Source organism: Mus caroli, unplaced genomic scaffold (genome assembly GCF_978045245.1).
Source record: "Mus caroli unplaced genomic scaffold, Mus_caroli_1 scaffold_10, whole genome shotgun sequence".
Classification (NCBI taxonomy): Eukaryota; Metazoa; Chordata; class Mammalia; order Rodentia; family Muridae; genus Mus; species Mus caroli.
The window spans coordinates 96,374,508-96,499,940 of NW_028227265.1; the positions used below are offsets into that span (position 1 = coordinate 96,374,508).

Genomic DNA, 125,433 nt, shown 5'->3' on the forward strand with positions numbered 1-125,433 from the left:
GGCGGGGGGTAAAAAGGAGTCTGGTAAAAACCTGAAGCAATCCATTCGTGGTCGCTAACTTGCCTTTCCCCAACTCCCATGTGGTCCTTCTAACCTCTTTCGATAGTTAAAAATAGTTCCTAAATTTTAGTCCCTCTTAAGCTCACTTGGTTATTCCACAGGCCCCTCAACTCTGATATACCCAAAACTTGATATTATGATTGGGGTTGGGAGCGGGGAATGGGGGGGTGTTTCTGTGAGTAAAGTGTTAGCTATGCCAACACAAGGACCTGAGTTCTTATTCCCAGCACCCACTTGAAAGCTGGGCATAGTGGTACATGTCTATGAGCACTTTGTTGGGAGCCAGAGATAGGCAGAACACCAGGCCTCACTGGCCAATCAACCTATCCAAAACAGTGAGCTGCAGGTTCAGAAAAAGACCCTGCCTCAAAAAAATAAGGTGGGGAATGACAGAGAAAGAACTGAACATCCTCTGATGTACACAAAACAGCACATACACACACATATACATACACACACAGACATACACACACATACACACAGATACACACACAGAGACATACACACACATACACAGACACACTCAGACATATATACACATATACAAACACACTCAGACAAATACATACATATACAGACATACACACATACATACACACACAACATACACACAGATATACACACACAGACATACACAGACACAGACATATACACACAGGCATACACACACACACACACAGACACACACAGGCATACACACACATACAACATACACACAGATACACACAGACATACCCACACATACAACATACATACAGATACACACAGACATACACACTCAGAGATATACACACATACACAGACACACACACACACACACATACACACATATACACACATACACGTACTGATATACATACACACAGAGAGACATACACATACAGATATATACATATACACACAGAGACATACACACACAGGCATACACATACACACAGAGACATACACACACATACACACACACACACACACACACCCCAAACAAAACAAAACCTTAATACTTTGTCCTCAACCTTGCTCCTTGATGTCCCCTTAGTTACTGAAGTGACACTATCTATTTAGTTGCCTGAGTCAGAGACTGGGTACTCCCAATGCTGTGCTGGTCAAGAGAGCAGGCACTAGTTGTGGCCTTGCTAGGCTGTCAATACTTGTGTCATGACCTAATGCAAGCTGCCGAGCCAGCAGCAACAGTGGATGAGGAGCTGTGGAGAGCTGTGTGGTCTAACTTCCCCTCTACACTCTTTGGAATTTCTGCAAAACAGACACAGTAGATGCCGATCCCCTTCAACAGAATGAGTCAGAGAGCAAATAATCTAGAATAGGTGAGTCTTTTTAACCTTTGTTCTTAATGAGATTTACCTAATTGCAGTTAATTATAATTTACTTTATTGCAGTTTACTTCATTATAAATGTGCTTTTTAATTGTAACTTTAATAAAGGCTGTGTTTTACAACCAGCTTGCAAAACTGTTGGAAGACTTGGGAGTCAGATTTCAGGAGCCAGATCGGAGGCGGTTCCGGTAACCTGCTGGGAACCCATCCACTTCTCAGCCACTGCGGTGTGTCAGCTAATCCCGCCAGTTCTACTTTGAAAGCCTCTCTTGACTGGGTCTGTTCCTTTGTGGTCATATAAATTTTTTCTGGGGTGAAAGAGTGTTGCAAGATGGAGCCGTGAAAACATCTTCGTCTGGACAGGTACACTTGCATGTTAGTGTTTATAGCTGCGTTACTCTGTTGACTGTAATGGCCTCAAAGTTTATCCACGTACACCATGTCACCAGAATGTCCTTCCCTTGCAAGGCTGAACAGGATTCCACATGCTACACTCTGTTTATGTATTTATCTGTCGAACTTTGGGTTGTTTCTGTGTTTTGTTTGTTTGTTTAAGACAGAGTTTCTCTATATAGCCTTCGTTGTCCTGGAACTCCCTCTGTAGATCAGGCTACCCTTGAACTAACAGATATCTGCTTTCTCTTCCTCCCAAGTGCTATGATTAAAGGCTTGAGCCACTGACACTGGACTGTTTCTGTTTTGTTGTTGTTGTTTTTGTTTTTTTTTCCCCATGATGGCAAATGGTGCAATATATGTTATGTTTGCTACGCCTTCTGTTCTTTTGGGTATATGCAAAGTAGATTGCTGGGTCGCATAAACTCTCCTCTCTCAGTCTATGTGTCCATCTTCATCTTTCCCTCCCTCCCTCTATCCTACATCTACCTGTATGGGTGTGTATGTGTGGTCTGTTGTGGCACCCACCCATCAGGAAGCAGAGGCATGACTCTGTGAGTTCAAGACCAACCTGGTCTACACAGCAAGTTCCAGGCCAAGGCAAAACACACACACACACACACACACACACACACATATATGTATAATAAAAATGTTAAAGGAATTCTACCATGATGATGAGAAACTTATGATAAATAATAGCGTTGTGATGGCTGTTCTTGGTCATCAACTTGCCTATATCTGGATTAACTAAAACCCCAAAATGGAGGGCACACCTGTGAGAGGCTTTTGCTTAATTTTAAGTATGAAAATCTACTTCTAATCTGAATCTTTGAGGTAGAAAGACACCCCTTTAATCCCCGATCTTTTGATCTTGGAGAAGCCACCTCTAACCTGGGCCTTGCCTTCTGCTGGAAGCCTATCTAAGATCATGGAAGACAAGAAGTCTTTGCTCCCTACCTGCCTGTCTGCTCTCCCCTCACTAGCAAGTCTGTTCCTTCACTGGCATCGGACTCTACTTCTTCAGGAGTCCAGCATAGACTGAAGAGGAGCTGAGACACCCAGCCTCGACATTGAGCAACTGCTGCCATTCATAGCCAGCCACTGTTAGACTAGCTGGACTACAGCCTGTAAGTCATTCTATTAAATTCTCTCTCTCTCTCTCTCCCTCTCCCTCTCCCTCTCCCTCTCCCTCTCCCTCTCCCTCTCCCTCTCCCTCTCCCTCTCCCTCTCCCTCTCCCTCTCCCTCTCCCTCTCCCTCTCCCTCTCCCTCTCCCTCTCCCTCTCCCTCTCCCTCTCCCTCTCCCTCTCCCCTCTCCCTCCACATATTATACATATACATACACACATATATGTATATATACATATTTCATTCTATAACTTCTGTTACTCTTAGAGAACCCTGACCAATACAAATAGCTTTCTAAATGATTCCTAAAAGACAAAGTCTTTCAAAAACTTATTCAAAAGAATGTGTCTCCATTAATCAGCCTGGCACACAGACCGTGCTCACTAAACATTAAACAATGAGTAGACCGGTCCAGAAGTGTTGCCTGAGTAAATAGGGAGAATTTAACGTTTTGGAATTCGCCTGTGAATCTTCAGTGAACACACACAAACACACACATATATATATATTTTTTTGGGGGGGGGGGTGGGGTGGGGTGGGGTTGTTGTTGTTTGTTTGTTTGTTTTTTCGAGACAGGGTTTCTCTGTGTAGTCCGGGCTGTCCTGAACTCACTCTGAAGACCAGGCTGGCCTCGAACTCAGAAATTCGCCTGCCTCTGCCTCCCAAGTGCTGGGACTAAAGGCGTGTGCCACCATGCCTGGCTTCAGTGAATATTTTTAGTCCAAACATGATCAGGAATGGTGCATGATCTGTAAGCGTAAGGATGGATAAAGAAACACAACCAGGATTAAAATGTCACAGCACCAAAAATGGTCCAGAGCAGCCTTAGCCAAGAACCCTGGAAATTCAATGGAAATCCTTCCAAGGAAGGTTGGAGAGCGGGGTTGGCTGTGGGCAGGGGCTCAGGCCCTGAGAGGGTCCGAGAGAGAGGTCAGGCTCCTAGGACTACTAGGGCGCCAGAGGCAGAGAGGCAGAATCTGGGAAACTCGGCTACAAATGCCAGACAGAGGCCATCCTGACCACAGAGGGTGGAGGCTGGCTCCAGGAGCAGCCCGCCCTTCCGGTCTGACTGGAAGGTGGAGTGCGGAAAGGAATGAGGCTGGAGGGAAGCTATAGCCAGCTTTCAAGGCCAGGGCTGGACATCTGAGGAAACACACAGCTGCCTCAAGGTCTGTGTGACGTGAAAGGGGTTAGCAGAGCCTTAGCACTAATTTTGAAGTAAACAGATCTTTTTATCTCTCCCATCCAAATGAAAACCAAGACTTAAAAGTATTCATTCAGGACTGGAGAGATGGCTCGGGGTTAAGAGCACTGACTGCTCTTCTGGAGGTCCTGAGTTCAAATCCCAGCAACCACATGGTGGCTCACAACCATCTGTAATGGGATCTGAGACCTTCTTCTGGTGTGTCTGAAGACAGCTACAGTGTACTTACATATAATAATAAATAAATCTTTAAAAATAATATTCATTCAGTATTAGGGCTGAGAATGTAGCTGTGGCATGCGCAAATCTTTTTATTTTTTTTTCATTTCTAGCACTTAAATATGTAAATAATAAACAATTCCTTCAGTAGACATCTTATCCCCACGTGACTCCCTTGCCACTGGCTCTACCCCTCACCCTCACGTGACTCCCTTGCCACTGGCTCCACCCCCTGAGTGAAAGCATGCACTTTTTTTCCTTTTCCTCTTCAGTATCTCCTTACACACTTCCTAGAAGTTCCATGGTTATCCATCAGAACTAAGATACGCAATGTTTTGTTGCTAAGGATTTGTGGTGTTGTAGCATGCTTTCATACGCAGAAGTGTGTCCATAGGGAGACCAAAAATAAGTAGTGACGCACATGTGCAGAGGCCAGAAGTTGACACCAGGCGTCTTCCTGGTCCTTTCCACCTTACATTTATTGAGGCAGGGTCTCTCACTGAACCTGGAGCTTGCTAATTCTCCATAGTCTACCTAGCCAGCTTTACCCCAGAGATTCTGTCTCTGCTTCCAGAATCGCAGCTGTCCATCATGTCTGCCTCTGGTTATTTTGATGGTGCTGTGACTCCAATCCACAGCCTTGTGCGGGCCAGGCATGTGCTCTCTCTGCTGACTATAATATCCCCACCCTTGTTGGGAGCTATTAAGACAACTCTATTGTCTTGATCTCCGAATTGGGCCTCCCCCCCCCGACCCCAGAAAAGGGGGTCAAAAGCGGGCCACCAACGCACCTTTCCGAGAACAACCACAGAATGGGTTCCAGCCCTAAGTCAGCGCCAGATGTCCTGACCACAAGATGTACCCTGATACCACCAAGTTCCTGCTTCCCCATGTAGTTGCCAAAAGAAAAATTTCCGCTGCCCCATCCCTCCTGCTGAGAAGTACTTCCCCTTTTGCTTGTGCATTTAAGCCTTGAGCCTTGCTGAATACAGAGAGACCTTGATGCTACTCAGACTGCTTCCATGTCATTCTTGCGCTTGGTTTCTGTCTTTCTCTCCCCCCATTTGGTTCTTAGGAGAAGGTCCCCTCGAGACCCTCCTAACTGGACCTGCTGGACCAGTCACACCCCCAGCCCCACGTCTCCGTGGGTTGTGGGGATCTGAACTCTGGTCCTTATCTTACATGGCAAGTGCTTTATCTGCTTAGTCACCTCATCAGCCCCAATGCACACTTAAATTTTTAAAGACATTTATTTATTTATTTATTTATTTATTTATTTTTATGTGTGATTTGTTTTGCATGCTCATGTGTTCCCAGTGCTTCTGGAGGCCAGATGAAGTACTAAGTCCCTAGGTACTGGTGTTATAGAAGGTTGGGTGCTGGGTCATTAAAAGCAGATGCTCTGGGAGAGCAGCCAGTGCTTTTAACCTCTTAGCCAGCTCTCCACCCCACCCCCATGAATACATACTTATGAATGAATGAATGAATGAATGAATGGTTTAAGTTGCTGTCACTTCTTGCTTATAGAACGTCTTCCCAATCACTCTTCTCTTTCTTTTTGTCCCTACCAATCTAAAACCGGCATCACAAGTCACCAATAGACCAAGAAGAAAAAAGACCCTTGAAGTCTGAAAATGACCTGACACACACAAATCCTCTTGTTTTTCCTGCTTTACACAAAAATCCCAGAAAACACTCAGGGTTTCAGAATGATGGGGAAAATGGTAACAATTATTTGCCAAAGGCAAGTGGGTGTGGCTTCTGTAAAGGAAAGTAGTTAATGAGGGTACCTAGTCCTGTGGCAATGGCTGGTTGGTCAAGGTGTTCCCATGAGTGGAATAGACGTTTGGCCTATAAATATCATATTCTCTGTGTAAGTGGAAGACTCTAGATCGAATCACCAAAACAGGGATGTAGAGTCTCCGCCAGTTCTCAGGTTGACCTAGTTTACAAACCCGGAAGCCCTTGAATAACACCAGGAATGGGCTGGAGAGATGGCTCAGTAGTTAAGAGCACTGACTGCTCTTCCAAAGGCTCCGAGTTCAAATCCCAGCAGCCACACGGTGGCTCACAACCATCTGTAATGAGATTTGACATCCTCTACTGGGGTGTCTGAAGACAGCTACAGTGTACTTACATATAATAAATAAATAAGGGCTGGTGAGATGGCTCAGTGGGTAAGAGCACCCGACTGCTCTTCTGAAGGTCCGAAGTTCAAATCCCAGCAACCACATGGTGGATCACAACCACCCGTAATGAGATCTGATGCCCTCTTCTGGTGTGTCTGAAGACAGCTATAGTGTACTTACATATAATAAATAAATAAATCTTTTTTTAAAAAATAAATAAATAAATAAGTAAATAAATCTTTAAAAAAAAAAAGAGCCGGGCGTGGTGGAGCACGCCTTTAATCCCAGCACTCGGGAGGCAGAGGCAGGCAGATTTCTGAGTTCGAGGCCAGCCTGGTCTACAAAGTGAGTTCCAGGACAGCCAGGACTATACAGAGAAACCCTGTCTCGAAAAAAAACAAAAACAAAACAAAACAAAAAAAAAAGAATAACAGCTGCAGGACCACTTCCTCTTTAGGAAAGTCCTTGTCCCACTGCCTAAATTCTACATTCCCTCCCCGCCACACACACACATATTTTCTTAAAGAGAATTCTCTTGTACCAGGGTACCTTCTCCTGGGAAAAGGGGAAAGACTTCAGAAACACTGGTTCTAAGCAGACACTATTCCAAGGAACACACAATCTCACTGTGGAGAGCCAGAGTAGGGGCTTCTGGGGCATCTTGTGGTCCTCGAGGGTCTCTGAACCCATCCCACAGATCAGAGAATAGATGAGTTTAGCAGCCTACAGAATTCCCATGCATGACTAAAGGTTACGATGGGAAAGTCTATCTGCGTTCTACTCTGTCAAATTACAAACCAAAACCAGTACGACATGGGTAATCCCCATTGCATCCCCATGCAGAAGACAGATGGATCCTGGGAAAATGGCAGCAGTTTGTCCTAGTTCTAACCACACGGTAACTCTCCTTGCAAGTCTTGCACCAGATATGGGAGAGGGTGGCATAGGGAATAGTTTAGAAAGCTGGGTCGGTGTTCTGAATAGCGGAATAAGTATCTGCTCCCCTTAATAACCACTAAACGTGGACAGATTCTGCTGGACCGTACTCCATCACTTAGGTCCACGAAGAATAGAAAGGCTAATCTGTTGAACTGGTCTTGGATGCATGTATAATAAGGTGAACTGTGTCCTCAAAGTGACCCTTCAAGGGAAATCCCATTTACCAAATATGCCTGACCGTAGTCGGGTGTGCATACTATTATAATCACATACAGTAAGGCAAGGGACATGCACGGTAATAGTTATGTAATCTGCCAAGCAAAATAGAGAACCACTCAAGCTGTGGCCCTAATAACAAAACTCCACTGAATTCCATTAAAAAAAAAACAAAAACAAAAACCCAAAGAATAATGGGATCATTTAAATTCCTTCATTCATGTGATCTGCTGTTAATCTTGACTGTGTTCCTAACCTGTACTGTCATGTTACTTTAAAAAAATATACTATTTAGGGAGCTGGAGAGATGACTCAATGGTTAATAGCACTGACTGCTTTCCCAGAGGACCGAAGTTCCTTTCCTAACACCAACAGCAGGCAGCCCACAACTGTAACACCAGCTCTAGGGGATCCAACACCTTTGGCCTCTGTGATGGTTTGAATAGGAATGGACCCCACTAGCTCATATAACTGAATGCTTGGTCACTAAGGAATCACTTCAGAGGAACTAGGAGGTGTGGCCTTGTTGGAGTATGTGTGGAGAAAATGTGTCTCTGGGGGTGGGTTTTGGGATTTCAAGTACACAAGCCAAGCCCAGTATCTCTCTCTTCTTCTTGCTGTCTGTGGATCCAGATGTAGGACTTTCAGCTACATCTGCACCATGTCTGCCTGCATGCTGCCATGCTTCCCACAATGATGAAAATCTTTTTTTTTTTTTTGTTTTGTTTTTCGAGACAGGGTTTCTCTGTATAGCCCTGGCTGTCCTGGAGCTCACTTTGTAGACCAGGCTGGCCTCGAACTCAGAAATCCACCTGCCTCCGCCTCCCGAGAATGATGAAAATCTATAAGGAAATGCAAACGGGTTTTCCATCTTTAGCGTCTTGCTATAGGTCGTAGCTGCTTTGATGAAGATGGAGTATTAGTCTGGGTTTTTCTCTAGAGTCACAGAACTTATGGGTGGTCTCTATATTGTAAGGGAATTTGCTGATGACTTACAGTCTGTAGTCCAACTCCCCAACAATGGTCAGCAGCAGCTGTGAATGGAAGTCCAAGGATCTAGCAGTTGCTCAGTCCCACAAGGCAAGCAGGCAAAGAAGAGTGAGCCTTCCTTCTTCCGATGTCCTTGTGTAGGTCTCCAGCAGAAGGCGTGGCCCAGATTAAAGTTGTGTGCCACCACCCCTGGATCTGAACTTGTTTTGTCCCAGGCTGACCTCAGACTCACAGATCTCCTTGCCTTAGTCTCTTGGGATTCATAGCTACTATGCCTCAAGATCTCCATGCCAAGATCCAGGTCAGAAAACTTGTGTCTTCCAGCCTCAAGATCTGGATCACAGGTGAGCCTTCCAATTCTGGATCTTGGTTCATTCCAGATATAGTCACGTGGACAACCAGGAATAGACATCGCAGATGGTAATAGTTGTTAGGCTCAAATGGCTTTGCTCTTCAAGTACCAACAACTACCAACCAGTAAGCCATTTACCAGCCAGGAGTGGAAAATAAATCCAACAAAAATCCACTACCTACTAACCTCAGCCAAATGTTAGGGGTCTACCACTGTTCAACAATGTGGTGACAATTTTTTTTCCTGTTTTTTTTTTTTTTTTCCAGACAGGGTTTCTCTGTGTAGTTCTGGCTGTCCTAGAACTCACTCAGTAGACCTGGATGGCTTCAAAGTCATAAAGGTCCACCTGGCTCTGCCTCCTAAGGGTGTGTGCTAACATGTGCGGAGATAACCTTTTTAGGAGAGCAATTAAACGGTCTAATTTGGTCCTTCTACAACCAGAAGAGGCTTAGCATCCAGCAGGCTTCTGGCGTTGGAGCTCTTCCTCTGGACTCCTGTCCATTTCCCAGAAACCCTGAAAACCTTCTAGTCTTGAGAGGTGTGCAGAAGGAGCGGGCTCTGCACAGGTGCGGGGAGCCACGCAGGATGTGTCGAGGTATGGGCCAAAAGCCCAGAAGGTTCATTAAGGGGCAGGCACAGAAGCTGTTGGGAGCCCCTTTACACTAAACTGCACTGCAAGCTTGTTTTAAGAGACTACATTTTGGAGTAGTTTGTTACCCAGCAACGAAACACTCTGACCATTTCTCTAGCTCTGACCCTCTTTCCCAAAGTCACAGGAACATCTGTGTAATAATGTATAATTAGGATGACAATATCCCAATTTGGGGAGAGAGTTCCAACCTCAGGCTACTGTCTCAATTATCAGCTGTACCTCTTTTAGTCTTCAAGGTGTCCCCTTTAATCAACAAACCACAGAGCTGCTTCACTGCCCTGCTACTTGTTTAGAAATGTTTTCTCTCATGCAGGGTATGATGATATATGCTTATAGTCACAACATTTGGTAGGCTGAGGCAGGAGGATCACAAGAGTGGGCTATCTTGGGCTATGTGGCATGACTATTCTGCAAAAATTAAAAAAAATTTTTTTTTCCAGACTAGGTTACTCAGAAGTGAATGCCCAATCTTTGGGGAATATTAATAAAATGTAGTGAGCTAGATTTTATTACACTGTGCTATGCACTGTATACAACAGTTATTTGTTCATATCTGTGCATGGGCTTAAGAAGGGCTGTCAAGCCACGGCATCTCAAGGGCTAGGCTAATCTGAGGACGGAGGAGAACAGAGTCTGTTGGTTTACTATGGACCCAGTTCAGGACCACAAGGTCACCAATGGGACTCAGTGATAGGGCTCAGGGTGTGTGGGGCTCAGTAGCAGAGCCTGTATTCTGCGTACCATCCCCAGGGCTGAAGAACAAGGTAAGCATAGCATATGTGTTAGAAGAGCGCTGGCTCTTGGAGCCTCCCCTCCCAGCAGAGGTACAATTCAACTCCGGGACATGTGCAGAGTAAGACTGGAGCCCCAGTGGAGCCAAGAAGCTCAGCACACTATTTTTCAGGCTACTGAGAGTGGAGAGCACCTGTATCAGTCAAAAATCCACGTTTGGGGATCCTATTTTATTCCCGCCACAAACACATGATATCGTTACTAACTAATGCGCTTGTTTTACTTCGCCGGCACCGGGCTACCCAGAAGCCAGTGCTCAAACTGGCTGTGGCCACTCAGAAAGTCACCCAGGAAAAGCTTAATGAAAAGCCTCAGCCGGGTATGGTGGCGCACGCCTTTAATCCCAGCACTCGGGAGGCAGAGGCAGGCAGGTTTCTGAGTTCGAGGCCAGCCTGGTCTACAGAGTGAGTTCCAGGACAGCCAGGGCTACACAGAGAAACCCTGTCTCGAAAAAACAAAACAAACAAACAAACAAACAAAAACCACCCTCAGTAGCATTGCATTGCTCATGAAACCCACAGACGAGGAGGAATTTGCTTACCCAGCTAATAAAGACAACAGAAATGGGGTTATAACACACACATGACCCCCCCTTTAAAAAAAAAAAAAAGTCAGGATCTCTTGTAGCCCAGGCTCCTTTACTCCTGGCCTCTACCTCTCCAGTGCTGGTGTGTACCACCATACCTCAGGCTGCTCCTCCACCTCCATCTATCCACTGAGACTGTCTTTCATATCCCTGGTCCTTCACGGCTTTTCTTTTTTTTTTTTTTTAATTTATTTATTATGTGTAAGTACACTGTAGCTGTCTTCAGACACCCTAGAAGAGGGTCTCATTACAGATGGTTGTAAACCACCATGTGGTTGCTGGGATTTGAACTCAGGACCTTTGGAAGAGCAGTCAATGCTCTTAACCGCTTAGCCATCTCTCTAGCGCTCTTTTTTTAAAAGACTTTATGTGTTAGAAGTGTTTTGCCTGTGTGCGTTTGTACACCATGTGTGTATTTGTACGCCATGTGTGTAGTGCCTACAAAGGCCAGAAGGGGGAAGCCAGGAACCGAACTGAATCCTTCACAAGAATGAGAAGAGCTGAACAGTCCCATCCCTCCATCCTCTCTGGCACCTGTTTAAAGAGACTTATTCCCTAACAGATGCTGGTGTCTGTTCTCCCAGTGTGGGAAGTCTTAGAAAATACACTGACAGCAGCATAGTTCATAATAAATTTTATAAGACAATGCAGTGAATTTAAAAAATTTGGAACAGTTTTCATAAAAAACAAAACCAAAAACACAGAGATACTGAAATGACTGAATGAACCAGGAATACTCAGAAGAAAGGGCTCCTGGGTGCCTCAGCCTTCCATCTTGCATGTACTGCCATCTCTCCTTTACCTAACCAGCCTCAAGTCTAACTTTAATGCACTTTGTTTCATGAAAATAACACAAACCATTTTAAATCATTTAAAACAGAGCAAAGAATAAAACAAGAACAGAGAGGTAACATCCTTGGGGCAGCTTTCCAATACAGAACAAAAATACCACGTATATTGTGCAGACTTCCCATCATATAAAACTAGCAAGCTAGGCCAGGAGAGGCCACGCAGGCCTAGAATTCCAGCACCCATGAGGCTATAGCTGGAAGATTCTGAGTTGTCCGAGGCCACCTTGGGCTGCATAGAAAAAGGAAAGAAAAAAAAAAAAAGAAAGAAATTAGCCAGCTATATTCATCCATTAGGTACACTAACTTGAGTGTATGTCATGTACATTTAAACTTGGAATGGGGCCAAAGCAAGAAAAACATAACAAACACAAGGCTGTTAATTAAACAAGAAAAAAAAATCAAAATATTAATTATTGTAAATATTATCAAATGAAAACCAGCCCCGGATTAACAAAACAACCTTCTGATTAGATACATAAGTTCTTCTGTGCGTGTGTATATGTGCGTGTGTTTAGCTGGAAATTTACACCACCAGAAGTTCCCGATTAAAATACAGAGATCTATAAAAGCTGGACGTAAACTTGATCGATCGGTTCCTCCCGGAGGCCTGCTGGTCGGACCGCTGGCCACCTGGGTCCCCAGGCTCTCAGCGCAGGGTGACCAGCTCTTCTGAAGAGGTAGGATGAATGGCAACTGTGTTGTCGAAGTCGGCCTTGGTGGCCCCCATTTTCACTGCTACAGCGAAGCCCTGTAGCATCTCATCACAGCCAATCCCCTGCATGTGAATGCCAACCACCTGCGAGAAAACAGAGATTAGGGACGTCAGGTCTTTATATCCAAAGTCAGTGTAAGTACGCCTAGGAGGCAGGTCCTCTGCAGCCCCGCTTCGGCGGCTCCTTCCAGTGCACACTTGGCCTGCCTGCCTGCCTGCCTGCCTTCCTTCCTTCCATTTATTTATTTTATGTATGTGACTACACTGTAGCTCTCTTCAGACACACCAGAAGAGGGCATCAGATCCCATCATAGATGGTTGTGAGCCACCATGTGGTTGATGGGATTTGAACTCAGGACCTCCGGAAGAGCAGTCCCTGCTCTTAACCACTGAGCCATCTCTCCAGCCCCCCAGGCATTTCTTACTCCTGCTTTTTTCTTCCTATCCCATGCACTTCTCTTTGAACACGAGGTCTCTGGGTCTTGCCGTAGAAGCCTGGGCCGGTCTCAAACTCCTGATCTTCCTGCCTAAGCCTCCTCAGTGCTGAGATCAGGAGCAACACCAGCAGGCCTTCCTTCTCTAAGAACTAAGCCCATTCAGTAACCAAATAGCTACAGACTTGTGTCTTCCTGGCCCTGCTAATTCTGTTCCCTGTTTGCTGAACACCAGTAGTTCTGTTAAGTCATGATATTATATATTTTTGGGACTACACAATTATGATAATTCAACCCCTATTTCTGTTGCAACAGCAAAAACTCCTGAATTTTAGTTATAAAAGAACTTGGGAGCCCACATGCCAGCGTGTGACCATGGTAGAATGTGGAAGAGAAGGGCAGGGCCCTGTTGACTCTGACGTGGCAACCGTAGGCCATGTAAATACTTATGTATTTATTTTATGTATATGAGTACACTGTAGCAGTCTTCAGACAAACCAGAAGAGGGCATCAGATCCCATTACAGATGGTTGTGAGTCACCACGTGGTTGCTGGGAATTGAACTCAGAACCTCTGGAAGAACAGTGAGTGCTCTTAACCGCTGAGCCATCTCTCCAGCCCCTTAGAATACATTTGCACTCATGTTTATTTCACTGTGTGTTGTGGGGGGTGGGGGGGTTGGGGGGGGTGGAGACAGAGCTTGAGCAGATACAGGGGGTAAGAGTGACTAGGCACATGGGCTATCTTCTGTATCGGTGGAAGTCGGGAAAAACTCCTCTCTGCCATCCTACAGAATCAGGGGATTGGCGGTGTTAGGTCATCAGGCCTTCGAGCAAGTACCTCTACCTGTTGAGCCATCTCGTAACGTAATGTCACAGCTAGGTAGTGGTGGCATGTGGTATGGATCTTACAACTGGGGAGGTTGAAAGCATCAAGATCGGGATATTTGGACCAGGCTATGTGATAAGAGCCGGTTTCAAAAATCCAAGCAAAAAGAAATATGTCCCATAAGCCATAACCTTGACACACGGCCAGGCTACACTCCTCCTTAGGATTTAATTCAACTAGAAGAGACGGCTTAAAAGCTTGAGAATCCAAACTAAACCTAATTCTAAAATTATGCAATAAAACCCACTCAAATTCCGCTCAAAACTCCTGAGAGATCATATGACACCCACTGAAGTGGCTACATCGAAAAAGACACTGGGGAAGATGTAGGGGGAGTGGGAAATTTGCTGGAGAGATATAACTTTCAAAAAATGACTAAATTTCCACTTATTGTTTTATGAGTTGAAGCTTTGTCTTATATATTTTTTTTTTTTTTGGTTTTTCGAGACAGGGTTTCTCTGTATAGCCCTGGCTGTCCTGGAACTCACTTTGTAGACCAGGCTAGCCTCGAACTCAGAAATCCGCCTGCCTCTGCCTCCCGAGTGCTGGGATTAAAGGCGTGCGCCACCACGCCCGGCTCTGCTTTGTCTTATATTTGAAACACATTTACCATTACATTTTTAAAAGATTTATTTCGCATTTATTTATGTGTTTGCCTGCATCTCTGTAACTGTACATATGTGTAGGGGTGTCCCCAATAGGCCAGAAGAAGGTTACAGGATCTGGAGCTACAGTTACAGGTGGCTGAGAACCACCTAAATGATGTGGGTGCTTGCCACAGGGTCATCTTTCCAGGCCCCCTGTACCAGTATCCCTGTCTCTTTTGGACCAGTCCTCAATCATTTTCATCTTTACAACAGTCACTACGTCTGTAAAGCTGAAATCTCACTTTTAAAAAGGAACAGAATCTCTTTTCAAATATGAGGAGCCCAGAACACCTGTAAGAGACCCCATTTTCCCAGTACCTTTTCCTCTTTGTTGGCACAAACCATCTTCATGACACATTTCGTCTTCCTCGTGGTCACAGCGTGATACATCGGGGTAAAGGTAGTTGAGTAGATTTTCACATTGTCTTTCCCGTACTTACGAACGGCTTCGTCTACAATGTGTGTAAATGTAAATACCCATTAAGAACTATCTCAGAGAGCTACCAGAGGGTGACAGAAACAAACCTGAATCAAACGAATGAGAAACATCCAACCACACCAAAGTAAAGGGCACTCCACAAAATAAATGTCCATGTCACGTCAGACACAGAGGAACTGCGTCTCTGACTAAATGAGACCAAGCTGCCTGCAGTAAATTATGCTAGACTGAATTCTGGACTCTGTGTGTGTGTGTTGTGTGTGTTGTGTGGTCTATGAGTTGGGGGGCTGTGTTCCAAATGATATTTGAGATGGCTGGCAAAAATTGCCCAAAGTCTAAAGTTTAAATAAAACTTTATTATTTAACGTTTTCTCATCTTAAAACTATATGCAAGTGAAGACCCATGTCCTTAAAAAAAAAAAAAAAAAAAAAAAAGAAGCCGGGCATAGTGGCGCACGCCTTTAGTACCAGCACTCGGGAGGCAGAGGCAGGTGGATTTCTAAGTTTAAGGCCAGCCTGGTCTACAAAGTGAGTTCCAGGACAGCCAGGGCTACACAGAGAAACTCTTGTCTGGAAAAACCAAAAAAAAGAAAAAGAAAAAGATGGGGAGAGAGATGGCTCAGTGGTTAAGAGCACTGACTGCTTTTTCAGAGGTCCTGAGCTCAATTTCCAGCAACCACATGGTGGTTTACGAATCTAATGCTGTCTTCTGGTATGTCTAAAGACAGCTAGAGTGTAGTCATATATACATAAAATAAATCTTTAAAAAAAAGATGTACATTATATGTATGGGCTGCAGAAATGATAAGGAAAAATAATAAGAACACAGAGGAGTCCTTTGGTTTTTTGTTTTGGCAACTTTCAAGTTATTTAAGTATAAAGAGGGATGGGGGAGAGGGACCAGGAACAGAGCCGCACGGGTCTTACGGATCTTCTTTCCAAGTACTCATGGCTGGGGAACTACAACTGCAGACTAAACAAAGGGTTCCTGTAACTCTGGGAGACAATTATTTGGGACGACACAGTTTAGAGAAGAAACCACAAATTACCTTCGTTTTCAAATACCTACCTTCAGTGAGCCCCACGGTCCCAATAGGGGGATGGCTGAAGACCACAGTAGGGATGTTGTCATAGTCTAATTTGGAATCCTGTTTGCATTCAAAAAGTCTATGGGCAAGTTTCCGGCCAGCAGCGATTGCAACTGCAATGATATGGAAGCCAGTATGTGTTTTATTGTTTATTTTAACATAGCAGCGCTGTTCCAACAGCCACTTACTGGTCTGGTCTGCCTCGAACTGACCTCTTCATCAACGTCATTGTCATGTCTACGTTAACATAATGAAGACCTAGCATTACTGTCATGAACAATTCAAAACTGACTTAACAAACTCTGTGCATTCTATCATGAAGAAAAGGGACCCGTCCTTAAATTCCTAATCACCTAGAAGTTAATCTGCTAAAATGAGGACATCAGCTATCTGGCAGGATACTTATAGAACAAACCAGTTTGACCCATTTTTATTTCTACTTTGATAAGGGTTTTTTTTTGGTTTTGTTTTGTTGTTTTTTTAATTAAAAAGCTTGCTTATATTTAGCCTATTTTCATTCCTATGTCTTCCCCTCAAAAGGCCAGAGTCCAAAACGTATATCAGTTATTAATTTACTGATATAAAATTAGAGGGTTTTAGCCGGGCGTGGTGGCGCACACTTTTAATCCCAGCACTAGGGGGCAGAGGCAGGTGGATTTCTGAGTTTGAGGCCAGCCTGGTCTACAAAGTGAGTTCCAGGACAGAGAAACCCTGTCTTGAAAAACAAAAAAAAAAAGTTTTTTTCCCAAGACAAGCTAGTAGTAGACATCTTTATATGATGCGAGTACATTTTTCAAAGTCTTGTCAAAGGACATAAAATTTTGGTTAGGATAACTATTTCAAGAAATTTATTTTTATTTATTTGTTTATTATTTATTTTGCCTCAAAAAGTGACATTTATTCAAAGAGAGAGAGAGAGAAAAAAAACCTGAAACAAAACAAAAATAAGATGTCCATCCCTTGGCTCCCTTCCTCCCACCCCCCAGCTGTTCCTCGGGCCTCTGCCCCCTGCCCCCAGGATTGAACCCTGGTCTAAGGCTAGGTAGGAGGACAACCCCTCAAACGAGGTCTGCAATGTTGAGGGGCATCTCTTCAATGCAGGTGTTGTAGACAGTCTCAATGTCTCGAAGAGTCCTCTTGTCTTCAATCACCTTGTTAATGGCCACACCGTACGGCCAAATCAGCCACCTCAACCAATTCTGTGGATGTAGTTTTCCCTGTTGGTGGGAAGGCTGTAACTGATGGCTAAGGAGACCTGCTGCACATCAATGCCTCTGTCCAACAGGTCAGTGGTAATTAATACTCTGCTAGAGCCAGACAGCAACTCCCTCATGATCACATCTCGTTCCTTTTGGTCCCTATCTCCATGCATGGCAGAAACAGTGAGATACCGGGCATGCATCTTCTCAGTGAGCCAGTCCACCTTTCTTCTGGTACTGATAAGACTACTGCCTGCGTGATAGGCAGTGTTCCATATAAGTCACACGATGTGCCAAGCTTCCAGTCCTCTCGTTCCACATTGATGGAGAACTGGCGGATACCCTCCAGGGTCAACTCTTCTTTCTTGACAAGAATCCGAATAGGGTCTCTCATGAACTTCTTGGTCACCTCAAGGACATCAGAAGTCATTGTAGCCAAGGACAACAAAACTACCTGTGTGTTGCTGGAGAGCTTTTGGAATATATCATAGATCTGATCCTTGACCCTACGGCTTAACATTTCAACTGCTTCATCAAGTACGAGCGTCTTGATGTATCTGGGGGACAGTATCTCCGGTTAAGTATATCAAGTACCCGGTCAGGGGTACCCACGCACGATGATATGGAGAGCTTCCATTTGCAGCTTCTGCATCTCAGCACACACACTGGTGCCCCCAATACAGGCATGACGAGAGGCATCCATGTAGTCTCCTAATGCCACACCACCTTTTGTATATCAGTGTCCAGATGCTTGTTTCACAGCAATCACTAGGCTTGAATAGCAGTAACAGGCTAGCGTCAGGATTTTATGTGCCCTAGGCATGAAACAGCTTTGGCCACCAAGCTAGGCATCAAGCTCGGATGAACAAAGGCCTGCCATCTGCTCTGCCCCTGGCTGATATAAGAACAACACCACACATAAGGTGTCTCTTTGCCCATTGCCAGGGGTGTATTTCAAGAGATCTAATGCACAGCATGGTAACATTTGTTAATGATACAAATAGACAATTAAGTATACAACCTATTGAACATTTAATTATTAGTTATTGAGAGTAGTTATGCACGTCTTTAATCCCAGCACTTGGGAGGCAGAAGCAGGTGGACCTTTGAGTTCGAGGCTAGCCTAATCTAGGGAGTGAGTTCCAGGACAGCCAGAGCTACACAGAGAAACCCTATCTTGAAAGACCATAAAAGCCAAACAAACAAAAAAACAAACCAGACAAAAAAGCCAAGAGTAGGGCTGGAGAGATGGCTCAGCGGTTAAGAGCACTGACTGCTCTAAGGTCCTGAGTTCAAATCCCAGCAATCACATGATGGCTCACAACCATCTGTAACAAGATCTGATGACCTCTTCTGGAGTGTCTGAAGACAGCTACAATGTACTTACATATAATAAATAAATAAATAAATAAATAAATAAGCAAACAAATAAATCTTTAAACAAAACAAAAAACAACAACAAAACCAAGAATAGATTTTAATTATTTTTTTTGCAATTAAAAAAGCATATGAGGTAATAAATATTACCTAGGTTGACTAAGCTCTCCAAAAATGGAAATATTTTAAAACATCATATTGTGTACCATAAACATATCACTTTATTTAAAACAATGGAGAAAGAGGCTTCTAGTGCTGAGGTAAGACCTTAGGACATTTGAGAAGTCCAGTGAGGACTCAGAAGGACAGACCAAGAGCAGAAAATGACATAGCAGCCAGGGGTGGCAAAGGTCTTGGGTATGTTCCTGAAGTGTGTTAGGTACAGGGATGAGGAGGACAAGGACATCAGAGCTGGTGGCACCATGCGTGCCAACTGTCTGAGACATGAGTCTTCCAAGGGTAACCTATAAGAAAGGCCTTCTTGGTTAAGGCTTAGGTAAAAAAATGTTAAGGCCTGGGTAACTGGTACCCGACTCAGTGCCATTTTGTGCAGTTACTAATAAGGAAATGTTCCCATGCTTTTTAGTTAATTACAGATTCTGTTATGTTCTGTGCTTTGGTGTCTTTGGAAACCAGTCACTATAGAAGCCAGTTTGAATGGCTTTGTACAGTTAGCCACAACAAGCCTAGACCTCAACCAACCGCCAGGCGGCACTTTCTGCACCTAGGTATAAGAGTTTATGATATTTGCTTTTATAAGCTGCCCCTAGGATCGACCCCAACATAAGAAAAAGACGCTTTTTGGAATAAGACTCCCATTTTGAGTAGGGGGTCAAGTAAAGCTCAAGTTTCCAAGACCTCCCTGGGAACTGACATCCTACTTGTTAGAAGGAGACATGTACGAGGGTAACTGGTATCGTGGTTGGCAAGTTAAGAAAGGAATGCTAGTGGTTGGCAAGTTAAGAAAGGAATGCTAGACGCAAGAAATTCCCTGAATACCCTAACCAATGAGGACAGGATAAATGTACAACACAGACAGGTTTCTAAGGAAACACCATAGCCCTAAATCCTAATTGGTGAATTAACTTGGCACAGATGTTTGTGGATTTCAAGGTTTAAAAGATCTGTAGGATCCTGGCTTGTGGTCACAGCCAGCTCCCGAGTCTGGTCTGCCGCCCTGATTAGTCAGTCCTGGGGTGAAAGCTCAATAAACTATCCCTGTCTGACTGAGGCCGGTGTCTGTGTGGTCTGTGAGATGACTTCAGGATCCCACCTTTCTTTATGACGATCCTAGAATTTGGTAATCATGTAACTGTTCGTGGTGGTTAATCCTCCTTGTCCACTTGCCTGGATTTAGAGTCTACTGCGAGACAGAGCCCTTGATGTGTCTACCTTGATGTGTCTATGAGGACTTTTCCAGAGAGGTTTAACTGAGGAGAGTGGCCCTGAATATGGACAGCACCATTCCTTGGACTGGCATCCTGGACTGGACAAAGGAAAAAAGAAGGAAGCAAGCTGAACGCTAACCTCTGTCTCTTCTCTCTCTCGCTCTCTCTCTCTCTCTCTCTCTCTCTCTGATTCATGAGCGTGGACACAATGCGACCAGCAGCCTCCTGTTCCTGCTGCCTTGCCCTGCCTGCTATGGACTAGGGATCCTAGCGCCAAGACAAACCCTTCCTTCCGTAAGTGGCCTTTTTCAGTATCTTGTGACAGCAATGAGAAAAATCAACAAGCACAGCTTTTTAAGGAGTTGTGAATTTTATGCAGCAAACGTGCAGTATCTAGCCTCCCTCACCTTCAACGCTGTTTTGATGACAAAGGAATGAACGCTTTTAACGTTGCCGACGGGACTGTGACTGTGAAAAGCTGGGCAGGTTTAGATAACACATGGGGCCTCGCTTCTTGAGGAAGTTCGAAGCATTACCTTACCTGGGGTGAGAAGTGCTTTCCCACAGACGTCTCCCACAGCATAGACGCCTTTGACGTTGGTATTCTGGAATTCGTCTACTAGGATATGGCCCTTTTCATCCGTCTGAATGCCCTAAAATCACAAAGGGACACCTGGTAAATACCCGGGCCGTCTGGAATGATACATCAGACCTTTGAGATGGGCTGATTTCACATCTGCACCTCCAGCAATGCACAGGCCTTTTTTTTTTTTTTTTTTTTTTTTTTTGGTTTTTCGAGACAGGGTTTCTCTGTATAGCCCTGGCTGTCCTGGAACTCACTTTGTAGCCCAGGCTGGCCTCGAACTCAGAAATCCGCCTGCCTCTGCCTCCCAAGTGCTGGGATTAAAGGCATGCGCCACCACGCCCGGCTAATGCACAGGTCTTAACGGCGACACGCGCAGATCACTGCAAGCTGACGAGTCCCACAGCTTCCTTAATAGAAAAGATGGATGGTCTTGTCCACTACTGGGGTGCTTTAACAAAATGAGACCGATCCAGCAAGCATGAAAAGGAATGACAGAAAAAAAAAAAAAACAACAGAAAAAAGAAAAAGAGCAGTGAGGAGGTGGCTCGTCCATTTAATCCCAGTATTTGGGAAGCAGAAGCAGGCAGATCTGAGTTCCAGGCCAGCCTGGTCGACAAGAGTGAGTTTCAGAACAGCCAGGACTATACAGAAGAAGCCTGTCTTGAAACCAACCCCCACCAAAAAAAAAAAAAAAAAAAAAAGGAAAGCAGGAAAAGAAGGGGGCATCCTATCATGCTTGACACTCTGAGTTCCTCTGAAACACTGCTAATGTATTAAGTACTTGCTGGGACTTGCTAGTGTTCCGTTCAACTTTGCACAGGGGCCTTTGGGAAGAGAGAACTTCAACTAAGGAAATGTTCCCACCACACTGGCTTGTGGACAAGCCTACAGGGCTTAGTGACCGATGTGGGTGGCACCAGCTCACTGGGGGTGGGGCCATCCCCTGGCAGACAAGGCTGCCTAGTGTAAGAAAGCAGGCTGAACGAGTGATTAGAAGCAAGCCAGACCACTCCTCTAAGGCCTCTGCACCAGCTCCTGCCGCCAGGTTCCTGCCCGGAGTCTCTGCCCTGACTTCTCTGGATGCTGTTCTATGAATTATAAGCTGAAATAAACCCATCCCTCCCCAGGTTGCTTTGGTCACGGTGTCTTATCACAGCCATAGAAAGCTATCTCGGTTATCTAGAGGGTAACAACCTGAACAGTCACCCAAGGCATTCCCTTTTCAAGTTACCATCTTATCTTTAACAATTTAAGCAAAGTTTGTGTTCTACTGTTTTGCACAACCGAATATACTTCCTTTTCTGTGGAGTCATCTCTCCTCTAAGAAGTGTTAGGTTTACTTTGTAGCTTTGCAGATCAGAGAGAAATAATGTTCCAGTGTGAGAAGGAGAGGAAGAAACATCCGGGCACAGTGCCAAAGAACAGACACTGAGCCAGAGGCCAGCCTGGTCTACCTCAGCCAACCCCAAGGCCAGCCATGGCTACACAGTGACCTAGCCTCAAAAACAAACAGACCAACAAATGAATATCTGTATTTATTTATATAAATCTATATCCATACATATCCATATATATTAATTATATAACCTATATTACATGTGCAATATAATTCATACACACACGAATACAATCTTTGGAGCTGGGATATGGCTCTATGGTACAGCACATGCTTTGTACCAGGCCCTGGCTCTGACTCCCAACGCCACTGAAAGAGACAGACAGACAGACAGACACATCCTTTGGACCCAGACAGACTGGGCTGAATCCCTACTTTGTCACTCACTAAATGTGAGATGTTACCTATGTAACTATTTTGCAATATATATTTGAACTTTTACTGCAAATATGAGTTCAACTTGGCCGCAAAAACACAGTAGTGAGTTGGCCAGACTCCTGTGCCAGCCTGGCGAGTCATCTACTGACCCTGTTCCCTGGCTTCCTCACCCGTGTTACTGGCAAGGTTGACTAGATGAGCAATGTGCTGTCATGACCTGGCACACGGTAGTCATTCAACCGGCCTATCTGAACGATTAATAAGATGACAATGGACCTTCCTGTAAGCTGGGAAGGCAGGTAGGTTGGCAGAACGCCTGTCCGGCATGCTGAAGCCCTGGGTTTGATCCCCATCATCAGGGCATGCCTGCCACCCCAGAAGGAGGAAGGGAGGGAGGGAGGGAGGGAGGGAGGGAGGGAGGGAAGGAGGGAAGGAAGGAAGGAAGGAAGGAAGGAAGGAAGGAAGGAAGGAAGGAAGGAAGGAAGGAAGGGAGGGAGGGAAGGCGGGAAGGAGGGAAGGGGGAAAGGAAGGAAGGAAATCTTTAAAAAAAAGTAATTGAAAGGCGAAGTTAGGAAGATAGTTCTGTAGGTGAAGAACTTGCTAGGCAAAGCAAGAAGACCTGAATTCAATCCCCATCCCAGATGGACAAGCCAGGTGCATCCGTAATCACAGAACTGGGGAGGTGGGGACAAGAGGGTCCCTGGGTGCCTGCTGACCATGGGCAAGCTATACATTCAGAAAGAGACAGATTCTCTCAAACAGCGAGGTAGAGAGCAACTGAGGAAGACACCAATGCCAGTCTCTGGCCACTACATGCAACACACATACATCCACGAACACATACACACAGATTCAACACATAAGGACAAAAACTGGAAGAGAGAGGGGTCTCACAAAGTCAAACAGTAAATCACACATACACATAAAGGGCTACAAGGAAACCAGTACTTAAGTTTTCCAGAAATGATTCTTCAAATTCAGCAAATAAAAGAGCAGGAGAGAGAGAGAGAGAGAGAGAGAGAGAGAGAGAGAGAGAGAGGTGCTCTTCACATAGGGCCGACAGGGTGGCTCAGTGGTAAAGGTGCTTGCTGACAAGCCCGATGACCTGAGTTCAATACCCAGGACCCACAGGGTGGAAAGAAAGAGCAGAGTTCTGCAAGCTGTTATCTGGCCTGCACACAGGCACACAGCATAGACATACACAGACTCTCACAAATAAATAAACACAATTAAAAAAAAAAATTCCAGCAAATCTACTTGAATAGGGGACCTACAAACATCTCATCTGAATATCTAAGTTTTAATTAGATTTCATTAAAGGCTGAAAACAAGCCAAGCCCCTTCCTAGATATTTCATTCATTAAAATGCTGAAGGCTCTAGGGCCCATGGCTCAGGACTAGGATCCCAGCACTTGGGAAGTGCAAGCAGGAGGCCCAGAAGTTCCTCGGTTCTTTATGGAGAATGAGGCTAGCCTGGACTACGAAAGATCCTGTCTCAAAAGACAGGGACTGGTGATGCAAATCTGTAACCCAGGCCACTAGGGAGTGAAGCAGGAAAACTGCCAAGCCAGCCTGGGCTATATAGACTGAGTTCAAGGCTAGCCTAGGTAACTTAATGAGAACATGTTTCTAAAAAAAGAAAGAGGAAACGGAGGGCTAAGACCACACTTCATGGCAGAGAACCTGGTTAGCATATGGGATGCTCCGAATTCAATTCTTTTTCACTGCCAAAAAGAAGGGAGGTGGAGAAGAGGACAGGGAAGTGGGTGGGAAGTTGTGGTAGTGCATATCCACTAACCCCAACGTTTAGAAGTCTTCTAGAAGGAAGTCAGTCAGGAAATGGCTGCACCATCTGGACCAGACCTCTCCAATCTGACAAGATACCCAGCCTGGGGTGAGCACTCTAGAAAGGAGGGGCATCCAAAGCAAGAGCTTCACAACAAAGCACAGGGATGGGGATGCAATCGTCACAGCGCCATCAGGAGGCCGGCGGGCCAGTTATCAATCATTATTAATTATGAATCAATAAACCCATTAAACATACCACTTTATTCAGATTCAGGCCCTTAGAATTTGGGTCCCGTCCAATGGCCCAGAGCAGGCAGTCAACATCTGGAATCATGGTCGTGGTGGGCTTCCTACCAGGCACGGAAGTAACCACTTGGAGCTCCAGGCCTGATGATGTCTTTTTTACTTCCTTAACCTATTTAAAAAAAAAAAAAAAGTGTTAAGTATGTGTGGGAGGAGAGGGGAGAAGGCAGGATCAAAGCAGAGCAAGAGGACCCTGGACTCACCCTACCCCCAGTACTGGAGACTGAACCTAGGACTCTATTCACACTAGGCAAGCATCCAACCACCGAGCTAGACACACACCCCACCCCCGCCCTCTTTTTTACTTATTTTGGGACGGGATCTCACTAATGGCATGGGCTGGCCTTAAACTTACTCCATAGTTCAGCCGTGCCTTGAACTAACTCATGATACTCCTACGGAGTAGCTGGGAGTTTAGACCTAAGCCACCAGGTACATAGCAAAACCAGATCTTAGTGTTTTCTGTTCTGTTTTGAGACAGAATCTCAATCTATATCCCAGACTGTCCTTAAGTCCATTAACAATTTTTCTGCCCCAGAAATTGTGCTGGTTTTACGAGCTTGGTCCATTATACCCAGTTAAGAGTTTTTAACATTTACTTATTATAGCTGAAACAGGTATTTAATTTATCAAACTCCCCAGAGCAAGGCCTGTTTCCTTGAATGTCTGATTCTTCCAATGGCCTAGAATGCTGGCTTAAATTATCATATGTGATGGTTTAAATGAGAATGGCCCCCATGGGGGCCTGACCTTGGTCCTGACCTGAACCCACAGGGATAAGGGCACTGAGCGGAAAGATGCTGAGGCAGAGGGAGGGATGAGAAATAACCGAACGCTTAGATAAGGAAGTCTGTATGAGCTAATGGTCCATTACAGTTTAAGAATTGTAACATTATGTATTCTATTTGCAGGGGGAATATGGGACAGTATCAGCCAAAACTATCACACAAGGGGACAAGGTCAGAAGGCTAATCAAGTCACGGACAGAGCGAGCACCCAGCGCCTATGGACTGACTGGTACCCTCCGTAAGGGTGAAGAGTTGGGTTCCCAGAATCTGAAGCCGCAGCTCCCCCGAGGCCCTGGCTTCAGGCCATTACTGACCTTGCCAAGCCTATTCTGGGTGTTAGGCAAGAATTATGTTCCTTTCCCATACATCAGGGCCTCAGGGAAAGCCTTGGGTTGGCCTGGCTCCCAACACAATCCCTAGGTGGGGGAACTCTTTCAGAAAGGATCAGGAGTGTGAGCCATGTTAGAGGGGGTATATCCCTGGGAATGGACTTTGAGTTTTCAGTAGGTCTGTCTGTCTGTCTGTCTCTGCCTGCTGCTTGTGGCTAAGATGTCATCTCGTAACTACTACTCCAGAACATGCCTGCCTATCTGCTGCCATGATCCCATAATGGTAATCAGGAACTTACCCTCTGAAACTGTAAGCAAGCCCCCAATTAATTATTATTAATCTTTTATTAAGTTGGTCATGGTGTATCTTCACAGTCACTTAGCCACAACATTAAATATATACAAATGCTACAACATTAAATATATATAAATATATTTATTTGTTTATGTGCTTTATTTATTTATTTATCTATCTATCTGTCTGTCTGTCTGTCTGTCTGTCTGTCTGTCTGTCTGTCTGTCTATCTATCTACCTACTTATTTCTGGGGCTGGTGAGGTGGTCAGAGGACCTGAGTTTGGTTCCAAGCATGATGGGAAGCTCGTAACTGCCTGTAAGAACACCTCTAGAGAAACTCAACACCTCTGGCCTCCCCTCCAAGTTTACTTGTACTTGTGTGTGTGTGTGTGTGTGTGTGTGTGTGTGTGTTTTGATTTCATGTATGTCTTGTGCACCACCTGTGTGCCATGCCCAGAGGCCAGAAGAGGGCATCCTATCCCTTGGAACTGAAGTTACAGACAGCTGTGAGCTGCCACCCCCCTATAACCCGAGTGCATCCTGAATACTTCAAATCAACTCCAGGCTGCTTATCATGCCAAGTACATGTAAATGTCATGTTAGAGTTGTTTGTTAGTCTGTATCATTTAGAGAAGAATGCATTAAAAAAAAAACAAAACCCTTACATGTCAAAGCCTTATATGAAACCTTTTATTTCATATATTTACAATCCAGCTGTGGATGGAGTGCAGCTGTAGAGACCATCCATACAGGTGGTACCCAGCTCATTGCTTAACAAAGTTCTCCAAAGTGGTACTGATGGGAACGCCTTCATCTCTGCATCCTCAAAGCACAGTCTTTTATTACTCAACACAGGCTATGCTGAAAGGGTAGCACAGACCTGAAGAGGCTAACTCTCTAGAAAGATTCCACTGAAAGTAAGTAATTTTCTGGGAAAGAAAATACTTTGGTAATGCTTTGGTTAAATAAAATAGGTAAAATACTTTTTAAAAACCATACATTTGGAAATTTGATTTCTTGCCATGTCTTGAAAAATCTGAAAAATAAGAATGTGCTGGGCAGTGGTGGCGCATGCCTTTAATCCCAGCACTTGGGAGGCAGAGGCAGGCGGATCTCTGAATTTGAGGCCAGACTGGTCTACAGAGTGAGCTCCAGGACAGCCAGGGCTACACAGAGAAACCCTGTCTTGAAGCCCCCTTCCCCCCCAAAGTTTTAGTTCGAGACTTAACAGCCAGCTTTCTTGTCTTTTATACCTTGACTTCATGAATATGAAATACAGCTTTTTAAGACAGAAAACATTTGGCAGAAACTGGGTGTGTCAGTGCACGTCTGTTAACACCAGCACTTGGGAGGCTGAAGAAGGAGGCTCATGAGTTCAAGTCCAGCCTGGACTGCAAAACAAGATCCTATCGAGTGACCATTAAACAACAACAACAAAACAACCACTCATCACAAAGCACAAACATATACATCAAGCGGGTGTGGGCTGCCGAGGGGCAGGCAGCTCAGTGGTCGAGCCCTCTCCCAGGCTCTCCTCCTGTTCTACCCTTAGCCCTGAATGTGACTGACAGGCCGCACGTACCTGTGTGAACTTCAACACCTCCACGCCGGCATTCTCCAGTTCCTCGGTGCAGTTGGAACTGATGAGTGAATCAAAATTTCTCAGTACCTGCATTTGCCATGGGCAGCCGGGGGACGGACGGTGGGGAAGGAAGAAAACCTGATTAGAGCCGACTGGCGCCAGTGACCATCAAAGGTCACATTTACGACTACTCTATGTTAGGACCTGCTGTGTTTGTATTGCTCTTACAGAAACGTATGGTTCCATTCCATATATCTACCATTCCATATTACTACCATCACTTCTTAGCATGCAAGGGTCAAATCAGTGTATCTTTGGATTGTACTGTACTAGAACGTCTTATTTTAGAGACTGTTGCACTACGAAAGCTGGCCATACTGCCTGTAGTGGTTTGAATGAGCGTCCCACACAGACTCAGATATTTCAGGACTTGGTTTCCTGTTAGTACTGATGGTTGGCGAGAAGTTTAAGAGGTGCAGCCTCACTAGAGGACCAGCTTTGAGGATATAAGGCCTCAGGACACTTCCTGTTTCCTGCTTGTGGCTGAACTCTCAGCTTTGGCCGTCATGCCTGCCATTTTCGGCCACGATTTCCTGCCATAACGGATTCTTTTCCCTCTGGAACCGTAAGCCACAATAAACTCCTTTTACACGGTGCCTTTGGTGCTGATGGGGGATCATGGCAACTGAGAGGAACTGAAGCACTGTCTGTTCCTACTGGAGAGTCAAATATCAAAGTGAGCCTGAATCTGTTAAGAAAGAGATAGTGGGTATGGAAGCCATCTGGGTAGTAAAGGGAAGCTGTTTAAGGGGTATGTGTGGGACCGACTTTGCACACTGTGAAAGCTATCAATGTGAAATTTACAGGTAAAAGCTTTTGTGTAAGTTTGCCCAGAACCCAGTGGAAAGAAGTATTATTCCCAAAAGTTGTCCTCTGACCTCAGCCCAGGTAGCACAGTATACACCCATCTACACTCACACATGCCTATCATATATACATAATAATTAAATTAAAATTTAAAAATTAGGTGATTCTTATAGTTTTCTTTTTTTTTTTTTTTTTGTGGGCAGTAATTGTGTACCTCTTTTTTTTTTTTTTTTTATAGATTTATTTATTTATTATATGTAAGTACACTGTAGCTGTCTTCAGACACTCCAGAAGAGGGCGCCAGATCTCGTTAAGGATGGTTGTGAGCCACCATGTGGTTGCTGGGATTTGAACTCCTGACCTTCGGAAGAGCAGTCGGGTGCTCTTACCCACTGAGCCATCTCACCAGCCCCTCTTATAGTTTTCTTTAAAAAAAAAAAAAAAAAAAACCTTTCCTCTAGGGAAAAAGAAAGTCAATGAAAGGGGACAGGAAGAGACAGGACTTACCTTATCATGCCTGATCATAAGAGATGTCTTGGAGCCCAGGGCAGAGAGGATGCCCGCAATCTCCACAGCAATGTACCCGGCCCCCACAATGACGCTGCGGCTGAAAGGAAAGCAAAAGGCGACCATTTCTTAAACTGATTTGGAACGGTGTTAGGTGCACAGACTCCCATGTGTCCCTCAGCGCCTCTGCTCAGCCTCCACAACCGTTAACCGTTATGAGCAACATGGTGCACCTGTGATTCCAGCCTGTGAAAGCAGCGGCAGCCTGGTGCAAGCTCCAGGGCATCCAGAACTACACAGCAAGACCGCATTCACAATCAGAACAAAACAGAATTTCCCTCATAGAAGAAAGATGTTGTTATTTGCATTTAAGTTCCTTGTGTCCTGTTTTCATTCATTCATTTTTTTTTTTAGAGACAGTCTCTGTATCCCAGTTGGCTAATACATAGCTGAGACTAGTCCTCAACTCCTTCCAATTTCCATATGGAAATCTAACAGAACCATTATCTTCAGGGCCAGGGACTTCTCCTTGGTCATTATTCAGTTAATCCTTGTAGCATGATCAAAGGCCAATTTAAGAAAGCCGGTTTAAGTCAGGCATAGTGGCTCATGACAGCAACCCTGGCATTTGGGTGGCCCAGGCAGCAGTTGAACTCAACTTCCTGAATTCATTTTGATCTAACAAAAGAGCTTAAGCTTCTGCTAAATGCTCGAATGAATGTCTGGATCGATGTCGGAGAAATGCTGTCGCTTAAGGCTCTCTTCCAGGCTGAGGCAGAAAGATTTTCAGGCTGCAGGTTTTCCAAGGCTCCCAACATGCCCCGCCCACTGTTGCAACACAGGGGGAAAGTATTTAGAAGAAGAGCCTTCTTTTTTAATGGCCTGAATGAACTCATTCATTAAGCCTGTATTCATATCAATAAAAGTATATTGAGTGGTTCTAAAATACGAAATGGGCAAGTATCTGTAATCGAGCTTGCTCGGGGGTGGGTCTGAGTGAATGTGTATTTATACCATCCAAACACAATGGCGTCATGACCACTCTGTCTGGGTGCTCACTTGCATCACCTCTGTGAAGCCTAAACACTTAGGGTAGATCATGCTGAGACAGGTGAGTGAACTGAGAGTTTGAGTTCAAGACAGCATGGGCAGCTCAGAAAGGGAGGCGGGGCGGGAAAGCGTGAACCGGGTTCCCAGGAGAGAAAGAACACAGCATCCCTGATGTCAGATCTGCTCACCTGGGCAAGTCCTCCAGCTGAAAGAAGCCATCGCTGGTGATCCCCAGGCTGGCGCCTGTGTAGAAAAACACCACAGAGTGATAAACATACCACTTAAACTTATTTTCCAGGGATGAGATAAAGGTTTCACATTGTAATCTAGACTGACCTGGGATTTACTATGTAGCCCAGGCTAGCCTCAAACTCATGGCAATCCTGCCTTAGCCTCCTGAGCATTGGAGATTTGGGGTATGAGCGGTCATGTTTAGCCAGAACCCAATTTACTCAAAAACCAAACAAGTGTCAGAAAATGCACTGTTTTGACAGCTTTGCTAGACCTCTACTGAGAACACGCCTTTCTGGAGTCTACATTTTACATTTATTTCAAGAAACAGGAACAGTGATGGGTAAGGAGATTCAGATTTCCCCAAAGGACCAAGATCCTGTCAGCGTCATGAACAGACTGACAGCCCTGCTCTGCCTCCAACCCCAAGTGAAGGCAGGAAGCCAGCAGCTAGGTCTTGGCCCCCTCCGCCTCCTTCGCCTTCTTCCTCTGTGAGATAAGGCCTCTCTACACAGCCCTGGCTGTCCTGGAACTCACTTGGTAAACCAGACTGACCTCAAACTCACAAGAAAGCTGCCTGCCTCTCCTCCCAACTGCTGAGCTTGAAGGCGTGCACCGCCACCCCCAGCCCCTACCCCACGGCTTCCACCATTTTTCTTCATGACTACACCGAGTGTGTTGCGGTATTGATTCCCCCTCACATATTCCAGTGCCGTGCTTACATCTGTCCCGCTCCGTAGTTTTTCTTTCCATATTTGTCCCTTTTCTGCAACACTCGAGGCCAGAATTTCAAATTTCAGAATTTTTTTCAGACTTGGGGTTATGTCTACGGGGGCATTTTTAAAAAATTATTATTACTGTGAACAGGTGGCCCCGGGCTGTGTGAGAAAGCAGGCTGACCAAGCCATGCGAGGTAAGCCGGTCAGCAGTGTTCCTCCAAGGCCTTTGCATCTGCTCCTCCCTCTTGGTTCCTACTTTTCCTCTGACTTCCCTTGGAGATGAACCAGTCTGTGAGGTGACAGAGACCTTTCCATTTCCTCCCCAAGTTGCTTTTGGTCATGGTGTTTTATCGCAGCAATAGAAACGCTAACTAAGCCGGGTGTTTTGGGAATGCAGCCCGAGATTCAACTGTCCATAATAAACTGGGCATGATGGCATAGGCCTGTCATCCCAGCACTGGGGACACGGAGGCAGGAGGATGAGGAACTCAAAGTAGAGAATGGACTGGAGGCCAGTCTGGCCTTCAAGACCTAGCTGTATGGGAGCGAGGGGCAAGTCACACAAAGGTACTGGTACAACACTTAATTAACTCTGTACATGAAATGAAGGTTTCCTGGGCAGAGCTTTCTGACTGTGGTATGTCAACACTCAAACGTTAGACTTTGGAGCATTTCATAGTCTCACGCTCAGAATAAAGACGTTAACCTGTTCATTTAGAATAAAATCTCAGCCTCTCACCATCTTAGTGAAAGGAGCTGGGCGCCTTCCCCTAATAATCCGGACACCGCCTTGAGCTGTTGATGTGTGACTCTCTCTAACACCTGCCCCGTATCTCATCGGCTATCGGATATACTGCATCTTACCAAATCTAAGTGTCATGGGCATGTGGCACACCCGGGCTGGTCTCAGTGAAGGGTATGTTTTGCAGCACGTCTTTTAACTCGGCAACATACAGCACCTGACTTTTCGTGGGCTCTCTTCAGCCTGTTCCCCCTAATCCAAGTAGAAGGCTTGGTGACCGCCTTCAGAATGGGGCAGAGAGCTCCTGCAGACAGCCACCTTCCAACAGTCTTCAGCCTCGAGATTCTCTCTCCATACAGTCACTGCCAGCTTAGTTTCTGGACATCACACAGATCCTGTCACTGATCATAAGCCAATAATGATCTGCCGCAGTTACGGAAGTCACCGCTCTTGGACTTGAAGAGTCTCCGTGTTTCACTGTAACTTAATTCTAGGCACAGCTCGAAACACTTGCTTCAAGACGTCAGTGCTTGTCCAACTGACTGGCTTGGCTGAACATCCTTCAAAGATGTCTTCATGACAGAGGCTTCTGGCTGTTCTCTCTCTCAGCACATAATTCTAGCAGAGTCCCTTTCTTCCTGGGTCATGCCTGTCTCTGCGGATCCTCCCTACTGTCAGAACACAGTCCGAGCATGGCATCACTCTTCTTAACCCGCAGCATGAATTGTCTGATGCTCTGAGTAAAGCTGGTCACTGCATGGGACTTTAGTCCGCCTTGTTTTTAGGCCCTGCTACAAACCACCAATTAAAGCGGTAAACACCTACCTCAACACACTCTATGCCTTCACCATCTGGTGTCTTAGAAAGTTTACTTTAGAAGTTGTATCTATTTTCATTATTTCAATTAATGAAGGTATATTTTAAATCATTTAAAAAGTGAGGCTGAGCCTGGGGAGGTGATGTATGTGGTTGGCACGTGCGAGATTCTGAGTTCAATCCCCAGTATGGATAGATGGATGGATGGATGGACAGATGCATACATGCATCAGGGGAGAGTACCCTTGAGGGGAGACTGACAGAAGGACTCTTCCCCATCCTATGCCCCTAATCCTCTCTATAGACAGAATCAACTATTAGGTTTCTATTGTTACTGTTTTGCTTTCTGTTATTATTATTATTTTTACTTTATAGGTACAAGTGTTTTACCTGCATGTATGTTTGTGTATATTGTGTATGCAGTGCCTGCAGAGGCTAGAAGAGGGTGCTGGATCCCCTAGAACTGAAAAAGTTGGTCGTGAGCCTATATGTAGGTGCTGGGAACTGAACTCCAGTCCCCTGCAAGAGCAAAAAGTGCCCCTAGGCTCCGAGTCATCTTTTTAGCCCTACCATTAGAGTTTTTAAAATATCACACATATATACTTGTTTTATATATACTATTACATATTTATTATTTATTATATATATTTTATTATTTGCCTGTATCTATGTGCACCATGTGCATGCAGTGCCCATGGAGGCCAGAAGGGGGCACTGGAGCCCCTGGAACCGGAGTTATGGAAGGTTGTAAGCTATTCTGTGGGTGCTAGAATCGGATCTCAGTTCTGCAGGGAGAGCACTGAGTGTTCTTTAACAGCTGGGCCATTGCTCCAGGCCCCCAACCGCATCAGATGTTTAATGGTTTTTTTTTTTTTTGCACTGCTGGAAACTGAACTGAGGCCTCACGCCTGCCTAAGCAAGCACTCTTATCGGCACAGAGAGATAACCCAGACCACCGCAGAAACCCAGACCACCGCAGGAACCCTCTGCATCCTTTTCTCCTTTTGGCGACATCCAACAGCACATTTTATTTTAATTACTTTACTCTTCAGAAGGGAAAGCATGTTTATGTAGCGTGCTGTAGAGGGCAGCCAGCACATGGGAACCACAGGCTCCTTGCCTGTGTTCTTTGGGGTACGGTTTAGTTTTAAAACAGGATCTCACTCTGCAGTCCAGGCTGGCCTCAAACTTAAGGCAATGCTCCTGCCTTAGTCTTCTGTAACGGTTAACCTTGATCATCAGCTCGCCGAATCGGGAACAACTAAGAGCAGTATCTCTGGCAGGTGCTTTCCAGAAGGAGTAACAGGGGAAGGGTGGTACATGTATGTAGGTAAACTGTCATTTGCTGTTTGCGCTGTAGAGAAGTGGACGCTGGAAGTGAGAAGACCTCCCTTGTCCCAGAGACTCAAGTGCTTATGTCTAGGGTCTCCCAAGACTCCCCGTCCTGGGTGAGGCTGAATCACTGCCTCTCTGACAAGAAAGGAGAACAGCTAAAGGTATTTACAACTCTGTGCATTGACAACAGCTAGACAACAAGCCTCTTCCAAGAGACTACTGCTTACTGTCTATCCCATAGCATAGAAATCCCTGCAGCAGGAAGAAGCCTAAAGCTCGGCCTGGGATCTCCCAACTTCTCCGCACAGCCAACTCCACAGGATGTTGTAAGTGCCTGAGGCGACAATGCTCTCCCAGTTACACCATTCTTAATGGTTTCTGCTAGGTGTTGCAGGCATCTGATCTGATGATGGTTTACTCTCTGTTGCTCCTATTTATCTGCTCTGTGCTATTTGTCTTTCTGCTTTTGCTTGCTGCATACTTAACAGATTCACTGTCTAGAAACTGAAGCGACACTTACCAGGTCGGAGGGGAGAGCAGCCCTTCTAGTGGTGGAGGCATAGGTTTTGCTCTCCCCTCCCCTCCCCTCCTTGCTGGTGAGTGCATCTACTATTGTTCTGCTGCTGTGCCACCACCACCCTTCACTGACCGGGGAACACAGCCATTTCAGTCCTCCAGCATGGGCAGAAGCCAGAGGCTCTCTAGGAATACCCTGGGACCTGCAGTGCCAGAATGGAGCTGCTGAGACATCCAGCCTTGTGGACTTAACAGCTACTGGGTGCTCAGCATCTCTGGCCTACAGACAACCTTGGGGGTGCCTGGTGCCTGGAAGGCCAGAAGGTGTTGGATCCACAGGCATGGCAGTTGCAGATAATTCTGAACCACCTTGGTGGTGGTGGAACCTGAACTTGGGTCCTTGGCAAGAGCAGCAAGTGTTCCTAACCACTGAGCTATCTCTTCAGGTTTAACCTTTTCTTTTTTACCCAGTAAACAATGACTACTGGAGTCTGGCTTCACAGGGCTATGACCACCCAGGATTCCCAAGTAAATATTACGGTACTTGAAAATGGTACCTTTGTATTTTTTTCCTCTCTAGCTTTGGGGGTTGTAAACCCTGCTTAAAATTCTAGAAAGAGAAGAATAGGGAAACAACAATAAACAAAAGAATGAATATAAGCTGGCATGGTGCCACAGGCCTATAATCCCAGTGGAGACTGAAGAACCAGGATTTAAGGTCATCGTTTATTACATAGTAACTTCAAAGTCAGCCTGAGTTACATGAGACTATCTCAAAAACAAAACAAACAGGGAAAGATCTATTTAAAGGCATAAATGCACACACCCAAAGTGCTCCTTAAACAAAGTTATCACAAGCTTTGAAGCCAGTCCCTGAGAATTAAAAAAAAAAAATGTATAAAGTGTGCCCACTGTTATGACTTTTGTTGTCAATATGAAAGAATGTAGAATAATACGGGAGATAGACAGGGCCTCTAGACATGTCTGTGAGGGATTAGCTGAATGGGAGATCCACCCACTGTGGGCAGTGCCATTCCCTAGCCAGGGATGTATGGAGAAAGGACTGGGCAAGCAAGCATGCACTCACTGCTCTGTTTCATTGCTATGTTGCGTTGTGCCCAGCTTCCTCAAGTTGCTACCGCTGTGACTTCCCTGCATGGTGGACTGCAATCTCAACTGCGACAAGGAATAAACCCCTTCTCCCTTAAGTCACTTTTGTCGACATTCTTTTAGCACAGCAATAAAAAAAAAATTAATAAAGTCACTATCCAAGACATATAATAGTATGTGGGAGAAAGAATGACTAATGGCTGAGAGTGATTACAGCAGTCTGTTCATGAGTCACCTCTAACATGCAGGCACATGGCCCACAGGACCACCTCTGAGATGCCTGGCTGCTTTAATCTTTTACATCTTGCTATGTAAGAAACAAAAACATGGACCGGGGAGAGCAATTTCTTAACAGGACTTCTCGCTCTTGAATAGTTACTGTCTGTCGAGTCTTAGAAAAAATAGCCTGCCTAACAGCACTCTGTGCCACACCAGGAGCAAAAGGTGACCGTTCTCCATGACTTCTCTTGCTGAGTCCTGGCTCACTCTTAATCATCACTTAGCTAAATGTAGTCTCCAGGGATCGTTTTTTTCTGACCTTTCGCAAGACAGAACCAGCGTAGGCAGATCCCATGATTTGGCTTGTAAACTCCCTGACCTCACCGGGCTTTTGGAAGACTCACCTGGGATCTGGCTCTCATGAGGAACTGTGGGCACACCTCCTGTGGCAATCAAGATGTGTGGAGCAGTAAACTTTTTCCCATTGACTTCCACCGTGGGCTGAGGACCATCTGCGAATGTTGCATAGCCGTGGATAATTTCTATGTGGGACTGCAGAAGGAACACGGACGTTAGCATATTCGTAAGACTCAAAAAGCCAACAAATGAAAACTGCCAAGTTGGGAGTAGCGGTACCTTCCTAAAATCCAGCCCTTGGGAGCAGGAGGCAGCAGGATCAGGTACTTAGGTTACCCCTGGCTACACAGCAAGTTCACTGGCAGTTTAAGCTAGAGGAAACCCCTGTTTCAAAAGACATCTATTCTGCGCAATACATTAGTTCCTAATTTCTTCACCATTCTTAGACCTCATGACTGGTAACGGATACTCGGGAGAGCTCACTGCCAGTCAGTCGGAAGTAAATGTCACGGAGAAATAATGGTGCTATCTTGGGTTAAAACCAAGTAAACAAAACCATGCCTGTCACTCCAAGGAAAAGGCAGTATTTTTGACTCCAAGGGTTGAAGGTGAAAGCCTTACTCACAAAAGACTAAAAAAATTGATATTCCAGAGAGGGAGAGGAACGAGGACAAGGGAGAAGCAAAGGTGAAGGAACATACTCTGGTCAAGAGAGAGATGCAGCCTTTGTTGGAGAGATGGCTCAGAGGTTAAGAGCACTGACTGCTCTCCCAGAGGTCCTGAGTTCAATTCCTAGCAACCACATGGTGGCTCACAACCATCTGTAATGGGATCCGATGCCTCCTTCTGGTGCGTCTGAAGGCAATGACAGTATATTCATACACATAACAACAAATAAATAAATCTTTGGTGGGAAGAAGGTTACAAAACCAAACAAAACAAAAAGCAAACCAGAAAACTACAGTGATGCTCTACTGTGGAAATGAACAGTAATGCTTGACTTGCTCTCAGTGGAACCCAGTACCAGGGGTCACCATGAGGGCAGCCAGCAAGCGTCAGCCAGCTGTGACCTATGTCCTGGCACAGAAAGGTGGACTGTGGAAAGCTAAAGGAGCCACGTAAGTATGTTCACACAAAGGAATGAGTCAACCTTTTTCAGCCTGTCTGGGGCTGAATTCTCTCCTCCCTCCCCATCTCCCTTCCAGGCCTGTTCCTGCAGGCACCTGGCTTAATTAACTGAATTTCACTTAATGCCAAACCCACCAGCACCCTGTTCTAACCCTTCTTAGGGGGCAGCGAGTTTGCCCTGGGAGAAAAAGGGCCAAGTGCTGTGAACACAGGTAACCGTTCGGAGAAAGATCTGCACCACCTGGGGACAGAGCACCAAAGTTTGTTTTGCTGTAGAACCCTACCAGCCATAACATTATCGCCACAGGATCAGTGCATGCTCCACATACAGTGAGACTAAGTTTTGTAAAATGCTCATTTCTCGATCATCTCCCAAGCTCCAACAACTTTCCTGTCTTTTCTTTCTTAAGATTTACCTATTTTTATGTGTATGTGTGTGTTGTTGCATGCATGCATGTGCATCACACATTTATACATGTATATATATTATACATGTGCAGTGCCTGCAGAGGTCAGAGAGAGCAGAGGAACCCGGGACAAGAACCACCATTGTCAGTCACTGTGCAGGTGCTGGGAATCGAACCTGCGTCCTCCAGAAAAGCAGCCAGTGCTCTTAACTGTGAGCCATCTCTTAGGTCCATCTTTTTCTTAAAATTTAGTCAGCCCCACTAAAAAAAATTCCAATAGGAGCTGGACATGGTGGTACAGGCCTTTAATCTCAGCTCTCAAGAGACAGAAGTAGGTAGATTTTTGTGAGTTCAAGGACAGCCAGGGATATCTATATTCTAAGACCTTATAAAGGGGAAGATTGCTGGAGAGATGGCTTAGTGGTTAAAAGGGCTTGCTGTTCTTCCAGAGGATCCAAATTTGGACTTTAGCACCTACGTCAGATGGCTCACAATTGCCTGTAATTTCAGGTCCAGGGCACCTGACATCTTCTTGGCCTTTATGGGCATCTACATGCACACTCTTGCGCACACACACACTCACACACACACATACGCACGCACACACACACATTACATACACTCATGTGTGCTCACACACACATGTACATAAGAATAAGTCTTTAATTTAAAAAAGGTTTCAGGAGAAGAAGGGAGAACAAAAATATTTACTGTAGGCAAATACACCTTTGTCTAATTTTCTTTTTTTTTTTTTTTTTGTCTAATTTTCTTGATAGGAATTTACTTACAAGATTACATTTCCGAGTCATTATGTGGACTGTAAGAAGCTGTTCTGATCAACACTGGATTTCTCAGCTTGTGCTCCTGGCTTTGCCAGCACCATTCTGTCAATCTGTCTCTCCTGGTTTTACTTTCTGATCTAACGGGAGGGACAGACCTACTCAAGATACACATGTGAGCTGAGACCTGGTCCACGGGCCCGGCATACACTCTCTATTTGTAGAAAAGAGACTGGTCTACTGGGTCAAAGGCCTACTCGATCAGTAAGGTCAGCTTCCAAATTATTTATAGAATTTATCAGACATATCCCGAGGCTACGCTTTTGTCTGGTCAGATCTGGTGGCTCCTCCAATGTCAAGTGACTCTCCAGGTTTGGAGGCCAGCACACACACCTTGGTTAAATTATTTTGATAGATGGTGTTCAGACGGCTCACATAGGCGTCCCTCTTCTGCTTGATGACACTGTAAAGAGACGAAAGGCAGTTCTCAGAAACAGCATTTTCTTTCTTCACCCAGTAGCCTGGGCACCAGCCTCCAGCACTCGTGTCAACTAAGAATGAAGTTTGCCACTGTCTGATGACTGTGTCATCCACTGTCCCATATCACCTGCTTCCCAGGTGCTGAGGTCCTGTTCCATCCTGGAGCATGCTCAGATGGCATCTGCAATATCTATGCCTCTTTCAGTGCAGAAAATGAGATGGGTCAGGGACATGGCTGAGTAGGTAAAGATACATGCTACAATTGGGTATGGTGGTGCATGCCTTTAATCCCAACACTTGGGAGGCAGAGGCAGGTGGATTTCTGAGTTTGAGGCCAGCCTGGTCTACAGAGTGAGTTCCAGGACAGCCAGGGCTACACAGAGAAACCCTGTCTCAAAAAAAAAAAAAAAAAAAAAAATTAAAAAATATAAAAAATAAAAATAAAAACTCTTTGGGAAATTGATGGCTCTATTAGTTACTGCCAATTAGAGAGTTACACACAGACTGTCATGTTACCCAGAACCTGGAAGAACTGAGAACACGGTCTCCAGCTCATGACCTGCACACCAGTATTCATGGTGGCATGATTCATGACAGCCACAAAGTGGAAACAACCCAAGGTGACCGCACAGGTGACTGGTACCGTGTACAAAAGGATACTATTCAGGAGTAAAGAGTGTGAGCTATGGTTGCCAACTACAGCCAGTCAAACCTTTAAAAAGTGACAGTAGCCAGCCAGGCACGTGCCCTTAATCCCAGCACTCAGGAGGCAGAGGCAGGTGGATCTCCAAGTCTGAGGTCAGCCTGATCTACAGAGTGAGTGAGTTCTAGGACAGCCAGGGCTACACAGATAGACCCTGATTCAAAAACAAACAAACACCAAACAAAAAAACAAAAACAAAACAAAAAAACCCAACCAAACCAAAAGCTGACAATAATCAATATAAATCAGGCATAAAAGGAGATTATATGATTCTACTAAGTATTCTAGCACAGGTCAGGTCAGCTTTACAGACAGCAGAACACGTTGTGTGGGCTGGTAGGGAAGTAGGGCATGAAGAGTTATTGTCTAATATTGTTCAGGATTATGGGAAAGTTCTAGAAACAGGAAAGTGGTACTGTCTGCACAGTAATTGTCTGTGCTGAAAGCCAAACTGTATTTGCAGTGATTAAAGTGGTCAATCTTATGTTGTGCGTAAATACAGGCACACATATGAAACGACACATATGGTACTGGGGACTGAACCCAGGCCTTTACACAATCCAGGCCAGAAATCTGAAGACCAAGCTACAGGCCCAGCCCTGTATGCATTGGGACACAGTAACCCTCACCTCTGAAAACATGGATGGCTAGGGGTCACAAACACCCATCCTGTAAATGGAACCCTGTAAGCGCCAATACTTACTGCCAACTGAATTTACCCTCACAGCTTTGAAAGCCATAATCCACGTGATCGTGCATGAATTCCGAGTGCACGGCTGTGTTCCACATTATCTATTAAAAAAAAGAATAAAAGGAATCACATTTGAGTACTGAAGAGAGACAGAAACTCCAAGTAAAATATTAACAGATAGAAACAAAAACAAAAACAAAGACTGGGGACTGGAGAGATGGCTCAGAGGTGAAGAGCGCCGACTGCTCTTCCAGAGGTCCTGAGTTCAATTCCCAGCAACCATCTGGTGGCTCACAACCATCTGTAATGGGATCCGATGCCCTCTTCTGGTGTGTCTGAAGACAGCAACAGTGTAGCCACATACATGAAATAAATCTTTAAAAACAACAACAACATCAAAACCCAAACAACTAAATACATTAAGATTCAGGACCTGACTAGATGGAATTTAGAGTGGATTCTGAAATATCAGGGAAATGGTGGGCTCCCATCAAGACATTACCCAGCCTACAAGTATGATAAAAAGTGGAATATTAACTGGCCTTGTGCTGGTTCCTTTAAAGTTTTTTTTTTTTTTTTTATCCTTGCTTATACTTTTTGTTTACTATCTTATGCTTCTGTTTTAAAATTTACATTTCGGGCTGGTGAGATGGCTCAGCAACTAAGAGTGCCGACTGCTCTTCCAAAGGTCCTGAGTTCAAATCCCAGCAACCACATGGTGGCTCACAACCATCCGTAACAAAATCTGATGTTCTCTTCTGGAGTGTCTGAAGACAGCTACAGTGTACTTACATATAATAAATAAATAAATACTTTTTAAAATTTTTACATTTCTATAAGCTTTGTCCATTTTCATTCAGCCCCAGGAACTGTGAGCTGTAATCTAAAATAAACTCTTTCCTCTTCAGGTCACAGTCACAGAAAGTGAACGGAGACAACTCCTAACTGGTATGTCGTTCTGATCGTGGTTTAGTAAATAGGAACAAGGAGTTTGGAGGGAAGGAGAAACTAGAAATTACCTTTTTGGGTACACATCCAACATTCACCTAGGGGGAAAAAATTAAAAAGACAAAGGTTAACAATAGTCCATTCGGACCGTGCAGAGACTGCCCCACCCAGGCATCCATCCCATAAACAACCACCAAACCCAGACACTACTGCATATACCAACAAGATTTTGCTGAAAGGACCCTGATATAGCTGTCTCCTGTGAGGCTATGCCAGTGTCTGGCAAATACAGAAGTGGATGCTCACAGTCAGCTATTGGATGGAGCACTGGGTCCCAGTGGAGGAGCTAGAGAAAGTACCCAAGGAGCTAAAGGGGTCTGCAACCCTATAGGTGGAACAACAATATGAACTAACCAGTACCCCCAGAGCTGTGTCTCTAGTTGTATATGTAGCAGAAGATGGCCTAGTCGGCCAGCAATGGGAGGAGAGGCCCTTGGTCTTTTGAAGATTCTATGCCCCAGTACAGGGGAATGCCAGGGCCAGGAAGTGAGAGTTGGGGAGCTCTGTGAACTCACTGAAGTACACAGGTACTTGACAGTCCCTTGACAAAGGGCCAGTGGGCACCTAGCTCATTCTCCCAGACCAAAGCTGAGAGAATCACCTTATTTACGAACACAAAACACAGCTTGGTCATTTCCCGGCACAAATTAAAACACAATTTTAAGACTGCATAAAAGCAGGGCGTGGTGGTGCACACCTTTAATCCCAGCACCCGGGAGGCAGAGGCAGGCGGATTTCTGAGTTCGAGGCCAGCCTGGTCTACAGAGTGAGTTCCAGGACATCCAGGGCTACACAGAGAAACCCTGTCTCGAAAAGCAAAAACAAAAAAACAAATCAAAACAAAACAAAAAGACTGCATTAAAAAAAGAAAAGAAAAGAAAGAAAATGCATTTGCAAAGCCTCAAGAGTAGAGTGTCTGAACCTCACCCGACTTGGCCACGCACCCCTGGTACCCCAGCCCTTGGGAGGTGGAAGCAAGAGGACCTGGAATTCAAGGATCCTTAGACACAGAGAAGCTAGCCTGGGCTACATGAGACCTCAACTCAAAAAAATATAAACCAAAACAAAGTCTGACCCTCACTGAATGAGTAACTGTTCTGTGTATACCAGCAGGAGAGCGAGCTGCTTGCGGAGGGAAACCAGACTGAGCTCAGCTTTTAAGGGCAAATGATAGGTCCCCAGGCTGTCTAGACTGGTCACCTGATGCACATTTCATGCAATACTCTTTAGCTGTCTAACTACCAAGTAGGAAGCAGTGATGTTATCTTGGCTGCTGTAAAAAGTTTTAAGACTTAAAAAAGAAGGATATCAACAGTGCATCCCTAAAACCAATTATTGTAGGACCAGTGAGATGGCTTAGTGGGTAAAGATGCTTGCAGCCAAGTTTGACTACCTGAGTTCGATACTCAGGCCCTACGGACATGATAGAACCAACCAGCACAAATGTGTCCTCTAACCTCCACACGCGTACATACCATGGCACCGGCATTTGCACACACGTGTACACACACAAACAAATGCAGTATTTTTTTAAAGACAAGTGTGTTCACAATACCAACTGTGAACTTCTGGTGCCACACATGGACAAACTGGTGATTAGTCAGTCATCAAAAAGCACAAAATTGTAAGGTGAGCGGTATGAAACTTGGGATGCTGAGTCACCATTGCTAACGAAATGGGAGAAAACCTGAGCAGATCCCATAAACTGAATTGGAAGGGTTAGGCGCAGTGGTACAAGGTTGCCATCTCAGCTTTGGGGAGCTAAGGCAGGAGGACTGGGAGTTCAAGGACAGCAGGGTCACATACAGAGTTCAAAGCTAGCTTGGGCAATACATTAGATCTTGTCTCAAAAAACAACAGGACTTAAGGGCTACTTTTGATGATGACACAGGTCTCACTACATAGCTGAGGCTAGCCAGACTCGCCTTGAACTCAGAAATCTGCCTGCCTCTCCCTCCTGTTAAGGTTACTTTTAAGCATTTAGCCCAAAGACATAATTCAGGCCCAGCACAGTGCTACACACCTGTAGCCAGCCTCAGGAGGTGGAAGCAGGATCATGCATTCAAAGCCATCCCTGGCTACCCAAACTTTGAGCTCAGCCCTAAACCACAACAACAATAAGTAAGCCAAGCCGGGCAGTGGTGGTGCACGCCTTTAATCCCAGTGCTTGGGAGGCAGAAGCAGGCGGATTTCTGAGTTCCCTTCTGAGGGAGGGTATGTTCCAAGACACCCAGATTATTCAACCTGTGGATAGGACACACCCTCTACAACGCTTTTACTTATACATTCTCACCTGTGATAAGTGTTCAACTTCTAAAGAAGAATCAGTAACAGCAATAACTGATAATAAAATAGAACAATAAAAATGATAACGTTGTGATAAAAGTTATGTGAACTGGACTTTCAAAACTCCCTCCTCATTGACCACAGGTGCAGTGCCTCTGCAGAAAACAGAGCAGGGGATGAGAGGGATGCTGGGTAATAAACAACACCATGAGACAAACAGAAAGTGGCATAACAAGAGTTACCCCACAGCCCGATTTGAAATGACACAGATGTGTCCATACAGGCGGTCATCTACCACTCTGAGGAGTCTGTTCAATAGTCAACTACACATGCAATGGCGGTCCCCTAAGACATTGCCAGGTGATACTGGAGCCCCACAGTCATCAGAACACATCCCATCCCTGAGCAGCTAAATGTCTATATGTGTGGGCATACCCTAGGCATGCATCGCCGTTCCCCAGAAAGGGAGAAAGCGGTCTTATTTTTGCTCTTTATGCTTTCTATAATGGCCCATTTTTCTCTTGTGTGAGTGTTTTATTTTGTTTCATATTTTGCTGTCTCTTGAGATGGGACTATGTGTATCCTATACTGGCCCTGAACTGCCTATCCCCCTGCCTCAGCTTTCCAAATGCTGAAATTACAGGTGGACACCAACATGCCCTGTTAGAATACAGTTGTTGGTTTTCAGTGTGGCTGGTTTATTGTGTGTGTGTGTGAATGTATGTGTATCTACAGTGGCCCAGAGAAGGTGTCTGGTGTTCTCCATTACCCACCCCTGGACTCCATTCATTTGAGGCAGTTTCCTTACTGAACCAAAGGTTCACATTTTCTTAGGTTAGAAGCTAACATGCCCCAGTGACCCTCCTGTCTTGGCAAAGGCTACCCAGCTTAATACCTGAGAGCTGAAGTCTCCCCCTCAAGAACTACTAACACTATCTGTCCAGGCCAGTTGTGTGTGTGTGTGTGTGTGTGCATGCATGCGTGCACGCGGCAGCATCAAGCATTGTGTTTTAATGCACATAAAACTTTCTAAACATAGTTGTATCGGGGCTTCCAGCTCTGCTGGTCACAGCTATGATGCATCTACTTGGTTTCCCACACATCACAAGAACACGGGCAAGTTCTTAGGATTCTTCCTCTGCATCTTTGTGTGTGGAGCCTGGACCACTCCTGTCTGGTTAAGGCCTTTGCCGTGACACGCTGGAGTCAAAGCCTGCCCAAGTCTCATTACCCCACCCCCCACGCCACCTCCCAGTGTTTGAAAGATGCTGTCTTTTTGTAAAATAATTTTCTCTTCCTCTCATTCTCCAGATTCTACCCGGAATATAGATAGCATCTGGAGTGCACCTAGTACATTGTTATTGTATATTGATATATCTGTATATACCATCAGTATATAGATAGCATCTGGAGTGCACCTAGTACATTGTTATTGTATATTGATATATCTGTATATACCATCAGTATATAGATAGCATCTGGAGTGCACCTAGTACATTGTTATTGTATATTGATATATCTGTATATACCATCAGTATATAGATAGCACCTGGAGTGCACCTAGTACATTGTTATTGTATATTGATATATCTGTATATACCATCAGTATATAGATAGCACCTGGAGTGCACCTAGTACATTGTTATTGTATATTGATATATCTGTATATACCATCAGTATATAGATAGCACCTGGAGTGCACCTAGTAAAGTTACATTGTAATGGTACTGCTCACTATTGTCCTGTACCCAGAGAGAGTTAAGGAATGAATGACACTTCTTTATACTCCCAAGCTACCAGGCTTTTGTTCGTTTATTTTCCTCTAGAAAGAGATAGGTAAGAGCACTGACTGCTCTTCCAAAGGTCCTGAGTTCAAATCCCAGCAACCACATGGTGGCTCGCAACCACCTGTAATAAGATCTGATGCCCTCTTCTGGCGCATCTGAAGACAGCTACTGTGTGTACTTACATATAATAAATAAATAAATAAATAAACAAACGATAGGTCACTACCTGTCTAGTTTTGATCTCAGACTTTTTTCTTCTTAACTTGGCATGTAAACTGATGGAACTCCTTAGGGAATTCACACACACACACACACACACACACACACACACACCATTATACTTTGCTTTCATTTATCCTCCCTCCATGCCCCACCTCCACTGTTTTCTCTCATCCCCACACCCTCCTCTTGGTGACTGTACTTAGATTTAAAAAATGAGGTTGTATTTTAAAATGATTCTAGATGGGTGGTGTGGCGCATGCCTTTAACCCCAACACTTGGGAGACAGGGGCAGGCGAATCTGAGTTTGAGGTCAGACTGGTCTACACAGTGAGACCCAGGACAGCCAGGGCTATAGAGAAACCCTGTTTTGAAAACTCAAAAATAAATAAATAAATAAATAAATAAATAAATAAATAAATAAATAAGAAAGACAGAAGCAAGAACACATGGAAATGAGAGAAGTGTGCAGAATTCAAGCCCAACAGCCGGGCGTGGTGGCGCACGCCTTTAATCCCAGCACTCGGGAGGCAGAGGCAGGTGGATTTCTGAGTTCGAGGCCAGCCTGGTCTACAGAGTGAGTTCCAGGACAGCCAGGGCTATACAGAGAAACCCTGTCTCAAAAAAAACAAAAAAAGAAAAACAAAAAAAAAAAAAAAGAATTCAAGCCCAGTAAAACCCAGAATCCTAGGTGGCAGTCTGAGCACAGTCTTCAGGGCCAACTCTGTTACAGTTGGAGCCAATTACGGCTGTCTACATGCACCTCCTCCGTCTGACCAAGCTGAGGCTCTGTCTGCAACTCCTCAACTCAGGTACCTGACAGTCACGGGGACAGAAGAATGAGGCACTCCTAAAGGAGGAGGGTGAGTGAGGCTTTTCAGATGCCAAGAGCAAGGGGAAACAGCTACCATCCTCTGGGGAGGAGGAGTCCAAGCCCGGCACCTTGGTGGGGTGTTTCACCCCAGACCCGCGTTCATGGGTTCACTGGGAGGGCAACGTGGGTCTCAAGTGCCTCGAAGTCACACCTCACTCTCTGCAGTCTGCAGTGTGAGTCACTGATGGTTCCATCCAGAACGCACTCTCGATGGAGCTGGAGCTCCAGAAGGGTGGAGATGATTTCAGGATGATAAGAAGGAAACATTCCCCAGTCCTCCTCTTCCTCCTCCTCCCATTCCTCCTCCTCCAGCTCCCTTGTAATCCCTGAAAGCAGCTTAGGCACCGGGAAGCTCGGAACCACTGGGACTCATTATGACTGCACATTGAGCAAGTCTGAAGCAACTTGGAGGGTATTTTAGGTGGTGTGAGCAGGGGGCTGATGCACACCTGTAACTCCAGCACCTGGGAGACACAGACAGGAAGAGGAGCAGGATTTCCAGGCCAGCCTGGGCTATATAAGTCCTAAAGCTTCCAAGAAAAGTCTGGAATATGTTTCCATTAAGGGTCAAGACGGCCAGACCTGCACTAATGGTTACTTTTAAGTGTCTATGTTAAGCAAGCAAGCAAACAAACACACCCTTAGACCTATACATTCATTTCCAGGAATCCACTATGCATCCCACTGTTCCAGGCACCGTGCAGGGAAATGCCCTACATAGATCTAATCCCAGACCTTGTGGAGTCTCCCAGGCTCACACAACAGACCACAAGGCTAGATGCAGAGAGTGACTCCATCTGCAGCCTTCCTGGGCCAGAGACCCTGCACTGCAGTGTCCCTGTGTGCTCTGTAGAGCCCGGAGACATAAGGGAGAGCCACCATCCTGAGCTAGCACGTGTCCTGCTTTGGCAGCTACAGAGAGCAGAGTTCCAGACACAGCTGCTAGTTTTGGAAATCAAGCCCCACTCCTTGAGTATGACAACAGACACCTCACTGACTTGGAAAGAATAAAATACAACCATCAAAGCTGGAGACACCGGGGCTAAGGAGCACTGTACATCCGACCACGCTCAGTCCTTTCTCCCGCCATTCCTTCTTCTCCCTTTTCTCGCTGATGTGTAAATTAGGTGTGGCAGCACAGGCTTTGAGCCCACCAGACACGTTGGCACCTGGCCCGCCTGTAATACTACCCAGTGGGAGGTGGAGGATGGAAGATCATAAGATAAACCAGCATCAACTGGCCAGCCTGGGCAACTGTCTGTCTCAAAAAAAGAGAAACATTTTAATGTAAAAATATTCTGAAGAGATGGCTCATAGCCACCAGTAACTGTGGTTCCTGGGATACCTGACACCTGGGATTACTGTAGGCACCTGCACTCATACATTTAAAAACGATAAAAATAAATACTTAAAATGTAAAACCCAGGCAACTCATTTTCAAGCCCCCCCCCCGCCCCCAGCTATAGGAAGCTACTTCTTTGCTTCTGAACAAACTTGCTTGTTTGCCCTTCAAAAACAGTATTGTTCCCAATCACAAAAAGAAGTCATTAGATAGGTACTCACTGATAAGTGGATATTAGCCCAGAAACTTAGAATACCCAAGATATAATTTGCAAAACACAAGAAAATCAAGAAGGAAGACCAACGTGTGGATACTTCATTCCTCCTTAGAATAGGGAAAATACCCATGAAAGGAATTAGAGAGACAAAGTTTGGAGCTAAGACGAAAGGATGCACTACCCAGAGACTACCCCACTCAGGGATCCATCCCATAATCAGCCACCAAACCCAGACACTATTGCATATGCCAGCAAGATTTTGCTGAAGGGACCCTGATATAGCTGTCTCTTGTGAGGCTATGCCAGTGCCTGGCAAATACAGAAGTGGATGCTCACAGTCAGCTATTGGATGGATCACAGAGTCCCCAATGGAGGAGCTAGAGAAAGTACCCAAGGAGCTGAAGGGGTCTGCAACCCTATAGGTGGAACAATATGAACTAACCAGTACCCCCCAGAGCTCGTGTCTCTAGATGCATATGTAGCAGAAGATGGCCTAGTCGGCCATCACTGGGAAGAGAAGCCCCTTGGTCTTGCAAACTTTATATGCCTCAGTACAGGGGAAGGCCAGGGCCAGGAAGTGGGAGTGGGTGGGTAGGGGAGCAGGGTGGGGGGAGGGTATAGGAGACTTTCGGGATAGCATTTGAAATGTAAATAAAGAAAATATCTAATAAAAAATTGAAAAACAAAATCATGAGGCTCAGCAGGAAACATCTTCATCTGCTGAGCCATTTTGCAGGCCTGGTCCTGTTTTTTGATGATCTCATTCCTAGATGCTGTCAGAAACCCTGGCTTACTGAATTCTCAACATCTAGGAAATTCCATATTAGAGGTGGCAAAATCATCTCAAATTAAAACAAAAAAACAAACAAACAAAAACTATTGTTTGGTTTTCATTTTTCAAGACAGGGTTTCTTTATATAGCCCTGGCTGTCCTGGAACTAGCACTGAAGACCAGGATGGCCTTCAACTTACAGAGATCCTCCTGCCTCTGCCTCCTGAGTGCTGGGATTAAAGGTATGAAAAAAAAAAAAGCCAATCAACAAGGCAAATGACCAAAGTTAAATAATATTTTATTACCAACTCCAGCAAGCCTCTCTCTTTACAACCACTTATTCAGTGAACAGTTAAGGGAACAGGTTGGTCTCATTTTATGAAGTCCTACATTCACAGAACAGATGAGGGCCGATGCTCTGTTTTTTAAGGGGAACCCATGAGAACTAAAGGAAGTGAACGTCCTTTAGACTGGGCTGTTTAGAAAGCTACATTGGGAAATTAAAAGTGCATGCTGTGGACAGTGCCCTCGCTATGATTAGCATGTTGCTAAATCACTGTTTGCTCACTGGGCGAGCCATAATCTAGGGAACAACCCTTTCCCAGGCCTGCCCTGTGGGTTTCTCCCGCAGCGACGTACAGCCCAGTTCCCAGTAAGTTAGAAACAAAGAAAGCTTTGCCAGTCACTCATGGCTTGCTGGCGAGATGTGCAGAATCCCACAAGAACTGGGCTCCACCTAATCCCAGAACCAGTACACGCAGCAAGCACTGGAGCTGGGGATCCTACAGAGCAAGGGAGCAGAAGTCAGAGGGTTCCCCCCTCACCTCCTCCAAGGTCTGCGTGGAGGGAGGATTGAAGCTCCCAGGGGCTCTGATTCAGCCTGCCTTTGGGTGAGTTTCACACTGGTTTGTACTTTTGAGAGTCTCTGAAAACTTAATTCAAAGATCACACTCAAAGTGTTTCTTCTGCCCTCAGGTATAACTGCACTGCCCTGGGCAATAGGGGGTTCCCTTTAATTCTGGGGGAAAAGAGATAATACAATACAATACTCTACCAACCACAGGTGGTTTTTGTTTACTTGGTTTTTGACTGGTTCCGAAAACTCTGGAGGAACTCCAATGGACGCACACTATTGGGTCTGAGAATGCCTTCCTCTGTGGCTCGATTTAGCAGCGGTTCTTGACGCTACAGTTTTCAGTCCAGTGCTGGGCAAGCCCACCTCCTACCTGGCTTCTTATCACCTTACTCACCATTGAAGTCTTAATGGAACAGATTCTATTTTTAAAAAAATAAAAAAGTGGGGGGGCTGGTGAGGTTGGGTCAGCGGTTGGGAGCACTGGCTGCTCTTCTGAAGGTCCTGAGTTCAAATCCCAGCAACCACATGGTGGCTCACAACCATCTGTACAGCTACAGTGTACTCATATACATAGAATAAATAAATAAATAAAGCATCAGAAAACTCAAATAAAATAAAAAGTGGAGCCAGAATGGAGGAAAATGAGTCATTCCAACACTGGAGAGGCTACGGCAGGAAGATGGCAAAATTGTAGCCAGCCTGGACCACAGAGTAAGAAAGACCCTGTCTCAAAACAAAACAAAAGGAGAAAATGATGCAAGGTTATCCCCAGCTACAGAGTTCAAGGTCAACTAGAAACATGTGAGACAAGGACAAACACAAACTTTTAATTTTTAAAAATCGCTAAGAAAGAAAACTTGAGCTTTTAGACACATACCAATCATGTTAGTCCAAGCAGACATAACAAAACACCAGACTGGAGAGTTTACCTGACCCATGTTTCTCAGTCTGGAGGCTGGGAAATCTGGCATCCAAGAGCTGACAACTGGGAAAGAAAGCCCTGGTCTTGGGGCTGGGAAGATGGCTGTTCTTCCAAAGGACCTGGGTTCAATTCCCAGCAACTACATGGCAGTTCACAACTGTCTGTAACTCCAATGCCAGGGGCTCTGACACCCTCAGACACAAAGACAGATATGCAGGCAAAACATCAATGCACATAAAGGTTAATTAATAAAATTAACAAAACAATAAACCCTGGTCTCCCTCATTGAAAAAGATGCTCACCGGCTCACTCACTCTCATATCTTCACCTAACCTCAGCATCTCCAAATAGCAGCACACTGGGGAGAGGGTACCAATATCAATGGGTCTTTCTACCCTATCACTGGAGTAAAGTCTTGGGGAAGGAGATGACCCAGAAGTAGGAAGAAAAAAAAAACTGGGCTGCTTTCTTCAGAAGTGCGCCACCATGAAACCCGAAGGCACGAACAGTTTGACAAAGCTCACTGCCGCCTTGGTCCAACCCTTCAGGGTTTCACTGGAGCCCTTTTCAAGCCTTCCTAGTCTTTATTCCAACAACAGCCCGGCACTGCATCTGACTCACCCACAAAAACGTGGGTGCCACTTTTGAAAATGACATCGGTACGGTTTTACTCCAGAAACCCTAAATCAGGCGCTCTGGGGTAAAGACTCGTGAGGGAGAGCCCTAGTTAAGAGTGTTAGGGCTTGGGCTGGAGAGGTGGCTCGGTGGTGAAGAGCACCCTGACTGCTCTTCCAGAGGTCCTGAGTTCAATTCCCAGCAACCACATGGTGGCTCACAACCATCTGTAATGGGATCCAATGCCCATTCTTCTGGTGTGTCTAACGGCTACAGTGTACTTATATACATAAAAATAAATAAATAACTAAATAAAAAGAAAAAAAAGAGTGCTATGGCTTGCTGTATGTTTTTGTTTCAGGGGTTCCCAGGGTCTCACGGATGTCAGGCAAGAGTGCTACTGCCAAGCTACCACCTCAGTTCTCCTGAGTTTAGAACAATAATACCTGGTTCCTAGGGGGGAGTGAGGCGGTTCCTCCCTTCTGTTGGGTGACAATGCTTAAAACCCTTAGTGACATCACAGATCACCTCGAGGGATGTAGTACTGAGGCCACGGTTCCAATGGCCAGCTCACAGGCTGCAGCACACTGACATGGGGGTTCCCAAGTGTGTTAGCTGACATTCTGCTCCTTAGGAGTCACTCAAAAGGATTAAACAAAATGGCGTTCCCTGACTTTCTATTAGGTTTTATGTGAAACAAAAAATAGAGAGGCCTAGGCAGTGTGCTAGAAGGCCGGGGGGTGGGGGGGTGGGGGGGTGGGGGTGTGTGTGTATGCAAAGGACGACCTGTTTGCCATTTTTCATTAAAATATGGCCTGTTCCGAAGGCTCGAGGTACAGCTCAGGAGCAGAGCACATACTTAGCATGTACAAGGTATGGGTTCAATTTCCTGCAATAAGAAGCACAATAAGGGGGCAGGTGAGATGGCTCAGTGGGTAAGAGCACTGACTGCTCTTCCAAAGATTGTGAGTTCAAATCCCAGCAACCACATAGTGGCTCACAACCACCCGTAGTGAGATCTGACACCCTTTTCTGGTGTGTCTGAAGACAGCTACAGTGTACTTAAATATAATAAGTAAATAAATCTTTAAAAAAAAAAAAGCAGCAGCAGCAGGATAAAATACCAGTCTGGGGCTGGCTCAGTGAATAAAGGCACTTGCCACCAAGCCTAGCAACTTGAGTTCAATCCTCAGGACTCACATGGTGGAAGAGAGGACTGATTCCCATAAGCTGTCCTCTGACTTCCTCCACACACATGCCCTGACATGCATGACCCCTACCCCAAAATGAATAAATGTAATAAAATCAAAAGTCTCCATGAAACTGCGAGTGGCAATGTTAGTGCCTTCTCAGTGGTCTTTACAAAGATAAAATAATAAAATCAGGCTTCAGTTGGTAGGTGCCTAGGATGTGCAAAACCCTGGGCTCACATCCAGCATCACATAAGTAGGAAATGATGTGTGTCTGTAATCCAAAAACCTGGGAGGTAGACACAGGAAGATCAGAAGTTCAAGGTCACCCTTAGCTACATAGTGCTTTTAAGGCCACCCTAAATACTGTCAATCCCACAATCCCAGCACTTGGGAGGCAGGACCAGGCAGATCTAAATTATATATGGAGTTCTAGGCGAGCCAGGAATGCATGTAACCACTTCTATTTATTACTCCTTTTTGTAGTAAATTCCAGCTTTATTAGCAATGATTCAAAACATTCACACACACACACACACACACACAGCTCACCACCACCAGTTTCCACAACATATTTTTCTGTATTCATCACAATAATAGTAATGGAAATTTTAGAAACTAAAATGATAACTAAAATGCCTGCTCCCAAAGACTGGGATTTTTTATCTGCTCTGCTGGCTGCAGTGACCGTCCAGAATCTATAAACATATGGGGAAGAGAACTTGCTGGAGAGATGGCTCAACAGTTTTGGACATGTACTGCTCTTGCTAAAGAGCACAGAATACAGAAGCCAGAAGCCAGGTTGGACAGCTCACAACTGCCTGTAATCCTAGCTGCGGGGGGCATCTGACTCTAGCCACTGGGGGCACCTACACTCACATGCGCACACCAGCCTTCAACACACACATACATATCTATGCAATAAAAAAGATTTACTTTCATTACACACACACACACACACACACACACACGTATGTATGTGTGTTTTGTCTGCAAGTATAGATGTGTACCATGAGTGTGCCCAAAGCCTGAGGAAGTTAAAAGAAGGCATTGGGTCACCCAGAACTGGAATTAAAGACAGTTATGAGACACCATGTGGTTACTGGGAACTGAACCCCAGTCACCTGCAAGAGCAGCCAAGTGCCACCTCTCCAGCCTCGAAAACAAATCTTTACAAAAAGAAAAAAAAGCCCCTGATGCATAGATTTCCAATAAGACTCAGTGAACAACTGAATAAAAATAAATATAACCCTACCACGTGGAAATGACATTGCCAGAGGAAGTTCTTTTATGTATAGGAACAGAGGCTGGCCTTGAACTCAGCAATCAACCCCCAGTACCGGAAGTGAGAAGCAACATTAATCTGAACTACTACTTTACTCGGAGCAGTCATTCATTACCTGCAAGAATTAAGTCAGTCTTGGGCTGCGGAGACAGCTCAGTGCATGAACTAATAAAAGGATCTGCTTCAGAAAGCCTCGGATTTCCATGCTCGTGGAAATGACTTCCTGTATAAGTTCACTCTTCCAACTCTGGGCAGACCACATTACTGCAATCCTTGGGCAAATCTATCCCTGCTTCTACCTTTGGGTTACATTTTCCCTCATACTGGCTGCAGCCCCCTTCCCTGCTTTGTAATTCAAAGCCAAAAGCTGCTTTGTGGAGGTCCCCAAAGTTATGCAACTGAAACAGAAAAGGACATCTCAAAGACACACACAGATGCTTAGGTGAAAATGGCCGCGGCTGCAGAATGATGAACTGGGAACGAACGAAGGCACGCACTGGGCACGCATGGTCAGGTGGACCACTGGTAAAAAATGTCACTCTGTGCTGTCCTTTGCTTGCTCCGAAGATGTTTGTCTTCACCTTATTTTTAACCACCGAGACAGGACTTCTCTGTGTAGCCCTGGCTGTCCTAGAACTTGCTCTATAGACAAGGCTGGCCTCCAACTCAGAAATCAAACCCGGGCCAGCCCCTTCTTGATTAATGCCAGTAGAACCAACAATGCCAGTAGATGTCACAAATCCGTGGTGATGTGACAAGTAAGGAGGAAAACAAACGTCTAGCTGTCCTGGAACTCACTCTGTAGACCAGGCTGGCCTCGAACACAGGAAACCGCCTGTGCCTGCCTCTGCCTCCCAAGTGCTGGAATTAAAGGTGTGAGCCGCCACCACACACTGTTCATTTTCAACTGTGGTTTGAGCATGCTCACAGCTTCTCATCTCTAGCTTCATTCATTTCACAAATAGCTGTTGAGCAAGGTATTTTAAGGTAACAAGCTGCATAGGAACCCGCCCATGCCCCTAAGGAGTTCCCAATTTAGTATAATCTAAACGCATTCAAAGGCATTTAGAGAACCTATCCCCAGTCCCTGGTGACTTCTGAGGTTCAGCATTTTCAATCACCAACAAGAACTCTGCCTAGATCTTGTGATAGGAAAAGCCACACTAACATGGGAACGAGACTTTCAATCTTAAGATTTACCACCTTTCTTTCTCTTTCCTTCTTTCTTTCTCTTTCCTTCCTTCTTTCTTCCTTCCTTCCTTTTTAATTTCTAAACCTGTTCCCAAACAATCCACAACAAACGGTACACAAAGCTCTGAGAAACCCCTTAAGGTTTCTCTTTGGAGGCAGCTTGTAGTTCTCAGCCTTGGCCGCAGCTGGGATCAACTGCGTGTTTCTGAGCTTGCTAACCCCCGTGTCGCAGCACCTCCACGTACGCTCGGGAGCCTTGGACGCGCGGGGAAACAGCAGTACTTCAACTCTCCAGGGGGCTCCATTGCGCAGACAAAGTTGAGAACTACTGTTATCTAGCACTTTGCCCTTGAAATAGATCAGACCCGACCCACGCACGCACACACACATACACACACACACACACTCTTCCACGCCAGAACCCTCCACTGCTCCCCTCGCCCACGCCCCTAGCAGTTTCCCAGAGACAGTTTCGTGTTTCCCAGCTCCAGCGCCCGATGCCATACTCCCCCGCATGGAGTTGCACGCTGGGCAGCTAAGCTTGGCTTCAGCATTGCACCTGTGCAGAGTGGCGGGATCGGTGGCGTTACCCTCTTTCCCGCCACCTCTTGGGATCCCGGGCCTGGGAGTGGGGAAGCACCCCGGTCGCCGCGCTCAGAGGCCGGGAGAAAGCGCGCACCCGACGCGGCCGGAGGGCCCCGGTACTCACGCAAGTGCCACCCAGCTTGTGGCTCTCCACCACCGCGGCCCTGGCGCCGAGCTCGGCCGCCCGCCGCGCGCTGGCCAGCCCGCCGGAGCCGCCGCCGATCACCAGGTAGTCGAAGGAAGCGGCGGCCGGGGCCGGGGGCTGCCGCTCGCCTGGACTCGCCATGGCGCAGGTGAGCGCGCGCGCCGCCCGCCGCAGGCTCGGGGCCGCGCCCACGCCCAGCGCCCGGGGCAGCAGCGCCATGCGCGGAAGTGCGCGCGGGGAGCGGGGTGCAGCGTCGCCGTGACTAAGCACCGCGCCCGAGGGCCCCTGTCCCCGCCCCACAGCGCGTGGACCGAGGGCGAGAACGTTCAGGTTTTGTTTCCCCACCCCCAGCTTCTCTGATTCCTGCAGGCCTTAACCCACTTTCCTCTTTCCGGGCACTTGTACTCGTAAAAGGAAGAAGAAAAAAAAAAAAAGGCTGGAATAATGAGTGGAGTGGCCGAAATGATTTTTTTGTGATCCGTAGAGGAAGCTTAAAGAACGGACTGAGATGGAGCTGCTAACTAAACTGGCCAAGATCCCCAAGAACAGTGTGTAGTTCATATAAGCACAAGGCTGGGAGCCCCACTGCAAAGAAATGAGGAACACAGGGCCGCTAAGCCCCACACTCCAAGCTGGATATCCTGAATCAGAATGCTATACTGTCTGTTAAGGCTTTTTTGTTTTGTTTTGTCTTGTTTTATTTTCTGTTTAAAAAGTAGCGAGGCAGTGGTGGCGCACGCCTTTAATCCCAGCACTCGGGAGGCAGAGGCAGGCAGATTTCTGAGTTCGAGGCCAGCCTGGTCTACAGAGTGAATTCCAGGACAGCCAGGGCTACACCGAGAAACCCTGTCTCGAAAACACCAAAAAATAATAAATAAATAAATAAATAAATAAATAAAAAGTAATATGACTTGGGAGATATAAGGAACGTGGGTTCAAGATCTTCAAGGAAGAAGGCAGATTTTTCCTTCTAGTAGAGTACCCTGTAATAAATGTAGACAGAATAACAACTTGAAAACATTTGCAAGGTCACAGTGACCAAGCGGCTTTCTTGGGAACCATTAATGATTGTTAAGATCACCGAGTTAAAGTTTGATGGGGATAAAGTTATACAGATAGGTAGAGTTGTGTAAAGATAGATAGATAGAGATAAACACACAATTAAAGAACGCACCCCACCACCCCACACAGACACACATACTCCTACTTGATCACAAAAGGGAAACAACAACTTTTCAGCCGGCCCCGCCTCGTCCTAAAGATCAAGATTAAATACTGCTAAGTCATGAGAAACGTGCCATTGTGAGGCAACAACCAGGATTCAATTTAACTTACACAACCGTCCTGCTTCTTTAAAAAATTCAGGGGCTGGAGAGCAATTAAGAGCCCTGGCTGCTCTTCTAGAGGAGCAGAGTTCCAATCCCCGCTCCATTGTGTCAGTCAATCTCACAACTGCTGACGTCCCCGTTGTCTGGCTGACCAGCGTTACGTGGACTTATTACATGATTTCAGCGTCAGCGTCCAATATTGAGGCTCAGGATAAAAACTGAAGAGAATAGAGAACAACTAAAACTTAAATGCGAAGTTAGCATAAAGCACATCGTCCTATTAGAAACTCTTGGGCTGGAGAAATGGCTCAGCGGTTAAGAGCACGGACTGCTCTTCTGAAGGTCCTGAGTTCAAATCCCAGCAACCACGTGCATGGTGGCTCACAATCATCTGTAATGAGATCTGATGCCCTCTTATCGTATGTCTGAAGTCAGCTACAATGTACTTATAATAAATAAGTAAATAAATAAATAAATAAATCTTGAAAAAGAAAGAAAGAAACCCTGGGAGGCAGTTTGTGAGGTTGTTTTGTTGAGAAACTGTATTTACAATTGGCTGTGGTGGCTCATGCCCTCAATTTCTACAAACAGAGCTCCGAGTCCTAGGTTAGCCTGGTCTACATAGGGAGTCCCAGGACAGCCATAATAGAGACACCCTGAATGGATGATAGATAGATAGATAGATAGATAGATAGATAGATAGATAGATAGATAGATAGATAGAGGCGGGGTCTGACGGAGCAGGTTACACAGAGAAACCCGGTCTGGAAAAACAAAACAAAACAAAACAAAACAAAACAAAACAAAAATTTAAGACAGGATCTCACGGAGCTGGAGAGATCGATCAGTGGTTAAGAGCACCGACTGCTCTTCCGAAGGTCCTGGTGCATCTGAAGACAGCTACAGTGTTCTTAGATATAATAATAAATAAATCTTTAAAAAAAAAAAAGACAGGATCTCACTGTGTACCTCTGGCTAACCTCTGGAATGTGGGCTGTGCCACCTGCTGCCACTGGCATTAAAGGTGTGCACTACCACACCCTGGTCTTTTCATAGATTTTTAAACTACATGTCTCCCTTATAGTACTTTCATAGATACTTTGTTCTGATTGAGTTAACTATTTTCCCTTATTGGCATATCTAAAGTTGCATCCATTATCTGTCATTTATAGATTAAAAAAAATCTTTTTTTTCTTTTTTTTTTAATTAGGTATTTTCCTCATTTACATTTCCAATGCTATCCCAAAAGTCCCCCATACCCTCCCCCCCACTCCCCTACCCACCCACTCCCACTTTTTGGCCCTGGCGTTCCCCTGTACTGGGGCATATAAAGTTTGCAAGTCCAATGGGCCTCTCTTTCCAATGATGGCCGACTAGGCCATCTTTTGATACATAATTGCAGCTAGAGTCAAGAGCTCCGGGGTACTGGTTAGTTCATAATGTTGTTCCAATAAATTTTTTTTTTTTAACATTACATCTATCACTGGGAGTGAGTTCCAGGACAGCCAGGGCTACACAGAGAAACCATCTCGTAAAACAAAACAAAATAAAACAAAACAACCCATTACATCTATCTAGTGTGAATGTGTGTGTGCACATGCATGCACACATGTGTGCTCAAGTGCACACACATGTGCAAGTATATGTGTGGAGGTTAGAGGACACCTTTTAGAGTTTGATTTCTCCTTCTCATGTAGCTATTCTTATTATTTAAGGTCTGAATAGAAATACTGAACAAAGCTATGAATTTTTGTTGTCTCTTAAGAAATGCTGGTTAGACTGAGCAGTGGTGGCACATGCCTTTAATCCCAGCACTTGGGAGGCAGAGGCAGGCAGATTTCTGAGTTCAAGGCCAGCCTGGTCTACAGAGTGAGTTCCAGAACAGCCAGGACTGTGCAGAGAAACCCTGTGTCAAAAACCAAAAAAAAACAAAAACCAAAAAACAAAAACAAAAAAAAAACAAACAAAACAAAACAAAAAAAAACCCAACAACAACAACAAAAAAAAACCAACATTGATTATTCTTCCACAGGACCTGAGGTCAGTTTTCAGCAGCCACATGGAGGGTCACAACTGTAACTCGAGTTTCAGGGGACCCCACACCCTCTTATGACTTTCACAAGCACTAGGTACAGAAGTGGCACACAGACTTGTTTTGGCAGGAAAAACACCGAGATACATAAAAATAAAATAAATCAATCAATAAAAATCCCGGTATAGTGCCTCATATCTTTAATCCCAGCCCTTGGGAGGCAGAGGCAGGCAGATCTCTCTATGTTTGAGGCCATGAGTTCCAGATCAGTTAGTGCTACATAGCGAGACCCTCTCTCAAAAAAACCACAGAAGGCTGGAAGATGACTTGGTGGTTACAAGGACCTGTTTCAGTTCCCAGCATGCACATCTCATAATTTACACCTGCCTGTAACTCTAGCTCCAGGAGATCTGATACCTCTAACCTCCAGAGTACTCACACTTAATGTGCACACCTCAATACACACACACACACACACACACACACACACAGACATCTGTGATTTAACATAAAGTTAAGACATGACTAAGATACAGAATAAGTTCAAAGCGGGTCTAAGCCAATTTGCTGTATCCAGCATGGCTCCAGGGATGGACCTGACTGGGGAGGCAAGAGAATGGGGGAGAAGTCAAATGCACTCACACAGAAAAGCTGGGAATTGGCCACCTCTCTCTGATGGAGAAGCCACAGCACCCTGGAAGTGCAGTGTGTTTATTATACAGAGCTGAACAGAGAGGCAGGATTCTTGCATACAGCTGAACATGGAGCCAAGTTATTATGTAAATGCAAACGAGGAGGCAGGGTCTATGGTAATCAGTTGGTCCAAGGAGACAGGTCAAAGCTAATTCAGTAGATGCAGTCTTTATAGGGGAGAACAGAGGCCATGCATATGTGGGTGAGGAAGCTATGGTGGGCATTTTTCTGCACACACTGCCAACATCAATGCATGGACCTGAAGAGAAGGCTTTGTTATTTCCCTCTTAGCTACAATGTTATTGCCATTTCCCGTGGTTTCCCATGAGTCTGAGCTGGGGTACTTGTTTTGACTGTGCCGTGTCAACAGCACACATTACTCAGACCTTTATTCAGTCAGGGCTTTCTCCACTCCACACACAACTAAGTGAGACTCTCTTTTGAATTTTAAAAAGGGGGGGAGGAGAGACAGCTCAGTGGTACACACACACACACACACACACACACACACACACACACACGTGCGCGAAAATGTAATAAAGACACTTAGGATGGCATTTTGTTGCTACATTTTTTTTTTTTTTTTTTTGGTTTTTCAAGACAGGGTTTCTCTGTGTAGCCCTGGCTGTCCTGGAACTCACTTTGTAGACCAGGCTGGCCTTGAACTCAGAAATCTGCCTGCCTCTGCCTCCCGAGTGCTGGGATTAAAGGCATGCGCCAGCATGCCCAGCTCTTGTTGCTACATTCTTACATGGTGAAGTTGAAGAGCAGAGAGGGTAGGGATGGGGACTAGGGTTATAGTTAATCTTGGTTGTCAGTGTGACTGGATTTGGTATCAATGAAGAGACAAATCTACCAGGTTGTCTCCAGGAAGGATTGGCTGCACAAAGACTCTCCCTCTGAGTGGGTGGCACCTTCTGGTGGGGCTCCGATTTGAAGGGCTCTGGGGGAAAAGCACGGCTGCTTGCCTGTGTGCCTTTGCTAGTAGCTGGTGAGTGTGTCTACCTGCTATTGTTGGGCTGGGCAGCCTGTACTGTGTAAATAGAATTAAATCCCCTTAGGAATACCCACCCCTGTCCATCAGTTCTGCTCCTCCCTTGGGGCACCCTGACTAACAAAGCTGCTCCTCTCTTTTGTAACAGTGCTAATCCCTTTTGATGTGGGCACAGCACTCCTAGTTTAACTATCACTAAAAGCCTATCTCTAAAGACTGTCATATTGGATTAGGTTTCTGCAAAGGAACTCTGAAGGGACATGAACCCTCAACTCAGCACAGTCACTGAATGTGGATTACTAAAAACACATTAGAGAAAGAATACAACTTGGAAGGAAAAACTGGCCATGAAGCTTTTTAAAGCTGTTTTCTAACTTTTGTTTTCATCCTATGTATTTGGGTCTTTTCCTGTATGAATGTGCACTGCATGTGTGCAGTGCCTTCGGAGGTTAGAAGAGGGCACCAGATCCTCCAGGACTAACTCCCCTGGGAGTTAGAGATTGTGAGCTGTCGTGGGTGCTGGGAATTGAACCGGCATCCTCTGGAGGAGCAGCCAGTGCTCTTAAACACAGCCATCCTTCCAATCCCATAACATCTTTTTACATGTATTAAAGTTCTAAGAATTAAAACAAACAAAATGACAACAATAACAAAAAACCCTATGGGTTTCTCTTGGAGACTGTGGTGACGACTGCTGAGTGTGATTAAATATAATATCGCCAATGTGAAAATGGAGGCCGCAGACAGACATGGTAGCACACACCTGCAACCACAAGTTCAAAGTCATCTTAAATTGCACAGTTTCATCCTCCCCAAGAACAGATAAATACAAATAAAAGTCGGCTGTATTTTTGTATGACTATCCTGTGAGGTTTGAATGTATCTCACCCAAACCCTGTGGTATGGTGGTTTGAATACCCCCCTCCCCCAAGTCCACCTTCGAGTCAACAGTGTTAAGCTGTGTCACCAGGCTTGGCTTTCATGAGTGGCATTAATGTTAATTCTAAAAAACAGACTGGGCCTTTAGGTTTGAGTTCTTGCTCTCTCCCATTCTTTTTCTTTGTCCTCCTGGGAATGATGCGCCTTCATAATATATATGTATACATTCACTCAACAAATATCTATTACCTACTCATTTAGAACTAGTGATTCGGGGCTGGTGAGATGGCTCAGTGGGTAAGAGCACCCGACTGCTCTTCCGAAGGTCCAGAGTTCAAATCCCAGCAACCATATGGTGGCTCACAACCTCCCGAAATGAGATCTGACGCCCTCTTCTGGTGTGTCTGAGGACAGCTACAGTGTACTTACATGTAATAAATAAATAAATCTTTAAAAAAAAAAAGAGAGAGAACTAGTGATTCAGCCAGGTGTGGTGTACACCGTTAACCCAGCAGTTGGGAGGCAGAGGCAGGCAGATCTCTAAGATTGAGGCCAGCCTGGTCTAGTCTACAGAGTTTTAATACAGCCAGGGCTACACAGAGAAACCGTCTTGAAGGTTAAAAAAAAAAAAAAGGGAACTAGAGAATCTTTGATGCCTTGAAAACACAGTGGTAACTAAAGGATGTAAGAGCAGGACAATGTTTAATTAGTACATGATTGCTGCTGCTCCTGGTGGTGAGGAGGACTGTAAAGGGGGAAGTACTAGAAACTAGGAGACAGCAAAAACAACTAACTATGCCCATCCAGGTCTTAACCACGCTTGTGTCCTTCAGTTCTTGATTTACTTTGATTTGCAACATGGGAATACACACCCATGTGTGAGTGTGTGGGAGTAGAACACATTTGGGAGTTGGTTTCACCTTCCTCCTTGTGGTCTGGAGGTCAAACCCAGGTCACCAGGCTTGGCAGCAAGCAAGTCTTCACTGGCTGAGCTGTAAAGGCTGGGCCGTCTCATCCTCCCTGTCTTCAGTTGAGTGAGCTCTCTTTCTGCCTTTCCAGACAAGAAATCTCAGCTTTTTTCTGTGGGCCAAGAGGAGCAGACTTTCAGAGTGGGAGGTTTGTGGGGTTTCTGCATTGTAAATGAACTTTCAGCTGGTTCTCCCTTCTAGCTCCCCCTTAACCAACCTATCCTGGTATTTTGAAGATTTTGCATGGTTATCATCATAGTGAGTGGAATTTACCCACTCTTTGCCATCCCCTTCTTCCTCTTTCAACTTGACTGAATTTTTGTGGCTTTTTCTTTTCTTTTTCTGAGACAAGATCTCACTACGTGGCAGCCTGGGAATTGGCTATGTGGTCCAGGCTGGCCTCAAATTCAGGGATCTGTCTGTTCTGCCTTCCCAGTGCTGGGATTAAAGTTATTTGCTATTATATCTGACATATGCATGCATTTTGATATAAAGACTTACTATAACCCAGGCTGCCTTGAAACAGACTATGGAACCCAGGTGGCTTTGAACCTATGGCAATCCTCCTTAGTCTTGTAAAAGCTGGAATTATGAGCATACATTACTATATTCAGTTTTTTTAGTTTTAGTTTTCCAGTACTAGAGATTAAACCTAGGGCTTAATACACTCTAAGCAAGTACTCCAACACTGAAATGCTCCTTAAATTATTAAAAAATGTAAAAGCTGGGCTGGTGAGATGGCTGAGTGGATAGAGGGGACTGCTGTCAATTCTTGACAACCTGAGTTTAATTCCTAGGCCCAAGATGGTGAAAAAAGAAAACCAAGTCCTACAAATTGTCTTCTGACTTCCATGAGAGAGGATTTTGTGTGTGTGTGCGTGTGTGTGTGTGTGCACGGATGCACATGTGCGCTCGAGACCTAGAATTCACTATGTGCGTGAGGACGATTCTGAACTTCTGAACTCCTTCTAACTCCCAAGGTGATTATAGGCTTTTTTTTTTTTTTTTTTGAGACAGGGTCTAGTCTTGAATTTTCTTGGTAGCCCATGCAGGTTTTGAACTTGGAATTCTCCTGCCTCAACCTCTGGAGTAGCTGGAATTGTAACAGGCCTGACTTAATATCTAATTTATGTAAATTTAAAATGTTTTGCCTGGTGGTGGTGGTACATACTTTTAGTCCCAGAACTCCAAAGGAGGGAGGAATCTCTGAGTGCCAAGTCAGCCTGGTCTACAGACAAACAAACATGCCTTTAGTCCAACATATCAAGTTGAAGAGCCTGAGTAGCACACATGAGGTTCCCGGCTTATTTCCCAGCACTAGGAAAATAAAAGGAACATACATTAGGGTGTTTCGTAAGATTTTATTATATCTGTAGCCCAGAGCTTATCACTGTTAAGATTAAAGATCTCTACATTAATCACTATAGCTTTATTTAGTAGTTATTCCAGGAAATTTTTACCTTCAAGACAGACTGTAAATCAGGACAGACCTTCACTGTGAACTTAGGAACTTCCTGAAAATCATTTATCTCAAGGGTTGGTTGCTCACTCAAAAGGACTTCCTTCTCCAACAGTGAGAGTCTGGAACTCACCTGGCCAAATCCCTAACTCCCTGTTCTTATGAAAAACCAACAGAGCTGGGGATAGAGTTCAGGCCTGGATTCAATTCCCAACAACCCAAAAGGGAGTGGGAAATCTGACTTCCATTTCTTTACCTTGTTGGTCTCAAACTATTAACAACCAGAGCTCTATCATGAAAAGGTCACCTTAAACCACTCCATCTTACAGAGGTCTCTAACAAACACCCTTTACTCCATCTTACAGAGGGCTCTAACAATCACCTTTTCCTTTTTCTTGGAGTTACGGATGAGATCATGTCAAAGCACTATTACACTTGCCTCCATTGAGAAGCTTGACTTAGTGGAACCATCACTGTGGTCTTCTGTTCTGTGGAGTAAGGATGTGGTGGCCATGGTGCTGGGGGATTATAGCCAATGGAAGCAGGAAGTGCTGGTTGTCTATGCTGAGAACACTCTCAGGTGTGCATACGTGTGTAGGTCAAGAGAACAACTTTCGGGAGTGTTGGTTCTCTCCTTCCACTGTGGGTTCTGGAATGAACTCAGGTGTTACCCATTGAGCTATCTTGCCAGGCTGGAATTTGTATTTTTTTTTAATTATCTTTTAGTTTTGACAATTTCTTTATCTTCTATTTATATGAATACACTGTCGCTGTCTTCAGATACACGCTAGAAGAGTGCATCCGATCCCATTACAGATGGTTGTGAGCCACCATATGGTTGCTGAGAATTGAATTCAGGATCTCTGGCAGAGCAGTCAGTGCTCTTAACTACTGAGCTATCTCCCCAGACCTGGAATTTGTATTTCATGGTCTAAAACCAGACATGCTGGTGTCATCACTAGACTAATCTAGTAACCCAGGAAGAAGGAAACAAACAGAAGGAATGCAGAACAAAATGGAGCTGGTGAGAACTGAAGGAATTCCTTCTGTCTTCATGTAGAATCAACCAGGCCCCAGTGGGAGCATCTGTCTGAGTCAACCCAGCCGTGTAACCCATCTATCCTGTTCTAATTCAAATGGCCTCCTTCTCATTACTGACTTGAGACTGTGCCCTCCTAGTTTGAACTTTTTGAGTCTAAAGTTTTTTTGTTGCTATTTATTTTTGAACAGGATCACACTGGGGCCTGAACCAGTCACAATCCTCTTGCCTGTTACTACCATACTCAGTAATAAGATTCATAGCCTATTTACAAAGCAATCTCCAATGGCCCTAGGTCCAATTTGCCATTGTACTCTTAAATTTTTTTTCCTTTTATTGAAAGTACATTTTAGGGTTAAGAGCACTGACTGCTCTTCCAAAGGTCCTGAGTTCAAATCCCAGCAATCACATGGTGGCTCACAACCATCTGTAATGAGATCTGACGCCCTCTTCTGGCGCATTTGAAGACAGCTATAGTGTACTTACATATAATAAATAAATAAATCTTAAAAAAAAAAAAAAGAAAGAAAGAAAGTACATTTTGGGGGTTGGAGAGATGGTTCAGTGGTTAAGGGCACCGGCTGTTCTTCCAGAGGTCTTAGGTTTGATTCCCAGCGCCCACTTGTGGCTCACAAGTTCCAGGGGATACAGGCATAACACCATATACATAAAATTCCCCTCCTCACATATTATATCCTGATTACAGTTTCTCCTCCCCCTAGTCCTCCCCACCTCTCATCCCACCTGGATCCACTCCTTTCCTGTCAATATGAAACAGGCTTCTAAAGGATAATTAAAATAGAACTAATACATCAGAATCAGACATAACAAACGGAAGGGGAAGAGCCCAAGAGAGAGTGTAAGAATCAAAGCCTCATGTTGGCACACTTGGGAATTCCATAAAAACACTAAACTGGAAGCCGTAAAATATACACAAAGGAACTTTAGGGTAAAAAGAGGTAAGAAAAAAAAAAAAAAAGGCAGGACTCTGATATGACATTTCAAGAGCAGGAACCTCTAAGGTTGTTTGGCCATCCACTGCTGGCCATTCAGTTTACCATCGCAAGTGTTTTTCAAGTGAGCCTTCCCTGGAGAGAGAATTTTCATTTGCAAGTGGTTATCAGTTGGAGATAGTGGCTGGATTAAGGATGGGGACAGCTGTGCATTTCTTTGGGCTCTAGGAGCTTATCTGGTGAAGATCCACGCAGGCCCTGTGCATGCTGCCTCAGTTCTCTGAGTTCACATATTTATCGACCTTTTTTGCTTTGGAGGGCCTTGTTTTCTTGGTGCCCTTCATCCCTTTTGGCTCTTACTCTTTCTGCCTCTGCTCCTTTGGGGTTCCCTGAGGGAAGGATTTCATATTCACCCATTTAGGGCTCACTGTTCCAAGGTCTTGGCCTCTCCTCTGTATACTTTTTTTTCTTTTGTTTTTTTCAAGACAGGGTTTCTCTGTGCAGTTCTGGCTGTCCTGGAATTCACTCTGTAGATCAGGCTGGCCTTGAACTCAGAGATTCACCTGCCACTGCCTCCCTAGTGCTGTGGTTAAAAGTGTCTGAAGTCCAAACTCCAAACCTTCACACTTTAGTCACTATTTCGTCAGGAAATTCTTCTCCTATATGCTATATGCACACATTCCTATCATGGCACCAGACGTCATATAGTCTCTGTACAGGACATGTATCCCAGAGCTGAGTTTTTTTAGGGCAAATTCAGTAACTTACACATACTTGGAACTTAAGCTAAACTGAAGAGCGACTGGGGGTATTGGCGGTTGAGGACTTGCCAAGTTGGGAATCTTGTCAGTGGGAAGGCCCTCTATACCTGAACTCCTAAGTTACCAGAGCTGAGTCATGGAGTGGCAGGGAAGTCACTGTGAGGCCATGGTTAAGTCATAACAGTAACACGTGTAGGCATTGACAGGGAGAATAGTGTGTGTGGGGGGGGCAGGTCTAGGGAAATCTCCAAGCGGGTGTGGGGCAGGAACAGGCACTAGGCAGCACACCCCACTTTTAAGCTTCCCGCAGGACCTGTTAGGGAAAGAAGTTGCTTAGTAACTAGTTAGCTAGGAACCAAACGCCCTGTTACCCCCAAGGGCCACAAGGCCACGGGGCCTCGCAGCGTCAACCGCCCCCTTTAAGTCATTTCAGTCTTCTGAGCACCATCTTTTAGACCTGCACAGTCTGATAAGCCACTGTCATCGTGACCACCCTCAGATCCACAGGACGGGGACCGCCCCAGCCGAAGGAGATGACCCGCGCCGTCTGAGCAATCGCATCCCCGCCCGCGCCCCAGCCCCAGGGCATAGCAACCTCCCTCCATTCCTCCCAGCCTGAGGCCTCCGCGGCGAGCTCGCGGAAGGCACGGCCGGAAGGGGCGGGCACTGCGCCCGGCGAGCCCTCCGCGCCATGGCTTCTCGTGGCGTCGTTGGCCTTTTCTTGCTCTCTGCTCTCCCTCTCTTGTGTCTGGAGCTCCGGCGCGGGATCCCGAGTCTCGGTAAGTGTTGCCTTTCTCCTCTCGGTGCTCCCAGCTGGGGTGTTGTCACCTGAGCCGCGCGGACCTCCGCGCGCTTTTGACTACAATCCCCAGAATCCATCGCGCCCGCCCCTCTTCCGGAGCCGCTTCCATTTCCGCGGGAAAAAGTTCTCTTCCTCTGGCCAGGGTCGGCTTGGAAAGGGACCGGAGTGAGAAGCGCGGGGACAGATAGGAACTGTTCCGCCTCTAAGAGTAACGAGAGCCGGAAATAAATAAGCTGATAGCTGAGCCATGTTTCAGGTGAAAGCCTTTGTGTCATGATCAAGGAATGGACGAAAGGAGTCCCCAAATATCATTTATGAGATTCTTATTCTAAGTCAGACCCTGTTTGCAATCTCACTCTCCACTACTGCCACGACGACTTGTAGGTACCGTTAGCCTAAAAAAACAAGGCTCTGCTCCAGAGCAGGTCAGAGTTTATTTTGGAATCGAATCTAAATGTCCGTGGTGTTCTGAGAATACGGATTTGGGTTCCTTCAAATACTCGGTTCCACGGTTCCATAAAGTTTTTATTGTAACAGCCAAAAAATGTCACAAAACACCTCAAATATATGTAGGTCCATCAGGGAGATGAGTTACAGCAACGTGTAGGAAAACGTCTCGCAGAGGGCTCAGGTGCTCACAAAGTAACAAACTTTTGGATTGGTGGAAGGGTGTGGGCTAAGTTAATTATTGCGTAGGTTCCATGTGATAGGCATAGTTAGGTCAGGCGTAGAGGTGAACAATGAGTGACTATTAAGGGGGCTAATTAAAGCCCATAATAATCCATGGTTAGGCTCTGGACCTGCAACATTTGAACCACTCCATAGTCTAAAAAGTTCTTATCAGTTAATCACCTTCTGTAGAACCTACAAAGTAAGGGGGTACTTGAGTTTACAGTACTGTTAAAATCCTTACATTGGAGAGCACTGTGATTTATTGAGGACGATCAGTGACTAATTGGAGGTGGTTTTGATCTTTTTTTTTTAAAAGATTTATTTATTATATGTAAGAACACACAGTAGCTGTCTTCAGATACACCAGAAGAGGGCATTAGATCTCATTATGAATGGTTGTGGGCCACCATGTGGTTGATGGGGATTGAATTTAGGACCTTTGGAAGATCAGTCAGTGCTCTTAACTGCTTAGCCATCTCTCCAGCTCTTCCTTCCTTCCTTCCTTCCTTCCTTCCTTCCTTCCTTCCTTTCTTTCTTTCTCTCCCTCTCTCTCGTTTTTCTGTGTAACAGCCCTTGGTGCCCTGGAATCACTTTATAGAGCAGGCTGGCCTTGAGCTCATAGAGATCCACCTGCCTCTGCCTCCCGAGTGCTGGGATTAAAGTGAAAGACCCACAACGTGAGGACTCCCTCACGTTCTGACTCAGGAGAGGCGACACCCCAAAATCACCCACAAGAAACGATCTTGCTGCAACTTGCAAGAGGATTTTTATTCGAGAGCGTTCTCGGGCCCATGGTCATACACCACGCAGGGGTAGAGGATCATGGCGCCCTGAGTAGCTGAGTAAGGGGATATTTAAAGGAAGAAACCACAATTCATGGAGGTGGGGAGGGCGTTGTTGGAAAATACCAAAAATACCAGTTAAGAGTCACAAGGAAGTATAAAGTCACAAGTGTCAGGTTATCTCTCAAGGCAGTTTCTAAGAGCCCCTAACAATCTAAGAGCCCCTAAAGGTAGCACATTTGCATTGCAGGTTCCAGTAATGGTCAGGGTGCCATTCTTTGAATTGAACCCAGGAAGCGGGTAGGTGGAGGAATGTCGCTATCTGTTTTATGACCAGTACCTGGAGCACTAAGCCACAAAGGCTACACTCCCAAGCCTGGGCCCAAAAGCCTTGAATTTTGTTTTTACTTTGCTATACTTTTTTAATACTTCTTCATTCCCCACTTCTTCTAGTTAATAGTTCTAATCTTAGAACTAGACACTATCTTCTCCCTGACATAGTTGATCCTTTAGGGCATGGTACTGTTATCTCAAAACTAAAAGCCACACTGCATTAATTCTTGTTTTAATAAAGGTGACTTGCCTATTTAACACACATGGACCTATAATGAAAAGCAGAAGCAAAATCAAAAGGGGTCCCATAAAGGTAGAAAGTAGGGTGGTCAAGAGTACAAGATAAGGGCCTTTCCATCCGAGGCTCAAGGTTTTCTGCGTGGAGATGTCTAGCAGGTCTTCTGGAGCAGGCCTTCTGGAGCTGCTTTTTGCTCGCTGTCTCACTCACTGGAGCACCTTGAGCCTAGAGAACAAAGGCTGGGAAAGCAGCATGTCAGCACTATGTACAGAGGCTATTTTTACCAGTGGAGGGGGTCCTCTGTAGAGTAATTCATAAGGGGGTCAGTCTAAACTGTCCAGGGGTGTTTTTAACCCTGAAGAGCAAAGGGTAGGAGAGCTATCCAATCATTAGCGCCAGTCTCTGTTGTCAATTTGGTAAGGGTCTCTTAATGGTTCTATTTATTTTCTCTACCTGTCCTGAGCTTTGGGCCTGTATGCACAATGTAACTTCTAACCGATCTCTAATATCTTGGCCAGTCCCTGATTTACCTGGGCAACAAAGGCAGATCTATTACCTTGGGAAGATTTCTTTTAGGATCTTCAGTCCTGGTAGGAAAAGCTTCTATCCATCTTGAAACGGTGTCTATAAACACTAACAAGTACTTGTTGCAATATCTAGCTGGCTTAATTTCTGTAAATTCTACCTCGTCATAGCACAGGCCTTGCAGCTTTTGACTATTTCTTCTGCCAAGTCAGAGAGTCCTGTAACATAGTAGTCAAAGGACCTAACCACACCTTTGAATTTCTTGGCCCCCAGGTGGGTCAAATACTGTCCAAACTTGATAGTGCTCAGGGGTGTATCTAAAGCTGGTCTCTCTGATGTCATAATAATCTTTAGGCTCCTTGACTGCCAGGATCATTGCTCCTTGAGTCACCTGTTTGGTAGTTAGATCTGCTATCTGATTTTCTTTAGCCACAGCATCTTAGGTCTTTTTCTGCAGATGTCAACAGCCCTCTTTGTCTGTATATTGCTCCGTACAGTGGCAAAAGCATACCTGCTGTCAGTGTAGACTTTTCTTTTGCCATTTATGGACCTTGTCTCAAAGTCACAAGTTCAGCTTTCTGTCCACCACCATACTGCTGTCCCCGCCTTCTGCTTACCTTTAACCTCGAGGCTACTGTCATCAGTGTACCAGCTCGAACCCTCAGGCCAAGGCTGATCTGATCCTTCAGATCATTTCAAGTACCAGTTTCTCAGCACAGTGATGAGTAGGTGCAGTCTCACGCAGTGGGACAGCAGGTGGAACGAAGCGAAGGTCACTCGTTCAGTCAACAAAAAGTTCTGATGTGTCACAGGAGCATTGGTAGTCATCCATCAGTCAGGGGGCTTTTGGATAATGCTTTCAAGAGCGTGGGATGCCATTACAGCTAGTTACTGTCCCAGAGTGAGCTTATCAGCATCCTTGACAAGCAGATTATGGCAGCAATAGCTTTCAGGCAAGAAAACCACCCGCTGGCAAGAGGGTGTAACTTCTTGGATAGGTAAGCCACTGGCCTTTTTCAAAGTCCCAAAGTCTGAGAAAGGACTCCTCTGGTGACCCCTGATCTCTCTTCCACATAAAGAGTGAAAGGCTTGGTTAGGTCAGACAAAGGCTGGCCATCAGTAGGGCCTGTTTTATTTCTCTAAAGGCTTTCTGGCAATCCGGGATCCACAAAACACCTCCCCTTTCTTGGTTAGGGGGTACAACAGGGCAGCTAAGGTCGCCAACCCAGGTGTCTAGAGTCTGTAGAAGCCAGCAGTACCCAAGAATTTTCTTACTTGCCTTAGCGTAGTTAGCCACTACTTCCCATCTCGAAGGGTGTATCTCAAGTAAGTAACTTCAGTTTGACATAGCTGAGCCTTTTTAGCTGAGGCTCGGTCTTCAGTTGCCCAGGTTTCCTGTCTAGATCCTGTCTTTTTCTTTCTCTCCTATTACTGTGGCCAAGATTCTAGTCAAATTTCTCTCTTGTCTACGATCCCTCCTGTTTTCTCTTTCTTCTGCCTCCCGCCTCTCTCTCTCACACACACACACTTTCTCTGCCTCTTTACTAGATTGCCTAACTGTCTCCCTCTTTTCTCTGAAGCTTTTTTCTGATATCGGGGGCCAACTGCCTTATGAAGGCCAGCCAGGCCACTGAGGCCTTCTGGGCTTCCGAGGTAAGATTAAAGGGAGTGAACTGCCTGAAGGCTTCCATAAGTCTTTCAAGGAACATTGAGGGAGGTTCGATCGGCCCCTGCATTACCTCTTACCTTAGCCAAATTAGTGGGCCCATCTTGAGGCACCTTGGAGACCAGAGCCTGGCGTTAGATTTTCAAGCTCTCCTTACCTTCAGCCATGTCGCAGTCGCAACTGGGGCGAGTCAAAAGGAATCCCATGTCGATCTCATTTTGTAGCTGTGTAGACCGCCATTGGCTTCCGTGCCATTTTTCTAGCCTCTAACAGAATTCTCTCTCGCTCTTCGGTTGTTAAGAGCATCTGCAACAGCTGTTGACAATCATCTCAAGTAGGCTGATGAGAGAACATAAGGAACTCTACCAACCCTGTGAGGCATTGGGGATCCTGAGAAAGGGGGTGGTTAGTTCTCCAGTTATAAATACCAGCAGAGGAAAATGACCAGTACTGAAGGGTTAAAGTTTGGGCCGGTCCACCAGAGTCCGCCCGGACTCTGTGCTCTGCAGTTCCATGTACCCGCAGCGGTCCGCCTCTCGACACCCCGAGGGGCTTAGGGTTCCCTCCGCGGCTGGGGTTGAGGCTGTGGATAAGGGGAAGGTTGTGGACTAGGCCACTCAGGAGGCTTCATACAACCACAATTTTGAGAAGCAAAACCAAATTTTAACAGTGAAAACAATCTAGTTTTTTCTTTAAAAATGAACTCTAAAAACATTACTTGCTATAAATTTTGGCTGCCTGTTCCTGCACACAAACACAAGAAGGTGTAGCCGCCAATATTTCAAAAAGACAATACCCTAAATCTTATCTTTTATAAATCGGATTTCTAGGATAAGAATTACATAGAATATTATTCAATTTAGGCGTATCTTTAGAGACCTGTTCCCATGGATTGTCTCATGCTGCATGTTGTAGTTCTAAATTACTCTAACCCAGAGTTAACAGTTTTAAGTCAACTTTTTGTTACCAATGTTACAAATTTTTAATCATAACTAATAACTTATGAGCCACGAATCTATAACCAAGACATATAAAAACATATTTATACTTTTGAAACTATTTAGAAACAAAAATGAAATGGCCGCATACATTTGCTCATTTAAACCAAACAAAATTCTTAATTTTTCTAGCTGTAACTTCAAGAGAGGAGCACCTTGTCACCTGATGAATCTAATTATCACAAGCACAGAGATTTTTGTAGAACTTGAGAAGCTGCTGGTCCCTATAAGAGCAGCATTTATAATCAGCTCCTAGCAGGACTTCTCTAGCCACACTAGATTCCTAACTACAGGTGCAGGGCCCCAAAGACCAATTAATACTCTTTATTTTATTTTATTTTTTACCAAATTATCCCCAGATAGTCGGAGAGTACTGCTTTTCTCAAAACCCATTCTCTCACATCTCAGGTGTAAACTATCTCTAGTCAGGGTATGAAGCACCTATGAGAATTACCTTTGCTTTTCTAGATTTTCACATAGCTCTAAACACATACACAAAAACACATAAAACAGAAACCAACAGATCCAGACACATTCGACCCTTTCTTGTCCTCTACAAGCAGGCAAGAGAATTAGACGATTTTGGAGGGGGAAGCTTCCGCTTCAACAGAACTCGGGGTCCCTCTGACCGATCCGGAGACGGCCAGGCGTCCCTGGCTCTCCTTACCTCCCAGGGCGTCCCCCAGGGCCACAGCCTGTGGTCCTCCTAGCACGTCTGCCGACCACAGTCCTCCAGTCCTTACGGCCCAAAAGGACAGCTGCAAATACCGACCGCGCGCACATTTCAGACCCCATCACCCCATCGTCTACAAACACCAGCATCCATTTCTACCTAGACGACCAAAACCAGAGAAGCACACTTGTTCCTCACTCTGCCAGGTGTAAAACCAAGGCACGAGGTGGGACTCGAACCCACGATCTCGCAACCCGAAAACCAAGACACAAATTTCACTCTGCCAGGTGTAAAACCAAGGCACGAGGTGGGACTCGAACCCACGATCTCGCAACCCGAAAACCAAGACACAAATTTCACTCTGCCAGGTGTAAAACCAAGGCACGAGGTGGGACTCGAACCCACGATCTCGCAACCTGAAAACCAAGACACAAATTTAATAAACTCAGATGGATCCGAACTCAGACTTCGCCATGCTTCAGAAACATAGGACAAGACACAAACAACCCAACACAACAAGCACATGTTCCAATGTTCGTTTCAGAAAACAGACACTCAAAACAGAGACACCGGCCGGCACACACACAAGAGGGGATCCCCATACCTCCAAGTCGGTTCTCGGGTGTGAGGGGTGGTCGCGTTTCCCGGCCAATGCACCAAATGAAAGACCCACAACGTGAGGACTCCCTCACGTTCTGACTCAGGAGAGGCGACACCCCAAAATCACCCACAAGAAACGATCTTGCTGCAACTTGCAAGAGGATTTTTATTCGAGAGCGTTCTCGGGCCCATGGTCATACACCACGCAGGGGTAGAGGATCATGGCGCCCTGAGTAGCTGAGTAAGGGGATATTTAAAGGAAGAAACCACAATTCATGGAGGTGGGGAGGGCGTTGTTGGAAAATACCAAAAATACCAGTTAAGAGTCACAAGGAAGTATAAAGTCACAAGTGTCAGGTTATCTCTCAAGGCAGTTTCTAAGAGCCCCTAACAATCTAAGAGCCCCTAAAGGTAGCACATTTGCATTGCAGGTTCCAGTAATGGTCAGGGTGCCATTCTTTGAATTGAACCCAGGAAGCGGGTAGGTGGAGGAATGTCGCTATCTGTTTTATGACCAGTACCTGGAGCACTAAGCCACAAAGGCTACACTCCCAAGCCTGGGCCCAAAAGCCTTGAATTTTGTTTTTACTTTGCTATACTTTTTTAATACTTCTTCAAAAGGTGTGCGTCACCATTACACTGCATGGTTTTTCTTTTTATGTGTGTCTTTTGAGTCTTCAGCTAGCTTAGGTTAGCTTGCGTCTTGAAGCAAACCTCCTGCCTCAGGTTTCCATGTCCTGAGAAGGATAGGTGACAGCCTAGGTAACCCATAGTTTCTTTTCTCTCTCTCTCTCTCTCTCTCTCTCTCTCTCTCTCTCTCTCTCTCTGTCTCTCTCTCTCTCTCTCTCTCTCTCTCTCTCTCTCTCTCTCTCTCTCTCGACAGGGTTTCTCTGTAGCCCTGACTGTCCTGGAACTCACTTTGTAGACCAGGCTGGCCTCGAACTCAGAAATCCACCTGCCTCTGCCTCCCGAGTGCTGGGATCAAAGGCATGCGCCACCACACCCGGCTAACCCATAGTTTTTTAAAGGGCCATTCTGGATTCTGTGTGGAGAATGCTTTGGAAGGGAGCTATAGTGCAGAGTAGTGAGGCAAGTTAGAGTTTGCTGTAGTGAATAGTTACGGGGATGGCTTAGACTGGGGCAACAAAGGAATATGAATGAATTGTGGACAGAGTTGAGATATGGTGAAGCAGAAACAAAAGACCGCAGGTTACTCTCCATGTCTGCCTCCCTCCTTAAGCACACTTTGTGTGGTGTGTTGGTGGTGGTGGGTTTTGTTTGTTTGTTTGTTTTTTGAGACAGTTTCTCTGTGTAGCCCTGGCTGACCTGGAACTCACTCTGTAGACCAGGCTAGCCTGGAACTCAGAGATCAGCCTGCCTCTGCCTCTTAAGTGCTGGGATTAAAGGAATATGTCATCACTGCCCAGACTCTAAAGCTAATGGCCAAGCTAAAGTTCTTTTTCCTCCAGCCTGCCTCGTCTGCCTTCTGGACAAGGAGTCAGATGCCCTGAAACATGCCCAAGAGAAGTGAAAATGAAATGATCTTTGAAAAGCTACATTAGGGGCTGGAGCGATGGCTCCCTGGTTAAGAGCACTGGCTGCTCTTCCAATGGACTCAGGTTCAATTCCTGAACGCACATAGCAACTCAAGCCTGTCTGTAACTCAGTCCCAGAGGAAACCAACACCTCGCATAGACATACATCGCAGGCAAAACTAATACACATAGAATAAAAATAATGTGAAAAAGCTAGGTTGGAGTATATAAAGACTTTTTAAGCTTAAGCTTCTTCTTTTCTTTTCTTTTTTTTTTTTTTTTTTTTTTTACTAAAGATGTATTTATTTATTATATGTAAGTACACTGTAGCTGTCTTCAGACACTCCAGAAGAGGGCGCCAGATCTCATTACGGATGGTTGTTAGCCACCATGTGGTTGCTGGGATTTGAACTCTGGACCTTTGGAAGAGCAGTCGGGTGCTCTTACCCACTGAGCCATCTCACCAGCCCCTTTTCTTTTCTAAAAGAAAAAAAGATTGATTTATTACTATACATAAGTACACTGTAACTGACTTCAGACACACCAGAAGAGGGCATCAGATCCCATTACAGATGGTTGTGAGCTACCATGTGGTTGCTGGGATTTGAACTCAGGACCTTTGGAAGAGCAATCAGTGCTCTTACCCTCTGAGCCATCTCGCCAGCCCCTTTTTTTTTCTTTTCTTTTCTTTTTTTTTTTTTTAGACAGGGTTTCTCTGTGTAGCCCTGGCTGTCCTGGAACTCACTATGTAGACCAGCCTGGCCTCGAACTCAGAAATCCTCCTGCCTCTGCCTCCCAAGTGCTGGGATTAAAGGCGTGCACCACCACCGCCCGGCTAGTTTTATGCATTATTAATGCTCGTAATATTTCCTTATGCAGCTGAACACTGTGTTCCTAAAATAGGATGCTTCTTCTAGAATGATTCTCTGACAGTTTGTTGTGGCAGTGACCACCATGTTGAACTTCAGGGCCCTGGAAGACTTAGGAAACTGATCAGGAGGCTTGTATCATTTCGTATCTAACTCTGCTTTCTGGTGCAAACAATCTGCCTTTTATTAGCAGGACCAAGGAAAGAGAAACTTTCTTTTAAAGAAACATGTTTAATTATTTTTTTTATTTTTAAGGAATTAAAGACCTCATTTTGCTGAGTGGCCGGATATTCCTACTGCTGGCCCTGCTTACCTTAGTCATTTCTGTGACCAACTCCTGGTTTAATTCACTGAAACCTTCCCAAGGTCATCTGAAAGGTAAGTTTACCCAAAAAATAAATAAATAAATAAAAATAAATAAAAAGTAACCCTTTCTACTCAAATTTTTTCTTTTGTTTATTTTACAGCAAGAACTGGTTTATCATTGATTTATTATATGTAATAATTTCAAGTGGGAGCCTGTTCTTTCCTTAGGCTCTCTCCTTCTAACACGTGGGTTCCAAGGATGACTAAGGTCTTAGGTTTGGCAGCAAGTGTCTTTACCCACTGAGCCATCTCACCAGCCTTAGGAGCTTCAAAAGCCCTAGATAGAGAGGTGGGGTGGTAAAGAGAACTGGCCGCTCTTCCAGAGGCCCAAGCTCCAGTCCCAGCACCCAAGGTGTTTAACAGATCCTGGAGATCCGACATCTGACTCCCTCTTCTGGCCTCTGTGGGCACTGCATGCACGTGGTACATTACTCACAGACACACATAACATTTTAAACAAAACAACAAAAAAACAGTTTTTTTTTCTTTTTTTAGCATTTCATTCTTTTGTTGGGGGGTGGGGGGGTTGAGACAGGGTTTCTCTGTAGCCTTGGCTGTCCTGGAACTCTATACTCACTGTACTCTGCCTCTGTCTCCCAAGTGCTGGGATTAAAGGCGTGTGCCACCACTGCCTGGCAATTTGTGGGTTTTAAAAAAGAATAATTTATTCATTTTTATTATTTTATTATTATTATTTTTATGTGCATTGATGTTTTGCCTGCCTTTGTCCGTGTGAGGGTGTCAGATCCCTGGAACTGGACTCACAAGACAGTTGTGAGCTGCCAAGTGGGTTCTGGGGATCGAACCCAGGTCCTCTGGAAGAGCAGCCAGTTCTCTTAACCCCTGGGGAGCCATCTCTCCAGCCCTTGCTTTGTTTTTTTTTAAGATAGGCTCTCAGATAGCCCAGGTTGCTTATTATTTACTGTCTAGTTGAGGATGACTTTGAACTTCTGATCTTCCTGCCTCCACCTCCTGCCTGCTGAGATTACAGATCTGCACCAACACAGTTGGTAGTCTGTGATGCTGAGGATCCAAGCCAAGGCCTGTGGGTTAGGCCAGCATTATACTGACCAAGCTACGCCCTTCGACCTGTGATTTACTGCTTTTAAAATATAAGTAAATACAACAAATGGTGCAAAGCTCTTATAGCTCTCTCACATCAGCCCTGTAGAAAACATAATTGCAAAAGATTATTCAACCCAATAATATATGGCAGTGTGGGTGCTTTGGGGAGTTCCAGTCATAGATTTTGGATTTTTCTCTGCTTTGATCTCTCATCCTTCAAATGACTCAGTTTGGATATTCAACCAAAACATTGTGATTTTCCGTTAGGGATTTTGTATGGATGTGTTTTCAGTGCTTGCTGTGAACTTCGGCTGTAGAAGTATGAAGAGCATAGGGTGCCCTGCTTTCAGTCCTTAGCACTCAAAAAAAACCCAAAAAAACAAAAAACCTAATAAAAACTAACGCAGTGTTGCTATCAAGGCGATGGTTTGCTGCAGACCTTGCATCGGAAGCCCCTGTGGTTTGCTGTTTATAAATATGGAAATGCGCCCTCCATGGTTTCTGCCCTTGTAAATTGTTCCTTTGCAATATTTGGGTGTGAGTCCTGTGGCTCATCTAAGGGCTGCTGCGTCCTGCCTGCCTCCCTACCTGCCGCTGGGGTGCCTGGAGCGTCTCAGGCAAGCCATTCAGGGGAGGCAAAACGCAGCCTACAATGGAGGTCCTCAGTTCGTGTTTTCCCAGGGTGGGAAACAACGGAGTCCGGGATGGTTGCCCGGGTTCCCAGTCTCCTGTGTACCCAGGCGCAGCTCGGGTAGCTCTGGGGGTTGGGAACGGGGGTCCCAGTTGGCGCTTCCCCTCAGAGTATCCACGTGCCAGGCAGGAAGGGGAAGACAGAGCCCTGGCAGGGGAGCTGAACCGGTTTGGTTCGATTGGGAGAGAGAAGGCCTTCACCAAGCAGATTAGGCACAGCTCTTTATGACAACGAGCCCCTCCTACACCCATCCTTGATGGAGAGATGGTCTGTGCTTGTTCAAACTGCTGTTTTTGATGGTGAATGAGAATGCTCAGGGTGAACCAGGGATTAAACACCTTTTTGCAGGATGGAATGGCCAGGAAGGGAAGCGAATTGGCTGAACGCTCGCCGGGGGTGGCGAGCCGGGGTTGCGGGGTGCGGGGTGTTCCAGATACCTCATTAGTATGGATTGTAGTAGCAGGGTTTTTTGCTACCTGACTGACTCTTAGTGGTTTGTTCCAGAGCAGGTAGAGGGAGGTAGAAGCAGGCGGGAGTGGCCTCATTCCTACTGTTCTCTATTCTGAGATTTATGCAGTTTGGGCACACTCAACCTTATCAGTTCGTCTGTCTGGTGGCACGGTCCACTTGCCCCAAAGTTCTTGGCATAATCCTCACTGCAGGTTGATGCTATGCAACGTGTAACCTTAAAGCTGTGTTTAGGCTAGGAATGTGGCACGTGCCACAGGAGGATCCCGGGTTTGAAGCCAGCTAGGGCTACATAGGGAGACCCTGTCTCCAAAAAAAAAGAGTTTGTTATATACAATATAATATTATAATAATATACAAGGTTAGTGAATTGTCTTAGAACAGCTTTTATTATGGGTTTCATATGTACATGTTTGTTTGTTGGTTGGTTTTTGTTTATTTTTTTATTTTATTTTATTTTTTTTTTTGAGACAGGATCTCTCTGTGTAGCCCTGGCTGTCCTGGAACTCACTTTGTAGACCAGGCTGGCCTTGAACTCAGAAATCTGCCTGCCTCTGCCTCTCAAGTGCTGGGATTAAAGGTGTGTGCCACCACCGCTGGCACATGTTTTGAATATTTGAAAAGTATGTAGTGTTCATATCTAAAGACTTAGTCTCGCCGGGCGTGGTGGCGCACGCCTTTAATCCCAGCACTCGGGAGGCAGAGGCAGACGGATTTCTGAGTTCGAGGCCAGCCTGGTCTACAAAGTGAGTGCCAGGACAGCCAGGGCTACACAGAAAAACCCTGTCTCGAAAAAAAAGAAAAAAAAAAAAAAGACTTAGTCTCAGAGAAAATGCATTTGATTCTTTGAACTTCAGAATTAAAAAGTGCTTCTTTGTTTTAGATTCAGAAGGAGAAAAAGAGAATGAGAAAAGACAGAGACTGGTGAGGGAAAGGCAACAGGAAGCCCAGGGTGAGAAGGTAAGGCTCAGCGCTTGAGGGGGTGAGGGCACCTTGGGGCTGCCTCACCATCTGCGAGGGAACAATCACTGATGTCTAATGCACAAGGCATAACATTTTACCTTCCCTTCTTTTCTGAGACAAGGTCTCTTGTATTGTAAGACGACCTTGAATTTACAGTGTCATTGAGGATAACCTTGAGGATAAACTTTCTTCCACTTCTTTTTATTTATTTATTTTTTTTTATGTTTATTTTTGGTTTTGGTTTTTTTCTTTTTTTTTTTTAAAGATTTATTTATTTATTTATTATATGTAAGTACACTATAGCTGTCTTCAGACACACCAGAAGAGGGCATCAGATCTCATTACAGGTGGTTGTGAGCCACCATGTGGTTGCTGGGATTTGAACTTCGGACCTTCGGAAGAGCAGTCGGGTGCTCTTACCCACTGAGCCATCTCACCAGCCCTTTCTTCCACTTCTTAAGGGCTGGGATTACCATGCTCAATGTTGACCCTTTAAAATTACAACTAAAACCCCTTATTTATTACATTTCATTCCTTCTTCATTCATGCGTCTGTGGGACGCGTGCGGAAAGAGTTGGTTCTTTCCTTGCCCCAGGATTTGAACTCAGGTGGTCAGGCGTGGAGACAGATGTCTTTACCCACTTGGACAGTTGGACTTGCCCTGGCCACTGTTGTAGCCACTGGTGGCCTCAGTCTCAGGATCTTCTGTCTTACATATGCAATATGTATATATATATATTATTATTATTTCTGAGTGTTAGTCACTGTCCTGTTGCTGCAGAGACACCACAGCCAAGACAACTTTTCTAAAAGGAAGCAGTTAACTACGGGCCCGCTTAGTCCACGGTCGTCAAGGACGGAAACAAGTATGGCACTGCAGGAGTAGCTGAGAGTTTTTCTGCCTGGTCCTCAGGTAGCAGGCAGAGTGGAAGATGCTGGAGCTGGCATGGACTTGTTTGTTTGTTTGTTTTGTTTTGTTTTGTTTTTTGTCTTTTGAGACAGGGTTTCTCTGTATAGCCCTGGCTGTCCTGGAACTCACTTTGTAGACCAGGCTGGCCTCGAACTCAGAAATCCGCCTGCCTTTGCCTCCCGAGTGCTGGGATTAAAGGCGTGCACCACCACACCCGGCTTGGCATGGACATCCCACCCCCAGTGACACACCACCTCCCACAAGCCTGTCTTAGGGTCACTATGGCTGTGATGAAACACCTTGACCACATCCACTCTTATAAAGGAAAGCATTTGATTGGGGCCGGCTTACAGTTCAGAGGTTCAGTCCATTGTCATCTTGGCGGGACACATGGCAGTGTGCAGGCAGATGTGGTGTTGGGGAGGTAGCTGAGAGTTCTACATCCTGATTGGCATGCAGCCGGGAGAGACGCTGGGCCTGGCTTTAGCTCCCCCACCCCCACCATGCATAACAAGGCCTCCTCATTGAAGGATTGCATTTCCAATCATGCCAGCCCCTCACCACTAAGCATTCAAAGAGATGAGCGCATGGGGCGGGGTCGTTCCTATTTAAACCCCCTTAGGTTTCAAACCTTGCTCTTGATTTAGAGCGTAGACAACACTAATGTATAGTAATTGCACGTTCTTGCTCCTCCAGGCCAGCAGATATATAGAGAATGTTTTAAAGCCTCAGCAGGAAATGAAGTTGAAAAAACTGGAGGAGCGGTTTTATCAGATGACAGGGGAGACCTGGAAGCTCACCACCGGCCACCGACTCCTAGAGGTTAGAGAACTCTGCTTTTGTATTTTGGATACTATTGTCTATTTCCTGTTGGGGGTGTGTGTGTGTGTGTGTTTGCGTGCGTGCATGCCCGTGTATACACACACACACACACACACACACACACACACATTTTATGCCCAGTGTGTACAAGTGTACTTGTCCATATAGGCACATGCTGGAGGTAGTGCCAGTCCTGTATTCTACTTTGGAGAGCTACTCTCTCACTGAACCTAGAGCTCACAGTTTTATCTAGGCTGGCTGGACGGGTCTGGGTCCTGACCTAACCCCCACCCCACCCCCGACTCCCATGTCACCCCGCCTATTTAATGTATGGGTTTGGGGCTTCTAAACTCAGGTCCTTATGAGCAGAGCAGCAAGTGCTTTCTCACTGAGACATCTCCCCAGCTCCTGTGTGTCCTTTACATAGATTGCTAAGGCCCATATTTATGCTCATGTTTCCTTGTATATGCAGTTATTTGCATGTATGTGCTTGGTAGGGTTTTGAGTCCGGGTCTTGCTGTGGAACTCAGGCCAGCCTTGAACTCATTTTGTTGCCATGGTTGACCTCCCGCTTGCAGCGATTCTCCTGTCTCTGTCCCGTTAAGTGCCGGGGTTGCAGGCATACACCACAACGCTTGACTCTGAATCAGTTTTATTATTCGGTGCATTTGTGTGTGAAGTGGTTAAGGGACTGTATGTACTATACTGTGACAAATAAGGTGCTCTCTGAGAAAACTGCCGAGTCACACTGTTCTGAGGAAATTCTGATCTTTGCTTAAGTAAAATATTCATGTACCCAGAGTATTAAGTTCACATTAAGAAATAGATGTATTTATTTTTATTTTGTGTGCATGAGTATTTTCCTTGCATGTATTCATGTGTACTCAGGAGAGGGTGTCAGAGTCTCTGAAACTGGGAGTCCCATGGTTGTTAGCCTTCATGTGTGTGCTGGGAACCAAGCCTGTGTTGTCTATAAGAGCAGAAGGTGTTCTTCACTCCCGAGCCATCTCTCCAGCCCTAAACTCACATCGGATGGCTCATGCTTGGTTCTGTTTCTGAAATCATGGGCAATGGTCGTGTGTTGTCATTTGGAAGTGGAAGGTTACAGTTTAAGTATTTATTCAGAGAAAAGGGATACCCGGGCTTTACAGGTTAGAGTTACCTATGACAGATTTATATTAAGGCCACCTTTTGGTGTATGTTGTGTTTCCGGCTTATAGGGCATCTGACATTGTCTTGTAAAGAAAAGGATCCAGTAAAGGTGCCAGGGAGCTTATGCCATCTACAGAGCCAGTTCTTCCTTGTTTCACAATAGCAAACATACCATACAATAGTCAAGGGCCGGTAGTAACATTGATATCAATTCTGGGCAGTACACAGTGCCACTGCTCTGTGCAGTGGTCTCCTGTGTATGTGGTGACATGTGGACAAGGACAAGGCCACAGGACGTCAAATGTGTTCGCTGTCACACTCCACCTCATTTATGTCATTTTCATTTTATTACTTTATTTGTGTGGGTGGGTGTTTTTCCTGCCTGTATGTCTGTATGTACTGCACTTGTGGCTGGTGCCTAGAGAGGCCAGAAGAGGAAACTGGCTCCCCTGGAACTGGAGTTACAGATGGTTGTGAGCCGCCATGGGCGTTGAGAGTCGAAACCAGGTCTTCTGAGGGACCAGCCAGTGCTCTTGAGGACTGAGCCACCGCTGCACCTCTTCACCTCCTTCTTGACACACTGTCTCTCACTGAACCACAGCTCTCGCTGTAACCAGGCTAGCTGGCCCGAGAGTTCCTGGATCTACCCTTCCATGCCCAGCTTTTTAGATGTGTGCTGTGGATTTGAACTTAGGCCTTTCTGGTGTCAGAGCAAGCAATCTTACCCACGGAGCTGTCTTTCCATCCCCTGAGTTAGCTCCTTTTCATTTTCTCGGTTGTAGACATGGGTTGGCTGGTTTTACTTTCATTTGTTTTTGCTTTTGAGATGAGATGAGGTCTTGCCACATTCCCGGGGTTGGTTTCCACCTCTTGGCCCAAGCGTCTCAAGTAGCTGAGACCACAGGTCTCTGGGTACCACGGGGCGGCATGCTACCTTGTTCAACAGGCGGGTTTGAGGCCGTCGGCTTCAGCAGTGGTCTCAGAGTGAGTCTGCCGTTGGGACTGCTGTTTGAAAAGATTAGTGGTGACAACAGCCGGCCAGGAGCAGGGCAGACTGTTGGCGTGGTCATTCTGAGGCTTTTGTGAGAATCCTGGTGTTAGAGCTGATTTGGATGTGTTTGCCCGTCAACTCCAACTAGCGTAGTGGGGCTTGACTAGTGAACCCCTTGGCATTAACAGCTCCATTCCCGTTCCCCGTGTGTTCCTCTCACACGTTTCTCTTAATAAAGAAAGGGTGACTAAACCTCAATCAAACGGTGAATACTGACTGCAGTTCTGTGGAAAAGGTTCTGAAAACGTTAGGAGCTGAGCCGGGAAGGAGTTCCTGAGCCTGTATTAGAAGACGCTGCATTAGTGTTTGATGTCCTTGGGAGACCTGCTCTTTTCTGGGGAGAGATGAGGGGTGGGCCTCGGGGAGAAGGAAGCTGGGACTGAGAGCGGGGGTGGGAGGAGGAGAACTGTGGTCATTTATTGATGAGAGAATAAAAATAAAAAAATAAAGCCGGGCGAGGTGGCGCACACCTTTAATCCCAGCACTTGGGAGGCAGAGGCAGGCGGATTTCTGAGTTCAAGGCCAGCCTGGTCTACAAAGTGAGTTCCAGGACAGCCAGGACTATACAGAGAAACTGTGTCTCGGAAAAAAAAAACACACACACACACACACACACAAAAAAAAACCAACAAAGGCCGGGCGTGGTGGCGCACGCCTTTAATCCCAGCACTTGGGAGGCAGAGGCAGGCGGATTTCTGAGTTCGAGGCCAGCCTGGTCTACAGAGTGAGTTCCAGGACAGCCAGGACTACACAGAGAAACCCTGTCTCGAAAAACCAAAAAAAAAAAAGAAAAAAAAAAAAAAAAAAACCAACAAAATAATAAATAAATAAATAAATAAAAGAAAATTCAGCATTAATTTCCTTTGCCGAGTAGGAAGTTTGGTAGGATATTGGTGCTTTCATGCCTTTGTGACCAAAAGGCTTTAGAGAACGACTTAAGGAATTTCAGTTTCACAGAAGGTGGTCTCCGGTGGCTGGAGAGCATAGCAGGCCTGTTTCCCTCACGACGACCCCACCCCATCTTTCGCCACTTCCCCTAAGTCATCATATTCTGGATCCATTAGGACTCATTGCCTGGATCAGAATCTTTTTATGAATTGCTCTCAGAGCTCGCTCTGAGGCAGGCTCTACTGTTCTTGTGGGTGTTTTATCTAGGTGCCAAATGGAACCATTGCAGCAGATGAGAGGATAAGCGAACAAGCTTTGTGCTTCCCAGAGCAGCTGCCTTTTACAGGCCGATTCCCATGAATTGGGAAGCCTGGATGTTTCCCAGAACCATATACTGTGACTATACTTAGCTATGGATATTTTGGGATCATATACTGAGACATTTCTTTGCATGCATGCTGTGTGGCTTCCTGGGGAGACTAGACAAATTCCCACCCACCCCAGATAGCGCACTATTCACAGGCTAAGGAAACGGTTCCACCGAGTCTAGCCTGATGAGTTAGTGAATTTACAGGAGTGTAGGTGAGGGGTGCTCATCTCTGTGCCACGGGTGACAGTGACATAAAGGTGTAACCCTGGGCCTTCCTGCACATCATGGGGACTCCAGTCAGCAATAGTTCCTGTTTCTCTAACACCAAGGAGGGAGCTTTATGCACCTGAGTCTGTAATGAGCCCTGGGTCGGAGATAGCCTTGGGCCTCCTGGAGGGCGTGAGCAGGAGGAAAAACCTGCACATCCCAGCTCCTGTTTGCACGTCACCTCCCTGCATGGCTGCCGTTGTGGAGCGGATAGGACACCATTAGCCATTTCCTTGTTTCTATCTTTGGAGAGACTCTGTGCTTAGTCAGACGGGATACTCGTGAGGCAGAGCAGGAGATGCTGACTGCTCAGGGCCAGTCTGGACTCCACAGGAGTTCCTGTGAGCCGAGTGGCCCTTGTCAGCCTTTCCTAGTAGAGGAAGGAAGACCTTAGAACCTGGATAAAGGGAGATTCTGGAACTCATTCCGTGTCATGTTTTCTTGCCCAGTGAGACTATACTTTAGTTTTCTGATCGAAAAATGACTATGAGAGCTAAAAAAGGTAGCCATTATGAATGGATCCTCATCAATAGAACATGACTCTCAGAGTTATTTTGGTTGTTTTTGACCAGGGGGATGAAGATTCGGAGTTTGAAAATTCAAGTCAGGCATCTTTTGAAACAATAAACGGACAGGCAGCAAGAAGACTGAACTTGCCTAAGTTTTCAACTGAAGTTTCACCACCTGCTCGGCCGCCCCTGAGGAAGGAGGTTCATTATTCACATCCACTTCCTGAGTTTGACCTCTGATGGCAGGAGTGTGTCCTTGGAGGGGCTACTGGGGAAGGGGAGGATGCCTTTAACCCACATGGTGTCTTCCCACAACCTTGTACTGGGGTCAGCTCTGTGGACCACTGGTCCCACTTAAAAATCAAAAACCTAAGGCAGGGTAGAGGAAAGCTATGAGATGAATGGCGCCAGGCAGTGGTGGCGCACGCCTTTAATCCCAGCACTTGGGAGGCAGAGGCAGGTGGATTTCTGAGTTCGAGGCTAGCCTGGTCTACAAAGTGAGTTCCAGGACAGCCAGGACTATACAGAGAAACCCTGTCTCGAAAACAAAACAAAACAAAACAAAACAAAACAAAACAAAAAAGAGAGCGATGAATGGCACTGAAATAACTTGATAGTGAAGAGATGAAAATGGCAGCGTTCATGAAGGGAAGCATTCCTACTGGGTGTCCTAAGCCGCTGCTGTGTCGTGTCTTGAGCGCCGTCTACAGGTTGAATACTTGGGATCAAAAGTATTTCGGACTTTAGGATATTTTCTTTTTCTCTTTTTTAAAAAATATTTATTTATTTATTTTATGTATATGAGTACCCTGACCATGCACATGAGAAGAGGGTATTTGGTCCCATTACAGATGGTTCTGAGCTACCATGTGGTTGCTGGGAATTGAACCCAGGACCTCTAGAAGAGCAGCCTGTGCTCTTAACTGCTGAGCCATCTCCAGCCCCTAGGATATTTTCATGTATAAATTGAGATGTTGGGATAGTGCTCACGTGTAAATGCATCCATTCTCTGTATCTCTATTTATATAAACTGCAGACAGTTTTACTGAGCATCTCTAAATAATTCTGTGTGGAATGGCATGGCATTGTAGTCCTACCTCCCAGGAACTTCCAGCAGGCAGGCACTACAGCCTGAGGCTTTTCCTGTGTCTTTTTTTTTTAAATCATTTTTTTCCAAAGATTTATTTATTGTTATATTCGAGTACACTGTAGCTGTCATCAGACACTCCAGAAGAGAGCATCAGATCTCATTACGGATGGCTGTGAGTCACCATGTGGTGGGATTTGAATTCAGGACCTTTGGAAGAACAGTCGGTGCTCTTAACCGCTGAGCCATCTCTCCAGCCCAAATAATGCATTTTTACACAATATATTAGAACATCTTAAAAGAAAAAAAGTTAGGGGAAGCATGCTGACCACTGATAGAGGGCCTGGTACATGCTGCGTCCGGAAGCCCTGCTAGGCTGCCTTCCCATGCTGCACTCACTCTTTTCTTTCTTCTTTAATTAAGAGACATTTAAAAATGACATTTACTTACTTAGCATATATGTGTGTGTACATGGGAGTGTGAAGATCTGAGAACTCCTTGGGGAATCCATTTGTCTGGGGATTGAACTCAGGTTGTCACCCCCTGCTACTGATATGAAGGGACCATGACTGTGGCGACTTGTATGAAGTAAAACATTTTATTGGGGCTGGCTTATATTTCAGAGGTTTAGTCCGTTATTGTCATGGTGGGAGCATGGTGGGCATATGGCGGCATGCAGGCAGGCATGGTGCTGGAGAGCTAGCTGAGAGTTCTATATCAGGATCCGAAAACAGCAGAAAGAGAAACTGGAGCAGGCTTGAGCACTTGAAACCTCGAAGCCCACACGTCCTGATAGTGCCACTCCCTATGAGTCTATGAGGGCCATTTTCATTCAAACCACATCTGGTAAGCCATCTTGCTTACCAAATAGTTATTAATATAAACTTTATGTGGTATTTTTGAGATAATGTCTTACTATGTAGCTTTGGCTATCCTAGAACTTGCTGTGTAGACCAGGCTAGCCTTGGACTCAGAGATCTGCCTGTTTCTTTTATAGATCTTAAGCACCCTGGTTAAGAGAGGAAAAGACAAGAAGCAAGTTAGACACAACTGAAAACAGTTGTCTTGAGTTTTGACTGCAGTTGTAAACTAGTTCTTCCTTCCTTCCTTCCTTCCTTCCTTCCTTCCTTCCTTCCTTCCTTCCTTCCTTCTTTCCTTCTTTCTTTCCTTCTTTCCTTTGTTTTTGTTTTCTAAGACAGAATTTCTCTGTGTAGTCCTGGCTGTCTTAGAACTCACTTTGTTGAGGAAGCTGTCCTCAAACTCACAGAGATCCATCTGCCTCTGTCTCCTGAGTGCCGGAACTCTACTGTAAACTTAAAAAAAAAAAAAACTTTTATAAGAATTGCATTAGTGAGCCGGGTGTGGTGGCACACGCCTTTAATCCCAGCACTCGGGAGGCAGAGGCAGGTGGATTCCTGAGTTCGAGGCCAGCCTGGTCTACAGAGGGAGTAGAAAAACCAAAAAAAAAGAAAAAAAAAAAAAGAATTGCATTAATTATTTATTGTGTGTGTGTGTATGTATGCAGATTTGGTTCTTTTTTTTCCTTCATGTGGGTCCTAGGAATCAAAACGCAGTCATGCTGGACAGCAGCACCATTAATTGAGTCTCCAGGCCTAGTTCACTGTAAAGGTCTGATAGATGTAAATTTTTTTTTTTTTTTCGAGACAGGGTTTCTCTGTGTAGCCCTGGCTGTCCTGGAACTCACTCTGTAGACCAGGCTGGCCTCGAACTCAGAAATCCACCTGCCTCTGCCTCCCAAGTGCTGGGATTAAAGGCATGTGCTACCATGCCCTGCAGATGTAGATATTTTAGGAAGCCTTTTAAACCCTAGATGCATGTAGGCTGTTGAACAGGGTTCTTCTTGAGAATTCTCATATTCCCGTTTCATATTTCTCTAGGTTCCTGATTTACCTGAAGAACCATCAGAAACAGCTGAAGAGGTACGCCGTCGTTTCTCTTATACTCCCTTTCCTTTGTTTACATCAGGTAAGCCCTGCCTCTCCCTGGGCTTGGGGAGAAGAGCTTGCAGTTGCCTTGGAATCAGGTCTGAGTTTGGCATCAGATAGAGATGCTCAGCTGAGGCTTACTGCTAACAGCAGTACTGACACAGGCCTCCCTGTAGTCCTCCACTTAAGATGCAGCCTGCAGCTGCTGGTGCAGTTAGAGAAAGGTCTGCTGTGGCTGGGCTGGAAGGGACGGATTCTGCACCTGCCTGTCACCGTTTGTCTTTTCTGCTCCTGGCTGACTTAGTTACAGATGACGGTCTGATGCAGGGGACCATGTGTCTTTAGAACCATGAAGTTATTAGTCAGCATGCCTAGAAAGAAAACTGTCTGCATCCCATGAAGTTTAGCATCCATTAGACTCCTGAGAAAACAGCTTTTGAAGCAGCCATGCATGTTGCTACTTTGGATCTCACAGATAAAGATAATTGAGAGCAATCCAGATACTGAATCCCCAGGAGAAAGACGTGTGTGTGTGTGTGTGTTTGTGTTTGTGTGTGTGTGTGTGCGTGCGCGCGCATGCCTGCAAGAGTTTGTGCCCCACACGAGTGCAGGTGCCCACGGAGGCCAGGGGCGGTCGTTAGGTTTCCTAGGAAGGGGTTGCTGGCGGTTGTGATTCACCTGATGTGGGTGTTGGCAACTGAACCCAGGTCCTCTGCAAAAGCACTACATGTTCTCCAGCCCCTTTAAAATACATAGAGTTTCTTCTTTTAGATTTTATGTGGAGTTTTCAAGGGTCCCGCCTGTGGTTTAACAATAGAGGCATGGAGACATCTGTAGAGTGTAAGGCTTGTTTGCTGGGGGCAGTCCTTCAGCTAGCCCATCTGACTTAACCTAACCGCCCCACCATTACACCTCTGCACGTGGCTCTCCTTGTTGTACCTCCCTGCTCTTCTCCTGATGAGCAAGCCTCTGTCTCTGTCTTTCTCTCTGTCCAGTGGTTCTGCCCCAGCTCCAGCAGCTAGCTCTTTATTATGTAAAAAGTCACATTTATTCATTCCACCTGAACCAAGCAGCCCCAGGACAATGCCTGGTCCATCTCTCTGGTGCCTTTTGGCATTAAGGGCTAAGTGGCCTCCCCTGCTGCAGCCTGCCTTTTGGGGCAGGTGTGGAAGTGACAAATATTTACATATCCTATCCTGGAGTAGAAATTAACAATTGAGAAAACAGGGACACCTTTCTTTTTCTTTTTTTTTTTTAAGATTTATTTATTATTATATGTAAGTACACTATAGCTGTCTTCAGACACACCAGAAGAGGGATTATGGGTGGTTGTGAGCCACCATGTGGTTGTTGGGATTTGAACTCAGGACCTTCAGAAGAACAGTCAGTGCTCTTAACCACCTGAGCCATCTCACCAGCCCAGGGACACCTTTCTTATTCAGTTAAGATATCCCCAACTCACAACCATCCGCAACGAGATCTGGCGCCCTCTTCTGGAGTGTCTGAAGATAGCTACAGTGTACTTACATATAATAAATAAATCTTAAAAAAAAAAAAAAAAAAAAAAGATATCCCCAAATCATTTGATATGTGTGAGTGTTTTGCCTGAATTTATGTCTGTCTGTCCACCACATGCATGCCCATTATCTTAGAGTATTATTGCTGTGAAGGGACACCATGACCTTGGCAACTCTTATAAAGGAAAACTTTAATTGGGACTAGCATACAGTTTCAGAGGTTTAGTCCATTATCTTTTTTTTTTTTTTTTTTGGTTTTTTGAGACAGGGTTTCTCTGTATAGCTCTGGCTGTCCTGGAACTCACTTTGTAGACCAGGCTGGCCTCGAACTCAGAGATCCGCCTGCCTCTGCCTTATCTTTTTTTTTTTTTTTTTTTTTTTTTTAAGATTTATTTATTTATTATATATAAGTACACTGTAGCTGTCTTCAGACACCCCAGAAGAGGGCATCAGATCTCATCACGGATGGTTGTGAGCCACCATGTGGTCGCAGGGATTTGATCTTCGGAAGAACAGTCAGTGCTCCTAGCTAGAGCCATCTCTCCAGCCTGGTTTAGTCCATTATCATTGTGGTGGGAAGCACGGCAGCATCCAGGCAGACATGGTGCTGGAGATGGAGCTGAGAGTTCTACATCTTGATTCATAGAAAGCAGAAGACTGTGTCACTGAGTGTAGTGACACACTTCCTCTAACAAGGCCACACCTCCTACTAGTATCACTCCTTATGGCCAAGCATTCAAACACATGCGTCTATGGGGCTAACTATTCAAACCAGCACACCCGTGCATGTCCAAAGAGTGCATCATAACCCTAGGGTTGGGGTTAGTTTGTCAGCTGCTATGTAGGTGCTGGGAATTGAACTTGGGTCTTCTGGGAGATCAGCCAGTATGCGTAACCATCTCTCCCACCTACTTACACATTTTTTTTTGAGGTACAGTTTCATGTAGTCAGGGATGTCCTCAGACCCACTGTGTGTGGTTGCAAATCATCTTGAGCGTCTGGTCCTCTTGGCTCTACCTTTGCAGCTAGGAAGGAACTACTTGTACCACCAATGTGTGGTATAGAGTTAGGTCCTGGTTCTTCTTCCTAGCCACATGCTCTCAGAAATAAGACTCAGACTCAAAAATATATTTATAAATACCTTGGCCATACAGCTAGGCTCTACTTGAGTAGACCATAGCTAAAATAACCCAATTATTTTAACCTACATTCTGTCACGTGACTGCATTCAGATACCATGCATCCTTCTTACCCCTTCCCAGGTGGAGAGCCGGTTTGGCTCTATCCCAGACTCCTTTGTCTCCTGGGTGCTCTACCTTCCATTTCCATTTCCTGCCCAAGCTATAGACTCTGTAGCTTTTAAATTGACAGGTGGTGCATCCGTACAGTACACATGATGCTCTCTCCAGTGTGGTGTATGGGGTGCTGGGTAGTGAACCCAGGGTGTTGTGTTGCTAGGCACTCTTGTACCAGCTGAGCCTTATCCAGGCTAGCTAGAGTTCCCATCTGGACTTCTGTCTTGTTCCTGAGATGAGATCTTGCTTTGTCACTTAGGCTGGCCTCAGATTTGCAGTCTTCCTACCTGGGCATCCTGTGTGCACCGTAGGTCTGGCTGACCACTGTAGCTTACATTTTTTTTGTTTTGTTTTTTTTGGGGGGGTAGGGGGTTTTCGAGACAGGGTTTCTCTGTATAGCCCTGGCTGTCCTGGAACTCACTTTGTAGACCAGGCTGGCCTTGAACTCAGAAATCCGCCTGCCTCTGCCTCCCGAGTGCTGGGATCAAAGGTGTGTGCCACCACGCCCGGTGTAGCTTACATTTGTAATCCACAGGTAGTTACTGTTGCCCTTCGGTGCCCAAATGGACGTGTTCTGAGGAGAAGATTTTCCAAGTCGTGGAATTCACAGGTGAGGAAACCAATGTTTTCAGAAATACTGTGTTATGAAATTTGTCAACAGTGTGTTCAAGTGCAGTGGGAGACAAGACCACACAGACAGACATTGTGAGGGTTCTACATTGCAGACTGTTTGAGGGTTTAAGTTGCGATCTCTACATTAACATTGTGTTTCCCCTTTAATTTTCTTTCTTCATTTTTCATTTTAGGAAAGAATATTAAGTCTTCAGGCAGGCATTCTCTGAGCTGTATTTCTTTGGTTGTCTACTACATTTATGTTGGTGGGTAAGATACTAGGTTTTGCTGAGGCTAGCACTTACCCTGTAGTCAAGGCTGGCCTGGAACTCGGTGTCTGTGATAGCTTCCCAAATGACTGGGTTCTAGGCATGGGCTGCCACACATGGCCTCTTATTTTAAAAAGTTTTAATTGGGGCCGCAGTGTAATATGAGTATAAGGCTTCCACTGCAGGGGTTGTGGATCTGACACAGGGCAAGATTGTGAGTTCAGAGTCAGCTAGGCAGGCTCTGTCTCAAAGCAACTGTAACCTTACTGTGAGCTAAGGGGCAGAGTGGGTGCTCAGCACGTGTAGAAAACTGGGGTTCAATTCCCAACGCTTCCAAAACTATCTTAGTTAAAATAATGACAGATTTATTCTATAGGTCAGCAGTGGATTCTTGCCTGGTGGCTGGCAACATAAGGCTCTGGTTGCATGATCTGATACTTCAGAGTCCCTGGGAACATTACGTCTCTGCCATTTATCAGGCTTTTGTTGTTGAGACACAAGATCTTGCTGTTGCATGGGTTTGTCTCAAACCCAGTAACTTGGTTACAGTAATCCTCCAGTCGTAGCTTTGGTACTACAGCTATAATGGAAACAACCACACTCAGCTTACTGTTGTTTTTGAAGCAAACATGCTTTGTTTAAAATGTCATGTGTTGAGGCAATTATGATTTCAGCTGGATGTGGCAGGAAAAGGTTTCTCATGACTATGTGATTGTTTTTTGTGGTGCTGGACAATTATAGGAACGGCCCATAGTGAGTGGACTTTGTCTCAGGTGCCAAAACATGTATTTTGACAAAGCTTCTTGGTGATTTTGACCCAAGAATTTTTTCCCAAATATTTTTTGTTTTCAACTTTATTGCTGTTTTTTTTCAAGACATGGTTTCTCTGTGTAACAGCCCTGGTTGTCCTGGAACGCACTCTCCATAGACTGGGCTGGCCTCAAATTCAGAGATCCCTCTGCCTCCCAAGTGCTGGAATTAATGGTGTCTCAAATTTTTGCTAAGTATTTTTCATCTCATTTATGGATTAGGTTTTATTACTACCATGACAGTAGGCCGGCATATTTTCTGGAATAGAGACATTAAAGTCTAAAAGGATTACTTTGGATGATATGGAAATGACTTAGTTCCTAGGGACTGGATTTGAGGATGACAGAGCGATACAGTGCTATAGTGAGAGTTTCTGGAGGAACAGTGTACAGTCTGATACTTCCTTTTTTTTTTGCCTCTTAGGTCTTACTTGACTGGATGATGAAAATTGGGTACCACAAATCCCTATATAGACTTTCCACTTCCTTTCCCAGAAGGGCCCTGGAAGTGGAGGGAGGCTCGTCACTGGAGGACATAGGAATAACTGTGGATACTGTACTTAACGTGGAAGAGAAAGAGCAGAGCAGCCAGTAGAGAAGTCGGAAGCACCTGCTGTCCTTCCACAGGGCGGTGTTCATTCAAGCCAAGATGTACCTGGAGCTCCTCTTGTCCATGGGTGTCCCCCCCCCATACCCCGCCCACACCCCGTGGATGAGGACTGCTTTGCCTGTGATGGTCTGTGGCCTGTCATTATAATGTGGAAGGAAGTAAAAAGCACATAGAGTAAGACAGACCTGGATGCAGGCCTCAGCCAGGCATGGTGGGACATGCCTCAACTCCCACAATTTGAGTTAATTAGACCATCTTCAAACCAAACCAAACCCTAGCTCATATAAGAACTGGTTTCTGCTTGCGTCTACCTTACCATAAAGTATTTCACAATTCAGTCAAAATCTAAGGAGGATGAAGGAAGATTCTATTGTATTTCTAAAAATTTAAAGAACTTCCAGAGCCAACTGATCCTGTATAGTTTTGACTTAGATCTGGGGATGGAGGTTTGGTCCATGAACCTTGGGGAACATAGTGAAACCACAGTAAACAAGGCCATTGTTGTTAAGTGCATTTGGAATGTGAGCTGTCGTTTGTGTAAGGACTGATGCCCTTAGAGCATCTCTCAACCTGTGGGGTCCTGAGGGGCACAAATAACCTGTTCATAGGGGTGCATCTAAGACCATCTGCATGAGATTTACATGATGATTCTTAACAGCAGCAAAATTGCTTATAAAGTAGCAATAAAATAATTTTATGGTTGGGGGTCACCACAATATGAGGCAATGTATTAAAGGGTTGCGGTATTACAGAGGTTGAAAACTTAAGTCTGTCTTAAGGTATCTTTCTTTCTTTTTTTTTTTTTTTTTTTTTTTTGGTTTTTCGAGACAGGGTTTCTCTGTGTAACCCTGGCTGTCCTGGAACTCACTTTGTAGACCAGGCTGGCCTTGAACTCAGAAATCTGCCTGCCTCTGCCTCCCCAGTGCTGGGATTAAAGGTGTGTGCAACTACGTCCGGCGGAAGGTATCTTTCTTAATCTTTAATTTTTTAGAGAGGGTTTCATGTAGCCCAGGTAGCCTTGAACCCTCCTGATCCTCCTGCCCCCTTCCCAAGACCTAGGATTACCATCTGAGCTCCTGCCCCCAGTTTCTGAAGGGGTAGGATGGACCCTTGTGCTTCTATGCCCGGCAGATACTCTATACCAATGGAGCTACTTCCCAGCCCCCATACTTTCTATCTTTCAATTTCCAAACTACCCAAGGGTCTACTTTTGGTGTATGTCTTAAAATCATTCTACAATTGGGCTGGGCGGTAGAGTTGTACACCTTTAATCTCAGCACTTGGGAGGCAGAGGTAGGCGGATTTCTGAGTTCCAGGCCAGCCTGGTCTACAGAGGGAGTTCCAGGATGGCCAGGGCTATACAGAGAAACCCTGTCTAAAAAAAAAAAAAAAAAAAAAAAACACCCAAAACCAAACCAAACCAAACATTCTACAGCTAGATATTAAGCAAACCTTAGAGCTGGTATTTATGACCTTGGAATACTATTTCATTACCACTGCTACTAAATAAACAGGCCAATTCCTGTTTTTAGGTTAAAGGAGACAACGTAGCTCAGCTTTTAAAGTCTCTTCTGTTATATTTAGAATATAGTTATTACAGCAATCTACACTTTGCACTTAAAAATTATGAATAAATTAATACAAACCACCTAATGAAATGCTTAGATATGTGACAGTTATCAGTATTTTGACTTTGTTCTGCTTTTGAGTGTAAATTATAAACAAACATTACCTGTAGTATCTGTGCACATAACTTGGAATTGAATATAAGGCCTGGGGTGAACATCCCACCAGAGTTAATCCCCAGCCCCTAAACACACCATGCAAGTTATGTCAGTACAGCTGCCTCTGTTATTACTCAGCAGATATCTGTGGCCTAGCAAGGCGCCCCACACTTGGAAGTCTCTCCCTCGGAAGGAGAGCCAGGAGTATCAAGGAGATTCAAAGTCTTTAAATCAAGGAGATTTAAAGTAAGCCAAAAAACAACCAGCCACAGTTTTAAGTATTTGCATAAAGTTTCAAAATGGCGATGCTTCCATTTAATGTACATCACAGTTAAAAAATGTTTTTCTCTAAATGGGAAATTTTATTTGTTCAGTACAGCAAAGAGGATGCAAGCACTGTCATGACAAAGATACAGAAATATGCAGCTCAACATCCAACAGTAATTTAGTCTAGGAAACTTTAAAGGAAATCTCTTTAATGTTATGACAACATACTCCCAAGAATCTCTTCTTCAGTTAGTCATACATTTCAATAAAATAAAGGATTATGAATTGAAGTGGAAGTCAGCTTATGAATTCTTAAAAAATAAAACTCCAACTCTATAATCCATGCCAGTTAAACTTGTAACTAAATTTCCAAGTAAGCGCAAAGGAGACGAAGCAGTCAGTGACCTTTTTTGCTTAACCAGTCAAGAAAAATGGTCACTCCAGCCCAGCAGGCAGGCTGTTGGGCTGACTCATCTTCAACAGTGTACTAGAGTTCAAATTGTGCTAACCGCTCATCATTAGTATGGCACGTTTTGGTCCATGATGTGTTTTAATGTCAAGACATATCACAATTTGTTACAGAAACACAAATAACTGTTGTTTTTAAATATATATGTATATATATATTTTAAAAAGCCAGGTATCCTTCCACACACAAAGACAGGTCCTGGGGAGGAATTTACAGGAAGTAGTCTGGAGTGCGCCGGGTCACATGAGGCTCTCCACGACGAGGTGCTGGGTCAAACTGAAGACTAAAAATGACAAAGAAAATAAATGGTCAGCAAGTAAGCCAGCCAGTAAGACGGAACAGACAGAGCCTCCTTCCTGTAGCTTTCTGCTACACTCATTCATCACTAGCAATCACACTGTTAGCACGTCACAGCTATGGTGAAAATGTACACGTCTGTTCGTGCCCAGCAGAAGAGAACACCGAAGTTTACCAAGTGCCTTTTCTGTCAAAATAGCTATTTGTCTGTTGTGTGTGTGTGTGTTTTAATATTAATGTTAGTACACTGACTTTTCCATTTTTTATCAACACTGTGGTCTTGGGATAAATCCTACTTGTGTTTTCCTTCTCCAAACAGTCCTGAAAGGACATAACTAACCATAGTAATGCGCAAATACTCACAGGAGTCAGGATGTATTCCCAATTTTTTGCCACTGTAGTTGAGATGTGGTTTCATGTAGCCTACAGTGGCCCCAAACTCGCAGCACAGGCTGTGAAATCCTGATCTCCCAGGCTCTACTTTGTCAGTACTGGGATTACAGGCATGCAAGTGGCACCATGCATAGCAAGTGTTTTATTTTACAAATGTTTTTGAAACCAGGTTTCATGTACTCCAGGCTGGCCTTGACTCAAACCAACCTGCTTCCATTTCCCAAGTCCTGGGATTACATACGTGCATCACCATGGCCAGCTTACACAATGATGGGCTTGAACCCAGGGTTTTGTGTATGCTAGGATAAACAGAGTACCAATAAGGCCGTAATGCCCAGTAGTAAAGGCTTTATTAAACCTAAAATAAGTAAATTTTTTTAAAGGTTTATTTATGTAATGGGTACACTGTAGCTGTCTTCAGACACACCAGAAGGTGGCATCAGATCCCATTACAGATGGTTGTGAGCCACCATGTGGTTGCTGGGCTTTGAACTCAGGACCTCTAGAAGAGCAGTCAGTGCTCTTAACCTCTGAGCCATCTCTCCAACCCCAAATAAGTGACTTTTAGTTACATGTACGTCAGATCCCTGGAACTGAAATTAGAGGTGGTTGTGAGCTGCAGTGTAAGTGCTGGGAATGAAGATGGTATCCGTGCTGCTGGCCACCAAGGCACTTCCCAGCCCTCGAGCAGTTATAACGGACAAGTTCCTCTTTTTGTCTGAGTCTTGTTTGTTTGTCTTTCCAAGACAGGATATGTCTGTAGTCCTTGCTGTCCTGAAATTCATGTACAGCTTACACCAGACTGGCTCAAACCCATCCCTCCTTCTGCCTCCAGAGTGCTAGGATTAAGGACTTGTACCACCACACCCGGCTTATGGTTTGCTTAAATGTTTTCCTATTAGCTGTAAGCTCTTGGGAAAATTTCAATAAACTGTAGGCAAAGGCAGGTGGATCTCTGTGAATTTGGGGCCAGCCTGGTCTACAGAGTGAGTTCCAGGACAGCCAGAGCTATAAAGAAAAACTTTGTCTTGAAAAAAAAAAAACAAAAAACCCACTTTTCTGTAGTGGTGGCCTAGCAATGCAGGAGGCCATGGTTTAAGAGTGCTGCACATCAGAAAGTTCTCGAGTTCAATGTTAGGGAAGAGGGTCTGCACACTCCTCCTCCTACCTTGTCATAAGCAGAGCTCCTTCTTTCCTTCCTTCCTTCCTTCCTTCCTTCCTTCCTTCCTTCCTTCCTTCCTTCCTCTCTCTCCCTTTCCCTTCTCCCTCCCTTCCTTCCTTCCTTCCTTCCTCTCTCTCTCTCCCTTTCCCTTCCTTCCTTCCTTCCTTCCTTCCTTCCTTCCTTCCTTCCTTCCTTCCTTCTTCCTTCCTTCCTTTCTTTTTTTGGTTTTTCGAGACAGGGTTTCTCTGTGTAGCCCTGGCTGTCCTGGAACTCACTCTGTAGACCAGGCTGGCCTCAAACTCAGAAATCCGCCTGCCTCTGCCTCCCGAGTGCTGGGATTAAAGGCGTGCGCCATCACGCCCAGCTTCCTGTCTCTTTTCATGCATGCATGTGTGTATGAGTGTATGTATGCACACACGTGTGCAGGTATCTATGGAAGTCATACAAGACTGTAGTAAGTGCTCTGAGCTGCTGAGCCACCTCTCCAGCTCCCAAGGCTATTTTCAGTACTTATTTTTTCCTCTAAAAGTCATTACATACAATGAAAATGTAAAGTTACTTACAACGAATATTTTAAAGTGTCATCTAATTCCATGATAGCAGCCTGGTTCCCACAACGGTAGCAGTAATTGGGCGCACTAAAAATGGTGACCACATTTCGATCATGGCACCAGTTATATCCCTGCAACATTAAAAAGGTCATTGTTTCATTATAAAATCCAATTTTGACAGATCAAGTCACAAATACTTCGATGGCTATGTTACCTTCTATAATCTAACAGTTTATGCAACTGTTCAGAATTTTAAACAATTATTAGGTACAAGATTCTATTATATACCTCAGTAGCCACGCAGCTTTTCTTAACCTACACTTAAGATTTTAACTTAGAGTATACACTGAATTTCTCAGAAAACCATAGTAACTTCCCCATTTTCCCTCATAAACTTTGCTAGGTATTTTATTTTATTTTTAGAAAGAATTTTGCTATTTAGACTACCCTGTTCTCAAACTTGCAATTGCCCCAGCCTCCCAAGTGCTGAGACATGATAGAAACGAGCCTGGCTTCTAAAATTTGCTACGAAATTTTCTTGAAGCGCGTATTAGGCAAATACCAACTTAGAATATGCTCTCCCAGAGAGCTGAGCCCATGCTAACCAGTTATCTTGACAATCACATCGTCACCTGTGTCAGAGCCTCTGCCTCACATCACTCGTGATGTTAGGTGGTATTTAACACCTAATACATAACACACCATTCTCATCTTTGTTATGTTAAATGTTTCAGGTTTGTCTCACATAGCTGAAATTTGAATATTTTCTAATTTTGGAGTCTCAGGACTTTTAGGAATTTTTGTCAAGTTTTTTTTCTCCAAAAATATTCAGTTATCATTGACATCTGTTTAATGTCACTTTGCGTATGTGCTTTGCATCGTGCCCCTACCCACTCCTCGCCTGCTCTAGGCTGGTGCAGTTTGTTCTACCTTCTTAAAGCCACTACTTGCTGGTTAGAGGGACACTAACACAACAGGAGAAATCCAGCAATTGCTACCTCAACTGAGTGGCCACGGAATAGAACCAGCAGTGTACAAACAGCTTTCCAACCTCCTTGGTGAAATGCAGCAAGCACACACAGCAAGCACACTCCTCAGTGTGCTCCTCTAAAGCAGCGTGGAGTAATCGTCTCACTGAGCTCAGTTCTCTACTGAGCGTCTTCTGGAAGAGCAATGTGCTCTTAGCTGCTGAGCCATCTCTCCAGCCCCTACTGAAGGTATTTAAGAGTATTTCCTTATAGATGAAACTTATGACCTCTTGCTTTGGTCTTCCAAATATTGGGATTACAAGCACCCACCATGCCCAGATTTAGAAAGATATTTCTTTTTTTTTTTTTTGGTTTTTCGAGACAGGGTTTCTCTGTGTAGCCCTGGCTGTCCTGGCACTCACTTTGTAGACCAGGCTGGCCTCGAACTCAGAAATCCGCCTGCCTCTGCCTCCCGAGTGCTGGGATTAAAGGCGTGCGCCACCACGCCCGGCTAGAAAGATATTTCTTATATAAAACTTCCATCATTTCAAAATGTCAACATCATATAAAATCTGAAAAATTACTTCCATGGGTAACTTGGATTAAGCTATACACACTGCAAAACTTAAAATTCAATCATCTGACCCAAGGGTGTGAGAAGTAGGATTACTGATGGAAACATTCTGGTTGAAACACTGGTTACAACAGACAATGGCTTTGACAGAATCCACATGGAGATTTGGATGTGGGTGATGGGACCTGGTCCCTCCATTCTAAGTCGAGAAGCCTTGTTACGGTGCACACATACACCACGCACGAGAGCAGGAAAAGTACATACTTCCATTACGAGCTGGTGAGCACGAGACACCAGTGTGAGACCGTTGGCATGGTTAAACGTTTCAGAAATGTCTTGTCCAAATGTATAGCCAGCACCACGTGGAGAAATGCCCCAGCCGCCACGGTCATCCGGATCTGACCATAAGAGATCACACATTGGGCCCTGGATAAGGAGAAAGAATATGTGTGCACCGTGAGTTATGATACTTAATTAATTGAGTTACCCTTCCCACATGTGATTACCCTTAAAATCAAAACAAATGAAGTAACTTCAAAAATCACCTCATGTGGAACTTCTTGCAAGCGATCCAGGGCTCTTATGTGGTCCAGTGTATCTATGGATGGAGACAGGCCACCGTGGAGGCAGAATATCTGTTTTTCAAGAAGAAGAAAATGGTTTTGTTTTTATAATAGCTAAATTAATGAACAGTTAAGTAGCGGTTGCAAATGTTAGTCATGACAGCTTTTTCTTTTTCCAAATGGTATCATTAGCTGAAAGATCTGTGAAATACAATGCAAAGCAGAGTCCAATCACCAGCAATAACCTCCACAGCAGTTCCCTGCTCAGGGTTCCTCTCTTCCCGGGCTGTGGTCCTGGGGATGGGAGGGCCTTCTGCACGCTCTAGTCTGAGCCGCAGTGTGTGTGGTGTCTGTACAGTGCGTGTGCTGCACAGGGCGCTCACCACCCATCACTGTGTTTGCGGTCACACACCTGGTTTCTTTCCCAACATTAACATCCTACTGGTTCCCATTATAGATTACAATAGGGTTTTTTTGTTTTCCAGACCTACTGAGCACATAACCACTATTACATCTACTTTCCCTCTACAGTGTATCACCTGTAATTCCTTTATACACTTATTTCTCACTGTATGATGTGTAGAGCCCATCTAACAGAGATCGGGGCAGCTTTTGGGATTCTCTCTCCTTAAACTTTACTCACCGAGTCACCTCTCCTGCACACCTGCTAAGTGCACATAGTTTGCAGGTCTACATGTTAGTGGGTGCACATGTATGTGCAGGCCTAAGGTTGGTACTGGATGTCTCGGATCACTCCACCTTACTCACCAGCGCCTGCTGCTGTGGTTAGACAGCTAAGCACAGCATCCCATCATCGGGAGAGGGGTCACAGGTGGGCGCTGTGCCCTCCATGGCTGCTAGGTATCTAAACACCAGCCTCCATGCTTGCAAAACAACTACTTTATGTGTTTACAAATTAGGAAGAAAATGTTGGTCGCCCATGGCCACCTCCCAGTTGTCTTCAGTTCCCTTTACTATAGTGTATCTACAGGACTTCTGACAGAAAGTAGGATAATATAAGCATTTTAAAATTTTTTCTTAGGACTATCCTCTGATTATTCAAGGACTAGACTATGAATCAAAGAATAATGAATATTTTAGTGAACAGTTTCATATTTGTTCACTGACAGGATCAATGGTGTATACAGCCCAGGCTAGCTTTAGGATTCAACAATTCTGCCCAAAGCTCCTGAATGGATCTATATGACCCTATCAGCCTTTTCTCCTGGCTCTGCTTAAGTTTGTAATGGGTCCCTAAATAAAGGAGACAGTTAATGGATTTTCTAAAAACAATTCGCACTGAAGTTTAAATCACAGATATAGACCACCCCCACTGGTTTTATCTTTTTGTGCTTGCTATATTTGGTTGACTATTGAACTTACACATTAAGCATAAGGCTTCAGTTTTATTTCATTTTTGATTTTGGAGACAGAAGCTCTATAATCCTGAGTGCTGGGATTACAGGCAGGTACATCATGTCCATCGATGAGGATTTTGAGGTTTTCCACCCCCCAGCCCCCTAAGCTCCATGTTTCTTAAAGGCTCAGCAGATGCTGTAAAGCCTGACAACTTCATTCTGATGTAGGCCAACCTCCCTAACTCCCCCATAAACATCCCCCAAACCACCACCAGACAAAGCAGATCTGGTGCTAGATGGCCCAGCCAGCCAAGGTCTTGCCATATAGGCAACTGAGCCCCAGCACCGATGTAAAAAGCCAGGCTTGACAAGCACTGCATGGAAGCTCAGTAGAGACACAAGTGCGTCTCTGACCAGGCCTGCTACCTGAATCGTGAGCTCCAGGTTCAGCGAGAAACCCTGTCTCAAAATGCAATCTGCAGCCAGGCGTGGTGGCGCACGCCTTTAATCCCAGCACTTGGGAGGCAGAGGCAGGCAGATTTCTCAGTTCGAGGCCAGCCTGGTCTACAAAGTGAGTTCCAGGACAGCCAGGGCTACACAGAGAAACCCTGTCTCGAAAAAACATAAAAGAAAAAAAAAAAGCCATGTGCAGATCAACCGAGTTATGACAGCTGCCTCTAGCCCCACGTGCTTGTCCCCACACACTGCACACACGGTATTTACATCTGGTTTCCTAGGTCCCAATATACTGAACACTATCAAGGACCTAAGCCTGTCACTTCCTTCCAGGACCCTGTGTACCATTTGTTTTCTCTACTTGATTTCTGAGGTGTCTTCCAGTAATAACATTTCATAAATGATAACCTGTCACAATGGTGTAGGCTGGCTGTTTTGTTTCTTATAAATATTTCAGAAACAGTATAAAGGCTGATGAGTTTGGGGAGTGCTGATTGTATAAGAAATACATAAAAGCTCTGCCAATGTATGAACCAAATTTTAAAATTAGATCTACCACCAATACTATTACCATTATCTTTCCAAATGAATTTGTTTTTTAAGGCTAATAAAGACTGTTACTTGAACAATTTTAATTAAAATGTAACAACGTATACATTTACAACTTAGCAAGTATAGGCAAAGTATTGTCCCTTCAATTACTGCAGTATCCAAACTCACGGCTGGGACAACACGGACTGTTATAAGTAAATTATATTCCGACTTGCAAGCCCAAGAGTATCTGTTACACCTTCAAGAACACTGGGTAGCCCTGTCAGCACTGGAACTCACTCTGTAGACCAGGCTGGCCTCCAACTCACAGATCCACCAGTCTCTGCTGCCTGAGTGCAGGGATTAAAGTCCCACTAACACTGAAGTTTTATTCCGGGTTTTATATATGAATTTCAATCACCTCACTGGGAACCTTCTAAATACTGAGACAGGAATCCTGTATAATGTCTTATGTAGGCCGCAAAACTTACTGTGCTAGGAAAAGAGAACCCCTTGATAAAAAAATGATGTAATATATAATATGATACTTGTTATCATGAAGATAGATGGGAATAAAAAGTTACTAATGATAGCCAGGAAACATAGTAATACAAGCACAATTTAATTTCTTTTCTTTTCTTTTTTTTTTTTTGTTGTTTTTCGAGACAGGGTTTCTCTGTGTAGTTCTGGCTTTCCTGGAACTCGCTCTGTAGACCAGGCTGGCCTTGAACTCAGAAATCCTCCTGCCTCTGCCTCCCAAGTGCTGGGATTAAAGGCGTGCGCCACCACGCCCAGCTTTTTTTTGTTTTTTTGGTTTTTTTTTTTTTTTTTTTTTTTCAGTTTCTTTTCTTTTTGGTTTTTCGAGACAGGGTTTCTCTGTGTAGCCCTGGCTGTCCTGGAACTCACTTTGTAGACCAGGCTGGCCTCGAACTCAGAAATTTGCCTGCCTCTGCCTCCCGAGTGCTGGGATTTAAGGCGTGCGCCACCACGCCTGGCTACGAGCACAATTTCTAATAACATCTTGTGTTACTAATAATATATACACCCAAAGACTTAAGCATTTTTTATACTGTTTTCTAAATTTAAAAAGCACACATTAGGGCACATATCTTCTTTGGCCAAGTAAAGCAGGGCTTGGTGACTGCAGCCCAGAACCCCAGCTACTTGGGAACCCAAGGCAGAATCACAGTATCAAGCCGTGCTGGGGGTACAGTTAAGTCTCAGCCTGAGCAGTTTAGTGAGACTCTCTCCAAAACAGGCACGCACAAAACCCAAAAAACAACCACCGCCACCAAACCAACCAAATCATGGGGCTGTAGCCCAGGGGTAGCACACTGGCTTAGCACCTGACACCAAGGCCCAGGTTCAACTCAGCAGCACTGTATTAAACAAACAGAATACGCCAAAGAGACATGTACATGAATTCCTAACACTGACTGTTCCCCCACATTTAGGCTCCTCCTGGCAAGGCCCCGTCACACACATGCGCACCTGTCCATCTACTAAAGCTGTAAGCGGAAGATAATCAAAGAGATCTGTAAAGTATTTCCACACGTTGGCATTTCCATACTTCCGTAGGCACTCATCATAAAAGCCATACACTTGTGTGATCTGTCGGCTTTCGTGATTTCCTCGCAATATTGTGATGCGCTCTGGATAGCGCACCTGAAAGACAAGGAAAAGAAACCATGGTATAATCACGGCTCTCCAGTTCTGTGTTAGTTTTAACCGCAAGTCCATTTCCTTAAATAGTTCTTTTGTCCACTTTAAAATTAAATCAAGTGGATTTTATGCTTAGACTCGGGTCCCCTACTATAGGCCCCATAATGCATGTCCATTGCATTATGGACATGCAATTACCCGAATTCTAAAACGTCCTAAGCATTTGCTTAGCCTGAGCAGGAGTAGTAAGAAGGAAGCAGCCAGAGAAATCTTGGGGGAAAACCAGAGAAAGAGAGAGTGAGAGTCTAGAGCACGAATAAAAATACTCTTTGAGGGGAGCCACTTCTGCTGTGACTTACAGGATAAAGTCAGACAGACTACAGGAGAGCCGCAGCGTTTAATGAGTTTGACTCTCAAGACTGTATGGAATCAAAGAGGACTCTGGAAACAGGGAAGTAGCACGACAGGACAGACAGGAGCTGGTTCATCTAGCAGCCCGAGCAGGGATGAAAGGAGCCGATCTTGAAGGCTGAAGTGTGAGGTGCGGGGTACAGGGCAGTGAGAACGGAAAGGCAGAGGAACAGTGGGCTTTTCATGTCACCAAGTAAACAGACTTGTTTAATGTTTCCATATGAAGGGTGGTAAGTAATTAAATCAAATATAATTCACAGAGTTCAGTTATGGATAACCATGAGTTATACATTTACCAGAAATGGACAAGTTTTAAGGTGTGGACTTTCATCTCTCTGTAAAAGATGTAAAGCCAACCATGAAATTAAAATGATACATGCAACACTGACATTCTTTTGCCTTTGGCCTCCTTTGAAGTTCACCCCCACCCTATATCCATCAACCGTACCTTTAATGCTACAAGAAGAGTCACAGTCTCCACAGAGTAATATCCTCTGTCTACATAGTCCCCCATGAATAGGTAGTTCGTATCTGGTGATTTCCCACCAATTCTGAAGAGTTCCATAAGGTCATGGAATTGGCCATGCACATCTCCACAGACAGTAACAGGACAGCGGACCTCTTGCACATTTGATTCTTTCGTTAAAATTTCCTTAGCCTGTTAGAAAAGGAAAATAAACGAAAAGACTCGGTTACAAATTTAACAGCATTTCTTACCTACTGAAAAAAAAATCTGGGGGAAACCACTTGAAAGTATAAAATAACCCAATACCCTATGAAGAGACAGGCAGATTTATAGCCATACTAGCAAAGACTGGAGATGACACATCTACAAAGATGCAGAGAACGTGGAGCCCTTCTGAGGTGCCGGTAGGAATAAAATGAAGTTTGTTTCAACTATCCATGGCCGCATTATTCCTCTGCTGAAAGGCCTTATCTTTACTGTGTGTTTACTTGTGTCTGTGTGCCCATGTGTCCCGGTGCCTGTGGAAGCAGAGAGGGCACCTGACCCCTGGGGCTGCAGCTGGAGGTGCTTGTGAGGTGCCTGCCTGACAGGTGCACTGGGAACTGAACGCAGGGCCCTGGAGGTGCAGCAGGTGTTAATAGAAAAGTACAAATTACCCAAATGCCCATTAAGCCATGAGCTCATGTAATACAACACTACTGAAAAAGGGGACTTCTCTTCTAGATTCTTATGAAAATAAACAGTCTGTCCAGAGCACGGAATACTAGATCTTTGATGGCATTACTCAAGTGTGTTTGATATATGAGGGAAAATGCCACGTCACAAACCCACATGATCTGCTTAATTAAAAACAAACAAACTTAAACCAATAATGTCCCTGAGGGTGCTGCAGGAGGCACACTGGCCAGTAACTAATGTCTATACCATCTTGCTGTGGCATGCTTGTCACAGCTGCTGCCGTCCGTCACAGAACAAAGCATGCGACCAAACCACACTTGTCTGCAAGCACTAAGCACGGGAGGCAGGAGAAGCCCAACAGCCTAGCACAGTGCAGTAAGGACGGAGATCAATCAGCAGAGGCAACTGAGAGCAGCCAAACTCCTGGAACCCAGCTGGCGATCAGAAGGGACGCATAAGGGCTCAGTAACCGGGCTCCCAGTCCTCGCACTGAGGCAGAGGACGGTGACCTGAAACTCCTTTCTCAGTCCCTGGCCTGGATCCACTATCAAGGGCTGAGAGACTACAGTTGTTTGGTTCATGGTTTCCAAAGCCAGGTATTTTTATTAACTCCAAACTTATTTTCTAGCAACTGAGTGCTCTACTGTAGTACAAGGTTCTGATTTGGGATACTGACTAGAAAGACAAAGTTGCAGGAGGCTAAAACTCTGGAGTTAGAGATGGCTCAGGGCTGACTGTGGGAGAGAACGGACACTCGAAAGTTGTCCTCTGCCGTCCACCTTCATGCTGTGGCCCGCACCTTCCCTTCGGCAAATACAAACACAGACGTTAGCAATTACCGAAGCAGTTGTAACGGAGCTACTGTACCCTCAGCCTGACCTAACCAGTTGGGTATACCCAGCTATTGGATATTCTAGACAAGTGCTCTCCCATGAAGCCCCATGCCATCCTCTTTTGTTTTGAGGCCACTCTAAGCAGGGACAGCTATTCCAACAGCACTGCTCTAAACTATTTTTAAGCCCATTTTGACAAGAGCTCTAACCTCTTTACTTCTGCAAAATTCACCAGCGTTAAGTCCCCAATTTTTCATTCAGAAGATGTTTAGGTCAGCCAGGTGACTCCCCAAGAGCTGTGGACAGTGGAACATAGACTATTTCTCCTGGCTGGCCTAGGATTAGTTAGAAGAAAAGGAAGCCGAGTTCCTCTTCATGGTGCTAATGTAACCGTGTAACCTAAGGTCTTTCTACCCTTATGCCGGTGTCTAGACCCTGCATCCCTAGAGCATGAAGTCATCATTTTTCCCGTGTATAAAGTAAAAACAGCTGTTTTTCTCCCTCCTCAACTGAATTTCTCTGAGGGTTGATTCTTTGTTGTGTGACAAACTATGTTCTTATGACCACATTACTGAAGTGACCTGTCCGTGCATGCACAATGTAACTGAAGGCTTATTTTAATTAACAAGCCAGGGAGGCAGTTCTAGACTGAGTTACTCAATATAGTAAAAACATCTGAGAAGTATGTATAGATTTATACCATATGCACAAAAAGAGTCAGAAGCAGTTCCAAGAATGTCATTATCCAGTTTTTACTAGGACTCAGCAACAGAAATTTGATTACTTCCAGGACACAGATAAGACCAGATTCAAAGCTGTAATATGGATTGTGGCTTAAGACCACAGTTGACAGCTGGGCATGGTGGCACACCCTTTAATCCCAGCACTGGGGAGACAGAAGCAGGTGGATCTCTGAATTTGAGGTCAGCTTGGTCTATAGAGTGAGTTCCAGGGCAGCCAGGGCTACACAGAGAAACCCTGTCTCAAAAAACAAAACAAAACAAAACGAAACGAAAACAAAAGAACCCATATGTGGTAGAGATATAAGTTGGTAGCCAAAACTACTGCATCGAATGTGACACTGATGTCCGCCAGCCGTTCTTTCCCTTTTCATCTCTGAAAGACGTCGTCTTGGGTCTAAGTGTGTACTTAACTGTCACTCCCTCTGCGGCCAACAGGGAGTCCACTGCTGTAACATATCCCCAGGCTATCCTCTTGACTGCACACACTGCACACACAATCTTTCCCTTCTACACATGAATAAACTGCTACAGCGCTTATCTCTAACACTCCAAGCAAATTCATAGAAAGCAAAAACCAGACAACCTCTGAAACAAATCGTCTTTCATGAAGTTTTAAAAGTCTACAGCGGGGCTAAAGGGATGGCTCAGTTTTTGGAGACAGGGTTTCTCTCCAGTTCTCTCTGGCTACCAACATATGAGTTGTTCTGTTTTCGTTTTGTTTTGTTTTTTGAGACAGGGTTTCTCTGCGCACTTGCTACTGCAGAGGACTGGGGTTCAGTTTCTATCATCTACACGGTGGTTCACAACTGTCTGCAACTCCAGTTCCCGGGGCTCCAGTGATCTCTTTAGGGCTTAGGCACACACGTGACACATAGACATACATACAGGCACAACACTCACATACGTAAAATAAGTCTAAAACGTGAAACATTCTAGAGGCCTGTCAAGCACGGTAGTACTTGGCTGCTACACACCAGCACTCGGGGCTGAAGCAGCAGGGGCCAGAGCTCTCGGCCAGCCATGGCCACACAGCAAGCCCAGCTCAACCAAAACACCATAGTTAATGTAAGCTCTCTTCCTACACCACTAGTAGGCCTACCATACGGGACTTATTGTTTTTTTATGCTTTTTGAGTTTGGTCTAATTAAGACAGGTTAGCTTCTAACTCTGTATACAGTAGAGAATAGCCTGAAAACTTCTGATCCCTCTGCCTCCAACATGAGGCGCTGGAGACTGAGCCCAGGCCAGGCTGGACCGGTAAGCACTCTACCAATTGAGCCACAGCTCTAGCCAACGCCCCTTCCGCTTCAAGCAAGGAAATTAACCGAGTTTAACAACAGCAGTGTCGAAATGCCAAGCATCACCCACGGCTGCTTAAAAAGCAAGTTCTGGATGTGTGCACTGACCAAGATAAACGTAAACTGTTTTAGGATGCTAATCCTAGGATGCTTTCATGTAAACAAAGCACCATGAACAGAGCCTCATTCCACATAAAGGGGCACACAGAGCTGGGTTTACCGCACGGCTGGCCGCTGCGCATGCCCACACTCCCAGCACTCAGGAGACCGGCCCAGCTTGTACATTACAGGCCTGCCTTGGCTACCTTAAAAAGTCTAACTCACAAACAAAACAAACAAATAAGGTAAGCTAATGGTCGTCAGGGAAAACTGTGTCCAAAATAAAATGTATGTTATCTTTCTCATATACATCTGTCATTTTTCTTAGACATTTATTTACTTTATGTATATGAGTGCTGTCCTGTCTATGTATATCTATCTGCATGTGCCCCTGCATGCCAGAAGACGGCATCAGATCCCAGCATAGATGGATGTGAGCCACCATGTGGTTGCTGGGAATTGAACCCAGGACCTTTGGAAGAGCAGACAGTGCTCTTCACTGCTGAGTCATCTCTCCAGCCCCATCTTTGTTTTAACAAAATCCCAACTGTTAGATGTTACCACTGAAGACTCAGGAGTCAGATGCTGGGGTGAAAGCCTGCCAGCTCAGAGGGGCAGAGAAAGCACCCAGCTGACCTTCCTCCTCAGGAAAAAGCAGCTCTTTCTCCACAAACTCCTCAGACTCCCTTCTACTTCCCGTGTGTCTCCATCTGCTCCCCCCTACCCCCACTTCCTTACTCTGTTTTTCTCCTATGTCATCCCCCCAACTATCTGCTGCTCCACCTCTTGACTTCATTTAATCCTGTTTACAATAAATAGAAAAGCCCTTAGATTAAAGGTGTTCGCTAGGGCTGAGTCACATCCCAGCTAGAAACAGGTTTTTCCAGTAAATACCACAATCTTGGGGTTCACAGTGTGATCAAATATCTTACAACACATTTTCCCAAGCTTGTAGTAGAATAAAAGGGGGAAGGGATAGCTTCAATAGCTCCCTGTCTGTAATGTGCAGAGCTGTTTTGCCTGCATATAAATATGTGTGTTCCTGGTGCCCGAGGAAGACAGGAGAGGGCACAGGGTCCCCTGGAACTGGAGCTACAGATATTCGAGCTGTTAGGTGGGTTGAATCTAGGTCTTCTAGAAGAATGGCCACTGCTCTCAACTGCTAAGCTGCCTCTCCACATGGCTGACATCTCTAAGAGCAAGTTCTGGACTTCTATATGCTTCTGTTGAGACAGTTTTAGCATGCATCCCAGACTGACTTTAAACTCACAGTCACAGTCTCAGTCTTCTGGGTGCACAGGCATAGCTGTGTATTACAAAGGTATAGGTGTGTATTACAATGAGGGCCTAAAAAGGAAACATTTAAAAAGCTTCAAAAACAGATTTCAAAAAGTACTGACTATGTAAGCAGCCACCGTCCTATATCCACACAGTGGACTTTTATCATTCTATAAGAGGGGACGGCATACTGATGTGTGCCGTGGTGTAAAGATAAACCTCCAAACGATTGACTACTCAGACGGCTAAGCTGCACATCTGGAAGAGGGTAGCATCAGGTGTCCTTACTGGTCTCCATATTAGTTTCTGAGACTGGAGCCCACCTATCAGGCTGGGTCGGCTGGCCAGGCAAGCCCCTAGGACTGTCTCCGGCCCCCCATAGCTACCTTTTACATGGGTGCTGGGGCCCTAACTCAGGTCCTCACGACAACAACTTTGCCCAGGTCCCCATTAGTATTTTGTGAACAATTCAAATAAATTTTTTACTGCTAGTCTGTAAATTATGTGAACGCCAGTTTTCATCATGATAGTGACATGCTATCACTTCATTTAAAGTCTGTGAATGGTCAATGCATAACTGTTACCGAATCAAGTCTAACCTTGAGCTCTCTTCCCAGGAAGGGAACAATCTCTACTATACAGACCTCCTTCCCAAGGTTAATATGACCATTCAAAAACAAATCCAGACTTGGAAAGTAATGTTCAGGAAAAGGTAACATTTAAATACTAAGAATGAATGGTATGAGGAAAGAAAGGTGTTTTCATATACGTTATTCCGAAAGTGTTTTTTAGATGTATTACATTTACGAGTGTTTTGCTTGCACGTATGACTGTGTACCACGTGTGTGCCTGGTGCCTGAGGAGGTCACAAGAAGGCACTGGGTCTCCTGGCCCCAGAGTTCAGTTGTGAGCTGTTGTGTGAGTTTTGGGAATAAACCCGGTTCTCCTCTGCAAGAGCAACAAGTCCTCTTAACTCAGGCCTGAGAGAAGTTACTTTTAACAACCTAGACTAGGTTTCTATTTCATTCCATTTACTTAAGAATGAAAAAAGTCAATTCAAAACAACTAAAAATTCCTCCCTAACACAGGTGAGAAATTTCTTGTGACACTAATGGCATTCTCCTGCTGGCGCCTGGGCTGCGTTTACCAAGTCTGTCAGAGTGGCTCAGGGATGGGCTAGATGGTCTGACCCCTGGCACTACAAAGCCAACCAGAACCAATACCACCCAAAACAATCGACAAAAAAAGGGGAGGGGGATTTACTGGAAGATGTTCAAATTAGAATAAAGGTTTATGCTGCATATAAAACCATTCAACAAAAACAAATTTTACAAGTAAACATTTTTACCTATATAAGTGTAGATTTTTCCACACATAGGATATTTTACATATCACATATAAAGTCAAGAAACTACCTGATCTAACAATGTCCACTTTCTAGTCACTAGTTTATGATACTCTCTTAATTGCTTTACCTGTTAGTTTAAGGGCAGAGTGGCTCAGATGGACTGAAGAACAATGATTGTTCAGTCAGTAGACTGGGTCTTAACTTCAAATTCCACTATAACCACACCATTCTTTGGAACAGTGAGAAACATTTTCTACATCTCTGTATCTCTACTTCTCTTCATCAATGTACCACCAAGGCTGGCATTAACGCTTTTCAACTAAAAGTTTAAAGTAAATTTACCACTAGGACACAGTGTCGCATACCTGACACCTTACTGCTGAGGGAGGCGGAGGCAGAAGCAGATGGGACTTCAGCAGTTTGAAATGAATCTGTCAACCACAGCAAGGCCAGCCAGACTTTGTAGTGAGACCCTGACCCAAATAAAAACTGTAATAAAATGAACACCAGTTAGGGCTCTTGTTTGTCTGTGTGCTTCTTTTGTTTGTTTCCTGAGACAGGGTTTCACTGTGTAGCTCTAGCTGTCCTGGAACTTGCTATGTAGCCAGTTAGGATGTTTAGCAGTTAAAACTACCTTTTCTTTTTCTTTTTGGAGACAAGGCCTTTTTCATGTAGCCACTAAGTAGACCAAGCTGACCTCTTCTCAGAGATCCGCCTGCCTCTGCCTATAGAGTGCTGGGATTTAAGGAAAGGGCACCATGACCAGATAAAACCATTTTTATTTTTTTAAAAGTTACATCTATCACAGAGAACAATCGATTATCTCAATCCATGAGTTCTATTTCTACAACATAGTTTTGCTTCAGAAGTCAAGAATATGCTCTTTCACATTATGAAGTAAAACCTGAAATGTCTGCTCATGCCAAAGCTTTTGAAGGCAGAGCCATGAGACAGACACACACCTCGTTCAACAGAGAATTTACACCCAGTTCTTTTGTTTTTGTTTTTATTGTGAGCCTAGCCTTTAATGGCCTAGAGTTTGCACGTATTCCTACACAAGCCCCAGAATTTCTGATTAATGGATATCTGTCAACACAGAAAGTAGCCTAACCCCCAAACCCAATCCCCCCCTCCCCCCATAGCTCATCATCACAAACTGTCTTCAGTTATAGAATAAAATCTTAACAGGTCAATCTTTTTTTAAAGTTTTCCCAGGACGAGAGATAAATATAGTCCTAGTCACAGACTGTCCTGGACAGCCTAGACAGGCAGTGCAGCAAGCCATCTTTAAAAGTGTCGTGTGCCATGCCACAGCAGGAAGCAGTCCCAGAAGCAGTAGTTATGTTCAAAGGAGCCAGGTCACAATTAGCTTTGAATCTGGATGCTAACAGGTGAGTATATCAAGCCTGTGGTTTCAGAATGCAGGCCTCACAGTCCTAGGCCAGCAATTCTACAGTGACATAAACTCATTTCAGAAGCCAGACAAGTCTCTTGTGCAGGAACTTTGGCAGTCATTCTCCCCTGATACTTCGATGAGGTTCACCACCACGACCCCAGGCCAGGGCCTTTACCATAACCACCTTGATTTCAGCTGCCTCAGCTGCCGAGCTAAATCAGAGCAGGAATTTAATGTCTGGGGGACAACTATCTCATTACAATGTCGCTTTCTATAGAGTGGTATGGCAAAGAAAATCTAAAAGTCACATCATTAAAAAATTGGGCGGGCGGGCGGGGAGTGGTGGCACACGCCTTTAATCCCAGCACTTGGAAGGCAGAGGCAGGAGGATTTCTGAGTTCCAGGCCAACCTGGTCTACACAGAGAAACCCTGTCTTGAAAAACCAAAAAAAAAAAAAAAAAAAAAAAAAGGGTGGGCTAAGCATGGTGGAACATGCCTTTAATATCAGCACCTAGGAGGCACAGGCAGGCAGAGTTTGAGGTCAACCTGATCTACAAAGTTCCAGGGAGCTAGGACTACACAGTGAGGCGTGCTCGCTCGCGCTCTCTTTTTTTAAAAATGTAAATACTAACTCTCTTTTATCCGAAGAAATGGCTCAGCAGCTAACGGTGCTTGATGCTCAAACCTGTGATCCCCATAGCCCACATAAAAGTGGCATTCTCCACAAGCTGCTTTTTGACCTCCCCATGTGCACTCACAAACACATCATACAAAATCAGTGTGCACACGTGCATATGCCCAAACACACACATGCGCATACACACATACAAATACATTAAGAACAAAACCTTTAAGAGAACTAGCTAAAAGGAATGAATAGCGGGTGACTGTAGACCACTTGTCTCTGTTCCAACCTTCCTGCGAGGCTTTCTAGCTCAGGAAGGGTAGAGTATTATTCTCAAGACCAAGTGGGAAGTAAGGGCGTCGCTTTACAGCGTTGCTGTAAACCTGGTAACGTGTGTGCTGAAGATAACAGGAAACACTGGGCCGACGTACACAAAGTCTCCATTGAACTACAGTCCCCACAAGTCCCACTAAAGCAAGAGTGACAACCGAGACAAGACCAGAACTTGTTCTTTCTTATTTAACATTCGCCGAGTGCTTGCTTCCATCAGCATCGTGTGAGCGGCTCCTGATACTTCCCATCCAGCAGATTGTTAGGTAAGGTCCCCTGCCTCACAGATATGCAACCGAGGTGCAGACGGGCAGCCAGCACGCTGTGCGGCGGCAGCGAATTCTGATTGGCTGAACTTAAGTAGGGGGCATGGAGCTGGCTCAGCAGCTAAGAACTTGTGCTACTTTTTCAAATGACCAGACCCCGCAGCAGGTGGCTCACCACCACTGTCCCAGACAGCTCCAGGGAATCTGACACGGCTGGCTTCCTCAGGTTTCATTCAACACTGAGCACACAGACACACAATTAAAAATGAATAAATCTTCAAACCTATTATAAAATGGGACCAGACCACCAGGTGGAAGAAAACATAGGGACACACATACCCACAAGGGCATACCAGGGTCATGAACAGGCCATGAAGTCAGCTATTTCTCCCACTGGCAACTCCATCCTCTGGGTTAGAGGACAAAGCAGTGGGTGACACTCTGAATTTGTGGAGATATGCAAAGAAAAGAGACCCACAGCCTAAGATGTAAGCTCAAAAACACGGGATGTTGCTACTAACCTGTAATCCAGTTTACTTAGAAGTGGAATTAAAAAAAAAAATCTTTAAAAGACTCATAAACCTTCCTAAGAGTTTAAGACTTCAGTGTGATACTTCAAAGCCGTGGTACAACCTTCTTTAAGAGTGGATCCTAAAATTATTAGAAAGTCAAACGGAAAAACCTAGCCGGATTCTGCCACCTCTTGGTTTATAGGTTGGATGTCACAACTACAATAAGGTTGACTGACTCAATTTCCAAACTGGACAGCCCAGTGGTGCTCCAGCTTGAGAGAGATCACCTAAAGGGTTACCTTTAAGACTTAACAAAATTACAGGTTATCACGCAAATTAAATAAAAGTTAACTGAGACGATACACAAACAGTTTCTGAGGGAAACACCCTTTTCTTCCCGGCTCTACTTGAAGAAAGAAACTCTCCTGTGCTAAGTGCTTATTCAACGCACAAGGCCCTGGTCAACTTGAAAAACGCACCAAGGGCCGTCTATCTATCACTCCCCACCCCAAGGAAGGAGTGCCTGTTATCAGACGGATAATCAAAATCCTTTGGTAGGATCCTAACTTCTGGGGGAAAAAATGTAGACTCTGACTTGAATACTTAGCTCCGTTATTCTTTCGCAGGACTCTTGAACATGAAGAGACAGGGAAGCGAGTTAGCCCACAATATAAAAGAGGAATGAAAAAAAAAAAGGCTCTAAGTAAGGTGATATAAGCAAAAAACAAAAAACAAACAAAAACCACCAAAAAACTAGCGGTTAATAAACTAATAGATACACACACATGTCTGAAAGCTGAGAAGACACGATCAAAAAGGGTCTACCTAATCCATCACCTGCAAGCTATAGCGTGGGGTCGGGAGGGATACACCGGGTAAAAAAAAAAAAAAAAAAAAAAAAGGAAGTAACTTTCTGTAACGTGGCCGGTTCTAAATAGCACCTATCCCAGTTATCGTTGCCAGTAAGCACTGTTTCCAAATTCTGCACCTGCTGCCTTCTTCCTGAAAAAGACGTCCCTCTCTATATAGCCACTCGGTCTCCCAGACCAGTCTTCAGTCACCTGCCTCCGCCAAACTCAGGCTGGGAGAAGGCTCGGCCTGCCATCACGCCCACTAGTGTGCAAACAAAAGCTCCTTGCACTCCGTGGATCACCTGCGAGCGATCGACGCCACGCTAACCACGGCTGGGTGTTAACGACTTTCAGGGCAGTTGTCGGTGGAGCCCGGGGACTGCAGCAGCCTGGTTTTTGGGGCGTGGGGTGGGGTCCCGCACCCCGTCCCCTACTCCAGCCGGGGGCCAGGGCCCGTTTCCCCCCCGACCCCCGCGCGCGCCTCCACGGCGGGCCGCCTACCTTCTCGCACAGCGTCCGCACTTGGTTCTCGTTCAGCTGCTTACACTCGTTCAGCTGCTCCACCCACTGGTCCAGCTCCTTGGTGAACGCCTTGTCGTCCATGGCGGCGAGCCGCGCGTCCCCGCCGCCTCCCCCGCCGCCGGCCCCCGGCGGGACCACCGAGCCGCGGAGCGCGCAGCCCGCGCCCCGCCCAAGCCCAGCGGGCAGCCGCGGGCCCCGGCCTCCGGGAGCGCCCGCCCCGCCCGGCCCCGGCCACGCGCCCGGGGCGCGGCGAAGGGCTCACGGCTCGGAGCGCAGAGCGCGGCACAGCTCGGCTCGGCTCCGGGGAGGCTCTGGCCCGACGGCGCCCGCCCGCCCGCCCGCTGCCGCCCGCAGGCCTCTCCGCGCTCTGGCCACGGCTCTCTCGCTCTTTCTCTTCCCTCCCTCCGGGTTCCGTCATCGCCCCGGCATTTCCGCCGGGAACAGGCGAGTGGGCGGCGCCGCCGGGGCCGGGGCACGAGGAGGGGAGCAGCGCCCTCGCGCGGCCCGGCGGAGAAACGGTCCCCTTGCATCCTTTCCCCCGTCCTCCTGCCCACTCTGCCCTCGGGGAATCCGGTTCTCGCCTTGAACCTCTCTCCGCACCGGGAATTGAGACTGTTGGGCTTTTCCCTCAACCTTTCACTACCCTAGAGCATGCACTAAATATTTATTGAGTAAATTTCTACTCTTAGAAGTAATTCATTGCGTAGCCCTGAATCTCGGACCCTTTCTGTCTTCATCAGAAAGATAACTTTTAACAAAGAATGTATTTACGTTTATGTCACGTGTGTACAGGTGCCTTGGGAGGACAGAAGAGAGTATTGGCTCTCCAGGAGCTGGAGTTGGTGGTATGTGGTGCTAGAAACCAAATTTAGGGCATCTGTAAGAGTAGTACACATTCTTTCTCCTCCTCCACCTCCACCTCCTCCTCCTCCTCCTCCTCCTCCTCCTCCTCCTCCTCCTCCTCCTCCTCCTTTCTTCTTCTCTTGGTTTTTTTCAACACAGGGTTTCTCGGTGTAGCCTTGGCTGTCCTGGAACTCATTCTGTTGACCAGGCTGACCTCAAACTCAGAGATCCACTTGCCTTTGCCTCCCAACTGCTGGGGTTAAAGGTGTGCACCACCACCAACAAGCTGTGTTTATCCTAACCTCAGCTCATCTCTTTAACCCATGAAATGATTTTTAAAATTTTCTGTGGCCATTCCAGCATATCATTCTTTGTTGTGACTACTATGATGCCTTGGCTGTAATTAGTGATCTTTATAGAACAGGGGCTAGATACCGAGACCTTGTAAAGCTGTGCTAACAGACCCTATTTCCTGGGTCTGACCCATGTATGGCTGCTTCTGCTGTTCTCAAGTGCTCAACAGCGTCCTGCATCAGAAGGGAAGGGTTCCTGAGTTGGTTTTGTCAATTTCTCAGCTTGAAGCAATCCCCAAACTGCCTCTAGCTGCAGATTTGTCATTAGTTGAAATAAGTAAGCACAAACTCTTGTCAGTTGTGTCGAGTACATGGAATTTGTACTTAATATACTTTGTGAAGTGGATGATCTCCAGTTTTAGGTGGGCTCTGGGCATCACACTCAGGTTGCAAGGCTTGTAGTCAAAGTACGCTGCCCCCAACCATCTCTGCAGACCTTGTTTGTTTGTTTTAAGACAATTTTCTTTTATTCCAGGCTGGCTACTTGCTCTGGAGTTGAGGATGACCTTGAACTCCTAATCCTCCTGTCTCCACTTTCCAAATTCTGGGATTACAGGCACCGCTACCTACCACACCTCTCTCAACGATGGAGTGGGGAAAGCAGCTGCCCAGTAGTATAGCAACACTACCACAGTACAAGGGTTGAGAGTTGACTTTATAAGTTATGAGTGGCCGGGCGTGGTGGCGCACGCCTTTAATCCCAGCACTCAGGAGGCAGAGGCAGGCGGATTTCTGAGTTCGAGGCCAGCCTGGTCTACAAAGTGAGTTCCAGGACAGCCAGAGCTATACAGAGAAACCCTGTCTCGAAAAAAAAAAAAAAAAAAAAAAAAAAGTTATGAGTGAATGTGGGCGGTAAGTAAGAGAGACTAAAGTGTTTTACTAAGTAGTGCTATAGAGGAGGCAGGAATTTGGTTCCCCACACTTGCCACCCCGAGGCAGTTCTCACTGAGCGCCACAAGCTGCATTGGTACCTGCAATGTCTTGCCTCAGCTTTGTGAGTTGTTGAGGTTACCAGCATGCCCCTCCACACCTAAATGCCTTCTTTGTGAAGTGTGGCTATTCCTGGGGAACTCAGGATTCCCTAGAGTGTGTTCTCTGTCTTATTAATGAAAGCTTTTGTAAATAGAAGAAAGCTCAAGGACCTGTTTGTCAGAGTTTAAGAGAACAACAGGCAGGGCTGCAGATCTTGGCAATTTTGACCAAGAGGGAGATGAAGAAGAGGGAGAGAGGAAATCATACCTTTTTTTTTTTTTTTTAAATATTTTTATTACATATTTTCCTCAATTACATTTCCAATACTATCCCAAAAGTCCCCCATAGCGCCCCCCGCTTCCCTACCCACCCATTCCCATTCTTTTGGCCCTGGCATTCCCCTATATTGGGGCATATAAAGTTTGCAAGTCCAATGGGCCTCTCTTTCCAGTGATGGCCGACTAGGCCATCTTTCGATACATATGCAGCTAGAGACAAGAGCTCCAGGGTTCTGGTTAGTACATCATGTTGTTCCAACAATAGGGTTGCAGATCCCTTTAGCTCCTTGGGTACTTTCTCTAGCTTCTCCATTGGGAGCCCTGTGATACATCCAATAGCTGACTGTGAACATCCACTCCTGTGTTTGCTAGGCCCCGGCATCGTCTCACAAGAGACAGCTGTATTTGGGTCCTTTCAGCAAGATCTTACTAGTGTATGCAATGGTGCCAGCGTTTAGAAGCTGATTATGGGACGGATCCCTGGATACAGCAGTCTCTAAATGGTCCATCCTTTCATCACAGCTACGAACTTTGTCTCTGTAACTCCTTCCCTGGGTGTTTTGTTCCCAATTCTAAGAAGGTGCACAATGTCCACACTTTGGTCTTCATTCTTCTTGAGTTTCATGCGTTTATCAAATTGTATCTTATATCTTGGGTATCCTAAGTTTTGGGCTAATATCCACTTATCAATGAATACATATTGTGTGAGATCTTTTGTGATTGTGTTACTTCACTCAAGATGATGCCCTCCAGGTCCATCCATTTGGCTAGGAATTTCATAAATTCATTCTTTTTAATAGCTGAGTAGTACTCCATTGTGTAAATGTACCATAATTTCTGTATCCATTCCTCTGTTGAGGGACATCTGGGTTCTTTCCAGCTTCTGGCTATTATAAATAGGGCTGCTATGAACATAGTGGAGCATGTGTCCTTTTTACCGGTTGGGACATCTTCTGGATATATGCCCAGGAGAGGTATTGCTGGATCCTCCGGTAGTACTATGTCCAATTTTCTGAGGAACCGCCAGACTGATTTCCAGAGTGGTTGTACAAGCTTGCAATCCCACCAACAATGGAGGAGTGTTCCACTTTCTCCACATCCTCGCCAGCATCTGCTGTCACCTGAATTTTTGATCTTAGCCATTCTGACTGGTGTGAGGTGGAATCTCAGGGTTGTTTTGATTTGCATTTCCCTGATGATTAAGGATGTTGAACATTTTTTCAGGTGCTTCTCTGCCATTCGGTATTCCTCAGGTGAGAATTCTTTGTTCAGTTCTGAGCCCCATTTTTTAATGGGGTTATTTGACTTTCTGGAGTCCACCTTCTTGAGTTCTTTATATATATTGGATATTAGTCCCTTATCTGATTTAGGATAGGTGAAGATCCTTTCCCAATCTGTTGGTGGTTTTTTTGTCTTATTGATGGTGTCTTTAGCCTTGCAGAAGCTTTGTAGTTTCATGAGGTCCCACTTGTCAATTCTCGATCTTACAGCACAAGCCATTACTGTTCTATTCAGGAATTTTTCCCCTGTGCCCATATCTTCAAGGCTTTTCCCCACTTTCTCCTCTATAAGTTTCAGTGTCTCTGGTTTTATGTGAAGTTCCTTGATCCACTTAGACTTGACCTTAGTACAAGGAGATAGGAATGGATCGATTTGCATTCTTCTACATGTTAACAACCAGTTGTGCCAGCACCATTTGTTGAAAATGCTGTCTTTCTTCCACTGGATGTTTTTAGCTCCCTTGTCGAAGATCAAGTGACCATAGGTGTGTGGATTCATTTCTGGGTCTTCAATTCTATTCCATTGGTCTATTTGTCTGTCACTATACCAGTACCATGCAGTTTTTATCACAATTGCTCTGTAGTAGAGCTTTAGGTCCGGCATGGTGATTCCACCAGAGGTTCTTTTATCCTTGAGGAGAGTTTTTGCTATCCTAGGTTTTTTGTTATTCCAGATGAATTTGCAGATTGCACTTTCTAATTCGTTGAAGAATTGGAAATCATACCTTTTGAGGTTAGGCCTCAGAAAGCAGGCATGTTCCATAGTGGAGCTACAAGGTGCGAGGAGTAGAGAGTGGAAAAAGAATGTTCAGAGGTCAGGGAAGAAGATATAGTCTGTTAGGAAAGGGAAAGCATCCCCAAGAACTGAGCATCAGTAGGTTTTGGGGAAACTGGGCCTTAGGGTTCATGGCCCTGTAGAAGTCATTAGCATAGCATCCTCTGCTCTCCTGATGGCCCTCACTTGAGCTGAAGTGCCCCTCTTGCCACACAATGTTGGGACGACTTTGCACATGGCATCTAGGAAACCAAGACCCTTTTTAGAGTACTTTGTACAATATATGTGCTTTGCATCTTTCTTCTCACTCCAACAGCGCCTTAAAGTGAACACTCCCTCCATCTGACAGATGAGGACAGACACAGGTATGGGATGTGGGATGGTGTTGTAAGGGTCCATGATCCACCGAAGAATGACACCCAGGACTCAAGTATGTAAATGCAGAGTGTTTTATTTTACAGAAGTCAAGCATGGTGGGGTCTCCCATTACCAAGATACAGGGACAACACAGTGAGCCATTCCCGTCTGGGGTGTGGGGGCTGGAAACTTGCTGGGGAGGTCTGGAAACTGCTGTTGACCCATTGCCCTTGCCTCAGGCCAGGTGGCGGAGCAGCATCTGAGGCCTGGACTTACCTGGACTTGCCCAGTCCTGATCTGCTGATTTGAAGCCTGTCATGGAGTCAGCCTAGCCTTCTCAGTGTGGGGTGAATAGCAGGAACATTGTGTTTGATACCCAAAAACCACACATACACCTCACATTCATGTATCTGACAAAGGATTGATAATTAGAATATATAATGAACTAAACAAAGTTAACTAAATACTTCCATCAAAAATGGCAAATGGTATGAATGTGACATTAGTTAAGTTAATGGATTATATTCAAATGAGTGCAATGGCCAACAGATCATAACAACACAGTGCTTTTCACTTCCTTAGACTTACAGACTGCTTTATGTTTCTAGTATTTCATGCTGTATTATTTTCGCTTATTAATTAAAACTTTATTGTAAAGAACTTGCACATACAGAAATTATGCCTTTAACCCCAGCCCTTGGGAGGCAGAGGCAGGTGGTTCTCTGAATTCAAGACCCAAGCCTGGTCTATAGAGTGAGTTCCAGGACAGCCAGGGCTACACAGAGAAACCCTGTCTTGAAAAAAAACAAAAACAAAAAGCAAAAAAAAAAAAAAAAAAAAAAAAAAAAAAAAGAAAACACAAAGAGCAAATGATATGAAAGACATCAATCAAATTAATGAATAGACAGTAATTAAAATGAGTGCAAATAGCCAACAAATTATAACACCTTATATTATTTTTCATTTCCTTAGATTTACAGACTGCTTTGATATAGGTTTTTAGTATTTCACACACTATTTATTTATTTATTTATTTATTTTCGAGACAGGGTTTCTCTTTGTAGCCCTGGCTGTCCTGGAACTCACTCTGTAGACCAGGCTGGCCTCGAACTCAGAAATCTGCCTGCCTCTGCCTCCCGAGTACTGGGATTAAAAGCGTGCGTGGTGCGCCACCACTCCTGGCTCACACACTATTATTTAATTAATTGAATCTTTATTGTAAAGACCTTGCAAATAAAAAACAAAACAAAACAAAAGCACATGCTGTGAGATTATCCAGATGAAGTTTATACATCTCAGTGAACCTCCACACAGTTAAAACAGCTGCCGGCCATGGTAGTGCATGCCTTTAGTGCCAGCACTCAGGAGGTAGAGGCAGTGGGATCTCTGAGAATTTGAGGCCAACCTGGTATATAAACTAATTCAAAGACAGCCAGGGCTGTTACAAAGAGAAACCCAGTTTCAAAAACAAAACAAAACAAAACAAAACAACCCAAACAAACAACAAACAAGCTGTGGATTTTATACTTTTATTAGCAATTATATTTTTATGCACACCATTTTATCTATGTACCAGATTGTCTTTCTTTTCGTTTTTTTTAAGATTTATTTTACTTTATATATATACCAGATTGTCTTTCTTTTCTTTTCTTTTTTTTAAGATTTATTTTATTTTATGTATGTGAGCACACTGTGGCTGTCTTCAGACACACCAGAAGAGGGCATCAGATCTCATTACAGATGGTTGTGAGCCACCATGTGGTTGGTGGGGATCGAACTCAGGACCTTTGGAAGACCAGTCAGTGCTCTTAACCACTGAGCCATCTCTCCAGATTTCCATTATCCATTGGACAATTAGGTTGGTTCCATTTCCTTGCTATAGAGCAGCAGTAAACATGAGTGTGCACATATCTTTATGGTAGTGTGTGGAGTTACACAGAGATGTGTAAGTGCCCAGGACTGGTTCACATGCATCATATGGCCGTTGTAATTCTTTTGAGGATCCTCTCAACTGGCTTCCATAGTTTCTGTATCAGTTTGTGCATTTCCCCAGACAGTGAATAAGGGCTCCTCTTTCTCCACATCTCCAACATTTGTCAGTTTTCCTTAAGAAAATACTTTAATTACAGGATCTGTGGATCTGTATGTGGGTATGTGTGTATAAATGCAGATGCTCACAGAAGCCAGGATGTGCTGTATCTCCTGGAGTTGGAGCGACAGGCTGGAAAGTTCAAGGTTGGGGGCAGGATAAGCCAGGTAGGGACTAAGGGATGCTGGGAGAGCCTGGAGGCCAGGTCTGCTTTGGTGTGTAAAATATGCACCTCACTCTCTTCCCCCGGGGTTTAAAACCAAATAAGTAGCATTCTTTAGTGTCAGAGGGATAACTCCTAAAAAATGGGTGAACTTGATTTCACCTTATGAGCAGCCTGGAGGCTACATACAAAATGGCTGCAGTTATGTCAGACCACATCAAGTTCCCATGCTACTGGTTTTATGTTCAGAAAGTCTTGCCTACTCCAATGCCTCTCTATGCTTCTTCTAAAGTCTGAATGTTTTATACTTTAAAGTAAGGTCTTTGATCCACTTTGAATTGATTCTTGTTCAAAGTGAAAGATATGAATCTAATTTCACTTTTCTGCTAGTAGATATTGGTTTGCCAGCACCATTTATTGAAGAGGCAAAAGGAGTTTGAGGTAGGGGCAGGAGATTTCTGTTCCTGTGTCTCACCAGCCTGGGGATGTGCTAAGCAGTGCATATGTACACCAAAGGCAGGGCTCCTGAGTCTTCTAACTTCAGCAGTTAGAGTGAGTAGGGTTACAGGAGATGTAAACCAGGAAGGGGCAGGGGTGCATATGAATGGGGGAAGATTCCTGTGGGTGCACTGGATCTGGAGCCCTCTAACTTCTCCAGTTGGCATGCTCGCATGGCATGCCTTTAACAAACCTTCTTGTTTGGGAGACAGGGTTTCTCCTAGAACTATGTATATCTGGTTTACCTGGGACCTAGAGATCCACCTGCCTCTGCCTCCTCCCAAGTGCTGGAATTAAAGGTGTGCACTAACACACTAGGCTGCCTCTAACAAACTTTTAATACTAACAGTCCTCAAGCTACTATTCTACTGTTGGAATAATCTACCCCCCCCCACCACATGTTGTAAATTATGTCCCTGTATTCTCAATTGTCCCTTGATGTGCTGAAGGTGCCAGGCTAGCAGGACATGTAAATGTTTTGTCACTTCCTCACCAGCCCAACAAGAGGATTCTCTCAGATTATCATGTTAAACAGCCAGCTGCGGTGAGGGAGGTCAATCAGACTAACAGGCAACACTGAGATATGGATTGGCACAGTCCTGCTGTTGATCCACTCCGTGAGGAAACGGTGGAACCTCTCCCACTATGCTAATAGCTTTTTTTTTTTTTTTTTTGAGGAAGGAATGTGGCTTTTGATAAATAAAGGGCTGAACAGCTGGCAGAGAGCCAGACCCAGAGGAACAGAAGCGTGGGCCAGGATGGAGCAGGGAGTTAGAGCAACAGTGAAAGCTACGTGGGGTTTTAAGTCTTGTTGAGTTAGAAGCTAACTGAGAGACTATATACCCCAGCAACAAGACCCACAGCTTTAAACTGTATAGATGTATCTGCACCCTTATTATTAGACCACAACGGGACCCTGAAAGCCCCCTGCCCGATATTCTACAAAATAGAAAGGGAGGGGATACTATCAAACTGGGTCTACGAAGCAAGTATTATTCTGTTACAAAATATCAGAAAAAGACACAACAAAAACAGCTGAGCAACTTCCCTCGTGAACACATAGGATCTGGGAGGCAATGGGGAGGGGAAAAAGCATGATCAGAATAGTTTGTATGAAAAGCATTTCAATTAAAGAAATTCTCAACAAAAATCCTTGCAACTCAACCTCAAGAATACATTAAGATCTTACAAGCAGAGGGTTTCATCCTAGGTTGGACACAAGGTTGGTTCATCATGCTCAACTCAACAAGTCTAATGAGTCATGTAAATGAGCTTAAGGGTAGAAATCCATGATGATTTCTGTAGCTGCAGAGAA

General features: G+C 45.1%; 3 protein-coding genes, 1 long non-coding RNA gene, 1 other non-coding gene and 1 pseudogene across 6 annotated transcripts; 1 reads left to right on the top strand and 5 right to left on the bottom strand.

Moving 5' to 3' along the window:
- Positions 1-11,611: 11,611 nt before the first annotated feature.
- Gsr (glutathione-disulfide reductase) lies at positions 11,612-55,666 on the bottom strand. The gene is made up of 13 exons (XM_021170345.2): positions 55,392-55,666; positions 41,138-41,164; positions 40,131-40,219; positions 38,638-38,707; positions 35,978-36,125; positions 30,074-30,128; positions 28,836-28,935; positions 27,462-27,548; positions 24,420-24,578; positions 20,557-20,668; positions 16,033-16,164; positions 14,843-14,976; positions 11,612-12,639 (listed from the first exon to the last, which is right to left on the bottom strand). Exons 1-13 carry the CDS (start codon positions 55,629-55,631, stop codon positions 12,490-12,492), a joined length of 1,503 nt encoding a protein of 500 aa, XP_021026004.1. The 5' UTR covers positions 55,632-55,666; the 3' UTR covers positions 11,612-12,489.
- LOC147002469 (eukaryotic initiation factor 4A-I pseudogene) lies at positions 16,186-20,542 on the bottom strand (annotated as a pseudogene).
- On the bottom strand, positions 18,057-18,200 carry LOC115031801 (small nucleolar RNA SNORA48). Its single transcript, XR_003837463.1, has one exon. It is a non-coding gene; the product is annotated as a small nucleolar RNA SNORA48 (small nucleolar RNA).
- A 6,442-nt stretch (positions 55,667-62,108) lies between the features above and the next one.
- On the bottom strand, positions 62,109-66,831 carry LOC147002470 (uncharacterized). Its single transcript, XR_015048663.1, has 3 exons — positions 66,532-66,831; positions 63,478-63,623; positions 62,109-62,418 (listed from the first exon to the last, which is right to left on the bottom strand). It is a non-coding gene; the product is annotated as an uncharacterized LOC147002470 (long non-coding RNA).
- Positions 66,832-66,894: 63 nt separating this feature from the next.
- On the top strand, positions 66,895-94,645 carry Ubxn8 (UBX domain protein 8). 2 transcript variants are annotated; one of them, XM_021169929.3, is made up of 8 exons: positions 66,896-67,297; positions 76,467-76,589; positions 79,685-79,761; positions 81,371-81,496; positions 85,797-85,934; positions 88,719-88,760; positions 92,114-92,188; positions 93,693-94,645. In XM_021169929.3, the coding sequence occupies exons 1-8, from the start codon at positions 67,210-67,212 to the stop codon at positions 93,861-93,863; spliced, it is 840 nt and encodes a 279-aa protein (XP_021025588.1). In that variant the 5' UTR covers positions 66,896-67,209; the 3' UTR covers positions 93,864-94,645. The 2 variants fall into 2 exon arrangements, with proteins under 2 accessions (XP_021025589.1, XP_021025588.1); XM_021169930.3 differs by lacking the exon at positions 85,797-85,934 and having other exon boundaries at positions 66,895-67,297.
- A 785-nt stretch (positions 94,646-95,430) lies between these two features.
- Ppp2cb (protein phosphatase 2 catalytic subunit beta) lies at positions 95,431-116,897 on the bottom strand. Its single transcript, XM_021169534.3, has 7 exons — positions 116,490-116,897; positions 105,713-105,922; positions 104,683-104,856; positions 100,829-100,918; positions 100,548-100,709; positions 98,754-98,872; positions 95,431-96,621 (listed from the first exon to the last, which is right to left on the bottom strand). Exons 1-7 carry the CDS (start codon positions 116,589-116,591, stop codon positions 96,549-96,551), a joined length of 930 nt encoding a protein of 309 aa, XP_021025193.1. The 5' UTR covers positions 116,592-116,897; the 3' UTR covers positions 95,431-96,548.
- Positions 116,898-125,433: the final 8,536 nt, after the last annotated feature.

Bases quoted from the DNA above. Each gene is read 5' to 3' on its own strand.
- Ubxn8 (XM_021169929.3), top strand. From the start codon at position 67,210: ATGGCTTCTCGTGGCGTCGTTGGCCTTTTCTTGCTCTCTGCTCTCCCT. The intron at 67,298-76,466 runs GTAAGTGTTGCC...TTTATTTTTAAG, and splicing joins GCGCGGGATCCCGAGTCTCG to GAATTAAAGACCTCATTTTG. The intron at 79,762-81,370 runs GTAAGGCTCAGC...TTGCTCCTCCAG, and splicing joins AGGAAGCCCAGGGTGAGAAG to GCCAGCAGATATATAGAGAA.
- Gsr (XM_021170345.2), bottom strand. From the start codon at position 55,631: ATGGCGCTGCTGCCCCGGGCGCTGGGCGTGGGCGCGGCCCCGAGCCTG. The intron at 40,220-41,137 runs GTAATTTCTAGT...TTTTTTTAATAG, and splicing joins TTGGATGTGTACCCAAAAAG to ATAATGTGGAACACAGCCGT. The intron at 27,549-28,835 runs GTAAGTCCTGTC...TGGCAAATGCAG, and splicing joins TTATGATCAGGCATGATAAG to GTACTGAGAAATTTTGATTC.
- Ppp2cb (XM_021169534.3), bottom strand. From the start codon at position 116,591: ATGGACGACAAGGCGTTCACCAAGGAGCTGGACCAGTGGGTGGAGCAG. The intron at 104,857-105,712 runs GTACGGTTGATG...CTTGTCTTTCAG, and splicing joins CTCTTCTTGTAGCATTAAAG to GTGCGCTATCCAGAGCGCAT. The intron at 96,622-98,753 runs GTAAGTAACTTT...TGTCATTTTTAG, and splicing joins GACACTTTAAAATATTCGTT to TCTTCAGTTTGACCCAGCAC.